Here is a 123629-nt window from a genome sequence, read left to right on the forward strand (position 1 = left end):
ACAATGTAGATGTAATAGCAGTTTCACAACAGCTTCTGCTGGTCACGCAGCTGTTAAATGAATGGGAGACCTGTTTTTAAAAAAAGCTGGTAACCCTAACCTATCTAAACTCAGAAATACTATGAGAAGACCAGAAAATCTGATCCCACCCCAAGGTTGCAACAAGGATGTGATTTAAATTGTTTGGACCAAGGCTGGTTTCTGTAAGAAATGTCACATCTTTGTAATAAGATAATTAGGATGGTCAGAAAAATTAGGAACTTGGTCATGTGTAAGCTAGGCCAGGCTATGGTTGAATTAAATATTACACCAGACACCTGAAAACCTGGATAGAACACATCCCTTTTCTGTTGTGTTAATGGATCTGGGAACTTCCTGTGAGAGCAGCATGACCATCCTGGCATCCAAAGTTGGTATATAGCAGCTGTTTTCTAGTTATAACTCATTAGAACAATAGACATCTTGTCAGTTGTAAGACAACTAGTTGTCTGGTAAGTAAGAAAAGGAGATTACTAAATACAGTGACTGACTTTGTATACGGAAAAACTCTTCCTCCTTCCAAGAAATAATGAAGGTTAGGGTTAGACACATACAAAAAGAGCAAGATTTCACCCATGAAATGGGTCAATTTTTTAGTAGAAATTTCCAATAAAACTGAAAATAAGGCATCTGTGATTCAGGTATAGAACCGAAGAGATGGCAGGAGTTATGAATGAAAGTACATGGCACACTGGTAAGAGTGTAACTTGCACTCAAGAAGACTTGCCAGTTTCTTTGGTGTGGCCTGATGTGCTAGCAGCCAACACATAGCTTGTAAGAATAGAGGAGAGAACCACAATTGAATATTTGGGAAAGCACATACATCTCACTTCCACAGGAGAGAGTCAAGCCATGTGGTAAGGCTTGATTCCTTTCCGAGCAGCTATCTGAAATTTTTTGAGCTGATGTTGCTCTCCTAAGTCGCAAGCATCCCAAAATGTTTCCACTGTAGTAAACAGGTGAATAAATAGGCAGACAAACAAATATTAACACAGTTGGTTCTTGCTGTCCTGTGTATTCCACCTAGTCCACAGCAAAAGAAACACAGCTGTCCAAGACAAGTCTACTGTGTGAGTTCAGCACAGGAACAAAAGGAAAAGGCTGAGTAGTCATCTCCTGTGGCTTCCAGTGTGGATCTTAGTTTTTCTATTCAAGTAGCAGGAAGGAACAGCAGGTCAAGGAGCATGCCAAGATTTGGCTTGGGACGACCTCGCCTTCAAGTAGACAGTCAGCCTGCTGACAATGCCTGATTTTGTGAGGTGGATGCGGTAAGTAGCTTTCTAGACCTGAGTAATGATTTCCCCATTCTCCGGCACATAGACCTGTACAGGGGCTCCCTCGGGAGAGCGTTTCAGAATATGCACACGAGGAACCTGCAGGGTTCAAGAGATAGCCTTTAATTAATCTGCTGCAATAGCACAACTCCACAGTAGTGACTGCTACCATTAGAAATTATTTCTCACATTAAGAAAAGGTCAAAAGTACTTGCTAGAGGACTATCTGCCATTTTGTTGTAGGAAAATGTGACAAACTACATGTTTAGTGATAGAACTGATTACGTTGCCTCTATTAAGCTATATAAAAGTAAAATTTCCAGTAGAATCTCTGCTGTTCTTTCCATTCATGGCTGCTCAGTTAAAGGTGTTTAAAATGCTGCCAGCTTTTGGCCCAGGACTATTATTGATATTATGTTTAGACTTGCCTAGAAAAGAGTAAAAAGAATGCACCATCTGTTGAATTGCGGAAAAGATCTCCTACTCTTAGGTGAATGTTAAGATCTTTATCTCTCTCAAATTCTCCAAGGTATTTGTGCTTATAGAGACCAAGCACACCTCAAGTTCTCTCTTTGAGAGGTCTCCTCCTGCCACTCACTTCACCCTGATGTCCATGGTGATGATTCTGGCTTCCTTCTTAACACTCAAAGTCCACCAGTTCCAACTTGCGCCCACATCGCCTTCCTACTGCTTTACAGTCTTTCAAGTTCATTCCATCCAGATCTATTTCCCTCTGCAGCTCTGTGTGGCAGTTCTAGATTACCCCTCTCAATCTACAGTTATCTTTGACCTTGATGCCTCTTTTGCCTCTGATAACACTTTTGCCTTATTTGGTGGTGGGTTCAACATCTATGATGTTCCTTCCTTTGACCCAGCAGCTTGTTGCTTCCTTTGGATTGACTTTCCCAAACACTGCCTGAAGCAATCTTCAGCTTGTCTTCACCAAGAACTACTGTCTCTGACTTCTCTAAATACCTTCTGAATGACCATCACCTTGTATCATTGCACATAATTCACCTTCCCCACACTTGTTCCTTGGAATCCATTGATTCACTTGTTCCTTGGAATCCAGCGATTCCAGGACCTTCGCAGAATTTTTGCACTCACTTCTCCCTTCTCTCATCTGCTTACCCCTTAGATCTGCATGTCTGCCTTCAAACAATTCCCATTCTCAACTCATGACTCCAATCTCCCAATGAATCATATATCCCAAGCACTAGCTTGCTCTCTTTTTCAAAATATCTATTTATGTTCTCATGTAGCTGAATGCACCTGGATAAAAACACAAGAGCTGGCTAACTTTGTTCATTATACATTCATTGTTTCTTCTTTCTTGTCTACCATCCACCAGGCTAAGCAATGCTTTAAGTCTTTCTTTGCCTCTCTCTCATTCACGTCCTTCATCTGCACCAAATCTAGGAATCCTCAGCACCTCTTCTCCACCTCTGATATCCTACTAAGGCTTTCCTCACCTTAACTCCCTCCTCACTCTTCCGCAATGATAAAATTATCTGCTCTTATCTCTGTACCACACTCTCTCCCATTTCCTGTTCAGCTTCTTAACTATTTTCCATCTCACTTGACAGGATGACTATTCTGTTGACATTGTTCAGTCTCTCCACAGTCATCCTTTTGATTCTATCCGATTTAGTCTGGCATCTCCTCCATTATTATCTCTTCTCTCCACCAGATGTCACTCCATTGAATATAGTAGGGAAGGAGCCTGAAGAAAACAAATGCATCTCTTTTTCCATCACTCCCAAAAGCTTGGTTCTTTCTTCATCTCTAACATCTTATTTCCCTTCACCTCCAGACTCCTAGGGTATGAAGTTTTCTCCTGCTATCTCAACCATCTCTTTTACCAAAACTCTTGACAATTTGATTTCCAAGCTCTCTTTGACTTCTCCTTCTTGCTGATTACTCTACTCTCACATCCCAGTAGATCCTTGCTCTTTAACTTCACTCAGTCCTTCACTCAGTCCTCTGAAGGGTGCCCTCAAACAACACTGCCACTTTTTCTCTGGGTGCCTCTAATGCCTGGAACTGTCTCTCCACCCAAATGTACTTGCATACTGCCAGGGCATTCTGCTGCTGATCTAAAAGCCACTATTCTCCTGCAAAACTATTTCCCCCACACCAGGTTCTCACTCACTACAGTAATAATATCTTGCCTATTCCCACCCCTACATATGTTAATTAGTTCAACTATATCTCTAAAACTTTCTTATTGGATCAGCTTTTCATGTTTCACCTTGTACTTTCCTAGATCAGATTTTATGTTAATCCTACTTCGCCTATCTATCAACAGCCAGGTGTGGTTCTCTCCCATTCTCACTGGACTGGATCTTGTTTTAAAATGGTCTCCCTTTGCAGCACTTCTCCATCCACCTGCTCTCACCTTTCTGTGATGTTCAGCCTTTTAATATAAATTCATGCATCTGATTAAGTGAGCACTGACTCATAAAAACTTATGCTGGAATAAACTGTGTTAGTCTCTGAATTTCCACTAGATACTGTTTTGTTCTGTCGCTGAAGAGTCACAAGCCTACCCATCTGCAACATTCCTCCCCCACTTACCCCTGCCTCTATTTCTGTGTCCTCTCCTTTGTGTCAAACTCACACTGATTTCACACTAGGCTTGTTCCAGGTAGAGAACCGTTTTGCCCCCTAGCCCTTCTCTCCGTTTTTGCACAAGTTGCTGCGGAGCTGTGAATTGGCATGCTGCTTTCCTGCAGCAAGCAAGATTCTCTTACAAGCAGTTTCTACTTGCTGTGAGAAAGTGGCACGCCAACTCGCAGTTCCACAACAGCTTGAGCGAAAATGGAGAGAAGTGCTGGGGGCAAAACAGCTCTCCACCTGGAACAAGCCCTAGTACGAAATCTGTCTTATTCTGTAAAGCATCATGCATGAGGATATCATAATAATTCTGATATTCTTAACCATATAGCAAAAGTCTGAGAGCTTTTGACCATTTTTCACACATTGCCTGTCCATGCATGCCCAAAAGCCCAGCACCTGCAAAATGACAAGTTCAGAAAAAAAATATGACTTCCCTGAGTTAGGTAAAAAAAATTCCTTTTTCTCCATGTATCTGTGTTAATGAACTGTTCAAAGCACGCTTGGGGATCTTTAGCTTGGAGAAACGTCAACTGTGGGGTGACATGATAGAGGTTTACAAGATAATGCATAGGATAGAGAAAGTAGAGGAAAAAGTACTTTTCTCCCTTTCTCACAATACAAGAACTCATGGGCATTCGATGAAATTGCTGAGCAGTCGAGTTAAAACAGATAAAAGGAAGTACTTCTTCACCCAAAGGGTGATTAACATGTGGAATTCACTGCCACAAGAGGTGGTGGTGGCTGCAAGCATAGAAAGGTTCAAGAGGGGGTTAGATAAAAATATGGAGCAGAGGTCCATCAGTGGCTATTAGCCAGTGTGTGTGTGTGTGTGTGTGTGTGTGTAAATTATTTTTTTTTTGGCCACTGAGTGACACAGAGTGTTGGACTGGATGGGCCATTGGCCTGATCCAACATGGTTTCTCTTATGTCTGAGGTGAAAGCAAGCGTGTATTGGAAGTCCTGGCCCCTCTATCCAAAGACCAGGCCTCCTAACAATGAGCATGTACCCCAGGAATTTATCTAGCTGGATGTGCAATCATTTGTCAGAAGATGGGTTGGGTAAATACATGTATTTCATCTGCAATACAGGAGAAAATCTCTTTTGCTTCTGCAGTTACTTCCTAATGCAACAGAGATTAACATTTCACTGCTCTGTTTCCAAATGAAAGGAAGCAGGCATTGAACAGGAAGAGAGGAATCGAAGGGCATGGAGTCAGCCTCTGCCCTTTGCCAGGGAGGAGAGAACTGTCTGTGTGTATTGTGCAACTCTTGCATATATGACAGAGGACCTAATTTTCTAAGCCAAGAACAGTGTTCTCCATGACAAGCATCTCCTTTTGCTGACAGTATTTCCCAAAGTGGGTAAGATAGTACACATATTTCTCAGAATGCAGTACCCTCCTATCAACCTACAGGACAAAGGAATGGAAAGCAGCATAAGTATCTGCCACATAACAGCCACAGTGGGCCCTGTCTAGCAAGCACCCAGCCAAGGGTTCATATGAAGCTGGAGGACTTTAGTGAGTTTGGATTTTTCTGAAGCTAGATAGTGTTGCCAGTCCCCAGGTCCAAGCAGGGAATCCCCAGTTTCAGGGGCTTCTCCCCACCATGGACCAGCTAGCTAGAGGGGGAAACCATTTCCTATACAGGGATGTCACCATGCAGCATCCCTGACATGGTGACATCATCGCATCAGGGATGCACTGGTTTGGGGGCAAAACTCTATGGTTTGAGGGACAATTTACAATAGAGTGTTGCCCAAAAACCAGAGCATCACCCCTGGTGTCGCCAATGTGATTATGTAAATTTCAGGTGACTGCAACACGTTGCATGGTCACTGCCCATGATGGAATGCTCCCAAATCCACCCCCCCCCCAGCAGTGTTATGAGGGGACCTGGCAACCCTAAGCTAACAAGAAGAGAATGTGCAAACGCTGAACCCTCCCCATCACTGAAAGCGTGGAGTTCTTGCGGGTGGTGGAAATGTTTACCAAAGTATTCCCCATCTTTTTGGCTCAGCACTAGTTACTCCATAAGTCCATAGAACTGAGCTAGTTGATGACAAACTGTAAATTCAAGCTAGCAACCCTGGAAATGCCCTGAACATAGCCTCAAAGGCAGGTCCCCAAAAATCCCACGTATTACACAATAAGCAATATTATGCAGCACTTCAGAATGTTTGAATTGTTTCACATATATTACTGCCAATCTTACTGCCAATCTATCAGAGCCCCATAACTGGTGGGTATGTGTTGAGGATGTTGAGGATTAAGAGGCAGCGGCTTGCCAAAGATATCACCTAAGGAGCTGGTAGCATAAATGAGAACTAAACCAGGGACTTCCTGGTTGGTCACTTACACGAGTGGTTGGACCTGGGTTTGGGAAGTGGGTTTTTCTGCTTTCCCACACCATCATAGTACTTCCCCCACCTCTGCAAAGCTATCAGAACAAGGAAGGCAACCAGAATGCCAAGAGGAACAACCCATGATGGTCTAAAGAAATCAAAAGAAGAACCACTAGCTCAGCCATGACATGAATCCTGCCTTAGAGACTCATGCACTATGGGGCAGACAATGCAGTGGCTTGATAATGAAATTCAGTTCAAAGCCTTCCTCTTCCATTTCTCCATGCTCAGGCAAATCTCAGAAAGTTCAGTTTCTGTTTCTTTTGAGCCCAGATAATCCATCTCCTCAAGGCCTCTTTCAGTTATATGGCTGGGCTCATAAATTGCTTATGGCAAAAGGGATTCTACAGATATAGGCTGGTATGTCTGGCATCTTAGCTTCTTATCCAACCAGTATTAAATTAGAAATAGCTAGAACTCCAGGGCAGGGCAAAGACAGAAATGAATGAACTGGCAGCCTTAAGTAAGTCCTTACCTGCGTTTGCTGTCCCATGGAACACACAGTGCGCAACTCTCTACCTGGCCCACTGCGCATGCGGAAAGCACCTTGCCGGTCCAGTGAGTGTGGCCGTGCATTGCGCAAGCGGGTCCGTTCATGCCATGATTTTAGCTCTTCTGTCACAGCTGACTTGGACAATACTCGTGTGCCTGTGGAAGGGCAAGGGAGGCAGTCCTTCAGAGAAGGTGTTCGCACCACCCTGCTTTGGGAAACAATTGACCTGTGGAATCTCAATGGCACTGCTTCTTCCTTGTAGGCAAAGTGGGCAGAGCTGGCAGAGAGAAAGGATGGTCGGCCATAGCAGGGCTCCCTCCCAGCAGGCAGGAGACACTCAGGTGCATACTCAATGGCAGAGAAGTAGCCCGGTGGTGACAGCAGCTTCTGAGGACATTGAGAGTGGTATTCTGCTTCATGTCCCTTGCAGACCTGGCTCTGGAATGGCTGCAAAGGCTCCTCCATGGGTGTTGGGGGTATGGGCTTCAGGAAAGAGATGTCAGGGCTGCTGCTGCCAGCTGACGTTGTGTAGGAGATGCTGGAGACATCTGAATTGCTGTCTTCTGAAGCAGAACGATAGGTGGGTTTGATGGCTGGGTTGGGTTTGGGTGCCAAGAAGCAGTAATCAGGAACAGTGACAGTGTAGTAGGTCGGACGCCGCCTTGGCAGTGCGCTTCTTCCACGTGATTCCAAACCTTCCCGAGATGAACACATTCTATGACCAGAAGGATCAAGTTAAACATCACATGTCAAGAGCTCCTGGCTCTCTCACAGAACAGAATTAAGGCACTGTCTTCCCAAAATCCAGTTAAGCCAGCTGGAATACTGCACATGAACGTCGGTTTTCAAATCAATGTATCTCTGAACAATATATCTTCTTCAGTAAAACCAGTAACTTCCTATCCAATTTGACACCAAAATTATGAGAAGCATAGTTAAAGAAAGCTTTTGGGGGTTTGCTCTTTTTTTTAAATTAAGACTTTTCCTTCTGAAAACATAACACAGATCTTGAACTTCAAGTCAACGTCAACAAAAATCAAATAGGCAATGTGATCTTTAGAAATGTAACAGTGACCCATTCTGCACTGACAGCTTTCTCCAGAGAATCCAAGCAGTCAAGCCTTGATGCTTGACTTTAGATTTGCATGCCTTCCCTCTGCACTGTTTTTTTTTTTAACCTCTGGTTTATTTTCTGTATATTCTGTGTATGCATTCTGCATCTATAAGCAAAGCCCACATTTTTTTCCTAATTAAAGTGGACACATCACTTGTGACATGGGAGGTGGAGTTCAAAGTGTTTTTTTTTTAATTTACGCGATTGTCCTATCACAGCTGCTCACAACCATCCAGCAAGCACCTTCAATTTAAATCCTCCTTATTCAGGGTTTGGACATGCCTTTTAACATTAATTCAACACAGGCAAAAGGTGGAATTCTTAAAACTGACAAGCAGCTGTGAAGCCTCATTTTCCATATTGCCAAGGACAAGGAAATTCTCTGTTCCCAAATGTTCCAGTCTTGCATGTGGGAACCTGGATTTCCCCCCTCCCTTCTCTTTGCTTTTGGAGAATTTCTGAGGGGGGCTGCTGGCACCCACTTTCCCCTGCACATCTTTGCTACTCTGCAGAGTGGGGCTCATCCTGCAGCTCCCCAAAGTGACTTTTTAGCTTAAAGGCATTCTGCTGCCTCTCAGCCCATGCCCTGGAGAGTACCACAGCCCGTCTCAGAAGGTAATAGATAGATTTCAGATAGATTTTGTTTGCGGCAAAAACCAGCATCTTAAACAAAAGGGATAACTATACATATCCATAAGATATCTGTAAAACATGATAAAAAGTATTATATTATTAAAATTGAAAAATATACAGCAATGGCCATTAAAAGAAAAGTACTCCAGCATTTTAGGCTAATTTTCTCGTCCTAAAGGCGAACCAACCAAATGTAGCTATTTTAAGAGTAACTGCAGGATATTTGCCCTAAAGGAGTTCTTTAAGTTGGCATAATCATGGAAGGCAGGAGGGATTCCCTATGCTTACTGTACACCTTGCAATCATAAAAGACATGAACAACTCAGAGTGGCCCATTTCTTATCAAAGGGAAGCAGCAGCAGCAGAAGTACCAGCAGGGAACTAAAGCTTGTGCGGCTCCTTGTAAACTCCCCCCCCACACACACAATTTAAAGTTTTTTTTCCTCTGCGATTTGGCTAGTGAAAGTCTGCCACCATAGTCTTTGTGATCGTGATCAAGTAGAAGTCTTTTGATAGACTAATGAGCTTGTCAAAAATAAATAAATAAGGCTACCCGAGAGTGCATCCAGACTGAAGTGTCCTATTTCAATGAACAAGCCCAGTATGAAACTGACCAATAAGGAATGGGAGGAATCACCTCAGTGTTGGTGGAGGAGTGGCATCTGAGGGCTTGGAAATGGGTGTGCAGGGCCGGCTCACCCACTAGGCAAACTAAGTGGTTGCCTAGGGTGGCGGGATGGTGGGGGTGCCAAATGAGGCTCCCCACCCCCCTCCTGGTGCCCCAGGTAAGCACCTAGTTTGCCTGCCACCCCCTGACAGACTGTGAGCACCTCCTGACCCTGTGGCACAGTTTTACCCGCAATTGAGTGATTGGCCAGGGAGGAGGGGACTTTAGACCGCTAGAGCTGGTTCCGGCATTGAAATTGACATGGGGTGGGGAAGGGTCTGAAGGGAGGGAGGAGAAGGAGGCATGACAGGGAGGTGCGGGGGGCACGGAGCTGTGGGGGTGGGGAGAAGTGGAGGCACTTTGGGGGCACCAGGCAGTGAGTCTGCCTAGGGCACCATGGGGCATCAGGCTGCCTCTGGGTGTGTGTGGGTGTGAAATCCGAAAGAACATGTCTGCTTTTGAATTAGCTTCAGCTTGTTAGCGAGGGGCGAGGGAAACGCTCTGCAAAACCACTCTCAAATAGCCCAGGCAAACAGTGAACGGAAAGCAAACTGAGTACTGAAGGGAGGAAAAACAATGCAGAAGGGGAAGGGGGGAGGAATCCATATAGATGTGCTTGGTAAACACAATGGCAATGCAGAATAACAAAGAAAATCCAACTGGCATTCATGGTGAAAACGAGATAAAAGAACAATACAGAATAAGCCAGTATTTTATGAATATGTAATTGGCAGTTTCATAAGCGAAACTATGGGGACATAAACATAATAGACAATGCTGATAGAGTTGTATGTGGGTTAGAAGTAGCCCACCTGAATCTAAGTAGGTTTAGTGTCACTGATACAACTGAGCAGAGAGGCCCATAATGACCCACAATGCCAAACACAAGCCACTAATTGGTAGAGGCTACAAAAACAGAAGAAACCCCTGGCAGGCCCTGTTATAACAAACCAATGTGGTATAATACCTAGAGGGTTGGGATTTGAAAGGGGCCAGCTAAATTCAGACTCTTGCTCAGTCACAACATTTAGTGGGCTTTCAGATATTGCTCTGTGAAATCAAGCAAAAGAAACATTTTGTATTCAATCCAGGCTTTGACCTTTCTTGCCAGTAAGCCAGCCAAAGGGCGTTACTTTGGGGTAGGGTTGCCAGGTTCCTCCTGGCAACTGGCAGGGGATGGAGGGGGATCTTATCAGGAGAGAGAGAGCAAGGCCCAGGTGATGCAGAGATGGCATTTCTGGTGATCCACAAGAAATGGCATTATCAAGCTGCAATATCCTGTCTTCTACCCAAATATCAGTGTCGTGTGGATGTTGCCTGTGTGATGACATCATTCCCTGTGTGTGCCATGAGTGATGTCATCACATCTCCCACAACATCATCTGGGCTTCCTCTCTGTCCTGGCAAGCCCCTTTGCCACCCAGCTGATTGGTAGCAGGGGGGCCTTGGGGCAGGGCACCATGCCTCCACTAAGAAAGCTGGCAACCCTACTGGGGGGGAGATATTCTGCTGGTTTATTTGTTTTTGTTAGATCCAGGTTCTGCACCAGTACCTTAAATTATCTGAAAAAAGAAAAACCCAATCCTATCACCTGTGTATGTTATGCAGATTACCACAGTTGCAAATATGTGCTGTTTTTGCTTGCTCTAGTAACTGAGTGCTGAAGACACCCATTTACTTCATGGCTGTACCGTACCTTATGGCCTGGGATTGTCCTCTCCTTCCCAGGAACTCTGGTGTAGGTGGGGCACTGGAACCAGCCTGTCTCCTGGCTTCTATCTTCCTCGCAGGAACAAAGTGGCACAAAGGTGGCTCAGCTATCCTCTGAGCTGTAGAGCTGGGTGCTGGCTGGAGAATCAGGCCTGGACTACTGTTAGGAAACACAAGGCAGCAACAAATGAGAAGATGCCAAAACAGCCACTAGCTTTTGCTAGAAGCCAAATAATAAGAGCCCCATGGCGCAGAGTGGTAAAGCTGCAGTACTGCAGTCAAACTCTCTACTCACGACCTGAGTTCGATCCCAGCGGAAGCTGGGTTCAGGTGGCCGGCTCGAGGTTGACTCAGCCTTCCATCCTTCCAAGGTTAGTAAAATGAGTACCCAGGTTGCTGGGGGGAGAGGTGCAGACGACTGGGGAAAGCAATGGCAAACCACTCCATAAAAAGTCTGCCATGAAAATGTTGTGATGTGACGTCACCACAGAGTCAGAAACAACTGGTGCTTGCACAGGGGACTACCTTTTTTTTTAAGTAATAAGAGGCTCTGGTTAGTTAGCACTGAATTCACTTCCCATCAGCCGTGAGTGGCAAAAAGAGTAAGGGGAAAGAATACTAGACTCAAGTATGCACACAAAGGCAGCTACTCTCATTCAGTTAACTGGACCACTTAGCTAAGTCTGAAAAGGTATTTTTTACACATGATGCTAAAGTGCGGTCTCCATTTATGCCTTTTGCTATGTAGCCGTGCAGCCTGTATTTGGTGGAAATGTACATTTAGTTTGAAAATGTCTGTATTTTGTCTCACATTAACAACTTCCACTGTGACAAAGAATCCAAACGTTAAAAAATAATAATAAACTCCAGACACTTATTGTCTTATTTTAAATGGGTCTCTCTAAGAAGACTCTGAGCAGCCCAGAGAGATCTTCCCTGGATGATCTCTGACTGAGCCAAAAAGCCTCTCTAAAATCGGACTGGCTCAAAATGGAGCAGCTGAATCCTGATCAGATGCTCCTGTGTGAGTCATCCATTTCCCATACAGGAGGCACTTTGGTCTGGTCAGACAGTTGTTGTGCACAATCCCCTTGTCATAGTTTGCATTTCTTTTTTTCCAAACATTTTAGCGGTCCTGCACTCATGCGCTCTAGGCAGTTTAAAAAAAAAGAATACTGATAAGTGCCTAGAGCAGATTGGCGGTTCACACCACCAATCCGCCTCACTTGCTCACTTCCGCATTTATATGCTGGAAAGGTGGATGGCATGCGGCACTAAAAATTGCTACCGTTTCAGAAGTGGTAGCTTTTTGAGCCATGGCTGAGATGCCTAAGGACGGAGTGAGTACAGGAGTGGGACAGGAAGCAGATGTGAGTGTTTAGATTTGATTTTTTTTATCCATCTGCAAGCTGTCCCTATGTTGGTTTAAAGTGCTGGTCTGGCTGGTCTGGACCCAGCCAAAGAAATCACTGAGTTCAAAGGGACCAAAGGGTCATCTAATTTGATCTCTAACTGCAAACCACAGTAATGTACCCACCCCTTTATTAGTGCATTTTCCCAACCTGCTACTATGAAGAGCTAAAACAAGAGACTAGAGACAAGACTTCAGAAACAAAACAGTGCTACCAAGAAAAGGAACCCACAAAGCAAGTTTTCATTTTTTGTCACTGGGATAAATAAGCAATAATAAAACTTTGGTTAAGTGCTGAAAGCCAACATACAGTTTACCACAAATTTTACAGCATCCCTATAAAGAAGACTAGTATTGTTATTCATTCTCATATTACAGACTGGGGAGACTGAAATGCAGTCTTGAGATGACGTTTGTACCAGTGACTTTCAGGCAGCAGACAGTTCGAAGTCAACTGACATATTACACTACCCTTGATATTGCTGGTGTACAGGGTGCATGATCATTCCTTTCAGCCTCTGACAGACATATTTTAAGAAGAGGCGCTGAACCAAAAGAAGAGGGAGCTGGACTAGTGAACTGGTTTGACCTTGATATACTGCTAGGCTCAGAAGATTTCTTGGTCTTCTCATAAGGTTTATCCAGACTGGTCTCCTTCCAGGGGCTGTTCTGGATGGGTGCACATTCCAGTTCTGTGGGTTGGTAGTGGATCTGGCCTTCTGGCAAGCTAGCAGGAGAAGGCTGAGCTGAAGAACCATGAAGATGAGCTGAGGACGCAAGCTTTGATGGAGGATGAGAGTTCAGCACTTGGGGTCCTTAACAAGAGAAAACAATTACTGTTCGCAAACATTAGCAACTGGGAGGGCACTGCCTATTACAACTGTCTTGATCTCATGGTTCCCTTCACTATTCACTTGCCACACCTGAGCTCTCTAACCATCTCAACAGATAGGCTGGAGTGAGTTCCTATAGCCTAAGGAGTCTTCCTTCAGCCAAGGTGGCTCTTCTCTTCCACCACAAAAACAGTCATATGTTGGGAGAAGGCTCCTTAGGAGACAGGATGCTGAACTGCAGCAGGTTTTCATGTGCAAAGGGCAAACAGACTGATATGTCAGCCAACCTCAACCTTTCTCCTGGATCTTTTGGCAATTTAGAGAAATCTGCTAATCCTGCCCCCAAACTTGGTTATGTACTATGACTAAATTCTTAGTATGAACTAGAAAACAGGAACTGACCTAAACACAAACTTAAAAAAAAATCCATACACCTGTGTGAGAAAAAGCATGTGCGTGTGCATGTAGCATTATCCAGGTGGATTTCTGGTTGTTGTTACAGCCATGTTTCCTTCTAAAAAACCCTGAAATGTGAAGGTCCACAGTGGATCCCAGCCATATAAGATTGCAAGTAAATTCTGGCAAGGCCATTTCCCCTTTGGCTTGTTGTTTCATATTTAAAACAAGCAAACATCTTTCCCACAGCACCAAGAAAATATGCTTCCAGTTCAATCAGATGTGCTAAGCTGCTCCACAGGGTAGGCAAGTAAAACCACCCTCATTTGGAACTATGAAACTAGGCTTGAGATTTTATAGCCAGGGAACCTGCCTTGTTCTGTAAGGTTACAAAGGCTGTTCTCAGGAGTGCTGTTGACCTGCAGAGAAAGGAGAGTCACCCATAACATTTTATTGAATTGCAAATGTTCCATAGAGAATGCTAAAGCTTCAAAGTGATCTCCAGCATGAGTAAGAAAATCCCTCAGTAGGAAAAGCTGAAACCCATTGCCCAAAGGTTATCTTCAGTCTATGGGAAGGCTTAGCAATAAGATGATGGCAGTGTTGAAAACACAGTTAAGTAGCTTACCTTCTTCTACTAGGACAACATCTGACAGGGAACTCTCATCAGAGGCACTAAAGCCTGAGGAAAACAACAAACACAGACTTTACTTAACATCCAGATTTTCAAGCAATAATTAGAATGCTGAAATGCTCACTAGCAAGTGTCTGCAGAAGGGCTGTGGCTCTATGGTCTATTGCATCCAGAAGCTCCCAAATTTCATCCCTGATATCTCAAATTAAAAGAATTTCAAGAAGCAAATGCACTGGCACTTCCGTAGTGGAATACCTAGACTAGATTGAGATGTGTGCCACTGCTCTAGGAGCGAAGAGGAGAAGGTGAGCTGGTATAAAAGGAAGCAATTTCAGCTGCAAAAGGATCCAAAGCTATCTACTTCCTAAGAGTTAATTGTATGCTATGGGGTGTTGCATCATCCAGTGCAGGTCTCTACATGCGTCATCCTCCAGCCGGCTGTCCCTGTTTCTTCTTAAGCTCTCTTTGGCAACCACTTACAGAAACTTGCAGTTTGTAGATTATTAGGACAGGGGAAAGCTATACATGGTCAACTTCCTGCCTTGAATTGGGATGATCTCCAAATAAACTAGGCATGTCAGTTCATCTGACCTACTTATGACTTTGAGGGATTAGCCAACCTCTGTCCCATTTCCTGACCATTTTTAATAGTTAAAAAACCTTCTTCCTTACATTTACTTTTTCAGTTTAAAGCTTTTAAAAATTATGTCCTACACTACAGTGCCCATATAGAACAATCTCACCCATCCACCCCTGTATACATTGTGATTATGACATCTGATTCCAATACAAAATGAGCCCAATTGCTTAACCTGCTTCTTAAAGCCTTGCATTTCGAACCTACTCTGAGGTGTTTCATGTCCCACTGGATCAGATTCCCAGAGAGACCCAGCTCACCTTCTAAAACTGGGGCACTGGCCCTTAGTGGTGCCAAATGCTGGGCTGCCAGGCGGTATTCACTGAGGGCTTGCTCTAAGTCCTTCAGCTTTTTTTCTTCCTTCAACACGGCACTTTTTCGGCGCTTCCGGACTTGCTTAGTGAGATTCTCTTCCCGAGAGAGACACCGTGCAGCCTCAGCAATCTGCAGCTGCAGAGCCAGATCCCTTTCCAGTGTGCTCACTGGATCCTGTGGAAAAGTCAAATATTTGTTCCCAAATTTACAGTTTTAAGTTTTAGAAAGACTTTGCAGTTTTAGAAAGACTTTGCAATGTGAGCAGCTTCTTAAAAGATAATTCTGACAAAATTCTGAAGAGACAAAAACCAAGGCCAATAGCACTACCTCTTACCTTCCATACTATCCTGTTAGTGGGAGGCATAGTTAGGTATAGTTAGACAAAGGTTCGTGTTGCTAGGCTAAGTGTAGGATTGTGCTGTGTTAGCTGTTATGTTAGCCAATTAGAGCTGCTGTATTAACTGCAGTAGTTTGTAATGAGCCTGGTATTTATTATAATTTTGCGTTGCTGTTTAGTGAGTGCAGGGAAGGAGAGGAGAACAAAATGGTTCCAGTCAACACTGAGAGCGCCAGCATCAGGCTGGCGATCCCAGTGATTGGGGAGATGGCCATGGGAGAAGAGAAAGGTATTGGAATGGAAAGAGATGAAAATATGGCGATGCTTGGTCTCCTTCCAACCTTTGTCTTATCCTGAAACACATCAGTGAGAGGGTTAAGAAAATAAACCTCCCTTTGACACTGATGTTGTATAATGCCAGATCCATCAAGAACAAGACCATGACAAGCAAAGATGCAAGTACAAGATGTGAACATGGCATGCATGAGTGAGACCTGGACAAGGGAAGATGTAATAGTCGCCTTAAAAGAGCTGATCCCATCAGGGTTCTCAGTCCCCCATCAATCCTGAACTGAGGGAAAGGATGGTGGTGATACTCATCCAAGAGGTTTTTTCTTTCAGGACACTCCCCACCCAAAGATCACTGATACTGACTGTGTAAGAACATAAGAGAAGCCATGTTGGATTAGCCCAATGGCCCATCCAGTCCAACACTCTGTGTCACACAGTGGCCAAAAAACCCCAGGTGCCATCAGGAGGTCCATCAGTGGGCCAGGAGACTAGACCACTGTTGCCCCCCACCCCAAGCACCAAGAATACAGAGCATCACTGCCCCAGACAGAGTTCCATCTATACCTTGTGGCTAATAGCCACTGATGGACCTCTGCTCCATATGTTTATCCAATCCCCTCTTGAAGCTGTCTATGCTTGTAGCCACCGCCACCTCCTGTGGCAGGGAATTCCATGTGTTAATCACCCTTTGGGTGAAGAATTGCCTCCTTTTAGCCATTCTAACCTGACTACTCAGCAATTTCATTGAGTATCCTCGAGTTCTTGTATTGTGAGAAAGGGAGAAAAGCACTTCTTTCTTTACCTTCTCTATCCCATTCATAATCTTGTAAATCTAGTCTAGCACTGAGGAGAGTCTGGGCAGCTGTATGGTGTAATGACCACCTTGCACCCTAATGGACAGCCTACCAAGCTTGCTAGAGGTGGTAGTGAGCTAAGCCTTTAAATTCCCAAGACTGATAGTTCTTGGGGACTTCAGCATCCATACCAACACTGCTACCTCCTTACAGGCCTTGGACCTAGAGTCTTCCATGACAGCACTAGGACTCTCCCAGACTATCAGGTCCCACACACCAAGCAGGCCATACATTGAATTTGATCTTTGGTGTGGGGATGGATATGGATCTGGTTGCTAAAGATGAAGTGCCATGGTCACATCACTTTGCCCTGAAGGCCCATTTGGGTGTCCCAGCCTCCTCTTGTCTAGGCAGCAGGCAGATTTATGCTTGCCCACAGAGACTAATAAACTGAACTGGGTTCCAGAACACTCTGCGGGATCCAATGCCCTTTGGCAATTCATTAGATGCACTGACAGAGGACTGGAATTTCCATCTCTCTGAAGCCATTGATGAAAAAACCTACTGGTGGTCCCCAACCCAAGAGATATCTGGCTGTCCTCGACCACAGCCAGGATGTTCTCAACCCTGGCTCCAAATGGATGGAACTTTCTGACAAACAACATCTGAATCCTGTGGGATTTAATGCAGTGTCACAGGGCCTGTAAGTCAGAGATGTTCTGTTGGGCATTTGGTTGAGGATAGCAACGGTTTCCATCTGTCTGGCACTCCTACTTTTTTGCCTCTCCCCCTCCCCTAGAGGCAGTGGCACAATTTAAAGTTATTGCATCATCAAATTAGGCCAATTACTGTGTTTTTACTGTTTTAACTGTAAATTAATATGAGAAGGTATTTTACTGTTGTATACCGCCCTGAGCCCTGTTTTACAAGGAAGAATAGTTTAGAAATCCAGATAAATAAATAAATAAATAAATAAATAAATAAATAAATAAATAAATAGTTAATTAATTAAATCAGAGATCCCTTTCACAGTTTTTTTGGCAGGCCAAATTAGATGATAACTAGTTATTATTATCATCCACCCCAAACAGACAGTGCATACACTTGTGAGTTTAACTGAGGGCTCACAGAGAACCACATCGCAACTGCACTGCAGGTTTTATGGAATGCTGGGTGAGGCAGCTTTTTTGAATCATGTACAATAGCCTTTATTGTGGTGACTGGGTGCAGGAAACATCTGCCATGTTTTGTTATTGTATTTACATGCTGGCTAGATGTTTTAGTGTTGAAGCAGACAACATAAGAAAAAAAATAATTTGGGGGCAATAGAAAAATGAAGTCTACCTGGTTGCTAAAAACTGGGGAGGGGGGCACATATGTTGCTTCCTATAGTTTACTGTTGCAGTAGAGAATGGTTTCAGCCTCTAGAAGTTAAATAAGAATAGAAAAATAAAATAGTACTGGCACAGGAGAGATAGGTTTGTTCTGCTCCTCACCAGTGATATCACAAGCAAAAATCCTGGGGTGGGGTTTGGCATAACGTCCAGTATCTGCAATATTGCAGTTTTTTAGACTTGCACTAAAAGCATGGACCACCCATGTGACTAGAAATGCACATTTAAATAAACACAGATTAGATCCCCTTCCTTAACAAATTCAGTCTTCCATCTGTGTTCACGGTCAGGATGATTAAAGAACTATATAAAATGGATTCTCCATTCTTTCCAAGAACGCTGGTGATGAGATTTTTAATCCAGATCAGTGATTTCTTTGTCCTGAGACAGAGATGGTAATTATTCTGGATTAACTACTATACCATTAAAAGGCTGTATCCTTTTTCTGATACACCCCAAGATCCTGGTGATGTGGGCTCAGTTCCCAGCTATCTGCAAAGCCCAGGCAGAGGCTGTCCAGAGGTGAAGCGAATATGTCCTCTACTTCCCCATACAGTAGCTTCCTACAGGGTGGGAAGGGCAAAGGGTCTCTCTCTAGAGCTGTAAGCAACATCTCTAAGGTCGTTTTCGCACTCACCTTCAGCCGGCGTGACCCCCCTCTTCACTGCGCAGGATCTGCGCGGATTTCACACTAAACGCTGCGGAGCAGCCAGAAAAGCCGGAAGCTCCCGGCGCAAAAGCCGCTCAAACTGAAACCGCCAAAAAGCAGTTTGGCGTTTGCGCGGCTTTTGCGACGGGAGCTTCCGGCTTTTCTGGCTGCTCCGCAGCGTTTAGTGCGAAATCCGCGCAGATCCTGCGCGGTGAAGAGGGGGGTTGCGCCGGCTGAAGGTGAGTGCGAAAACGACCTAAGAGATGAAGGCTAAGGAAACAGCTTTCCAAGATTAGAATCAGGTGTGTGTGAGAGAAGCCGCGGTCAGCAAAATAACAATTCCGCTCAGCACCCACATCCTCTACCATGCACCATGGGCACAGAGAGAAAGAATAACCCATACTACACCAGACCCACTAAGATAATTATTCAAACAGACCACAGCACTGAGAAAGAGAGAGAACTTGCATCATCCAAGAGGCAATCGAGGCCACACCTTTGATGGAACAGAAGTCTTTCCTTCTTTGCTTGCTTGGGGCCTAAAGCATTAGGCATCCACAGGCTTTTTCCACAGACCTTAAAACCTGAGCCATTTCTATCAACCCCTAAGCTTTCTTAGTGCTGACAACTGCTGATCTTCCATGGGAATTCAGTTTACTCACCCCCAGGTACAAAATGCAGCTTTTCTATTTGTTTGTTTGTTTGAATTAGTTAAAACTGGTTGCAAAAAGGGGCTGTGCTAAAAGTTTTTAAATCCTCTAGAAAGATGGCTTGCCTGTTTTAAAAAGCTATAGCCCCATGTAGACTAACTTCGAAACCTTCCAGTGGAAAATTACAAAGGTGTGTAAACTCCCCAACTAGGGAGCAAGATGTATCCCCACCCACACAACTTGGCATGCAGAAATCTTTTACAGCATAGCTCATCAGATTCCATGGCTTTATGGCTCCGACTATAAAGACTCTTGCTTTTAGTTTCAGAAGACAACAGTCTGTTCCCTGGTAGGATAACCTCATGAGTATTAAGTTGATTTAAGGAGTGAAGAAGCCAGAAGGTAGGCCCATCTCTTGCTGGGCAGCGGCAGATATGACTTTGGGCTGCTCTTGGGGGGAGAGGCCTCTGAGGCCCCAGCCTCTGCCCCTCTCAAATGCAGCTTGGCCCATCCCTTGCTGGGTGGTGGCAAGAGAGACTTTGGGCTGCTATTGGGGGGGGGAGGGGGCGGTCTCCATGGCCCTGACTTCTGACCCTCCTGAACACAGCTTGGCCCGTCCTTCACCCATCCCTCTCCCTCTTCAGAGGGAGCCAGGAAGTGGCTGCCCTCTTCCCGGCTCCCTTTGAAGAGGGAGAGAGCTGGGCTGAGTGTTCGCGCAAAGTGTGCACAGCCCGATGACATCACTTCTGGTTATAGAGAAAATCATAGAGGGGGGCACAGGGTTTGGCATGCGGCACCAAAACCCCTAGCACTGGGCCTGCTGACGGGGAGTGGGAGGGAGCTTTCTGGGGGGAAGTAGGATGATGTTGCTGCACACATTGTGTCCCCAATGTGATGACATCACACAGAAGTGTTGTCATCACACTGGGTAACATCACACAGCAACACTCTGGTTTGGGGGCAAACTCTATGGTAAAATTGGTCTCAAACCATAGTTTTGCCCCAAAACCAGAATGCCACTGTGGGTAGGAGCTCGCAAAATTGGGAGATCCCCTGCTCCCAGCTGGGGGCTGGCAGCCCAACAATGACAGCCATTTTGTGGTTGTGTGTGCCCACTACCCTTGCATCAGACTTCCAAAGGTGCGCCCAGGCTCAAAAAGGTTGGGGACCCCTGCTCTAAACCCAAGGGTCACTTCAGACTGATAGAAAGATTCCTTACCGCTCCTCTTGAGAGGATAGCCTTTTCATCCAATTTGAAAGCAGCCCCAATTCGACGACGGACCTTTGGGGGCTTCTCACCTGCTTTCAGAGGATACTCTAAGGGAAGCAATCCTGTCAGCTCCTAAGGAAAAAGTAAGAACAGGATTCCATTTCCATTGCTGACAAGGATATAGGAGGGCATTCATTCATTTATTTACCAGAGTTTCTCAGACTATTTTATTTTTTATTTGTATGTATAGTCTTCCATATTGCTTCAAAATAAGCCTTCAGGACAGCTTTCAAAATATCCACCAGTAGAACTACTTCGGTGTTGATGGGATTGGTATCTTGCTGAATGGCCTGAGTTATCCTATCAATGTAATGTGACATCTAAATGACACACAAAATGCCAGCGGCTAAGTTCACTCCGGCCTTATTTCCACCACCCTCACAAAGTGGTGACCAGGCAAATGAAGAGGTGGCCTTAGAATGGTCCAGAGGAGAAATTCTGTTGCAGCAATTTTACTGAGTTGAACAGCCTCTCTAAAATAGCTATGAAAACGATTATAGCTCTGGTATTTATGGCTAGATAAACAACATTCTTATTTGGACATATATTCTGCAATGTCCCAGAGGGTCAGGCTGGATAGTTTGATAGTTTATTATTTTAATCAGAACTAATAGTGGTTGGTTTGATGAAGGAGATTTGGGCCAGAGGGTCCCGAACTTTTTTTTTTAGTTAAGAAGCTAATTGGAAGAGGATCCATATTCAGATCCAGCACCATCTTATTTCAGATCAGGGAAAAGTTCCCCCAACAGATTCACAAGGGAACTCAGGGGGAGGGAGTCTTTGTAGCATGGTGTCAGGTTGATTCAATTGAGCTGCCTGAATTGTTTTATTAAACTATTTGTTAAATGATGCCAGTTCGACCAGACATGGAGCAAGTATTCCAGATAGCCCTCAAGATGACTTTGTCACCTCTCTTATGTTGATTCCAAGCCTAGGAACCATTTTGATTTTAAGGGTAAGTCCCTCCCATTTCCTTCAGATAACACAGCCCCTTCTGCTCTTCTTTCCTCACTCCAGTCCTCAAAAATTCATTTCTTTTCTTTAATAGTCTTTTCCTCTTCCTTCCATCCAGCTGGTATGTGACCCCTGTGGCTTTCTTAGGCCTTACCGCCTCACGCAAACACAGTCTTTTCAGTTCCTGCACACAAGCCTCCAGCCGCTCCTCCAGCACTCTTTGCTGCTTCCTCATAGCTTGGGTCAGGTCCTTCATTGGAGACACAGGGCTGTCTGGTCCTGAAGGAGGCAAGAGAGACACAGAATGACTTGTCAATCAGTTGCTTTAGGCAGGAAGGAGGTATGTTTAGTGAGTCAGACAAGGCTGCCCTTTGGCAGCTTTCTGGAGCCAGCTGCAAGTGTTGCAAGCGTGTATCTTAATAGTTATAGAACTTCAAAGGAGAGGCTGACCTGACAGCTCATCAGGTGCAATGTGGAATGCACACAGCACCAGAGAACTTTTTTAGTTCCCATTTTGTAGTCTGCAAGCAGCTCAAGGTCATCGCAGATCAGATAAAGCAGTGACTTGACAGTAATATTCCTGGTTGTTAGGTTTATTAGAAAACCAAAGCAAACAGATCTGCTATTCTGCCCACAGGCTGGTCAGGACAAAAGGAGAGACAGGCTTTGATCTTAGTCAGTCATGCCAGAATTTCCCAAAGATTTTTGTTCCCAGGGATCACATGCACTCAGTCAACACTACATTTACTCAGGGTCAAACTAGATGCTGCCACCATTTTAAAGTGATTTAAAAATGCTACATCTTGTTTACCTCTGCCTTTAAGTGCTGAGACAGCTGGGGCCGTGTTTAAACACTTGCTAAGGCACAGGGGGAGGAGTGTCTCAGCCTCTTGTGCTGTGGGCCAATCAGTATTAGGCCCTCACATCATTTTTAGACCACTTTAAAATGCAGCAGCAGCAGCCCCAAGGTGGCCATGAGGATGCCTTGACATCTTTGCCCTAACCGACTAGGCTACCCAAAATGGCAGCCATGGCCTTGTGATATAGTCTTGCAAGATCTGGATATTTCACCCCAGATTTGCAGAAGCCTGGCATCCCTTACAGAATGTTTGATCTGGGTGTGTTTTGGGGAGAGGATGACTATTGGAGATATGATTGTTAAAGTGGGAATCGTTCCTGTGTGGATGGGCCTCAAGGTATTTAAATAAGCATCTGGGGTGGCAGAAGAATCAATAGTATAATGTAGATGCTGAATGCTGAGCACCCATAAGGATTTTTCTCTGTATGTAACTGCCTAGTGCCTATATTCTTTGGTTTATGTGTAAAGATTCAAGTGCAGTTGGTAGCAGCTTTTCCTTTCTAAACAAGGATCTAGCCTTGATTACTTTTGTCATCTGAACAGTCCACAGTCCTATCAAATCACTCTTAGTTTGCTTTTTGCAACCTTCCACTGATGCTTTGATCCAGAAGATAGGCCAGGAAGCATGTTGTACCTTGGAAAGCAGGCACAGGAGGATCCAGACCTTGTGCAGATCTTATCAGCAACTGCACCTACCTTGATCATCCCTACCCATCTTTTGCTTGAAGCTTCTGTGAACTGAGGATTCCATACTGTGCTTGTGAATGGACACATATCTGGAGAACAAAGCAGCCTCTGAGAAAAGATTACTGTGGCCTGACCTTAATCAAGGTCCACATGTCCAGATGGGTTAAAACTATTATGAAATGTTTTAGATGTGAATTTTTCCTACACAGAAAGAATCTCTGACCGATTCCGCACTAGCCTTACCCCACTCTCACTCTCCTCTTCTCCGCTTCCTTCAGATTTCGCACAAGCTGCCCCAAGGCTGCAACTCGCTCCACCTCTTTCAACAGCAAACAAGATCCTCTAAAAACCAGTTTCTGTTTGCCGCATGAAAGAGTCGAAGTGAGTTGCAGCTCTGCAGCAGCTTGTGCAAAATCTGACAGAAGCCCTGCAGAGAAGAGGAGAGTGAGAGTGGGGTAAGGCTAGTGGAGAATTGGTCTCTTTATAGGTACAAGAGCATCTCTTCTGCCATTTGAAGTAAAACCCTATTATTTGCCACAAGTGTTCTCTTCAATACTTTGAACATTTTTTAAATCAGAAAAAGACTATAAAAGTTTATAGATAACTAAGTAAGTACAAGGGTCAGGAAGCAGTCATGAAGGAAGAATGTCACATATGAAACTGCCCTTGGCCTGTAGTGAAATATTCTCCCCAGAGGTCGCTTTCTCATGGTAATAAGGGACTAATTCCTCATTCCAAAATCCTACCAATATTTCAAGGCTATCTAATGGTTACTCTATGAGTTCTTCTCCAATTGATTCCTAGTTGTACTGCAAGACGAGGAACAAGACATCTGTACTTTACAAAGTCTTTGTGTTTGTTGGGGAGCACTACAAGGACTTTGTATCACACATCCAATGGGAGTTTTGTGCCTCCCAAATGCAAACCAGCTCTTTCCCTTATGCAACCAAAGTACACAGGAAAAAGTAGCCGTAGCCTCCCCTCCTACACATACACACAACACTGTTGTTTTTGGATCCTCAAACCATCCCATGGAGCTGATGTTGGCTCTGTTATTAAATTTATGTCTAGCCACACAAATAACATGATTTTTACAAGGGAGCCAATAGTGATTTAGTTAGGCAGGTCGTGGATAGAAAAATGGGTGGGGGGGAGAGCTTCAACTGCTTTTCTACACGTGCTGTAACTGAAAACAGAAAAAAAAGCTTGTGTGTGGTGGAGGCACAGAATTCCCATTACATGTGTGATATAAGTTCTCATGTTGTTCTCCAATAAACATAAATACTTTACAATGTGTAGATGTACCCTAAACATCCTGCCACTTTTTAATGCCACTGCCATCTGATTTTATGTGCCTGTGCAAGATCACATTCTTACTGTGGGATCCTGAATGCTCCCCTACATTATCATTTTGGACTGTATTGTAGTAAACATGGAAGGAAGTGGTACTGAAGTAAAGCCAGTGTGAAGCCTGCCATTGCTAATGAGGCAGCCCCCCGCCAAGCTGTGCTTTCATCTGAATGCCCATGATTCTCCAACAGCTACCAGCCTAACCTGCTGACCTCAGTCTGGGGCACCTCACAGGCCTCAGGGAGAAGGCAGACCCCAACAGAACAATTGGTCTTGTTTAAACTTGTTCACATAGGCCCAAATTCAGGAGACTATGTAGGTGCTACATTAATGCAAGCAGGAATTCCCCTATGAGTCACTCACCTGACTGCACTATGATCCCACTGTCTGTGTCACTGGTCTCATCCTTACTCTTCATGGCCAGCTCTAATAGTGGAAGAAGGATGAAGTAGGATCACACCTTAGAAATGCTGTAGGTTCTCCTGTGTACACAAACAAGAGAAAGACCAAGCTGTGCTTTAGACTATGTGGTGAATTGATTCAAGTATTAGACTAAGATCAAGGAGATCCAGATTCAAATTTCCACTCTGCCATGAAAATTTGCCGAGATACCTACCTCAGAGAGTTGTTGTCATGTAGATGGAAAAGACAACTATGTTGCAAATTGTTTATGATCCAGGGGGCAGGGTGGGGAGCTGGGTATACATAAATATACACACACTAATAGTGCATCAGCACTTATTCTTCCCAGTCCATGCAAAACATCAACAAACTCCACATGGCCAGAAGACTCTGGGACCTTTTCTCCCCACCGTTTCTGTCCAATTTCATACAAGTTGCTGCAGGGCTGCCTAGGTAAGAGAGATCCCTTTACAGACCTTCGATGGGGCGCCTTTAGCGCCAGCTTCGAGGGTCAAGAGTTTAGGGGTTCTCCTGGAGCCTTCATTAACTATGGAGGCCCAGGTGGCAGCCACTGCCAGATCTGCATTTTATCATCTTAGGCAGATAAGACAGTTAGCTCCATACCTGGAACACAGCGACTTGGCAACAGTAATCCATGCAACAGTCACCTTGAGAATAGACTACTGTAGTGCCCTCTACATGGGGCTGCCCTTGACTCGGACCTGGAAGCCGCAACTAGTGCAGAATGCTGCAGCCAGGTTGGTATTGGAGCTGCCTTTACGGGTGCATATCCAACCTGCACTGGAGACGCTGCACTGGTTGCCTGTAGTGTTCCGAGCCCAGTTCAAAGTGCTGGTTATGACCTTTAAAACCCTATATTGCTTGGGACCTGCCTACCTTTGGGACCACCTTTCCCGACATGAGCCCCAGAGAGCACTACGATCAAGCTCGTTAAATCTGTTAAAGATCCCTGGGCTAAAGGATGCCTGTCTGACCACTACAAGGGCAAGAGCCTTCTCCATGGCTGTGCCTGTCCTCTGGAATGCCCTCCCGGAGGAGACTACAGCCCTGTGGGACTTGTCACAATTCCGCAGGGCCTGTAAGACATATTTGTTCAGGCATGCTTTTAAGAACTAAAATGAGGTACTTTTAACAACTATGGGGGTGTGTATCATCTGCCCCACAGTATCATGACAAATTAATTCAAACAGAAGCCATCTGAGTTATATTTTCAGTGGTATTTAAATTGTTTTAATATTTTAATGTTTTAATAACGTTTTATTGTCATAATGTGAATTGTCATTGAATTGTGACTATTGTTAGTTGCCCTGAGCCTGTTTGGGGAGGGCGGGATATAAGTGCAATAAATAAATAACTAAACTTGCCCTGCATCTTTCTCACAGCAAGCAAGATCCTCTAAAAACCAGTTTCTGCTTGCTGTGCAGCAGCTTGTGCAAAATTGGACAGAAGTGCCAGGGGGGAAAGGGCTCCAAAACCAGAACAAGCCTGGTGAGAAACTGGTCTGGATCTCCACAATGTGTGTATTCTTTCTGTTTCAAAATGAATCTTGGTGCCGCTAGAACAAGTGGGCATGTGCCAGGAAAGGGGCTTTCTGCATGCTGCTATAATGGCTGTTGTAACCCATAAGTGCTACAGTCACTAGAGATCTCTAAACACGTTTGGTCTTGGGTCCTCAGGGAATGGATGATTAAATTCAGCAAATCCACATTTGTCCCCCACCCATCAAATCTGTTGACCTGGGCCAGCTGCCCACACAATCCAAAAGACAGTGCCAGTTCAGGAATGACCCATATTACTTCCTACTCTTTATTTTTTAGGGACACTTTTTGAATGTCTGGTTTAGTACTGAAGGATCAAAACAAAATCAGGAAAAGTCCCTGCGCACATAAAGCCTCTGCTGATATATTCTTCTATACTTACACCTCTAGTGTTTAGCTGCAGATCTCTGTCAATATACCTAGTACATAGACAATATATATTGAATACACATAGATATTAATTCATCTGGAATACAAATCTAAATAATTCAGTTCAAATGTAATCCCATATGCAGCACATAAGTAATAATTCTCACAGAATTTATATAACATATACATTTTATAACATTTATATAAAATATTCAATATGTTTCAATGCATTATCATTGTGTAAAAGCAACAACAGTCCTATAAGGTAGGTCAGTAGAATTGTCCTCAAATTGCAGATTAACTTTTATATCTAAATCAAAACCCAAATTTCTGGTTTGAGAAAGGTGGGGACGACAGCGATGCAAGCCAAGCCTAGTCCTTGCATGTCTTGCTATTGCATATAGGCTATAGAGCATGTTTGTTAATAGGGATATGCTGGAGCTCCAAGTGTGGAGTTTGTGCTGACACCCATCCATCATTTTGAACCTTGTCTTTCCTGTCCTGGTAAAGACAATATGCCTGATCAGTTCACCTGGAGCTACCTCTTTCTTCCAGCTAAACTGAAAGAAGGTTCTGGAGACCCTGCCCTTAACAATAGCAGAAAAATAGGTAACTGGTCCTGGCAGTGCTCAAAAGCGACACATCCATGAAAGGATGTCCCTCCTCCACTCAAAGCTTCAGTGTTATCAATGATGTGCCCTCTTATTTACAGTTGTTTAAGATCTTGTAGCAGATGCCAGGGTGTGTCACCCAGACTCAGGGGCGTCACTGGATAAGGACAATTCTTGACACTTTCCCTGCAGCTGGGGGCGGCTCCAAACCTTCTGCTGCTGTATTTACACAGTGTTCCCCGCCTCCACCTGGGTGAGTCAAGCTGAGTTTCTGTCTGGAGCTTATCCTGGGACTACCAGTCTCCTGGGAAAACAAAAGGCAGAAGGAGCCGGATGCACAAGGTTCACTGCACTTGTGCAGAGCAGCTCTGTGACCCAGGTTGATGTCATCTACAGCTGGCTAGGTTACTGCTCACTCCATACAGGAACAGGAGGGCCTGTGGGCATGAGGTTGTCCCTCTGCCTGCATGACAGGAAGCCCATAAAAAACACTGAGATAAGAAGCATTGTCGCAATCGCAGAGTGGACTTTCTCCCTAAGACTGATATTGCTTCTGCTACCAAATATCAGGAATATACCTTGGAAGGTGGAATGCCAGGATTTGCAGTGCTTGAACTGAGAGCTGCGTGAATCCACATAATTCTCTGGGCCTGGGAAGTCACATGATGGACAAGAACCAATCCTGTGCCCCTGTCAAGTATGAAGACACTTGGGCCTCTAACACTGTTAACAAAGGATTTAACTAACCACTCTGAGGATATTTTGTGATGTTTTATGTTGTCTTATTCAGACTTGATAATGGATTAGCAGTTTTAAGAACATAAGAGAAGCCATGTTGGATCAGGCCAATGGCCCATCCAGTCCAACACTCTGTCACACAGTGGCCAAAAAATTTATTTATATGAATCTTTATATGAATATATATACACACACTGTGGCTAACAGCCACTGATGGACCTCTGCTCCATATTTTTATCTAACTCTTGAAGCTGGCTATGCTTGTAGCTGCTACCACCTCCTGTGGCAGTGAATTCCACATGTTAATCACCCTTTGGGTGAAGAAGTACCTCCTTTTATCCGTTCTAACTTGACTGCTCAGCAATTTCATTGAATGCCCACGAGTTCTTGTATTGTGAGAAAGGGAGAAAAGTACTTCTTTCTCTACCTTCTCCATCCCATGCATAATCTTGTAATTTTGTAAACCTCTATCATGTCACCCCGCAGTCAACGTTTCTCCAAGCTAAAGAGCCCCAAGCATTTTAACCTTTCTTCATAGGGAAAGTGTTCCAAACCTTTAATCATTCTAGTTGCCCTTTTCTGCACTTTTTCCAATGCTATAATATCCTTTTTGAGGTGCGGTGACCAGAATTGCACACAATATTCCAAATGAGACCGCACCATCGATTTATACAGGGGCATTATGATACTGGCTGATTTGGTTTCAATTCCCTTCCTAATAATTCCCAGCATGGCGTTGGCCTTTTTTTATTGCAATCGCACACTGTCTTGACATTTTCAGTGAGTTATCTACCACGACCCCAAGATCTCTCTCTTGCTCAGTCTCTGCCAGTTCAACTTGTATTTGTAGCTGGGATTCTTGGTCCCAATGTGCATTACTTTGCACTTGGCCACATTGAACCTCATCTGCCACGTTGGCGCCCACTCACCCAGCCTCAACAGATCTCTTGGGAGTTCCTCACAATCCTTTCTGGTTCTCACCACATATGAACATATGAAGCTGCCTTATACTGAATCAGACCCTTGGTCCATCAAAGTCAGTACTGTCTTCTCAGATTGGCAGCGGCTCTCCAGGGTCTCAAGCTGAGGATTTTCACGCCTACTTGCCTGGACCCTTTTTGGAGATGCCAGGAATTGAACCTGGCTGGGACCTTCTGCTTACCAAGCAGATGCTCTACCACTGAGCCACCGTTCCTCCCCACCCTGAACAATTTAGTGTCATCTGCAAACTTGGCCACTTCAGTGCTTACTCCCAACTCCAAATCATTTATGGGAACAAGAGAAGAGTTACAGTGCTTCTTCAACTATCGCTGCTGGCATAGGATAAGCTCTGTGAACAAAAGAAATTGTAGCTGATTCTTGCACACTTCAGTAAAAAGCTTTATTTTATATCTTATTACATTTTATACAATTATGTTATATTGATTTTATCCTTGGCTTGTAATGGCCTATGGCTAAATACAAATAAATATTATTCACTTGATTGGGCCTACTGACTGTATCTTTATTCAGGGCCACTCACTGCTGGGAATGGTTACCATGTTTTCCTTCTGCACACCAGACTTCCATATTGCAAGCATTTATTTTGCCCAGTTGCAACAACTATATACCCAGAAAGATCCTGGTATTCACACAGAATGGTGTATATATGTCTTTTCATGTGCCAGTATATAAAAGAGTGCAGAGGGAACATATCAGAACCACACAAACTAAGTGCATATGTTTATGTGGACAGTTACTGATAACAGCATTCAGGTCTCATACAGCTTTTTACTGAAGTGTGCAAGAATCAGCTACAATTTCTTCTGTTCACAGAGCTTATCCTACGCCAGCAGCAATAGTTGAAGAAATTCTTAATGCACTGTAACTCTTCTCTTGTTCCCATAAATGGCCAGTCCAAACAACTACTTATTACTGTGACAAATGCAAATTTTGGTAGAATTCCAGTGGCACCTTAAAGATGGACAAAATTTATTTCAGCATAAGTCTTAGTCAGTCAGAGCTCACTTCAACAGATGCATGGAGCACTCACAAAAGCATTTGCTGAAATACATACTGTTTCTTTAAAACATTTATATTCCTGTTTTTCCTCCTTGTCTCCTCAGAGCAGTTAACAGTACAACTCTGGATTTCTGTTTTATGTTGCTGTAAAAGGCTAACATTTTGAGTAATCTCAGTTGAGTTTCACAGGTGATTACATAGTTGCTTTTCCACTATCCAGTTACCTTCCAATAAAGTCCACGCTTTCCATACTACCCTAGTATTCCAGTACACAAACACTCATGGAAACAGTACAGAATGACAGCCCTATCTACAGAATAACTCCTAATGTCTTTGTTTTGGTAACCTCAGCTTATGGCTGGAACATGAATCAAGTAACTGGTACAAGGGTGTGAATTCTGGTGTGTTAGGCGTACCTTCATGTAAGGTCTGATTAGAGCTAGATGAGCCTGCTGTTCCAATAATAATCCCGGACAAGTTAGGACAGGAATATTAAGAGCACCGTCTCTGCTGGCTGCTTTCCCACGCTGCAAACACTCCATTGTCCATCTTAGCACAATATGCCATTACCTTCCAAACTATTTGGATCACTTCAAACAAGTGATAATGGGTTGTTCAAAATCCACAAAAACTGTACTCCCTATCATACATCTGCAGCCATGCTTTGAAGCTTTGCTCTGTACAAAAAAAGAAATCAGGTTGGGCTTTAGTGATTTTTAAGAAGATTCCATCCCCCAGGAAACTGCTCTTCAAAACTAAAATATCATAAGAACTGACATCCAATGAAAGTAAGAGAGAGATGCTCATATGACAACATGGTTGTGCCCCATCCATTTACATTTCCAGTTAGGATTTTAACATGGAGGCTAAATATACACAGAGAGCCCCATGGCGCAGAGTGGTAAAGCTGCAGTACTGCAGTCCGAACTCTCTGCTCACGACCTGAGTTCGATCCTGGTGGAAGCTGGGTTCAGGTAGTCAGCTCAAGGTTGACTCAGTCTTCCATCCTTCCAAGGTCAGTAAAATGAGTACCCAGCTTGCTGGGGCGAAAGTGTAGATGACTGGGGAAGGCAATGGCAAACCACCCCGTAAAAAGTCTGCCGTGAAAACGTGATGCGACGTCACCGCATAGTCAGAAAAGAATGGTGGTTGCACAGGGGACTACCTTTACCTTTTTAAAAAAATATATACACAGCAGGCCCATTTTGCACAGGCTAGTACGGGCTGTCCCATGCTCCCTTGGTTTAATTTTAATGTGACTATCTCAGCAAAATTCCTGTTTCAGGGCTAAAAGTTCTATGACTGGAGTTCCAAGCAATAAAAAACTGAATGTGTGCAGAGGCCCAGTTCAGGCTGGGATTGTGATGAGAGGACCAAGAACATTTAAGCTTTCTCCACCTATACCTTTTTTGCATCTAAAATGATCCCAAGGAACAGGTGATATTAAGATCAGGGCTGGTGCTGGCACTTTTGCCACCCCCAGCTCTGCCCCCCACCCCTCCAATGGGGGAGGGCCCCAGCGCCTACCCAAATGCAAAAAACCCCTGCTTGACCTCCCCACAGCACTGGGAAGCCAAGTGAGGCCAGATGGCCCCATTTGCATGAGGAGCCCTCCATACAAACACCCACTCCCCCACTCAACCTCCCTGCGGTATGGGGAAGCCGAGCAGGGCCAGATGGCCCTGTTTGAACAGCAAGCTCCTCTTGCAGCACAAGAAAGTCTCAAGCATGGGAAAGAGGCAGCGTGGAGCCTCTGCCTCACTCTCAGGCTGCCTCCCCTGCAAGGGAAGGCAGCCTGGAGCGAGGTCAAGCTGCCTCTTTCCTCCACCAGAGTCTGGGGTAGGGAAAAGATGCTGCGGGCCAGCTGATGTGTGGGAAGGGGGCGCCCAGCATCACCCCATAGGCCATGCAGCACCCTAACCAGCTGCCTACATGGCCTACTCCCACATGTCGGCCTTGATTAAGGAAAATATAGGATATCTCAGTGGGGTAACTAGTGGCTCCCTGAAGCCACTGCACTCACACACCACACGCACTGAACACCTTTGAATTCCAGGCACTGAATTCCCAAGACATAAGGTTCATGGCAACACAGCGGTCAAAATGGCCAAATTTCCTGCTTATCTGAAGTTTTAGAAAAAGTTATGCTAATCTGTGTAGGCTTTCAAGTTTGTACATTTATTTATTTGTTTGTTTGTTTGTTTGTTTGTTTATATTTAGACTTATATCCCGCCCTTCCCACCGAAGTGGCTCAGGGCAGCTCACAACATAATAAACTTACATAAATTTAGCATAAAAACATTTACATAGGAAGATTAAAACAATAAATTAATAAGACATAAAAACATAAAACCAGCGGTCTATTAAATGCATTTTAGTTCCATCTAAAAATTTCTCAGTGTCAGTTAGTTGTTGTAGGCCTGCCGGAAGAGGGCTGTCTTACAGGCCCTGCGGAACTGCCCTAGGTCCCACAGGGCCCTCACCTCTTCCGGCAGCTGGTTCCACCAGTAAGGCGCCATTACCGAGAAGGCCCGATCCCTGGTGGATTTCAGGCGGGCCTCCTTTGGCCCGGGTATTACTAACAGGTTTTGTGAACCCGATCGTAGTACTCTCTGGGGAACGTGTGGGGAGAGACGGTCCCTAAGGTAGGCAGGTCCTAGGCCATATAGGGCTTTAAAGGTAATGACCAACACCGGACTTGGAATGTTATTGGCAGCCAGTGCAGATCCCGGAGCCCCGACCGAATGTGCTCCCATCTTGGGAGCCCTAATAGCAGCCGGGCAGCAGCATTCTGCACTAACTGCAGTTTCCGGGTCCGGCACAAGGGTAGCCCCATGTAGAGGGCATTACAGTAGTCCAACCTCGAGGTGACCGTGGCATGAATCACTGTTGCTAGGTCGTCGCGTTCCAGGAAAGGGGCCAATTGCCTCGCCCGCCTAAGATGAAAGAATGCGGACTTGGCAGTGGCTGCTATCTGAGCCTCCATTGTCAATGAAGGCTCCAATAGTACCCCCAGGCTTTTGACCCTGTGCGCCGCTATCAACGGCGCACCATCAAAAGCTGGCAGGGGGATTTCCCTTCCCGGGCCACAACGACCCAAGCAAAGGACCTCTGTCTTCGCCGGATTCAGCTTCAGCCCGCTCAGCCTAAGCCACCTAGCCACTGCCTGTAACGCCCGGTCCAGATTTTCTGGGGCGCAGGCAGGCCGTCCGTCCATAAGTAGATAGAGCTGGGTGACATCAGCATACTGATGACAGCCCAGCCCATACCTTCGGGCAATCTGGGCAAGGGGGTGCATATAGATGTTAAATAACATCGGGGAAAGTACCGCCCCTTGAGGCACTCCGCAATCAAGCGTGTATCTCCGGGACAGTTCGTCCCCAATCGCCACCCTTTGTCCCCGACCGTCAAGGAAAGAGGAAAGCCATTTCAAGGCCAGCCCCTGAATCCCCGCGTCGGCAAGGCGGCAAGCCAGCAGCCAATGGTCGACCGTATCGAAAGCTGCCGATAGGTCTAACAACATCAGCACCGCCGAGCCGCCTTGATCCAGATGCCAAATTTCAAAGAGATGCTGTCACCAAACAGGTCAGAAGACATACAGTGTGGAGAAGCAGAGACTGAAAAATAAAAGAGATTCCAATGTGTGTACAGATATTTCTTGTATTCTGTCATTTTATAAATGTGACAAATTAGTGTAGGACAGGGACTCCCAACGTTTTTAAGCTTGCAGGCACCTTTGTAATTCTGAGACTGGATGGTAGGCACCAGGGCTTTTTTGGTAGAAAAAGCCCAGCAGGAACTTATTTACAAATTAGGCCATACCCCCCTGTTGTAGCCAATCCTCCTGGAGCTAACAGTAGGCCCTGTACTAAGAGCCCTGTAAGCTCTTGGAGGATTGGCTACATCAGGGTTGTGTGGTCTAATATGCAAAGGAGTTCCTGCTACAAAAAAAGCCTGGATAGCACCATTGTTTCACATGGGCTTTTTTGTAGCAAAAGCCCAGCTGGAACTCATCTGCATATTAGGCCACACTTCCTGATACCAAGCCAGTCAGAACTGTGTTCCTGCTCAAAAAAAGCTCTGGTAGGCACAACCATAAAATGACTGCCATAGGAGGCAGAGACAACAACAAAGGAAGCAGAGACAACTACAAACTGTCAGGGAGTTATGTGTAACTACAATATTTCAGTCAGAAACTCTGTTAAAACAGGATGCCTTTTAAAATTTAACATAGTTTTAAATGTTTTCTTGCATACACACAGCTTACCTTCAGTGACACAGTGAAGATTTTGGGCCTTTTGGCGGCAGCTACTGACCAAGTAACATTTTAAAAAATCTGCACAGCTAATCAGATTTCCGATGGCCAATCAGAAACCCTGCTGGGCAAGAGCCCCATCTGGCCCTGCCCACATTCTAAAAACACGTTGTGGGCACCATAGCACCCACAGGCACCACTTTGGGGACCCCTGCTATAAGGACATCACCACATCTTGTCAACTTTTTAAAAAGTATTTTTCTATTGTGTGTGTGTGCATACCTGGAAGCTATGGCAACTTATAGCAACCTCTACTGGGGCATGGAGGATGTTCAGAGAAGTGGACTTGATTCTCACCAACATGGAAGAATTGATTGACGAAGTGGAAATAGTGGGCACCCTGGGCAGTACTGACCATGTGAGTTTGGAATTAACAGTCTTAGGGAAGGGGAAAACTATACATAGTCAGACTTACAGGTTGGACTTCAGAAAGGCGCACTTTGACAAACTTAGAACTATGCTGGGTAAAATCCCATGGTCAGAAATACTTAGGAAGAAAGGGGTTCAAGAGGGGTGGGAGTTTCTTAAAAGTGAAATACTGAAAGCACAATCACAGATGATTCCTATGAGAAGAAAAAATGGAAAAAGCCTAAAGAAGCTGAATTGGCTCCATATACAGCTCTCTAAAGTCTTGAGAAATAAAAAAGACTCCTTTAGGAATTGGAAGGAGGGCCTTATAACCAAGGAGGTTTTTAAACAGAGGCTAGATGGCCATCTGACAGCAATGAAGATCCTGTGAATTTAGGTGGAAGTGTCTGTGAGTTTCCTGCATTGTTCAGGGGGTTGGACTAGATGACCCTAGTCAGTGGTGTAGGGAGGGGGGGCAGGGGGGGCGGATCGCCCCAGGTCTGGGGGGTCTGGGGGGGCCCCGCATTGCCAAGGGGGGTCCCTTCCCTCTTCGGCAGGGCTCCGGAGCGTCGCGCAGACCTTCTGGCCACAGTCCCAGCTCGGGGCGAGGGAAGCGGCGTCCGGTGGGCAGCAGGAGGAGGCGGTGGCGGCGTTGCGCGCCCAGTGGCCGCATCCCCTTGCTCGGCAGCAGCGCCCTGGAGCTCTCTGGCCCCCTCAACTCCCAGGCGCCGACGACTCAGCCGCTCCTGGCCCCGGCCGCGGCGGCGCACCAGAAAGAGGAACTTTGGGCGGAAAGTTTGCAAAGTGTGCGCGAGGCAGGCTGCGGGGGCGGAGGGATGTGGGGAGGGCCGCGCGCCGCTCGGCATCTTAAGGCAGGGAAGCCCCTCCCCTCCCCCTCCCCTCCGCCACACACATAGGGGGGCCCACATAAATCTTGGGCCCCAGGCCCCCGAAGCCCTAGCTACGCCCCTGACCCTAGAGGTCCTTTCCAACTCTATGATTCTATGATTCTATTCTATGATTCTATGAAATTACCAGTGCTTGTAGAGAAAAACTTAGGAAAGCAAATGCTCAGTATGAGCTTAGGCTGGTCAAAGATGCTAAAAACAACAAAAAAGGGTTCTTTTCTAGGGTTGCCAAATCCAATTCAAGAAATATCTGAGGACTTTGGGGGTGGAGCCAGGAGACATCAGGGGTGGAGCCAGGACCAAGGGTGTGACAAGCATAATTGAACTCCAAGGGAGTTCTGGCCATCACATTTAAAGAGACAGCACACCTTTTTAAATGCCTTCCTTCCATAAGAAATAATGAAGGATAGGGGCACCTTCTTTGGGGGCTCATAAAATTGGACCCCCTGGTCCAATCATTTCAAAACTTGGGGAGTATTTTGGGGAGAGGCACTAGATGTTATGCTGAAAATTTGGTGCCTCTACCTCAAAAAACAGCCCCCTTAGAGCCCCCGATACTCACGGATCAATTCACCATTATTCCCTATGGGAATCGTTCTCCATAAGGAATAATAGAGTGCTCAGTAGACATCTCCCTCCCCCCCACTTTCTAAAGTGGGGGGAGGGCCTCCAAACCAGGGAATCCCCTGCTCCGTCCCTCTCTCACACACACAAACACTTACTGGGTCTGGTTCCTGCACAACTTTACTTGCTCTGAAAACGAAAGCAAAACAAAGGGAGGGGCTGTTCTCTGACGAAACTGTTACTGACCCTTTCCCATGAAGCGCTTCCTGTTTCCTGCTCAGTTTTAAAGGCACACATTTTAAAAACGGACCTGTTTGCAGGTTTCTAAACCTGCAGGAGCTCTAACGGTACATGGTGACTGTGGGGGCAGGGCTTTCCCCGCCGGCCAGCTGGCTGGGGGCGGTGGGGGGAAGCCTGTAAAAATGGGGAATCTCCCACTGGGACCTGGGGAATGGGAAGCCAATTCTTTTCTTATATTCAGAGTAAGAAAAAGAGCAAGGACATGGTAGGCCCATTGTGAGGGAAGGAAAGTGAAATTGAAGCAGGTAATGAAGAGAAGGTAGAACTGCTTAATTCCTTCTTTTCCTCAGTCTTCTCTTCTGAGGAAAACAGTGCTCAACATGGCAAAAACAGAACTTGTAATGAGGGTATGGAGTTCCAACTTAGGATCAGCATAGGAGTAGTACATAAACACTTAGTTTCTTTAAATGAAACTAAGTCCTCAATGCCAGATGAACTGCATCCAAGGGTTATAAAAGAGCTTGCGGATGTAATTTCTGAGCCTCGGGCTATTTTTTTGAGAATTCTTGGAGAACAGAAGAGGTGCCGGAAGATTGGAGGCAGGCAAATGTTGTCCCTATCTTCAAGAAGAGGGAAAAGGAGTAGCTAGGTAACTACTGACCCGTCAACTTGACATCCATACCTGGAAAAGTTTTAGAACAAATCATCAGTCAGTCAGTCCTGGAACATTCAGAAATGATGGCTGTGATTCCTAAGAGCCAGCATGGTTTTCTCAAGGACAAGTCATGTCAGACTAACCTAATCTCTTTCTTTGAGAAAGTGACTACCTTGCTGGATCAGGGGAATGCTATAGACATAGTTTATCTTGATTTTGATAAGGTTCCACATATTGTCCTTGTTGACAAGTTGGTAAAACGTGGTTTGGATCCTGTTACAATTAGGTGGATCTGTAACTGGTTGACAGATCGCACCCAAAGAGTGCTTGTGAATGGTTCCTCATCCTCTTGGAGAGGAGTGACAAGTGGAATGCCCCAAGGATCTGTCCTGGGACCTGTTTTGTTCAACATCTATCAATGATTTGGATAAAGGAATAGAGGGAATACTTATTAAATTTGCAGATGATACTAAATTGGGAGGGGTTGCAAATACAGTAGAAAACAGAAACAGGATACAGAATGATCTTGACAGGCTTGAAAACTGGGCTAAAACCAATAAAATGAATTTTAACAGGGATAAATGTAAAGTTCTGCATTTAGGTAGGAAAAATCCAATGCATGGTTATAGGATGGGGGAGACTTGTCTTAGCAGTAGTATATGCAAAAAGGATCTAGGGGTCTTAGTGGATCATACAATGAACATGAGTCAACAGTGTGATGTGGTGGCTAAAAAGGCAAATGCAATTTTGGGCTGTAGCAACAGAAGTATAGTGTCCAGACAAGGTGAAGTGATGGTATCGCTTTACTCTGCTCTGGTAAGACCTCACCTGGAGTATTGTGTTCAATTTTGGGCACTACATTTTAAGAAGGATATAGACAAGCTGGAACGAGTCCAAAGGAGGGCAATGAAGATGGTGGGGGGTCTGGAGACCAAGTCCTAATGAAGAAAGGTTGAAGGAGCTGGGCATATTTAGCCTGGAGAGGAGGAGGCGGCTGAGAGATGATATGATCACCATCTTCAAGTACTTGAAGGGCTCTCATCTAGAGGATGGTCCGGAATTGTTTTCTATGGCCCCAGAATGTAGAACCATAACCAGTGGGTTGAAATTAAATTGAAAGAGTTCATGTTCTTCTCTCATGCCAATTTTACCAGAGGATATGGGCAAGGTTAATTATTCCCTCAACAAGTAGATTTCAGGGCCATTTCAGTCTTTCTAATTTGGAGATCACTAGGAAGCTTCTTATGGGAGTGAACCCACAGATTACAGGTGCTTGTGAAAGGTTTTTTGCAATTGCATGTAAAATTCGCAATGCTATATTATGTTCCGAAGTCAAATTTTAATTGCTATTTTATATACCTTATTTCCTACTGTTCACACTGCAATATTTGAATATTTTGTAAGTATTTCAGCTTTGTATTTTAGCTTTTGTAAATTCTTTCTGATTTTTGTGTTGGTCATTGACCGTACTAAAATCAAACGAATGAACAAATCAAAAGAGTTTCCAGCTCAACATTAGGAAGAACTTCCTGACAGAGCGATTCCTCAGTGGAAAAGGCTTCCTTGGGAGGTGGTGGGCTCTCCTTCCTTGAAGGTTTTTAAACAGAGGCTAGATGGCCATCTGACAGTGATGAAGATCCTGTGAATTTAGGGAGTGGTATTTGTGAGTTTCCTGCATTGTGCAGGGGGTTGGACTAGATGACCCTGGAGGTCCCTTTCAATTCTATGATCAATGATTCTATGTAGTGGCTTGATACAGTTATGCATCCCACTCCTGGTATTCCAAGGAGGTCTCCCTTCCAAGTACTTGCCAAGGTCAGCTTCCAAGATCTGATGTAATCATGCTTGCCTAGACTATCCAGGTCAGGGCTACCAGCACTTGCCAACTTGACAATTTTTAGCCAGATTTGTTCCCAATGGTGCCTGACAAAACAGGTAATTAAAGCTCTCCAGGATCTCAGGCTTTCACACCACCTACCCACCAAGTCCTTTGAAACTGAGACACCACATTGAACTTCTGCACGCACAAGAGACACCATACCACTGAGCCACAGCCCTTCCCCATCAAACGGAAATTTACATCTGTAAATAAACTGAGGTACCTGGTTCACCACTATACAAATGTTAAGCCTTCCTTTACAGCTGCTCACCAGATGACAAAATTTGATTTTCATGTTTCTTCTGTCTGGGAAATGTGCTTTGCCACTCTTAAGCAGCAAAACCCATAAAGGAAGAGGCATCACATCCAGAGCCTAAATCCAAGTGCTAAGCTTCAGACCACTTTAACTAATGTTTATCTCTATGTAAAATAATTTGGCTCCCAGTCATAACATCTGATCAAGCAAGAAAGTCACAGCATTGTCACTATGCAGCAGATTCTGGCAATGAAAAATACCAGCTAATGATATTCCTAAAACAGGATGGACTGTCTAAACATACAATACTCAAATAGGCAATCTACAAAGGTGTTGTGTCCTTAATGCTAGGCATCAAAATAAGGATGCAGCATAATTTCAAACAGAAGCACAGTTTAATATGTCCAGTTCTGATCTCTTTTAGACAGCCTCTGTAATCTGTTTTAGTAGCAGGTTCCTAACAGATTTTTTGTGTCAGTACAGACACAACCTTGTTAGTAACTGGTTGTTAACAGATTTTATTTACCCATTCATACAGAGCCACTTGGCAAAGAAGTCTGAGCCATTTTTTAAGGAAACTGCTTTCTTCCCTTTTCATGTCTTTGTTGTGCTTCTGAATTGCTGTGACATACTGTTTAAAATGTCCATAGCACTTCCTACAATGTCACTTTCCCCCTGGCCCTTTTTTACCACGCAATCCTCCTTGCCCTTCTCCCTCCAAATGTTCTAAGTTGAGCACTATAGCGCTAAACTAATATAGCACTTCAGCAATTCTACCATTGAGATGCCTTCACTGAGAGACTATATTGCTTTAGTGAGATAGTGCTCAACTTAGAACACTGTGGTGGGGGGGAAGGGTGAGGAAGATCACGCATTGAAAAAGGGCAGGGAAAAAGGCAGCACAGTTTGAAATGGCCATAGTGCTCCAGAGATTGCTAATTAACAGGATGAACCCTCATCCCTACTACATTGCTTTACTCCAGGGGAGTAGCCAGGATTTTAAAAGTCAGGGGGCACCCTTTCCCATACACTGTGGGGTCTGCAGCTTCTCTTAAGCTCTCTTCTGGCAAAAAAGGGGGGGGCAATGCAGGCTGCACCCCTTGGGGCACTGCCCAGAAGTCTGGCGGCAGTGCCTCCACAGGCCCCCCTGTGGCTGCAGGTCTGCTTTACTCAGAACTAGGCCGACAACAGATAACATCCAATTTAGAATGGTAACGTGAAAGGGGTTTCTGTCTGGAGTGACAGTGAGAACAACTTCCTCTCTCCTTGCTCTGCCCGTATCAAGTTCTAGAGTGGACTAGGGCAGTCTAAAACACTGGCCTGGATTAAGAGAACAGAGTTGTCAAAACACCATAAAAGACTTCAAGCAAAGGGCTTTGCAGAGAAACAGAGACCTTCTTTCATAGTTAATATATATGAAAGAAAAGCCTGATACAGTCCTCCACATAAATAATAAAACTGTTTCCTACTGTGTTCTTCAATGCCAAACAAGCCTGCCACACTTGGATGAGAATCATACGGCCTATTTGTTTGGTAAGAGGAAAGTTGCTGCAGGCAGCCAATAAGGAAGCACATCTCACTTTCTTGGTGCTTCAACCCAAGAACAACTAGTTTCTTTGGGCACAGAGCCCAGTTTTTGTTTTACTTCAGTGTGCATACATAATATGTCAGATACCAAACGTAGAAGCATGCTATAGAAGCAGTCTGGTAAGGGGACAAGACTGGAATGAAAAGCATAACAGTTGCCCACAGTTCGTGGGATTTCCCATTTAGTTTGTTCCTTCTCAAGTTCCTACTTCTCTGGTATCACTGCAGGCAAGCTCTAAGCAAGTTCCAGCATATTCACATTCTATCACATGCATGTTGCATATTTAAATCAGCCTTAAATTTGTCTCCAAGCTTTCAGAGAGAAACTGTTCATACCTTGATGAAGAACCAAAATGTTATATTTCATAATTAGGTTTCTATTGTGATTGCTAATTTGATAACAAGCTCCATTTAAGCCAAGATTTTGCATGACTTCTCCCACTCCCTTCTCACACACAGCATGATTAATTCCTGGTTTGAAATAAACCCCAGTTCCTCATGAGGTATAAAGTTGGGCCAGGCTCCAAGGTGAATGAAATCTTGTTTACTCCACACAAATTGGGATTCTATACCTGAATTAAACTAGTTTAGAATCCCAATTTGTGGGTGGTAAACAAGTTCCAATTCACCTTCAATCCTATACTCTATGTCATGGGGAATCAGCTTGTTTCAACCTTAAATGCACTCTGAATGAGATGGGAGCGGAAGGGTGCATGGGCAGAACAATAAACCGCGTCTGTGCACATCTTTGGCTTAATTTAACTTTAATGTATGATTACAGAACAGAGTGGCTAAGTACACATTATATGCAACTGTTATTAGAGTTCCAATACTCTTAAAGAAAAGAAAGTCAGCTTCAAAGGGGCAATTGGGGTTACCATTGCCATTCTCCCAGTGGGGCCTAAAGTCCTCCCAGAATTACAATTGATTTCCTGACTACAGCAACCAGTTCCCCCAGAGGAAATGGCAGTTTTGGAGGGTGGATTCTATGGCATCACATCCCCAGTGAGTTCTCTCCCCTCCCCAAACTCCATCCTTCCAACAAGGTTCCACCCCCAAATCTCCTGGAATTTCCCAGCTCAGAGTTGGGACCCTGGGGGCAAGTGAAAGTGAAGCAGCTGAGGAAAAAGGAATTTAATCCTTGGCATAAGAACATAAGAGAAGCCATGTTAGATCAGGCCAATGGCCCATCCAGTCCAACATTCTGTGTCACACAGCGGCCAAATATATATATATATATATATATATATATATATATATATATATATATATATATATATATATATATATATATATATATATATATATATATATATACACACACACACACACACACACACACACACACACTGTGGCTAATAGCCACTGATGGACCTCTGCTCCATATTTTTATCTAACCCCTTCTTGAAGGTGGCTATGCTTGTGGACGCCACCACCTCCTGTGGCAGTGAATTCCACATGTTGATCACCCTTTGGGTGAAGAAGTACTTCCTTTTATCCGTTTTAACCTGTCTGCTCAGCAATTTCATTGAATGCCCACGAGTTCTTGTATTGTGAGAAAGGGAGAAAAGTACTTCTTTCTCTACTTTCTCCATCCCATGCATTATCTTGTAAACTTCTATCATGTCACCCCTCAGTCGACGTTTCTCCAAGCTAAAGAGCCCTGCTCTAAAGGCATGTCCTGCTCCAAATTACCTCATAGTTTAAAATACGTGTTTGCAATCAAAAAGCCAATTAGAAAGGAGTTATTTGGGGAGAAATCCTAAACCGATCTGCTTGGAAATAAGTCCATTTTGGTCAATGGAGATTACTCTCAGCAAATTGTTCTTAGGAGTGCAGCTCTGGAGAAGGGAAACAGCAATGAAGGAGTTAAGCACCTCTTCCACATTGCTTATCTAGTGCTGCTGAGCATGTAGTGGTGTACAACATGAAGTTAGCATATATAACATGTACCCATCATGAGGTGAGAGTTGCTTTCCCATGGTACAATGCCATTTTCATGATGCAGTGAATACCACAATCAAAGGGCTGATCTTCTGGGGATTCCTCACCCACTGGTTGGCCCCTCCCTCGCTCCCAGCACCTGAAGGCAACCTGCCCCATGCATACAGTCCTGTCACACAGAGTTCCAGTTAATGGAAATATGTGACTATACTGCTGAGTATGCAGCTGATGATTGTACAACTCAGCCTGAGTATCCTTTACATTTCTGCACTTTCCCTACCACAGCACAAGAAATGTTGGCCAGAAGCAAATTAATCACTAATCAGAGAAGCCCAGACTGCTAAAGTATGGGTGGTATCCCAGATGCAGTTTTGAAAAATCTCTTATGTGCTTTTCTTGTCCAGCTGCTCAGCCTGACAAAATTTCCCCCAGGATATGTCTGCAGCCAGCACATTCTTTGACCTACTGACACACTCAGGGGCTTTCCAGAAAACAAACATAAAAATTCTGTAACAGCACTAATTGAATCCGGTGTTAGTAGTGCAATGTCCTGTTCCTTTACATCTGTTGAGTGCTTGAGTGCTTGGAGGAATACCCTCACTAAAAGAAGAAGGTAGCTGGGTGTGCAGGAAGACAGTCAGTAACTTTTTTAAAATATGAGAAATGCACATTTCTGAGCTAAAGAAAATGAAGTACAGAGTCTAGAACAATTTTTGAAGTTGATGTAAAAGGATTAACAAATTAATGGTGCATCACTGTGGGGGAAGGTTACTTGAGCATTCCTGCACTGGGGCAGAGTGGCCATTGAATGTACATGGAAATTTCCCAATTGACTACAGCCCTAGAAGGCTACTGGCAGCAAGGAACAAGTAGAGCCAAACTCCAGTCACTGTACCAGTGCCTCAGTGACCACTTGGCTCAACAGCAAGTGGTCACCGGCATCATCTCACCAACTGCCTCCTCCTGTACTGCTACCAGTATAGCAGAAGGAAGCAATGGGTGAGCCAATGCCCACTGCTGACACCACTGAATAGAGTGGCCCCGCAGGGCTAGCACAGAACACAGCCAAGGCCACTCAGCTTGGCTTGCTTCTGGGCCATTTTCACTTCCAAGTCTGCCCCTGGCTAGAAGAACATAGCATGGAGCCCTAGAGAATTAAGACATATATAAAATAATACATATGATTGTGCAAGCATGGGAGAAGAAACAGTATTGATAGTCCCCAGTGATATCATGAGTTTAAGCTCTAGCCAACAGAGGACTGAGACACACACCTAATGACAATCTGTAGCCTACCACAGATGCACCAACTGGTGGGTGGAGGGGAGGGAGTTTATTTTCACATTTAAAAAATCTTTACAATTAACTAAAGGAACCAAAATGTTACCTTAGAAAATATGTCTCAATCTCTGTCTTCCCATGAAACTCAATTAACAGCTATTGTGCAATGATGTGTGTCTGGAAAGGTCTGCTGGGTGTTCAGTCCCAGACTGTGACTCAAAGCCCACCCAAGTCCTCCTGCTCCCACAGAGTCAGGAAAAGTTTAAACCACATCCTAAGCAGTATTAAAAGTAACAAATATTGAGTGAGTTCCTCTTAATTTGTCTCCTGATCATGGAGACAAGAGTAGAACTGCTATGCTGATTAGTTGAGATATTATTTAATTAACTAATTGAACAATTGCAACATTATAATTTCCATACTAAATCACAATGCTCATCACTATCCTACTGAAAGAGTCTCCCAGATACCTTATATCTGGAATCCTTGCTTCCCCCCCACACACACACACTTGGGGTGTTCCCCCCCCAAACCTCCCCACCCATTCCATAATTGCACATGGGAGCCCATTCCCCATACCCTTCAACTGTATTGAATTTTATGTAATGGGGGGAAATGACATAATGGAAAAGTGGGAACTAAGTTTTTGTGGGCAAATATGGTATAATAAGGAGCTAGTTTCTTAAAAATAAGAAAAAGCTAGGCAAAAAGAAAATGAAAATGTCTTTATTGGTTTCCTTTCTCTCTCTCTCTGCTGCTTTTCATTCCTTGATTTTGTTCATCTCTCATGTTTTTATCTTGTCTTTTCTCCAAAAATCTTAGGGCAGCACACATGGCTTCCACTGTGACAGGCAACCTCCCACCCTCTGCCTCCAGTGTCAACACTGCTTGAATGAGCAGCAGGGGCAAAAAGGGAGGGGGAACAATGTTGCTTCCTGCTGGAAGTAACATCAGTCCTGGGTTTTCAACTGGCAATATTGTTACCCAATACCATTTATGCTAGTCTCCACCAGCCCAAAGGCTCCCACAGTTGCCAGCAACTGGCTAGCAACCATATTTTCCTTCTCCCGGTGCATTCTCACAACAACCCTGTAAGGAAGGTTATCCTAAAAGAGTGTGACAAGCTCAACATCATCCAGTAATTTTCAAGGCAAAGTGGGCAACTGAATTGTTGTCTCCCAGTTCCTTCTAGTCTGACACTCTAACCACTAAAGCACACTGTTAGAAAAAGTTCTAGTGTGCCAACCAGTGTTCCCTCTAAGCTGAGTTAATGTGAGCTAGTTCACAGTTTTTTAGCCTTTGGCTCACACATTTTTGTCTTAGCTCAGGAAAAATGGCCCTAGAGCAGACTAATTTATGAAGTAGCTCACAACTTTAATGGCAGTAGCTCACAAAGCAGAATTTTGGTCACAAGACTCCAGCTTAGAGTGAGTATTGTTGCCAGTGTTGCTTAGTGGTTAGAGCACCTAGGTTCTGGGAAAGTCAGGTTTGAATGCCTGCTCTGCCAAGGAAACCCACTGGGTGACCTTTGGGCCAGTCACATGCTCTTAACCTAACCTACCTATAGTAGTTGCCATATAGATAAAATGGAAAATAATTATCTACTCTGTTTTGGTTCCCCCCTCCCTGGAATAAAATCAAGGCATTAATGGAGTAAATACATAAATAAACAAATTGGAGACAGAGTTTAGAATAACCATTGATAGTTATTGAGGTTGAAAACTAGACAGGAAAGATGTCCTGTCCCTTTAAACAGAGATTTTTCCGAGTGCAAATTGGCAGTAAATGCTTCTCATCGCATTCAGTTAAATAAGATAAACTGATAATTGCTTGCAGACCAAATCAATATTTAAAGGGATAGTTGGAGGGTCCAGTTTAAAAGCTGACAACCATGCATAGCTGCTTATACCTTCACAAGGTTTGTATGCCAGCTGTAGATGTGTAATAAATTCATTGTTAATACTGAAGTAACCTATTGGATTGGCATAATACTTATTTAGCTATGGCTCACTTGGACCAATGTGGAGATGGGGGTATCTTTGGAGGTGCCCAGGACAAGCGATCCTCCATGGGACATAAAGCAGGGGCAGCTGGTGAGGAGGCAGTGCATTAGAAAAAGGGGCTGCCATTGCTGGGTGGTGACTGAGGGAGACGGACACAGTGTACTCACTGGTAGGTTCATGAAACAGCATCAGAGGCATGGGGGCTGCTAAACTGCACTATGCAGGCATAAGGCTGCAGTCTGCCTTATCAGCTACTACTGACTGAAAGAAAACAGGAAAGCCTAAAAGCAACTGGAAGTTTGTAGAAAAGGATTCAACATCTCAACTAGTGCGTACTGAATGCTGATACTAGGTGTGTGTGTGTTGGGGGGGGGGGTTCTAATATTTGGCATTTCCTGATATTGGATTTCTCTAAAAACAAAATCCAGGCAATATTTTTATTATAGCCAACCAAAATAAAACAACACATTGTGCAAGCTTTCAAGTTATCCGGAGCTCTTTATCAGACTGGATTCTTCCCTTTTCTTTTTTAAAAGGTGGGGGAAATACAAACTTCGAGCTATGGTGTTAAGATCTTATTTATATTGTGCATAGGATGCCCAGTAGATTTCAATGAACATCTGATACCAGCCAGCTACACCCTGTAACTGGCCCAGTTTCATCTACTGGACACACACACACACAGCCTAACTATGCTGTTTGTATATTATCCTGTTAGGATGAATTATCCTTTTATTGAAGGCATATGTACTCCCTTTGTTTTATATAGGGCTATACTACAAAGTTACAATCCTCTGTGTTGTTCCACCCATATAATTCCTGCTACAGAAACTCCTCTTCATCCCATTATGAAAGAAAATCAAAGGAGATACTGATTGCTTTTTTAAAAAAATCTTTCTCCCTTTTGATCTCTTCCCAGCCTCCATCTACTGGGCTGTCTTTCCATTTTATGGCCACCAGCCAAAAGAGGCCATATGCTGTCCCTTGTTGCCCTCTAAAAACAAAGATGGATTGCCTCCTGGGTTAGCCAAGATTGCTTCTCACATGACGGAAATCCTCTATAAAAATACTTATGTGTAGAATAGTCACATGATGAACATCCTCTACAAAAATACTTATGTGTAGAATTACATCTCCAACACATCTGTATATATATGAAAGGCCCAATCAGCGGAGAGAGAACTTGCATATATGACACATGGTAGTCTGTGTATAGGTAGTATGTAGATTCTTACATATAAGTGATACCCATATAGTGAATCTGTAATATGTTAAATGACCCAGTACAAAAACAGAAGTAGTCAGTGATTTAATTGGAACTTTTTTAAACACACAACCAGATATTACTGGATTCATCACCACCATTAACAGATTCCATTATATTTCTAACTTCCTTTTAATACCTAAATATTACAAAACTGAAAGAGGAGTGCATAACATCAAGTTTTTTCTTTTTGGAAACAAAAAGCAGCAACATTCCCTTACCTGCTAGGTTCAGTTCTGGATCCAGATTAATTGATAGCAGGAGAATGACCAACAAAAAGGAGCTCAGCTAGATTTCTATTTTCGAGTATCTAAGTTGCTATTGCTGGAGTTTGTTAAGCACACACTTCCGACCCTTTGGCTGCTTCCCTCTTCCAGGCACTGTCTTGCTCTGGCTGTGCCAAAGAAATTGCATTACTTGTTTTGACTTGAGTCAGAGAGGAGGGGCAGGTGAGCAACACCTTCTGAGCTCCAGTAGAATCAGCACAGCCAAATCCTTCCAGGCAAAAAAGAACGAGCTGACACATGGTATCAAAGCAGGAGGGATTGGGGAGGGAGCGGGCTCTTGCAAAAGGAAAACAGAAATCCCCCAGTGCCTGATCCTTTGTAAACAAAGGGCACAGCAGTATTTTTACTGCAGCAAGATCCAAGTTAATACTCATATTGCCTTACAGACAATGAACTGGAATGTTTGTGTACTCAAAATATTGCTTGGGAGTCCAGTACAACCATACGTTGAGCCTTGCCCTCCACTATTTGTAGGACTTCACTGCTATTCAAATATAATAGTTTCTTACATATTTTAAAACTATTAATCAATACAATTAATCACATTCCGGGCTGCTATTTACAATAGCTTTTTTTGTACTGAGGACAAAACTAGAATAATAACCATTACATTTCAGGAAAGCTACTTCAGGAGTAAGTAATTTGAAGCAGAGAAACAGTGAGTATCCAGGGTGATTCACACTTTCCCGCCACTGTTCTATTGCAACTCTTTTGCCTACACCATCTTTCTCCTCCTGGGATTCCATAGATACTCCAGAAAACATGCATCTGGAAACTGCAGGGAGAAATGCAACTTGGGGTGAAGAACTGCTGCAGAATCCACACTAGCAAAGTGGAAAGGCAGTAAGCAGAAGAAAGGTTAAGCATCCCAACCCCATTCCATCTCACTTTTCCATTCCATATGTTCTTCTACCAAAATTGCCATCAGTTTTCTTAGATGTCATCGAGTAAACCAGCCAATTCAACTCTGTTATTAAATCAAAAATACTCAGACATGAGTTTGCATCAACTGTGAAGAAAGCCAGTTTGGTGTGGTGGTTAGGAGCACAAACTTGAATCTGGGAGAACTGGGTTTGATTCCCCACTCCTCCATATGCACCTGCTGGTGTGACTTTGAGTAAGTCACATGTTATTTTAGAGCTGTTCTCTCAAGAGCAGTTCTGTCAAGAGTTCTCTCAGCCCCACCTACCTCACAGGGTGTTTGTTATGCGGAGGGGAGGGGGAGGGAAAAGAGATTGTAAACTGCTCTGAAACTCCAAGTGAGGGGTGGGGTATAAATCCAATCTCTTCTGCTGCTGCTTACATACAGATTGAAGTCACTGTCCTTGACAACACATGTGGAAGCAGGTGTCAAATCCATTTTTAGTTTGTAATTTTAAGTATTTACTGAGCAAAGCAGCAATTAAGAGCAGGAAGGCAATCCTGGCGTTAAATATCAAAAGATCAGGGGTTCTCCTCACACTTGATCATAGTGAGCTCCCTTTTTTCAATTAAAGGAAATCTAAGTGTCCACTTGCACCTTAATAACATAACATGGTAGTACACAACATAAATGGTCACCATTGCTCTTCAATAATCTTATATAGTGGAACAGAACAGGGATGGATCAGAAATATGAAATATTTTACACATAAATTGGGAAGAGAAAGAAACAAAATTATTCAAAAGGAGGGCTGCTGTTTCCTGGATTCAGCTTTGTTGGATTTAGGATGCTGTTTTAAGATCACAGCCCTCATAGCCAGTTTTAATCCTGCTTCAACCATAAGCAGTGTGGTTGATGCTGGTGCTTCTTGTTCTCCAAGTTCTATGGCTTTGCTCATCAGTGACTCAGAGAAGCATTGTCTGCCTCTATACCATAGGCAAGACCAAATCTACATTCCATATTCAGAAGCAGTAAGCCTCTCAGTACCACTGCTAGGAGGCAACAGTAGTCCTAAAGACTAACAAAAAATTTTCAGCATAAACTTTCATGAGTCAGAGCTCACTTCAATGGATGCATTTGGTGTAAGTCTCTCAGGCCAATTTATATACACAACAGAAAGTGTGGGTGGGTGTGATGATGAAGGGAGACCAGTTAACTAGATCTAATTCAAAGGGCAATCAGTTCACTCGTGATGGGTGTGAGAGAGTCCCATCTTTTGTTAGATAGGCAAAATGTAAAGCCTACTGCAGGATGAAATTAGATAAGGAGATAGAATAGGAAGTTACAGAGGCATGTCCCACCACTTATGGATGATAATGATTTCAGCAATACCTGTTAAACTTCCTATTGTAACTGCTTATCTCATGTCACCCTGCATGAGATTTTACATTTTGTCTATCTAACAACAGTTGGGAGTATATCACACCCATGATTAGTAAACTGAGTAAACTTGTTGGGTTAAAACCTGTTTAGAACTGGCCTGTCTCTGTAACTCCCCTAACCCAACGTTCTGTTGTATATGTACTGTAAATCAATCTGATGAATTTGACTCCAGTTAGGGTTGCCAGCTCTGGACTGGTTTGAGAAATACCTGGAGATTTGGGGGGCGGGGTTTGAATCCTGAGGAGGGTGGGGTTTGGGAAGGGGAGGGACTAAAATGGAGTATAATGCCATAGAATCCACCTTCCAAAGCAGCCATTTTCTCCAGGTGAACTAGTCTGTTGCCTGGAAATAAGTTGTAGGAAATCCCCAGCTACCACCTGGAGGTTAGCAACCCTAATAGTACATCTGACAAAGTGAATTCTGACTCACAAAAATTCATGCTGAAATAAATTTTGTTAATTTTTGTGTTGCCATTGGAATAGTTTTAATCTTCAAACAAATTAGGCTGCCAGTATTTAGATTCTGACTGTTCTGTGCTGATTTGCCTGCCTCTTATGTCCTATTTTATTTATGTATTTATTTTTTATCCTTTCCATCCAAAAATCTGTTTCCAGAGTAGTTACAAAGAAAAACGAATACACACTAGTACATTAAATACAAACATTTCATGGGGAGAATATCCTCATTTACTGGAGCAGGAACAATGGAAGCAGTGCTCAACTTATTGTGGAACAGTAAAATGTTCTTTATGAAATCTAGGAGCTCCACTCCCTGACTCTCCTAAATTTTCATCCTTCCTATTGATCCACATTAGTCACTGTCCCAGTTTTGTTCCTCCAGGAACAAAATTATCTGTATAGCATGCATTCCATTGCAGCCTCAGAACTGTTTCATACATTACGAAGTCCATGAGGTAAGCACACACCTGCCACAAGGACTTTGGATCAGATGGGTCTCTGGAGTTCCTTGCTGGAGTTCCCAGGCATGCAAGGTCCCAAGGCAGATCAGGACCATAGTGTACAAGGAGAGGAAAGGCGACATGGTACACTGTGCAGAATGTGAATCCACTTTCTTCTGCTCTGAAGCACTTGCTCAGCTACTGTATACTAGTTCAGTTGTCATAAAAATCTTTTTTCCCCCTATAGGGCATAGAACCAACAATCACTTTCCATCTTTATGCTGCTTGTTCATTCTTTTGTTACCATACACCAGAAACATTAAACTAGTTTCACTGTCACAGATTCTCCTTGCTGCCCTTTGGAAACAGTCAGGACTCCTTATTTTCAAGTCTTACAGTTTTATCACCGTGGTACAAACCACTGGACAAAATGTGGGGCTCAGGACTAGAAGATCAGAATTTAAACACCTTCTAATTTATGTGTATCCACTGAGTGATCTTGGGCAAATCTACAACCTTACCTTGATTCTTGGGTTGCCAATTTCCAGATGGGGCCTGAAGATCAATGCCAAGTGATCACCAGACAGCAGAGATCAGTCCCCCCTGAGTAAATGGCAGCTTTGGAGGGTGGACTTTATGGCATTATACCCTGCTGAGGTCTTTCCCCTTTCCAAAGCCTGCCCTTCTCAAGGCTCTTCCCTGAAATCTCCAGGAAATTCCCTAATCCAAAATTGGCAACTCTACCAATTCCCCACCTCTGAAACAGGAATAATCTTCTATATAGTGCTATCCAAGAAACAAATAAAACAGAAATTGCAAAACACTTTCTATTTAAATATGATATATGTTCATTCATTTTAATTATGATAGTTATTGCATATTATAATATAATAACTGCTGTTGCTTGGTCTTGAGCAAATAATTTGCATCTCAAAACAGGTACCAACACAGGGTATGAACCAAAAAATACAATCTTGATTCTGGGAACTGCACTCAGTTTGGTATAGTTCTGGCCTACTGTGTAATATGCAGCTGAAGAAAATGTGAATTCTGATGCCAATTTAAATGAACAAGCCTTCAGGGCTTGTTCACTGCAGGTCAAGATCAAAATCAGAAGTATATTGTTTGTGGCACCCACATAGTATATGTACAGTGACCAGGTTTACCAGCTATCTATATTGCATTATGCTTGCAGCAATGAAGCCCCTTACAGCAAATGGCTTAGCTGGTGTGACAAAGCAGAACATTCCAACTGCAGCAACAAAAGTTTCACAGTCCAGTTGCTGTGGGAGGGGACAGTAGTCAATTTGGCTGGAGCTAAATTTTCACACAGGCAATATGGAAGGAGGAACTGTGTTGGGCAGTCTAAAGATTAGACAGCAGGCTGTGAGGCAGGTTCCCAGGACCTAAGGACAGAGGCAAAATGGTTGAAAGGAAAGAGCAGAATAAAATGTGGAGTGATTTCTTTAAATCTAAAGGAAGAGACAAAGATCTGATTGAAAATGTGGGGCCTATCAACTATGGAGGGCAACCAGCCAGCTGATTTCTTAGCTGTAGACATCCTGTAAATCCTGTAAAGAAAGGATTGTACACACCTTCAGATTTTCATGAAGGATGTAGCGTGATGTTGTTCATTACCATAGAGAATTACAACCAAAATGGAATATATGAACATGATTTCTAACTGAATACTTAGAAGTCAGCAGTCACACCTAGTTCTCAAAATGTGGGCCACAGTATATATTATTTCAGTGAAACAGCTAATAATCACCTAACAACTTTCTATTTGGCGCCAGAAACTGAAAGATGACTTGCTTCTTCACTGGCAAGAATATACAGGTTTCACAAGGTCATACAGATGCAAATGTAGACAGCAAGTGAATGAATAAAGGCCTAATATTTGCCTGTGATTAGAATCATAACTTTTGTGCTAGGCAGAGGTTCCTTCCACATAGAGATTTCTTTCCATATGGACAGCAGGAAGCCCCTGCAGTAAAAGGGGCTGTCCAAATGACATTGGGTTGGATACAGACTATGGGCGTTTTCGCACTGACCTTAATCGGCAGCGATGTCCCTCTTCACCGCGCAGGATCTGCGCGGATTTTGCACCAATTGCTGCGGAGCACCCGGAAGAGCCGCAAAGTCCCGCGGCTCTTGTGGTGCAAATGGAAACTGGTTTTTGGCGGTTTCCATTTGCGCCGCAAAAGCCGCGGGACTTTGCGGCTCTTCCGGGTGCTCCGCAGCAATTGGTGCGAAATCTGCACAGATTCTGCGCGGTGAAGAGGGACGTCGCTGCCGATTAAGGTCAGTGCGAAAACAACCTATATTTTATATCAGTGGAATGAAACTTTCCTGCTCACCCTCCACTGCAGCCCACTGATCTCTGCAAAATGTTGCTCCAGGAAGATTGAGAGCCCTGAGGAGTGACAGGAAGGTGGTTTGTAGCAGGAAGGAGGAATCAGTGGAAACTGTCAGTTTAGGATCCAACTCATTGTGCCCAATCTTGGTACCACTAGTCCTGCTCTCCCCCCATCCCAGATTAAGATGAAACTGCAGGAAAACTGTGTTTAGAGTTTCCATCTGGACTTTCCCAGAGCCCACATGGGAGGGGGTAGAGTTAAGGTCTGCATTACTCCCCCCCATTCAGTCCTTCAATGGTTTTTTTTTAAATGTTAAAAGAAAGAGGGAAGCCCTTTAATAGGAGGACTGCAGATTGGAGGAGGGGGGGCTGTGGCAATGTGCAGATGCAACAGAGAGGAGCAGGGGAGAGTAGGCAGCAGAACAAACAGAATGGCCACAGAGTATGCATGTGTTATTCTCACCTCTTCACATAGCACCCTGCTGTTGCTGTACCAGAGGTGCATTTTCATACCTATTTTTAACTATTTGTTTATTTAAAAAATGAATTGCTGTAAAAATTCAAAAATATGAATTGCTGTAGTGTATACAGCAGTATTATTAGGTCTGCTATTAATGTTGGAGAAACAAGTGAAAACAAGAGGACAATGGTATGGAAGGTACCATCTATAGAACAATTATTGAATCTCTTATTGAACTTATGTATACATACATTGAAATAAAAAACTTATACCAAGTATCCTGAATATAGTCACTTTTTTACTCTAAGTCACACTGATAAAGCTTTCATACATTCACACGAGTTTTCAATGAGTAATCAGATATTTTTTGTAACAGGTGTTCAAAAATTACAAACTTTCAGTGGCATGAAACTATCAAACTGATACAAAGTAACTACTTCAGACTTCCTATAGAACAAAACAATGAGGGGGGGGGTCGATCCTGAAACTGTCAAGGTTTGGATTTCGGAACATATTTTTAGAATCAGATGCAACATACAAGAGGCTCCCCCATGGTTAGTCACTTCAGGAATAATTCCCACATGCCTGACAATGTTAAGTTCTTAGTATTGTTTCAATACAAATCTTTGTCATACAGAGTTGAAAATGTTTCCAGAATATTACTCCGGAAGGAGGCTTTTTAAATACATAAATTCCAACCTATGCAACCTGCAGGTCTCAATCTGTCATTAGATCACATTTCTTTCTTGTAAGTTTCAATTGAAATTGACATATAGATGGATTGCCTTTGACAGCTTCATTACAGGCACCATTGATTGGTTTTACAACACCTGAAAAGTGTTTATTGAGTCTTTAAATCTTTAGCCTCATTGACATTCAATAGGATGCCCCATTTCTTATACCTTCCTCAGGTCTTGTTATTTAACGTCAGATACCTCATGTGGAAATCTTTGTAGGCAGAGGCCATGTTTGCATATTAGAATGGTGATTCCCTATAACTGATCTAAGGGTATGTACTGGAAGTTTTGGTGGACATTTGGAAATTGTTTTAGAATATTACTGTGACACTTTTCTGTTATTACAGCTATGTAAAACAACTTTGAAGCAACAGCAGGTTGCCACATTAGAAGCTTTCCGAATTGAAATTATTCAAGTAGATTTCACTATTTTCTAATTTTGTAAGCATACTTTTGTGTTTTTGTGATTGTTTTTGTGATTCAAATATGAATTTGAATATTGCCATACAATTTTGTGGATATCTGAATTTTCTCACTCTCCTTCCAAAGCAGCTCCAAATCACCCCCTTCCCATTAGCAGAAATGTACTATTAAATCTAATTGATAATGTAGCAGCTCTCTGCAACTCACTGTCCCCAGTGTTGCTTCATATTTGATCTTTAATCCCAGTAAAAGGATTTTTGGACCAAGTACATTCAGACATTGCCAAACTAGTTTTCACAGCAGCTTTGAATTTTATGATTTTTGCAAAAGGCAGGCTAAGCTTTCCAGGTACAAGAATGCAGCTATGGGGAAAAGTTCGCCCTGTTAAAATTTCAGCTGGTAATGCAAGTGTTAAAGGTACAAGAACTCTGTCAGGAAAGGTGGCAAACTAGGGCCTCAGGAGTAAATGTTTGTCTAAAAACCATTGATAAGTTATCTGCCTCTGACAATTGCCACTTCCCATGTATTTCAGAGAGCATTTAGAAACAATGCCTCTGACCAGCCTCTGATGAAACAGAGTCAAGGTCTTTGAGGGGAGGAAACACTCAACTCTGAAGCTCCTTCTCAAAGCAATAAAGAGAAAGATTGCACAACAAGCAAACCTAAAAATTTGCACCAAATACACAATAAGAACAGGGTCTGGAGAATGGTGAATAAAATGCCAAATCTTCTGCTACAACTATAATTTAAATTTCACTAATAATTGTATCCCTCTCATGGATTGCTGCCTTGACGTGGCGAGAGGGCTTGTGCGGTTCAATGAGGCTGTGGGCTATGCCATGCAGGGCCACCCAAGATGGACAGGCCACAGCTGAGAACCCAGACTAAATGTGATCCACTGGAGAAGAAAATGACAAACCACTCTAGTATCCTTGCCAAGAAAACCCCATGAACAGTAACAAAAGGCTAAAAGATGTGGCACTGGAAGATGAGTCCCTCTGGTCAGAAGGTGCCCAATATGCTACTGGGGAAGAGCGTTCAAGTAACCACAGAAAGAGTGAAGCAGCTGGGCCAAAGATGAAAGGACGCACAGCTGTGGATGTGTCTGATGGTGAAAGAACAGTCCGATGCTGCAAATAACAATACTGCATCGGAACATGGAATGTAAGATCTATGAATCAAGGTAAGCTAGATGCTGTCAAACAAAAGATGGCAGGACTGAATATCGACTTCTTGGGAATCAGTGAACTAAAATGGACGGGAATGGGTGAATTTAACTCAGAGGATCACTACATCTTTTATTGTGGGCAAGAGTCCTGTAGAAGAAATGGTGTGGCCTTTATAGTTAACAAGAGAATGAGGAAGGCAGTAATGGGTTACAATCTCAAAAATGATAGAATGATCTCAGTCCGTATCCAAGGCAAACCATTCAATATCACAGTAATCCAAGTCTATGCTCCAACCACTGATGCAGAAGAGGCTGAAGTGGACCAGTTCTATGAAGATCTACAACATCTTCTAGAATTAACACCCAAAAAAGATGTCCTCCTCATCATAGGGGACTGGAATGCCAAAGTGGGAAGTCAAAAGGTAACTGGAACAACTGACAAGTTTGGTCTTGGAGAACAAAATGAAGCCGGGTAAAGGCTAATAGAGTTTTGTCAAGAGAACAAGCTGGTCATAGCGAACACCCTCTTCCAACAACCTAAAAGGTGACTCTACACGTGGACATCACCTGATGGGCAACACAGAAATCAGACTGATTATATACTCTGCAGTCAAAGATGGAGAAGCTCCATACAGTCAGCAAAAACAAGACCTGGAGCTGACTGCAGCTCAGATCATGAGTTACTCATTGCAAAATTAAGGCTTAAACTGAAGAAAACTGGGAAAGCCATTACGCCATTCAGGTCTGACCTTGATCACATCCCTTATGAATATACAGTGGAGGTGAAGAATAGGTTTAAGAAACTAGAGTTGATAGAGTGCCTGAAGGACTATGAACGGAGGTTCGTGACATTGTACAGAAGGCAGCAATCAGCACCATCCCAAAGAAAAAGAAATGCAAGAAAGCAAAGTGGCTGTCTGATGAGGCTGTACAAAATAGCTGAGGAAAGAAGGAAAGCGAAAGGCAAAGGTGGAAAGGAAAAATTCACCCAACTGAATGCAGCTTTCCAGAGAACAGCAAGGAGAGATAAGGAGGCCTTCCTAAAGGAACAATGCAAAGCAATAGAGGAAAATAATAGAATGGAAAGGACAAGAGTTCTCTTCAAGAAAATTGGAGAAATTAAGGGAACGTTTTGTGCAAAGATGGCCATGATAAAGGACAAAAATGGTAACAGAAGCAGAAGAGATCAGGAAGAGGTGGCAAGAATACACAGAAGAATTATACAAGAAGGATCTCAATTTCCTGGACAACCATGACCTTGAGCCAGACATCCTGGAGTGTGAAGTCAAATGGACCTTAGAAAGCATTACTAACAACCAAGCGAGCAGAGATGACAGTATCCCAGTTGAGCAAAGTCCTAAAAGTTGATGCTGTTAAAGTGATGCACACATTATCTCAACAAATTTGGAAAACACAACAGTGGCCACAGGATTGGAAAAGATCAGTTTATATTCCAATCCCAAAGACGGGTAATGCCAAGGAATGTTCAAACTATCACACCATTGCACTCATTTCACATGCCAGCAAGGTCATGTTAAAGATCCTACAAGCTAGGCTTCAGCGGTATGTAGATCGGGAACTACCAGAAGTTCAAGTTGGGTTTTGGAGAGGTAGAAGAACTAGAGATCAAATTGCCAACATTCCATGGATTATGGAGAAAGCACAGGAGTATCAGAAAAATGTCTATTTCTGTTTCATTGACTACACTAAAACCTTTGATTGTGTGGATCACAACAAACTTGTGGCAAATCCTTAAAGAGATGGGAGTACCCAACTACCTCACATGTTTCCTAGAGACCTGTATAAGGGTCAAGAAGCAACAGTCAGAATGGGATATGGAACAACTGATTGGTTTAGAATAGGAAGATGAGTTCGACAAGGATGTATATTGTCACCCTGCTTATTTAATTTATATGCAGAGTACATCATGCGGAATGCTGGGCTGGATGAAGCACAAGCCGGAATTAAGATTGCCAGGAAAAACATCAACAACCTCAGATATGCAGATGACTCCACTCTAATGGCAGAAAGTGAGGAGGACCTAAAGAACCTCTTGTTGAGGGTGAAAGAGGAGAGCACAAAAGTAGGATTGAAACTCAACATCAAAAAAAACTAAGATCATGGCATCTGTCCCCATCGCACCTTAGCAAATAGAAGGGGAAGACATGGAAGTAGTGACACACTTCACATTTATGGGATCCACGATCACTGCAGATGGTGACTGTAGCCATGAAATTAAAAGACGTTTGCTCCTTGGGAGGACAGCAATGGCGAACCTGAGCAGTATAATAAAAAGTAGAGACATCACCCTGCCAACAAAAGTCCGTATAATCAAAGCAATGGTATTCCCAGTAGTAATGTATGGCTGTGAGAGCTGGACCATAAGGAAGGCCGAGCACAGAAGAATAGATGCTTTTGAGATGTGGTGCTGGAGAAGACTCTTGAGAGTCCCTTGGACTGCAAGAAGATCAAATCAATCATTCCTAAGAGAAATCAATCCAGACTGTTCCCTGGAAGGTCAGATGCTGAAGCTCAAATACTTTGGCCACCAAATTAGAAGGGAGTGCTCACTGAAGAAGATTCTGATGCTAGGAAAGAAAAGGCAAAAGAAGAAAGGGACAGCAAAAGATGAGATGGCTGGACAGCATTACTGATGTAACAAACACGAATTTGAGCAGACTGGAGGATGGTGGAAGGCGTGACTTTGTCCATGGGGTCACAAAGAGTCGGACTCGACTGTGCGACTGAACAACAAAAATAATTATATCATAGGGTCACCAGAGGGCGGTCTATTCTTCTTTTTCTTCTATTCTTTTTTAACTTAAGGGGAAGAAATTGAGTTTGGGTGCTGTTTATTACTCCTTGATAACAAATGGTTAGCTCCTTGTACAACAACAAGCCATAAGTCTCTGGTGTTTTCCACCCAGGGCTGGCTTGTGTGGCTTCCTCATTGCTGCTGTGGTTGCTAGCACAGTGCAGTGACAATGGGGACCCCAGGTGGCAGATTTCCCCACTTTTCCCCTGCCATCAGTTTCCCCCAGCAATGCCTATCTCCCACTCCACACCATTAGGGATTTTTCAGGGTTTTGAAAAATCAGCAATTCAATACTGCTACAAGCAGGCAGCCGTGTTGGTCTGAAGCAGTTGAACAAAGCAGGAGTCAAGTGGTACCTTTAAGACCAACCAATTTTTATTTAGAATGTAAGCTTTCATGTGCTCTTAAGCACACTTCATCAGACGAGGAATCCAGCACAGTGAGCAAAGCCATACATAGCTGAGCAGAGCCATACATAGCTGGTAGGCAGTGGCCCAGAATGCAACATGGTACAGATTAAAGAACCAATGACAGTGAAGTAAAATTATCTGGTAGGCAGTGGTTTAGAATGTAAAATGGTACAATGACAGAATAGTAAAATTAACAAATTGAGCAAACCCTTGATCTGAGTAGCATGAGCATGTGAAAGCAACAAAACAGCAGTATGCAGTAAAATTAATAAATTGAGCAAACCTTTGATCTGAGTAGCATGAGCATGCAAAAGCAACAAAACAGTAGTATGTCATAATGTGAGATTGTCTGTCAATAACAATGGGAGATGGGTTCAATATATGTAATGGGAAAAGCAACCAAAGTCCCTGTTTGAGTGTGTCAATACAGCTAAAAGAGAAATACATTGGATAGTGATGTTCTTGTCTGCCTAATTTACTTTTTAACATGTAAACATAATTCTAGTTTGCCATAGGAAAAAGGAATACAATAAAATATAGTTAAAATGGGTAAGCAAATGTAATAAGATATACAGCCAATATCCCTATTTTGAGTATGTCAATACAAATAATTGTACTGATACACAATTCTAAAAAAGAAACATATTGTAATACTGTGGATGTATAGCTATACTCACTGAGAGTGGGTTTAGAATCTGTAATGAGATAAAAAAACAACAACAATATCCCTGTTCAGTCCTGGGGAGGTGTTTGTTCTAAGTTTCATAATAATTTGTAATTCAGCAATTTCTCTCCATTCTGTTCTTGAAGTTCCTCTGCAGTAAAACAGCTACCTTGAGGTCACCCATTGAATGCTTTGGAAGGTTAAAGTGTTCTCCCACAGATTTCTCAGTTCTGTGATTCCTAATGTCGGATTCACTTCAGAGTCGCCAGAAAGGGGGGGGGGAGGGAAATGTCTGCTGGGCACTTCATTATTCCCTATGTGGAGATCGATTCTCATAGGGTATAATAGGGAATTGATCTGGAGGTATTGAGAGCTCCGGGGGGGGGCTGTTTTTTGAGTTAGAGGCACCAAATTTTCAGAATAGCATCTAATACCTCTTCCCAAAGTACCCCCCAAGTTTCAAAACAATTGGACCAGGGGGTCCAATTCTATGAGCCCCAAAAGAAGGTGCCCCTATCCTTCATTATTTCCTATGGAAGGAAGGCATTTAAAAAGGTGTGCTGTCCCTTTAAATGTGATGGCCAGAACTCCCTTGGAGTTCAATTATGCTTGTCACACCCTTGCTCCTGGCTCCATCCCAAAGTCTCCTGGCTCCACCCCCAAAGTCCCCAGATATTTCTTGAATTGGACTTGGCAACCCTACTGCAAACAGCAATTTAATTTATATTGTAATCCTATGCTGACTTATTCCAGTTTGTCCAATGACTTCAATGAGTAAACCATGCTATCTCTAAATAGGATTGCACTGTAATACATCACAAGGACAGTATAATATAGATACTGTTAATGTTCTGTGTCATTTTCTTACTGACTCACAATGTGTTCTTATTTTGGAGCTCTTTGGAGCCTTAGTATTAAAGCAGGGCCTGTATGAAATAAAAACATGGCCTCGGTAGCTCTTTTGGCTCTTTGCTGATATTTTGTCTAACAAAGAACACTGAGTATTGGGAGATGCATGTGAAACATTCAGGTCTGAATGCTGCATGGAGGTGCTGCTGGATAAAGAATCCATTGATCTACAAACAGCAGTCTTTTCTTTCATAGCGCCTGCCATCCTCTCTGAGAACTGGGCTGGCATCTAAGCAACAGTTCCTCCCATCCCTTTCAGCTGCCCCTTGGCAAAGGAAACCCATGTTACACTGCCACTTCCGGAGAGCCTTCCCAGCCACACTACAAGGAGGAAGTTTATCATAAATACTCCAATCATCCCATTTGGCTTTATTCCCAAAGAGTCATATCCCATCTCCTTTCTCCCAGCCTCCATCACACAGGAGGGAACTTCACAACACTGAAGTAATTCATCTCACTCTCTCAGTTATCTGCCAGGCATCTCCCTGAAAATAAAGAACAGTAAGGGACAAATGCCCTTTTAGTGCCCCTGGCAGGCAGGCCATCCATCATCAAATGAAGACCAGGGGGAGACCAACTCCTTTGCTCCAGCAAGATAAAGCTTGTCACAGTAGTATATTCTTCCTTTCCTGCATAAAACCTGAACCATTCCACCCACACTCAAAGCCCATTTCACATTAGCAAGTGCCTTGATGTGTTTCTATGTAATGAAAGTTTAAAACAAAATTTGTGGCACCACGGTGTGGGGGAGGGAATTCCAGTTTGTATGTATGAACTTTGTCACAAAAGACTTCTCTTGCCCTTACTACTGCTCTGTAAGAAACATTAGTGTGTGCATGACAGAGAGATTGGAATCAAGCACACCCAGATACCTGCTGGTTTGTCTCATATTCTGTGCATGGGATGCATGCAGCAAGCCAACTCTTCAACCAGCTGTTTAGATGCACGCACACAAATGAATCTGGATATGTCCATTAATATGATTATACTATTTTCTCGCACAATTACATTTTCTTTCTGCTGCTGCCACCTCTAAATTTGAAAAGGTCATATAGTAAAATGCAAAAATCCACAAAAATCAGTTTTTAAATTGCAACCTACTACTTGATGTCCATTCATGAATCTAGCTAATCTTGCCATCACTTCTTGTGACCTGATCTTAAACAGGCGTTGCTGACTGTACAAGCACACAAAACAGGCAATACATTCTACCTGATACTGGTAAATTAAAGAATGCATCTGTCTGCATGTTTGCAAAGAATAACTATACAGCCTAGAATCACTTTTCATACATAGCATTCATAGTAAAACAGTTTTCATGCATAATGCTCATTGGAAAGAATGTGAAAGGATTATCCAGTTAAAAACACTGAAGTATCATTGTGCTCCCCAAGAGCCCCGTGGCGCAGTGCTAAAGCTGCAGTACCGCAGTCTGAACTCTCTGCTCATGACCTGAGTTTGATCCCGATGGAAGCTGGGTTCAGGTAGCCGGCTCAGGTTGACTCAGCCTTCCATTCTTCCAAGGTCAGTAAAATGAGTACCCAGCTTGCTGGGGGGAAAGTGTAGATGACTGGGGAAGGCAATGGCAAACCACCCCGTTAAAAGTCTGCCATGAAAACATTGTGAAAGCAATGTCACCCCAGAGTCGGAAATAACTGGTGCTTGCACAGGGGACTACCTTTACCTTTTTATCATTGTGCTAACAAGTAAGTGCTTAGAATGAGAAATCATATATACCATCCATTAACTGAAAGCCATAGAAAACTGCAGAAAAGAATGGGAAATAAAAACTTAGTTCACCAGCACAGTGTTACAGCAATGACAATAGGACTAGTTCACATGATTTAAAGTCCACATGTTTCACATGGCTGCCTGGGTCCCAACAATCTGATGTGCTTTGGGAATTTCATGCTTAGAACTTAATTATCAGGCATGAACTAGCCCAATTTGTACTGGAACAATGACACACAGAAAGACAGGGCTTAAGCCTTTCTCACATGCCAGTTTCCCAACCTGAAATGGCTCTGGGGATCCACATTGGAAAAACCTCCAATAGGGAAAAAGTGACTCCTTGGGGCAGTTTCAGGCAGGGAAAATAGCACTGGGTGGTGGGGGAGGCTTAATTTCCCTCTTTCTGCACACACCTGGGAACTGTCAAAGCATGTCTGATTGACATGACCCAGGAAGAGAATATGGGGTACATGAAGACTTTATTTTGTGTGAACTGGCCCTTTAGCAAATAGCTCAAAGAATCATGGCAGTTGAAGGTCATTTAAAATGGTGATGCACAATTCTTAAAATGTGAAAATAAGAAAAGCTCTCTTTGAGAGCAGGTTTGGATATTAAAAAAAAGCCCAAGTCCTAATTTTGTTCAGAAGGAGCAAAAGTTAGAACAGCTTGTCTAAAAGGGGCAATTTCAGACAAATCTTTCACATAAGGGCTGACTAGTGAATGCTTGAATGCAAAAGAAATCAGAAATCAATAACCCAGTGCTGCAATTCTGACCCAGGCAGACCCATTGCCATTAGGCAAACTAGGCAATTGTCTAGGGTGCTGGCCTTCAGGAGTGCTGAATTGGGTGTCGCCATGTGACTCGGTGATGTTATCAGTTTGGGGGGGGGGGGGCACCAGAAGTTACCCTTGCCTAGAGTGCCAGACAGTCTAGGGCCAGCCAGTGAACTGGTTCTAAAGGTTTGATCTGAAGTACCACAAACAGAACAATGCTCACAGAATGGTACTTTCAAGCAGGGCCGGTGTGTGGGAGTAGGCAAAGTAGGCAGCTGCCTAGGGCGCCAGCAAGCCTCGGGGGCTACGCTGAGGGAACCCTCCCCATCACTCATCTCTGGCTCCTGATCGCCGTAGCCTTGTCCTCTCTCACAACCACTGGGAAAGATCTATGTAGACTGTTCACTTTAAAGTGCTGTTGTGCCACCTCATATTTCTCCCTTGTGTCATTGTACATGAGAGATGCCTTTCTTTGTCAGCTGATAGGAGCCTTACCTACTAGAGTTGCCAATCCCCAGGTGGGGGCAGGTTTGGAGGCCCTCCCCTCGCTTCAGGGTCATCAGAAAGCGGGGAGAGGGGAGGGAAATGTCTGCTGGGAACTCTTTTATTCCCTAGGGAGATTTATTCCCATAGAAAATAATGGAGAATTGATCCACGGGTATCTGGGGCTCCGGGGGAAGCTGTTTTTTGAGGTAGAGGAACCAAATTTTCAGTATAGCATCTAGTGCCTCTCCCCAAAATGTCCCCCGAGTTTAAAAAAGATTGGACCAGGGGGTACAATTCTATGAGCCCCAAAAGAAGGTGCCCCTATCCTTCATTATTTCCTATGAAAGGAAGGCATTGAAAAGGTGTGCAATCTCTTTAAATGTGATTGCCAGAACTCCCTTTGGAGTTCAATTATGCTTGTCACAGCCTTGATCTTGGCTCCACCCCTAATGTCCCCTGTCTCCACCCCCAAAGTCTCCTGTCTCCACCCCCAAAGTCCCCAGATATTTCTTAAATTGGACTTGGCAACCATATTACCTACTAAGTGCACAGAATCATGGCATTTCCTTCAAGTAGGGGATCTAGAATTCCTTTTTCTGGCTAGGAATGGTGTTTTTGGTTTGCTTTTAAGGAGCGTTAGAGATGGGAAAATACTACCCAAAACTCCATCATCAAATCTCAAGGAGTTTCCCAACCTAGCTTTCACAATTTTTAAAAGAAATTACTTATTCTCACAATTTTTTTGAAAAATTAAAATTAAAAACTAGTAAATTAAAAATGTGAAAAGTTTCAAGTTTGGTGCTCTTCATTTTCCCTACAATTTTTTTTATAGTGGGTGACTTGCCTAGGGTGCCAGAAAGCCTAGTACCGGCCCTGCTTTCAAGCCACCAGTCTTCCACTGCAGCTTGCTGAGCTTTCCAAATTCTATTCCTGGGGATCAAACAGGAATGTCTCCAAGTAGGACCTGGGGATCCCCCAGAATTACAGCTCATCCCCAGACTACAGAAATTAGTTCCCCTCAATAAAATGGATGCTGTGGAGGATGGACTCTATGGAATTGTACCCACTGAGGTCCCTGTCCTCCCCAGGTTTCACCTCCAAATCTCCAGGAGTTTCCCAACCTAGATAGAGCAACCCTATCCCTCCAACCCCCACCAGTGGCCAGCGGGTATCTGGCAACTCTAGGATCAAGGGATCCTCACTAATAACAATGAGGCAAAGGAGGTGTCTCAGGTAAAAAACCATGTCCCTTCACAAACAGAAATGCCATTCCACCAGTGGAAGAGTACCTGTGGTTCCAACCCACAGTGTGTAAATTTTATGGAACAACACAGAAGTACTTTGTGTGACTATTGTGAGAAATTTCATGCCTTGAGCCTGTTTGGAAGTCTTTTCTTCTCTACAGATGTCTGATGGTTTCTTTTCGTAACACATTGGAAAGAGAGGAGCAGTTAGCACATACTTGCAAGCACACTTCATTGTTACTGCACATTTTCTAGGAGCCCCAGCCTCCAAACTGGAACTCAATCCTGGCTCAAAGTAAGTCTTGCTTGTGATTTATTTAAAGAGGCCTTATTTCCTATCTTTGCTACCACATACTGAAGTTTTCATGACAACCAGTTGAAGATCCAACCCTCAGAATTTTAATTCTCTTGGAAAAAACAGTCACCAGGAATTTAAAAAAAAACTGAACACACAAAGATATATCCTTAATAAAATAATCTGTTTATGGTGTGCTGAAATGTTTGTTTTCTTTCATTATCTTAAAGCAAAAGGCCCAAGTCCTAATTTTGTTCAGAAGTAGCAAAAGTTAGAACAGCTAGTCTAAAGGGGGCAACTTCAGACAAATCTTTCACATACGCTAACATCTCATAGCTATTTGTCTTAAAGCATAAAGTTTCCAGACCCAGCAACTGTTCTCCCCCCCCCCCCCCCCCAAAATCCCACACAGCCAGAGAATCATTTGTTCAGATACTGAAGCTCTGGAAGTGGCAGGAATTCTATTAATTTGCAGCCACTTAGTAGGTCCAGCTTTTGTTTACTCTTTCCTTTAACACTGTTGGCAACATTAAGGACTTCAGAAAACATAACTCACATAGTCACAAACAACTTTGAGAAAGGATTCCTTTCAAAGGAGTTAAATTCAGAAGTTCTGTCACCCTTTCCCCCCTCTCATATGTTCATATATTCCACATTTAGTTTGAATTGCTGAAATATCTCATTCCACACATACAAAAAGTCTGCTTCCACTTACCTATTAAAAATCCAAGTGGTTCTGTTTTCTTGAGCTTTTCAGCTACAGCAAGAAGTGAGTATTGCTGCTCCCATGCTTCTAATGCTCTTGCAAAATTCTTCGCAGCCCCCTTGAGGTATTTAATTTAACTTGGGCATTAGAGACATCCAAATGTTAAAAGATCTGAAGACATCTGTCTCTGGGACATACCAATCCATCAGAGAAAAGGAGGGGAGGAAATCTTGCCCAAATATTTTAAAATGTCTAAATGGAATTCCTTAGAACAACACTGTGAAATGGAAAATTAAAGTACCATGCAATACAGCATAGGTTTCATTTTCTTGTTTCCCTATTGTATATTAATTTCCTGCTCTGAGGGAACAACCTTCCCTGGTCCCCACTTCCAATCTAGATTGTTTCAGCCCTCGTGGTAGGAAAGAGTCACTGGTTGAATCAAAGAACTTCTTCCAAACAACACAATGCTTCCCCCCCCCCCCATCCCCACCCCCACAGCTTTGCTGCATGAGACCCAGGGGCCAGGGCGAACGTGTGAAAGAATGGAATCACAGAGAGGGCGGGTTTTTTCTACAGATCAGTCCATAAGGAAAGTGTGCGTGGCAGCTGGCTATTAATGTCGTATTAGTGATGGATTAGCAGCACTCTGCCCACTGGGCCAGACACACAATAGCAAACTAATAAGCTTGTGAAGTGGGGATGCCTGTTTGCTACCTGGTACCCAGCTAAGAATGTGAGGATATAGTGCTGTAGGCCTTGATAAACAATATTTTATGTCTTTGTGACTTAATGAATCTTTGATAAGTGTTTCTTTAGAAATTCCTCCTGGAGAGAGTTAAAAAAAATGTCAACAAAAAACAGCTCATGGTCTGACAGCCTTGATTTAAATGTGTTGTAGCCCCTGCAGGTATGGCACTGGCATGGTGTTTTTTCATGGCAAAATGTTCTTAGCCGTGCTGCTCATGTGTAACAGTAAACACAAGTACATTGTGCATACATAAGAAACAGCCAGTGTACATTCACTTTATAGTTGGAACCAAGGACTAAACATGCTGTTTCAATTACATGTTCAATTGTACATGCATTGGATATAAATTGAGAATTATTCAACACATGTATAAAGAAAAAGCAAGTGTACACTGTACATGAGTTGGACTATAACTGGTGATTAAAGTCTATGTGAAGGCATTTTCCAAACGGGAATCAAAAGTGATCATGTGATGATGATTTTCAAATTATTTCTGTGCTGTGATACATTTTTCCATGCAGGGTAAACATGTAAGTCTGCTGCAGCAAAAACAAGTGTCAAAAGGCACCATTATGACTTACAAATATATTGAAGCATAAGTTTTCATGGGTTACAGCCCACTTCATCAGATAAAGTGAAAGCTGATTCAGTAGAACCATATATGTAAAATTACAGACGGAGAGAAAAGAGTAAAAATTGAAATAAAAATTGAAAATAGTAGGTTAAAATAGCAGGTTGAAATAGTAGGTTAAAAGGCTATATAATACAGAAGTTTGGAACAGATTTATGCATAACTCAACAGTAAACAAGATTAGCAGTCACTATTTACAACAGCTTTAACTGGTGATGATAAAGATTATTTACAAAATCCATGACTTTTAAAAATTAAAACCAATCAAAATGACACAAAACAGTGTACTTGCTATAGACAAAGTTGACAAGACATAACACACTTTCTCAGATGCTGCAGTTCAGACATAATGTAAAACCACGGTTTATTTTAAATATGATTATTTTGTGAGGCCAGGATTTGTCTCATGGACAATTATCCAAGTCCTGTTTTGTTGCGGCAAATGCTGGCTTCATTTTCTTTACTCTAGCCAAGAATCTCTGTAGCTGGGGAGTGTATGAGAACAGTGCCAGGAAATAAGCCAGCATGCCCACATTCATAGTTCATACACATCCATATTTAAGACTAACATATCTAAGACTAAACCAGCTTCAGATCATGGTTTCAAATTCTAGTTGGAAGTACCATACTTAGTGCACTGAACTGCTGTGTTTGGACAATCACACTAACCATAATTTATTTAAAGCATGATTTTGCATGACATCTGAACTGTGCCAATGCCTTACATAGATGCTGATAGTGTGTGTTTGGATGTGTCAGGCTGGCTTACACAGCAGTACAGAATGAGTTAATCACTACTAGGGTTGCCAGCCTCTAGGTCAGGGGTCCTCAAACTTTTTAAATAGGGGGCCAGTTCACTGTCCCTCAGACTGTTGGAGGGCCGGACTGCCGTTACTGTACAAGGCCATGGGCCGTCAGTTCTCCGTCTTCTGCATCTCTCTCCCTTCCCCACACCACACACCCCGGCCTGGGAACTCACCTCACCTTGGTATCACCTCACACTCTGTCTCCGCCGCCTCAGCCCAGTGCCGGAAGTGTGCGTTGCTAACGCGAGTTTAGGTCGAACATCACTTCCGGTCTGATTTTGCCATAACCCGGCGGGCCGCATAAATGTCCTCAGCGGGCCGCATCTGGCCCGCGGGCCGTAGTTTGAGGACCCCTGCTCTAGGTGATGACTGGAGATCTACCAGAATTATAACTGGTCTCCAGATGACAGAAATTGGTTCCCTTGGAGGAAATGACTGTTTTGGAGGGTGGTCTGTATGGAATTATACCCTGCTGAGATCCCTTTCTTCCCCAAACCCCACCCTCCCCATGCTTCACTCCTCAAATCTACAATAATTTCCCGACCTGGAGTTGGCAACCCTAGCTGCTTTAAATTTCTGTGTGTGTGTGTGTGTGTCTGATGGTGCTTTTTACCATATGTCATTTATATAAACATGGTAACATACCGCTGAAAAGCACCCAAAAGTGATGAAAAGTGGGAACCCAACTCACACAACCAATTTTAATTAGTAGGGAAGAGTCTTCCAGACTCTGACCTCCTTCACCCCCAAATCCAGGGCTCAGTACCCCAGTCTTGATACAAAATGAGAGAACTGCTGAAAGCTTGCTGATCCTGCTACAATTTGCATTTTTGAGCAAATGGACCCCAGATGTCCAGGTGGTGCTGGACTTGATAATAAAAGTTCCCACACTTTGAAGGAGAGACAGTGGCTGCATTCACAAGAGAGCATGAAAGAAGCCCCCCCTGTCATTTATCTACTGAAACACACTGTAAGGCAGAGTTCCAAATCTTTTTAAGCCTGCATGCTGGCACCTTTGGAATTCTAGCACAGGGATGGCACAAGCACAAGATGGTTGCCACAGGAGGTGAAGCCAACCACAAAATGTCAGGGAATGAGACTATCCCTAATTCTAACAGTAACTGTTCAACATTTTAGGAAGAAGCTTTAACAAGATGCCTTTTAAAATGAACATACTGTTTCAAAATATTTTCTTGTTTAAGCACAACTTACCTTCAGTCAGTCACAAGATTGTGGTGATGTGGTGGCAGCTGCTGCTGAAGCATTTAAAAAAAAAATCTAAAGGAGCAATCAGATCTCCCTTTACTGCAGAGGCTTCCTGTTGTCCATGTGAGGGGAAAACCCCATGTGGAAACAACCGCAGAAAGCCATTGGTGTTGTTTATATGCTTTCTTACTTTCCTACTGATGTACATACCAAAACTGATCCAGATGTGGATATGGAGTCCTTGTGGTTCCATAACAACTTGTCCCGGGGGCGTTTTGAGGACAGAAACTGGATGACAGCTGAACCTAAAGACATGTAAACCAGATGTAAAGCAATCCTAAGGGAATTACACAACCATTGCGGACACCACTGTCATCCAGAAACAGTTTGATCAGGTGAAGTATACATTTAAAAACTGAAATAGGTACAGTTTATTTTTAATAAAGAAAGGCTGTCACATAGGGCTGCCAGGTCAAATTCAATAAATATCTGGGGACTTTGGGGGTGGAGCCAGAAGCAAGGTTGTGACAAGCATAACTGAACTCCAAAGGGAGATCTGGCCATCAAATTTAAGAAGAATTGCAGATTTATACCCCACCCTTTTCTCTGAATCAGAGACTCAGAGTGGCTTACAATCTCCTATATCTTCTCCCTCCACAACAGACACCCTGTGGGGTGGGTGGGGCTGAGAGGGCTCTCACAGCAGCTGCCCTTTCAAGGACAACCTCTGCCAGAGCTATGGCTAACCCATGGCCATTCTAGCAGATGCAAGTGGAGGTGTGGGGAATCAAACCCGGTTCTCCCAGATAAGAGTCCATGCACTTAATCACTACACCAAACTGGACTGTACACCTTTTTAAATGCCTTACCTCCATTGGAAATAATGAAGGATAGGGGCACTTTCTTTGGGGGCTCATAGAATTGGACCCCCTGGTCCAATCTTTTTGAAACTTGGAGGATGTTTTGAGGAGAGGCACCAGATGCTATGTTGCAAATCTGGTGCTTCTATCTCAAAAAACAGCTCCCCCCAGAGGCTCAGATACCCACAGATCAATTCTCCATTATACCATATGGGAATTGGTCTCCATATGGAATAATGAAGTGCCCAGCAGACATTTCCTTCCTTCCACTTTCTGATGACGCTGAAACAGAGGGAGGACCTCCAAATCTGGGGATCCCTTGCCCCCACCTGGGTATTGTATGAAACTTCAAAGTATTTGATTGTCATGATCCATTTCAATAAATAGTATTGTAAGGTAAGTACATATAATTCATTTACAAAATGCATCTAAGCACAATTACATCAGAACAAATAGTTTAAAGTGCTTAGTGCTACAAAGTGCTTGTAAGTAAAAGTGCCTGTGCAGATTTTTCTTCCAAAAGGAATATATCTGAAGATTCCCCAATGTCCTTCTGATGGAGCCTGGAGCCAGCAGGACACTTGTTGCACCATTTCCACTGTCTTTATCAAAGAGGGATATCCAACAAGTTGTTTTTCACAATGGCACTCAAGGGCAAAGACTGAAGCTAATACAAGCACGCAGTATCATTCCCAAAGCGTATTACCGGTACATTGTAAAAAACAACTTGTTGGATATCCCTCTTTGATAAAGACAGTGGAAATGGTGCAACAAGTGTCCTGCCGGCTCCAGGCTCCATCAGAAGGACATTGGGGAATCTTCAGATATATTCCTTTTGGAAGAAAAATCTGCACAGGCACTTTTACTTACAAGCACTTTGTAGCACTAAGCACTTTAAACTATTTGTTCTGATGTAATTGTGCTTAGATGCATTTTGTAAATGAATTATATGTACTTACAATAGTATTTATTAAAATGGATCATGACGATCAAATACTTTGAAGTTTCATACACAAATAATTACAAGAGAATTTATTATTGTATTCGTTATTTGTCACGGTTTTCCTTTGGGTTCTCATCCTATTCCGTGGTTCTCTCTTTTGCATTTTTTCCCCACCTGGGTATTGGCAATCCTACTGTCACAGCATCCCATTAGTTTCAGATAGTGTAGGCTGAGACTGAATCAGGTTTGAGACCTGTACAGTGGAGGCATGGTGGCTATGTCAGGGCTGATGGCAAGATTTCACTTGCAGATTCCAACCTCTGGTGTGTTTGCCATGTCAGGCCTGTTCTGGTCCTCCTCAACCACAGCCTTGATTCCTCAAGTTCTTCCCCTAAGGACTACAAGTCCTAGTCACTGGGCTGGTTGGATGGGGTCATGACCAATGTTCCCTCTAAGCTGTGGAGTCTTGTGAGGAAAAATTTTACTTTACGAGCTACTGGCATTAACGTTGTGAGCTGCTGCATAAATTAGCTTGCTCTGGGGCCATTTTTTGTGAGCTAAGACAAAAATGTGTGAGCTGGAGGCTAAAAATCTGTGAGCTAGCTCACACTAAGCTTAGAGGGAACTCTGGTCATGACACCAGCCCCAGTTTCAAGGTGGAAACCTACAAGCACTTGCAGGGGACACCTCATCCCACCCCCCCACCCCCCATGCTCTTCACTAGACTATTTTTTCTTTCCCTCCTTCTGGCAACCCCCATATCTTCACCTTTCCCTGTTTCCTTCTCTCCTTCCTATCCAGCCAACTAACCTACCCCCCATCTGCCCTTCTATGTTCAGCTATATTTATTATTTACTTCATTTATACCTAAGGTCCAGGTTGGGAAACTCCTGGGTGGAGCCTGGGGAGGACAGGGACCTCAGTGGGATATAGTCCCACGGATTCACCCTCCAAAGCACCCACTTTCTCCAGTGGAACTGATCTTTAAAGTCTGGAGTTTAACTGTAATTCTAGGAGATCCCCAGACCCCACCTGACAGATGGCACCCTTTACCCCACTTTTCTCTGCACTGGATCCCCAGAGCCCCTTATTTCAGCCTTCTCTCCTCCATTTATCTTTACAACAACCCTGTGGATTTAGAATATGTAACTAGTCCAAGGTCATTCAATGTTAATAGATTTGCCAGCCCCCAGGTCCCAGCAGGGGATCTTCCAGTTTTGCAGGCTTCTCCTCACCACCAGCCAGCTGGCCAGTGAGGGGCCCCCAGACTCAACAGTCACCATGTGCTTTTAAGTCTGTGCAGACTTAAAAAGAATCCAGCAAACTGCCTGTGTTTTGGATTGTGTGTGTGCCTTTAAATCTGAGCAAGAGGAAAGCTGAATGGATTGGGTGAATAAGCAGAGTCACGTGGGTCTTTCCGGTGTGTGTGTGAAGCATGCATTACTTGGAAGTGATGTCATCGTGTCAGGGATGTTGCACGGGGACTTTCTGGTATTTGGGAGAAACTCTATGGGGTTTTTGCTGTCAAAACCACAGAGTTTGCCCAAATACCAGCACTTCCCCTATATGATGTCCCTGTTTATGGGAGGGTTTTCTTCCACCAGCCAACTAGTCTGCAGCAGAGAGGAGCCCCTGAAACCAGGGGATCCCTCACTGAGACCAGGGGGCTAGCAATCCTAGGAGGGACATCAGCAAAGTACAATGGCATAGAGTGTAGCCTCCAAACAGCCATTTTCTCCAGGGGAACTGATATCTGTTATCTGGAAATCTGGTGTAATACCAGGAGATCTCCAGGTCCCACCTGGAGGCTGGTAACCCTGCCTCTATGCCCATCATCATAGCCCTATTCAGCATTGCTGGTCACTGGAGCTCTCCTGCCCACTGTTCCTCTTTGGCTGCTATCTCTTTTAGGCAGTCCTTGGCATCCTTGTGGTCTATTGCCTTTGCAGCAGGTCTCTCCCTGAGGCCTCCCAACTGTGGCAGTCCCGAGCTTGCCTGAAGCTGGCTGCAGTCAGCCTTGCTGTCCTCAGCTGCCCTTTTCACCTCTCTGCCACCAGTTTGTTTCTCGGATGCTGGCCTCCACCTTCCAGCCCCCTTCAGTATATCTGCCACCATCTTTTGGCCATGCTGTTTCTGCGCCCCATATGGTGGTGTCCACATGTCCCTCTCACCCAGCCTGATTTTCTTCCAGACAGGCTCCAAAGGGTTGCTCAGACAGTCACGACATATATTTCACATTTTTCTTCAAACCTGGGGCATCTTTCAGTTTTGTAGAAAGATCTGTCTTGTCTATTCATGATCCTAGCCTCCAGATTTAAGTTTTCACAGATTTGGCTATGTTGAAAATTAGCTGCATTGATTATTTGGTGCACACAACCTGTACATATAGTGAGAAAACAAATATGCTTAAAGTGTATGTTTGGAACATTTTTCCAGAACAATTGCTGACCTACTATTCCTCTGATATCATGACTATGTAGCTGTTTGGGATAAATTTAAAATGTGGCAGCTATTAATCAAGCTACAAAAGTCTAAAGAAGTACTTCAAATTTAATCATTTCATTTCACACACGCGCGCGCGCACACACACATATGAAAGCTTTTAAATCTAGTCTTTACATAGCTTCCAATTCTTCTTGTCACTCTGCTCTCCTTGCCATGTGCTGTAACATACAATGCTGAGGGGAGTGGTGATCCATATGGTTACTTTCATTTTCCCTTTATTCATAGGTTATGCAAGACTTCAGGAGACCTCCTATTTCTAGATGTGCTCTGCTTATTTTGAGGAAGTACTAGAGATGAATTGGTGGCATAGGTCTAGTGAGAAACATGAATTTGTGGGAGAACAGATTTTGAGTCCAGTGGCACCTTTAATACAACATAAAGTTTATTCAAAGTATGAGCTTTCATGTGCACGCACACTTCTTCCAAATTTGTGGAACAGACCTAGGTGTAGCAAAACTATTGTCAGCACTGGACTACAGACAAACAAGCATAGAGAAGCCAAAGTGCAAGTCCAGACAGCAGTGAAATGGCAGTTTACTAGGATAGGACAGACCCACAGAAAAGACAACAGAGAGTCAGAGACAGATGCAGACTCTGGACTTAGGGATCCATCCAGACATGAGCTATAATGAAGGAACAGACAGACCAAAGGACAACAAAGGAAAGCTGACAGACTGTTAAGGAATTCAGTGGACAGGGAGCTTGTGAAAGGAACAAGGCAGTCTGGCAGGCAGAAATACCAGGAGCAAAGCAGGAGAGTCACACAAGACAGGTCAGAAGTGGCTGTTCTTCAAGCCTGTCCTAGAAATATTATGGTATGGCCAGGCCAGGAGGGCTAGTCTGGAGCAGTGCTGGAGCAGTGCAATAATTTTAGAGGGTAGCTTTGTCAGTCTACAATAGAACAGCTAGATTCGAGTCCGATAGCACCTTAGAGACCAACAAAATGGGCATAATATTTCAAGAGTGACAAAGGAAGCTTTGACTCTCAAATGTTTATACCCCAAAAGGTGCTACTATACTTGGATCTAGGAGTGCAATACTTCTTTCTCTATGCAAGCAGCTGCAGAGTACAGACCAGGAGGATCACAGCCACCCAGTGGGTCAACTCTTGTCTTTCAAATAGTGTGTGTCTCCTGATCATCATTACTAATAATGTAAAGCACAGAGATGGGAGGAAACAGCCCACTTCCATAGGAAGAAAAGTTTTAGTGGATACAGGTTTTCCATCTGGAAGTCTCCTTCCCTCTGTATGGTTGAAATGCAACAAGTTGCAGTAAAGTATCTCAGAACCACTGAGAACTCTCCACCATATGCTGAACTTTTCCACCTGCTCAGCCCTGCACCCAGGCTTCTCAGGCCTTGAAAAAGAACTTCAACCTAGTGCTTCCTTTTGCTGGGGAGAGGACTTTCCATCAAGGGTTGAACTTTTTAACCAGCTCAGTGCCACCCCATGTCTTCTTGGTAACTGATTAGCTATTTATTTCTATTCTGTTGCTTTGTGTTGTATTTGTTAGCTCCCCTGGGTACCTTTTGTGAAAAGAAAGGTAGTATTTAAATAAATAAATAAATTCTGCATCACTCAGATTCCAGTAAATCCATGTGGATGGAGTTCCACTTTTAGCAAGCTGGCAGTATTTAAATTCAAGCACTTGCTGTCCTCCCTAGCACAGGTGGTGAAGTGTCAGGTTAAGTCTGGGTTGCCCTGTCTGTGTACCCCCTGGGAAAATGTTTTCTTAGGCGCCCACAAATGCATGAGATGAATCAGAAACCGACACTGGGCTTCTGCTAAACTGACCACATCCTCTTCTAGAGGGTGGCAGAATAGTTAGAAGAAAGGTTATCTCATGCCAACTTGTACTGGTGAAGTCACACTTTTAATTACTTTTGGAGACCTGTCTGCCATGTAACATTCTCTAACTTTCTTACACTTGTTCTAGAATAATGGAGATCCAGGAAAGAAGAGACTGGTATCCTGAATGAAAGGTGAGTTTTAGAGGTTTTCTTTTTATCACTTATTCTGGAAAAAAGTAGTCTCCTTTGTGTATGCATTAAGACTTGAATAATAGTAACATAGAATCTTATGACTAGCCAAATATATTATGGTTAGAAGTATAGTGCTGAGCCTATATGGTGAAGGTCAGTATAGTGCATATTGAACACATCTACCCACCCCCACCCAAGAGCACATTTTGGGAGAAAAAGGGCTTGCTCAGAACTTTGGGGTACTGGATTGATGCTGCTTTGGGACTTGTCCTATACATCTAGGGGACTGCCTCTGATCCCCTATAATCACTTGTTCAGCTTGATAATTTGTATATAAACATGTTCTCCAGAGAAATTTCACTCTGTAACAACACCAAAGATCTAGTCTCTCATGGAAGCGGAAGTATTTTACTTAATATTACTAGCTCTCCCAGAGTTTGGAACTGGTGTTAGAAGTTATTTTTTAAAAAGTGAAATCTAGGAATTCAGAGAAAAGTGCCTTGATGGAGGGGTCACAGGGGCAGGGGAAACTGCTGCGATGTGGGTGGAACCAGGAAAATTCAACCTTTCCTGCCCACATAGTAGCAGGGCTGGCCTCAGACTGTCTGGCACCTTAGGCAAGGCTACTTTCTGGCACCTCCCCCCCCCCCCGCACTGATAACGTCACCAAGTCACATTGGAGCACCCAATTCATCACCCCCAGAATGCTGGCGCCCTAGGCAATTGCCTAGTTTGCCTAGTGGCAGGGCCAGCCCTGCATACCAGCCATCTAGACATTGCTGTGATCTTTCCCAATATAATATCTTTCTCCAGGGAAACCTGGGAGGTGCACAAATGCACCATGATGCTGTGTGGAAGTGAGCAGAAAATCCAATCCCCCACATCATCAAACATGGAGCAAAATCCCATTAACAGCCTACTTCAGGTCCTGCAAAATGAGGGCTATAGTTTCCTTTGTTGAGTCAATCCATGTCATAATGGGTCTCCCTCTTATCCTGCTGCCTTCAGCTCTTCCTGGCAGTATTGTCTTTTCCAGTGACACTCTTGCCTTCTCATAATGAGAGAAAAGTACAATAGCCTGGTGAGAGATGTAAAAGTGATTGCACCACTTGGGAGCAGTGACCATAACATTACTGATTTCACCATTTGTATAAATAGGGAGTTGCCCCAAAAGACCAGCACAACCACTTTTAGCTTTAAAAGTGGTAAATTCTCTGAGAAGAGGAGCCATGTGAAGAGGAAACTAAAAGGAAAGCTACATACAGTCAAATCCCTTGGGGAAGCTTGGAGGCTATTTAAAACTGCAATCCTAGAAGCTCAGATAAAATATATATATCAAGTTAGGAAAGGCACAAACAGGTATAAGAAAAGGCCTGCATGGTTAACAATCAAAGTTATAAGCTGTAAAAGGTAAGAAGGATTCCTTTAAGCAGTGGAAAGCTAGTTCAAGTGAGATTAATAAAAGGGAACACAGGCTGTGGCAAATCAAATGCAAGGCTGTGATCAGGCAGGCAAAAAGGGACTATGAGGAGCATATTGCAAAAAACATAAAGACCAGCAATAAAAATTTCTTCAAATATATTAGAAGCAGGAAAACAGCCAGGGAGGCAGTGGGTTCCTTGGATGAGGTAAAAGGATTACTGAAGGAGGATAGGGAAATGGTTGAGAAGCTGAATGCATTTTTTTGCCTCCGTTTTCACTGTGGAAGATGAAAAGTGTTTGCCCACTCCAGAACTGCTAATTTTGGAAGTGATATTGAAAGACCTAAGTCAGATTGAGGTGACAAGAGAGGAGGTTCTACAACTGATAGACAAATTAAAAACTAATAAGTCACCAGGTCCGGATGGCATATATCCAAGAGTTCTGAAAGAGCTCAAAGGTAAACTTGTGGCTCTCCTGACAAAAATATGTAATATTTCATTGAAATCTGACTCCATTCCTGAGGACTGGAAGGTAGCAAATGTCACCCCCATCTTTAAAAAGGGTTTCAGAGGAGATCCGGGAAATTACAGGCCAGTCAGTCTGACTTCAATACCAGGGAAGTTGGTAGAAAGCATTATCAAAGACAGAATGAGTAGGCACATTGATGGACACGGGTTATTGAGGAAGACTCAGCATGGGTTCTGTAAGAGAAGATCTTGCCTCACTAACCTGTTACAGTTCTTTGAGGGGGTGAACAAACATATGGACAAAGGGGACACAATAGATGTTGTTTACCTTGACTTCCAGAAAGCTTTTGAAAAATTTCCTCATCAAAGGCTCCTTAGTAAGCTCGAGAGTCATGGAGTAAAAGGACAAGTCCTCTTGTGGATCAAAAACTGGCTAATTAATAGGAAACACAGAGTGAGTATAAATGGGCAATCTTCGCAGTGGAAGATGGTAAGCAGTGGGGTGGCACAGGGCTCAGTACTGGATCCCATGCTCTTTAACTTGTTCATTAATTATTTGGAGTTGGGAGTAAGCAGTGAAGTGGCCAAGTTTGCGGATGACACTAAATTGTTGAGGGTGGTGAGAACCAGAGAGGATTGTGAGGAACTCCAAAGGGATCTGTGGAGGCTGGGTGAGTGGGCATCAACGTGGCAGATGATGTTCAGTGTGGCCAAGTGCAAAGTAATGCACATCGGGGCCAAAAATCCCAGCTACAAATACAAGTTGATGGGGTGTGAACTGGCAGAGACTGACCAAGAGAGAGATCTTGGGGTTGTGGTAGATAACTCACTGAAAATGTCAAGACAGTGTGTGACTGCAATAAAAAAAGGCCAACGCCATGCTGGGAATTATTAGGAAGGGAATTGAAACCAAATCAGCCAGTATCATAATGCCCCTGTATAAATCAATGATGCTGTCTCATTTGGAATACTGTGTACAATTCTGGTCACTACACCTCAAAAAGGATATTATAGCATTGGAAAAAGTCCAGAAAAGGGCAACTAAAGATTAAAGATTTGGAACGCTTCCTCTATGAAAAAAGGTTAAAACACTTGGGGCTCTTTAGCTTGGAGAAACGTCAACTGCGGGGTGACATGATAGAGGTTTACAAGATAATGCATGGGATGGAGAAAGTAGAGAAAGAAGTACTTTTCTCCCTTTGTGACAATACAAGAACTCATGGGCATTCAATGAAATTGCTGAGCAGTTGGGTTAGAACGGATAAAAGGAAGTACTTCTTCACCCAAAGGGTGATTAACATGTGGAATTCACTGCCACAGGAGGTGGCGGTGGCTACAAGCATAGCCAGCTTCCAGAGGGGATTGGATAAAAATATGGAGCAGAGGTCCATCAGTGGCTATTAGCCACAGCATATTGTTGGAACTGTCTGGGACAGTGATGCTCTGTATTCTTGGTACTTGGGTGGGGGGGGGAGTGGAAGGGTTTCTGGCACCACTGGTGGACCTCTTGATGACACTTGGAGGGTTTTTTTGGCCACTGTGTGACACAGAGTGTTGGACTGGATAGGCGATTGGCCCGATCCAACATGACTTCTCTTATGTTCTTAGCCTCGATTTGGTAATTCTAGCTTCTAGGGAGAGTTCAGAAGAAAAGTTGGTTTTTATACCCTGCTTTTTTCTACCTTAAGGAGTCACAGAGTGGCTTACAATCGCCTTTCCTTCCTCTCTCCACAACAGGCACCTTGTGAGGTGGGTGAAACTGAGAGAGTCATGAGAGAACTGTAACTGGCCCAAGGTCACCCAGCAGGCTTCAGGTGGAGGAGTGGGGAAACAAACCTGGGGCTCCAGCTTAGAGGTTGCTGCTCTTAATCACTATACCATGCTGGCTCTCAATGGTTAATTCGATCCCATATGAATGTTAAAAAGCACTATGAGAGGGTACTTGTGTTGATCTGCAGTAGAACAGTTAAAGTTGAGTCCCCTAGCACCTTAGAGACCAACAGGAATCTCTACCAGTTATTTTTTCATGGTGCCAGTAGGTGACACCCCATACTTATACTTTTGGTGTTGCTTCAACATTACATTCACTCCTTTCTAAAAGTTCATATAGGGAAGTGGCCTGAAACAGGCTGAAAAAAATGGAGTTTGACTGTAGAAATCTAAAGGTCACACATTAAGATTTTCTCAGGAATCTCCCCCCCAAACATACACATTGTGACCCACTTAAAGCTATAATTTCTAAAATGCATACACATACTAGATTTTTATAATTTCTTAAAAGCTGCTAGACAACTATTTATGCTCAGGTTCTGACATTCTAAAAAATAATTTCCAAGTATTTTTAACCTTAGGGTTACCAGATGTCCCCTTTTTAGAGGAGATGTCCTATTTTTTGTGTCCATCCTCTTTTAGGCTGTTTTTTAAAAACTGATGGAAATGTCCTTTTGGGGGGTTGGAAGGTTAGCAGCAGGACCAGATCTACATGTTTTTTGAGGGAGGGCAAAATTAAAAAATGACGCCCCCTTATGGGCCATTCTATCTTATGGTCCCATAGAATACAATGGATTCATACCCATTCATGAGCCTGCTCCGGCGGGGAGGGTGGGATATAAATAGATGATGATGATGATGATGATGATGATGATTTTGGCGCCCCCCCTCCACCGGCACCCGGGGCAAGCACCCCCCTCTGCCGCCGCCGCCCCCGCCCCCCCCCCCCCCCGATCTGGCTCTGGTTAGCAGCAATTATCAGAGACAACAGTGGTATTCAAAATGGTATTTGTCATAGTATAATATAGTGGGTTCAATGCAAGGAGGAGATGCGGTTGCAGTGATCATAGCTCTCTTTATTAGTTACAGCATGGTAACGGCTGAACTAGAAGACTGCTCAACTGGGCCAATGGGGCCAACTATATACACTTCAAGGTTCCCGTGCTAGGATCATTCAAACCAGCAGGGGGCCTGTGATTGGAGCAGGGCAACAGGGATTTGGATTCTGCTGCCCAGTGTTCCTGAGTCCGCAAGCTCAGTCCTTATGGCTCCAATGAGCCAGTCAGGAACACACATAATAATATTCACATTAGTCCACATACACAACACACCTCCCCACAAGTTCACAAGCCTTAGCAGATTTAGTCCCTTAGATAGGCAGGCTTGCGGTGCTCCTGCATAGACCGCCTGAGTGCTGAGATGGATGGAGGAGCAGTTGCCACTGGTGTGGCGCTTGGAGGGGCCGGTAATGCTGGCGCTTCTACCGGTGTCTCTGAATCCTTGGTGGCCACTGGCTCAGCCCTGAGCGTGGGAGCTGGGGCTTCTGATTTGGCCAGCTTGGTCTGTGGAGGTGGCAAAATGGCTGGTTAGTCGTCAGGACTGTAGTCCCCGCCTCATTCTCTGGGGCCACACAGGACCTCAGCTGGTCGATGTGCCGCCTAAGCGTGGACCTGTCCTCTGTGGTCACCTCATATGAGACCCACCCTAAAACCCTGGGGACTTGGTGTACGTGAGGAACTTTGAGGGCGGCCCAGCCTGGATCCCAGCCAGGGCCGCCCTCAAAGTTCCTCACGTACACCAAGTCCCCTATATCAAACCCTCGGGGCACCTGGAGCACCTCTGGCAGCTCCTGCAAGTCCAGGGCTTGGTCTGAGTGCAACCGGTCCAAAAGGGTGGACAATCGCTGGCCCATCAAGAGTTCCACTGGGCTATAGCTGGTGGTAGTACAGGGGATAGCATGCTGGGCCAAGATAAACTCGGCAAGGTGAGCCTCCCAGTCCCTATGGATGATGCAGTGGAGCAATTTCTTAGTGGTCCGCATCATCCTTTCTGCCTGGCCATTCGCAGCTGGGTGGAAGGGGGCTGACCTGATGTGCCTTATAAGGTTCCTGGTACAAAAATCTTGGAACTCACCCGATGTAAACACCGTCCCATTGTCCAAAATGAGGGTGTCAAGCAGGCTGTGCATAGCAAAAACCTGGTGGAGGACTCTGATGGCGGCTTGGGAGGACGTTGACGACACCAAGACCACTCCCAGCCACTTGGGAGTGTGAAACCATGATCAGGAAGAAACTCTGTACCTGGAAGGGCCCTGTGAAATCCAGATGCAGTCGGGACCAAGGGTTGTGGGTGGCCTCCCAATATTGTATGGGGGCATGGGGTGGTGCCGGTTGAGTCTCCTGGCAGGGTTGGCAATGGGCAACCCAAGACTTGATTGCTCCATCGATTCTGGGTCACCATATATAGTGGCGGGCAAGCACTTCATCCGCACAATCCCCAGATGGGTCTCGTGCAGCGCAGTTAGGACTCGCTAGTACAGAGCCAGGGGCACCACCACCGGCAGAATGTGTAAACTGTAAAATCCCACTTTGGTGGGCCATCCCCTCCACACCCAGTCCAAAACACGGGAGAGGATCCAGTCCTTGGACAAGAGTCGTGCAATGTCCTTTATGTGAACTGGCCAGTCTGGGAGGGACTCGAAGAGAAGGATCTGGTGTGCTGGAGCAGGATCTGGGTCCCCCAACAGCAACGACAGGTAGCTCAGGGTGTCTGCATGGCCCATCGCCTTCCCCAGCCGGTACTGGAGGGTGTATTGGTACCTGGTCAGGAAGATGGACCACCACAAGACCCGAGGTGAAAGCATCTGGGGTGTCTGGCGGTCGGGGGCAAAGAGGCTGAGCAAGGATTTATGGTCTGTCAGGATGGTGAAGGGCCAGCCATAGAGGTAATCATGAAACTTTTTCACCCCCACCACTATGGCCAGGCCATCCTTGTTGATCTGCACATAGTTGCGCTCCAGCTTCGGCAAAGTCCGTGAATAGTAAGCTACCGGGACCTTGTGGCCATCCGGCAGCAAATGGGTTAGAATAGCACCCACCCCATAGCGAGAGGCATCGCAGGCCAACACACAATGGGCAGCCACTCATCCAAGTGTGCCAGCAAGCTATTTGAGGATGAGAGGTCCTTTACTGCCTGGAAGGTGGCAGCTTGCTGGAGGACCCAAACCCAGGGAGCCCTCTTGTCCAAAAGTCGGTGGAGAGGCTCAGCCACGGCTGCCTTGTGGGGAAGGAAGGCATGGTAAAAGTTCAGGAGCCCAAGGAATGTCTGTAGCTCTGCCTTGTTGGTGGGGGCTGGCCCTGATCTTATCCTGTGCCGGGTGGATCCTGCTAGTGTCTACTGTGTAGCCCAAAAAGTCTATATGCAGGACCCCCAGGAGGCACTTTTCCTGCTTTACCTTCAGCCCGGCCGAATCAAAGTGCTGGAGCATGGTGTGGAGGCGGAAGGCGAACTCTTCCTTAGTGATGGTGGCGATCAACACATCATCAAAGAATGGCTGGACCCTGCAGATGCCTTTTAAGAGGGAGTCCATTAGGTTCTGAAAAATCCCCAGGGCTAAGCTGACCCTAAACTGTAGGCGTTTGACCCTGAAAGCGCCCCTGCGTGTGACTATAGTCTGAGCTTCACTGTGATATCATCCACGGGAAGCTGTTGGTAGGCCTGTGCCAAGTCTAGTTTTCTGGAAAATTTTGTTCCCGCCAGGGAGGCCAAGACATGGCTGACATACAGGGACTAGATATGCATGGTCCTGAAGTGTTTTATTGATGGTGCATTTGTAGTCTGTGCAGATGCGGACACTGCCGTTGGGTTTCACAGGGGTCATGATTGGGGTCTCCCACCGCGTGTTGGCAACCAGCTCTAAGACCCCAAGTGCCATGAAGTGGTCTAGCTCTTCCTCAATTTTTGGTTTTAAGGCGAAGGGGACACATCTGGCCTTGAGCCTTATAGGATGCACAGCTGAGTTTAGCTGTAGGGACATGGGGGGGACCCGGTGTACTTTCCCAGAGACCCATCAAAAACTGACAGGAACTCCGCACAGACTGGTTGGAAGTCCATGCCTGTGGGAGCCTGATGGATGACCATCATGCAGATCCCCAGCAGACTGAACCACAACCGGCCCAGTAAGCTTGCAAAGTTTCCTGCAATGACTAGCAGTGGCAGGGTTCCCTCATACATCCCGTATTTGACCCAAACAAATCTGACCTTGTGCATGGCGACCTCCTGTTTCTGGAAGTTCCAAACAACTATTGGTGAGGGGTGCAAACACCCCCCCTTGGAGCACAGTTGTTTAAGAGTCTTGGCCAAGATTACCATAAAGGTAGCTCCCAAGTCTATCTCCATCCTACATAGAGCGCCCTCTATGAACACGGTCGTTTTTAACTTGTCTGGTGAGGGCATTGATAACTGGCATACCTGGCTGGTGGATGTGGTGAGGGAGTGCAGCTTCTCTACAATGGTGGCCACATGGCATCAGCCATTTTGTCATTGGGCCAGAAAGCAGGATGACTTGGAGCAGCAAACCCATGCCAGGTGACCCATCTTCCCGCACTGGCGACAGAAGACACCCCTAAATTTTCATAGTCTCCATTCATGGGGCGCACCACAGCTGGTGCAGACCTTGGATGTCACTGGCTCTGCTGCACGTGGACGCTGATGCTGTGGGGCTGCTTAGTGCAATTTGAGAGCGTTGTTCTCATTGGAGTCATCCGATGCTGCTGGGAGTGGAAGCTGGTGTGCACTGGCTTTGGAAGGCGGCCTTTGTCCTTACCTGCCTCTTCAGCTGCTTTGGCTATCTTTAGGGCCTGTGCTGCGATCTTCCGGTGGGTTTTTCCATCACGGAGGCTGTGCGTGAATTTTTCAAGCAAGGCCTCTTCCAAATGGGCAGAGTACTCTGCTTTCACTTTGATTTTGTGCAAGAATGGAATTGGAACAACTATCTAAATTCCAAATAGTTAAAAGAGTGAAATATTTGGGGATCCACCTTACGAACAGGTGTAGTACAATATTTGAGGATAATTATTCTAAGCTAGTAAAAGAAACAGTGCAAGACTTGAGTAGATGGGGTAAACTCCAACTATCCTTTATGAGTAGAATTTCAGTGTTGAAAACAATTATTCTTCCAAAAATAATGTTTTTATTTCAAGTTATCCCACTACAGTTAAATAAAACCTTTCAGTCCCTTAAAATAACGAGCAATTTTATTTGGCAAGGAAAGAAGGCAAGGATTAAGCGTAAACTCTTGCAGGACACCAGAGAAAGAGGGGGCCTAGCATTACCTAATTGGGAATTATATTATAAGGTAAACATACTTATTTGGATAAAGGAATGGGTCAAATTAGAAAATAAGAGGCTACTAACAATTGAAGGCCATGATTTAAGAATTGGCTGGCACGTGTTCATATGGTACAAAATTGAAGGACACAGATATTTTAAAAATCACCTAATAAGGAAGTCATTAATCACAATGTGGGAAAAAAATAAGGAGAGTACTATATAATAAGATTCCAAACTGGGTGGCTCTGCTGGAGGCTTTTACGCAGCTACATGTCAATCCATGAGGTCCCAATAAGATATAAAGATCTGCTGGACAATGATGGGGCAATGACGTCTAGTAACGAACTGCTGGCCCAGAATTTTACTTTAGACTGGTGGAGGATGGCACAATTAAAATCAAGATACAACAACAAAGAAAAAGGCTTTTATGTACAAGACTGCATGATTGATACGCTTCTTTTAGAGAACGATGCAAAACTGATCAGTAAAATTTATAACTACCTCCTCCAGTTAGAAATGCAGGATGAGGTGGTTAAGGAGGTTATGATCAAATGGGCCAGGAATATAGAGCATAATTTCCAATTGGAACAGTGGTCTCAGAATTGGGAAACAAATATAAAGATTACAAAGTCAACATAGTTTAAAAGTATTCAATGATCAACCCCATGACAGCATTGCAATTCGTTATCCATCCACTATTGACTAGTTTGCCTGAGTGGCCTCCTGTAACTGTGAGTGAAATAAAATCCCCCATATCCTCAATGAAGAGTAATAAAGCCCCAGGTGAAAATTTTATTCCACCAGATATGCTTAAGACTTTTCAAGACTGGTGGGCACCTGTTTTAGCCACTCTCTTCACTAACATTTACAGGACTGGCAGATTTCCTAAAGAATGGACCTCCTCTATTGTGGCCCCGATTTATAAAAAAGATGATCGTACCAACCCTGCAAACTATAGGCCAATAAGCTTGTTGGATGTGGTCGGGAAATTGTATGCTAGACATCTTCTATCTAAATTGGAAATATGGGTATCTGAGAATAATTTGATAGTACCACATCAAATAGGATTCAGACATGATCACTCCACTCTTGACCACTGTCTATTACTGCAGCATCTTATTAGTAAATATACAACTTGTTCTTTCAAAAAATTGTATGTGGCATTTGTAGATCTTAAAGCTGCATTTGATTCGATCTCAAGGAACCACCTATGGACGAAACTGAGTAATATGAATGTTGACCATAGGCTGCTTGAACGTATAAAAAGTCTTTATTCTGATACAAGTATGAAGATTCGACTTGGCCCTCATGGTCAATTGTCCAACCCAGTTAAAACAACAAAAGAAGTCCAACGAGTGCATTTTGACCCCACTTCTTTTTAATTTATACCTGAATGATATAGTAGCCTATCTAGTAGGTCCACAGTTTTTCCCAGTTAAAGTAGGAGGAAAATTTATTTCTACCCTACTTTATGCAGACGACACCTTCTTAATTTCTCATACCCAAATTGGCCTTAGAAGATTATTGAGACATTTTAGCCAATATTGCAAAGACAATCTATTACATGTAAACTATGATAAAACCAAGATTATGGTCTTTGCTAGAAGATCCCATTACTATAAGTGGAAAATGGATGAGAAACCATTAGAACAGGTTCCCTTTTTTAAATATTTAGGTGTGCTGTTCCATCAATCAGCCTCTTGGGCCTCTCATATGGACTGCGCTAAGCATAATCTCGAAAAAGCTGCTGTGGGGCTATTGCGATTTTATAGAAGAGGTGGATGCTTGATACATCCAGCTGTAGAAATCTACAAAATGCAGTTATTACCCCAGCTTCTGTATGGAGCGCCAGTATGGGCTTCTGGAAATCTTCATACTTTAGAAATTTTCCAAACTAAATTTACACGCAGGCTTCTTGCTGTCCCACCTTCAACACCTTCTGTAGAATAGAATTATCTTTATCTCAGATAACAACCTTAGTTCATAAAATAACTATCAATTTTTGGTTGAAGATTATTTTTCATATAGCTTCCGAATTATTTACTTTGGCATATGGGGAAATGAAGGATAGGTCTTGGCACAGTTTGTTTTGAAATAGTGGCCAAGCTTGGCTTCTCAGTTGATTATCTGAGATCCCTTTACAATGCCAAATCTCTTGTTAAGCAAAGATTGTTGGATCAGTGTATTCAAGCTGACATGGGACTATTAGGCAAATTGAGAATTTCTGTGATTTATAGGCCTTTGGTATCTTCTCCATATTTTGTTAATCTAATTAATTTCGAGTATCGAAAAGCTTTTACTAGGACTCGTTTTGATATTTTACCATTATTGGCCAATGAAGATCATTTTAAGCGGATACTTTATGAGAAAAGAGTTTGCCCCTGTGATCAAATGTATATTGAAGACCTATCTCATGTCCTATTTTATTGTGTAAAACATGAGGCAGAGCAAAATAGGTTTTTGTGTACCATTTTATCTCACCTTCTTGGAAGGTCGGACCAAGAAAAATTAGTATTCCTATTGTCAGATAGAGATAAATATATTAGTTTCCAAGTGGCAAAGTTTATGGCTGCCATTATAGATTAAAAAATGAGTAAAGAGATATATTAACTACTCTCCTTTTTACTACTGTGAATTGTTTTCTTAGGATGTCATTGGATAAATTTCATTGATAATTCAGCCTAAATTTTATCATGATTTATATAATTCTATTGTTGTATTGAATATTTTATTTTATTTTATTGTCTGGTTCTCGGTTGCTATGGCATTTTGTTGCTAATGCAATAAAGACTGATTGATTGAACATCGTTTAAAGAGATCCTATACAAAATGATATACCAGTGGCATATGACACCGGCTAAATTAGCAAAAAAGTACTCGGGCCTATCAAATAAATGCTGGAAGTATGAGAATAACACGGGAACATTCTTCCATGTATGGTGGTTCTGTAAAAGAGTAAAGGGCTTCTGGTCAAAAGTCCATGAAATACTTTAAAAAATGTTAAAAACTGTTATCCCTTTCAAGCCAGAGATCTTTCTTTTAAACCTGTTTCTGGGTAAAATGGGAAAAACTGAGAGACCTCTGATAATTCATGTTAATAGTGTTGCAAGGATATTGTTGGCACAATACTGGAAAAGAAAAGAACTGCCAACAATTGATCTTATTGTAAAAATAATGGATATAGTGGAGATGGATATTCTTTCTAATATGTTAAGACCTAAACCTGAGAAATATGTAGATAAAAACTGGATTTTATTTTATGATTGGTTAACAAAGTGCTAAAATGTTAAAAATGGTACTGAACAAATGAGAATTCTGCCAATTAAGATTTAGTATTTATTCTATTTCAGATATGACCAACAGGTAGATTGCGATCTACCAGTAGATCATGGAGGGGTCAGAGGTAGATCACCAGCCCCACCTGGTCTCATGGTTTGCTGGACAGGTGTTTGGGATTTTTTGATGATTGTTTGGTGTGGTGGTATTTGATTATTGGTGCCAGTATGATGAATTCTTATTTGTACTTTTAGAACTGCATGTGTGGTTTTGGCATCATCCAGAGGTCTTCAGTTCCTGTTGATCTTTAATACTTGGGGACAGTGACAGTTTTGGACCAGATTCAGCCAGTGTTCCTGCTGGATCCTGCTGCCCAGTGTTCCTGAGTCCCCAAGCTCAGTCCTTTAGGCTCCAGTGAGCCAGTCAGAAACACACATAATAATATTCACTTTATTCCACATACACAACACATAGTAATCACTTGTTTGAAATAGTCAATCAGGAAATACTTTTTTGTTTTTCAAGATGTGGCAATCCTATTTCAATCTGCAAATGTGTTTCAGAAAATCAATTGCCATAAGATGGTGATGCCATAAGATGGCTGCGAACAAGGAGCTCCGAGGTTGAAGCTCCTGGTGTAACATCATTTTCCAACTATAGTATCAGACTACACTTTCTGTAGCTACCTACATTGCTTAACTAGCTGTTGGAGAAGGTGAGGGCGATTTTAGAGCTTCGCCCCATCTTTTCCCTCAAGAGGAAAGTGACGAAAAGTGCTTACCAGCTGGGCTGGGCCGGCGCCGAGGACGGTGAAGGATGGCGCGGCCTGGGTATGGGCTGAGTTGGGAGTGCGAGCCGGTCGGGGCCGTGGGCTGGACGTTGAGACGGTTGGGGCCGGGGTACTACGGACGAGGCCAGGCGAGAGCTGAGCTAAGCTGGACGCAGACTGTGGAGTGGTGCAAGGCTGGGGCAAGAGCAGAGCCCAGAGGAGTTGAGTGGCAGCGTTTGGTGGCATTTGGCGAGCTGCGAGAGAGGTGACGGGGCAAAGTACCAAGGTAGCTGAGCTACCGATGGGACGACGGCCCTATCTTCTCCTCTCCTCCCCCCCCTCCCCCTGGACGTTGTGATTGCGGGTTGCGGACAAAGAACAAGGGGGAGTCGGAACAGGCTGGGAAGACCAACTGCGGTGAGGTGTGACCAGAGGACGCCTGGTGGGGGCTGTGACATCAGCAGGCTACTGTGCAACTCTGGGTCCCTGAGGGCATTGGCCGTGCAGCTGGAGGGGCACAGGGTCCCCTGTGTTGTGTGATGGGTTGCCTCAGGTTTGCCAGACAGCATGTTAGCATGCTGCACCTCTGAGTAAGATCACATCCCCCGGAATAAGAACATGCGCACTGCATGGTCAACGCCCAAGAATAGGATCATTTGCACTCTATGGACACTGATGCACTTTAACAATAAGAACATTGCACTTTATGGCCATCGCCTATAACTAACTGGCTTTGGAAACTCTATAGAAGGTTATAGTGTAGTATTCTGATAGATCGCTTGTTTTATATGTTTTATTATTTTATTGTTTTAATTGCTGTAACTTGATGTATTTTAGATCTAAAATTTATGTTAGATCTTATATGTTGTGAGCCGCCCTGAGCCACTTTGGTGGGAAGGGCGGGATATAAATTGAAATAAACTAAAACTGAAATTGCTTCTTATACCCCAGAGTGCAATCTGACAATTATGTACAGTGGAGGGGACAGCTGTGCAGCTTTCTGCATCTTAACCAAAATTATGGCAAGTTCTACCTTCAGCCTAAAGGCACCCAGATGTAAAGGCCTCTGAGGAAAACAGGGCCATGTGTGCAAGACTGCAATGAGGGAGGCCAGTAAAGTACATTGCCTTATCTAGAGTACTGACTTGCCAACAGTGGGTTATTGTGTGTGGGTTTTTTTTTTAAAGCCTTTTAATTTGTACATTTCCAAGAAATAATCAGAGCATAGGTGATGTTGTGGTGCAGTTGAAAGGAACTAAGGGCCTGCTGCCTTATTTATTTTGTTTAGCTTGCCTTGTGAATTGATCTTAGCATAGAATAACTGCCATAAGATTTTGTAGTTTCTGAATTCAGGAGAAGGCCATGGCTCAGTGGTAGAACATCTGCTTGGTATGCAGAAAGTCCCAGATTCAGTGTTGAAAGGAAGCGATGTAAAAGACTTCTATTTAAGAACCTGGAGTGCCACTACCAGTCTGAGTGAGTAGGCCATATTGATGCTGATGAACCCAATTCAATATAATGCAGTTTCACATGTGAGAATTCAAGGAGAGAAACAGTTATTTGTTTCAGAAGTATCAGTATGTCAGTTTCTTTCGGCCCAGCCTGGGATTTAGCTTGTAGTTCTAAATGCCACAGCCACATGTCCTTGCAGGCATGAGATGCTGTTGGTTCTTGTAAGTGAAGACATGAAATGATGATAAATCAGGCTTGAGAAAGGAGAAAACTCATAAGAGATTCAAACATACAAGTATATCCCTGACAAATGATTTTTTCTTTTTAATTCTCTAAACAATAAATGTTTTCTCACTTCAAAGACCACTGGTATACTACAGAAATAGGACTTCTGTTCCTTACAAACAGGAAAAAAGAGCAACAAAAGATGGCAATCACACCACAATTAAAAGCACTCAATATTTAACAAGTTTCTGGAGTTCTGTACCTGTACCTGACTCTAAATTTACCTGCCAGTTTACCCATTTGGCTGGCATGATATGGTCACCATACTTTGGGACATCTGTGATGACAATTCCAGATGGAGAGCTGTGTTCTGCATCAAGTGGCACCAGAAAGACTACAAAAACTTCTTCTGCATAAGCTGCCATGAGTCAGAGCTCACTTTATCCCTTTGTCTGGTGAAATGAGCTTTGATTCAGGCAAGTTTGGGCTGGAATGTATTTTAAGATGCCAGGAATGTATTTTGTTAATCTTTTAAGATGTCACTTGCCTCCTGGTTTATTTTTATTTGGACAGACCTCCTCACCGCCCCCCCCCCCCCACTGAATTTTAAAATGTGTCGCACTGTATTAGGACTGAGATATACCATAATGCAAATGTACACACGCATCACATTCTTGGCACTGCACACTCTGTGGATTATAGGGAGGTGACTGTGTTCGTTACTATTGGAGGTAGTCTTCATGTAGATCCGGTGGAAGTTTGACTTATTACCATAAGTCCCTTTTCGAAGCCATCGATACAAAACTGTAGGGCTAGGAGCCAGTAATATTGCGCTTGTCCTTGAAATCCGCGGGCCGTGCTTCCGAGGAAACGTGCTCCATCCCTGCACAGCGGCCGTCGCCGGGGTTAGTCGCCACAGGAGGGCTTGAAAGAGTCCCGCTTTCACTGGCGCTGCCCCGACCCGGCTCGGCTCGCGGCGCAGGGGCCTCAACGCGGCTCTGGCGAATCGGCGCTGCGGTTCGTTTCCTCCTCCAGGGCGGCGCTCGCAATTCTCCAACGCCGCAGCCTCTCCCAGCAAGAGCGGAGAGCTGGTGGCGCTTCCTTCCATTCGCTGCGATCCCTTCAGCAAGCCAAACGGGGGCGGGGGGAGGGGGGCGTCGGTGTCAACGTTCCTAATTTTCTGTGGCAGTTTTCACACCAGAATTGCGGGAAATCCTCTATTGACGCCTGGCCGGTGTGGGAGGAGGCTGCTCTAGTTGGGCAAACCGAACGTGCCCAAAGATGTAAATATTTGGATTTTCCTCTCGCAGCACATGTTTTTTCATACAATGTTTTTCACGAGGCCGCAGAGCGGAAAACGGAAATAATAATAATAAATAATTGTTACAGATTTTTTGTAGTTAGGTTCACTCCTTGGGGTGCTCTTTCATGGACTACTTAGCTATAGAACTCTTCTAAATTACAAGCTACTAGTTAAAAATTAAACAGAAAACGAGGTACCGTAAAATGAAGACAGTTTATTTTAGCACATGCTTTCCTGAGTAAAAATTCGCTTCATGAGATGCATCAAGAAGTGAGGTATGACTCCCAAAACTTTATCTTTGAATAAACTCCAGTGTTTAAGGTGCCACTGGACTTTATTTTGTTGCAAGAGATTAATAGCCGCCGCCGTGAAAATATTTATTTAAAACATTTATTAGCTGCCTTTCTCCCTTCGAGAACTCAAGGCAGTTTACAATATAAATAAAACAACAATAAAAACAAATAATGTAAATAAAATAATTATAAAATACATAAAATGTCACAATTTAAGAACTCCAATTAGGATTGCCAGTAAATAAAAACTAAACCAGTCAAATGTAGTCCTAAATGAAACTATCTTCGGTTACCTCCTGAAGACTGAAAGTGAAGTGACCAGGTGCACCTCCCTTGGGCTGCCACCAAAAAAGCCCTGTTGTGTGTCCATCAGATGAGCTTCTTTGATTGGTGGGATAGTCAGGAGGGTCTGTCTCTGCAATCTTAATTCCCAGACAGGAATGTGTGGGTGAAGATGGTCCTTCAGATACCCTGGTCATGAGTCATGTAGGGCTTTACTGTTGTAACAGATTAAGTTTATGCTCATAACAGGAGTGCCATCTGTAGCTCATTTCCAATTTATATATTTTTGTACTTTGGAGCTAAACCTAAACATAATCTGGTTTTCCTAATGTACTGTTTTCCTTACTTTAGTCTTGAGAAAGGATTCCAGATGTAAACAGTTCAAGTCAGAACCTAAAACCCTTCCACTAACTTCCATTAAAAGGTGCATTTTTAAAAAATTCTAATCTGAAAAATATGAATGTATAAACAATATTTTAATTATTAATCTCAGTTTTTGTTTGTGTTTGTTGTCTCCATCTTTTCTTGTCCTGGTTCTTAACTGCTGTAATATGTTTTATTCTGTTTCACACTTCAATAAATTAATTTAGATTTGTAACGATTTCATTACACTGTTTTATATTTTGTTTATTATTTCATGTATTGATTTATTTCCCAGTTGTCTTTTGCTTGTCATATGTTTTAGCAAACAGCTGGCAGTGCTGGGATTTCAGGTGAAATACTCCACAGTGGGGTTTCATAAAGTGCTTTTTGTTGGGATTTTGAAAATTAGTCGGTTTGTTTTTATTGCTCTGGCATGTAGTATTGTCTGATCTAAAGATCTGACTTGAGGTTCCAGATTTTAGCCTCTTTCAGATTCTCTAGGAAAAAGAGTTAAATCTCAGGGCAAGGAGCCATAAGCAAGAGGACGGGCTGATTCTTATTGTTCCTCTCCATTCTGAAACTTGTACCACCCTCTTTCCCCAGCATCCCTAGCCCTAGCACCAAACTACTAATGTAATCTGAGGGGTGGGGGGAAGTAAGCATAAAGGGAGTGTGCCGTTTTCCCTACTGTGGCTAAAATGGGGGAGCAATTTTTGATCTGGAAAATGCTGTGAGGGAGAATGAAAGCCGCCTTGCTGGCACTAAGAGCCTGATCTAGTAAACTGGCAACTATAGCAACAGCGATTACTAGGGGTTTAAAAAAAAAATCACAAAACAAGCCAGCCAGCGGTGCTAGGGATACAGAGAAAAGATGGTTGTCAACTTGTCAGAAGAAAGTACAAGATTGTGTGAATATTTCATGTGTTGATAGACATCAGCCTAAACACTGCTGTGTGACTTTGCTATCTGTGTTTTGTGTTGCCTATATTTTTATACTGTTATGTTTTTATGATGTTTTATTTTTAATCTGTAATAGATGTTTAAATTTCTGCTGTAAGCTGCCCTGAGCCCGCTTGGGAGAAAAAGTGGGATATAAATCTAAAAATTAAATTAAAATTAAATTCCCAGTGCAAAAGTTTACAGCAGCAGTGATGGGAGAGTGGAATTCCCTCCCCTTGTGGATGCTACCTGTATGTAACATATAGCTACCTTAAATATATCTCAGCAAATTTTATGATAAAGACAATAAATCTATAATGGAATGTGCTTTTTAATTAGCACAAATAAGTTATCACCTTTGCTGTGACTGAAATAAGTAAAGTGCCATCAAAATTATTTTGATATTAATGTGATAGATTATAGTTTGTATTATTGGTAGATGTCATTTTACATTTTTGTTATGGAGGTGTGTGACACTGTGTATCTATATTTTTAAACTTCTGTGCTACTGTTACTGTTATTTTCTGTTTTTATAGTTCATATTTTGCTACACCTTGAGGGCAAGACAAGCTTTAGCAAGCTCCTAAAATCATGAAACTAATGATGGAAACTCCAAACTTGCTGCAGAAATAGATCCAAATAGACAGCCATGTTAGTCTGAAGTAGTAGAACAAAAATAGGAGTCAATTGTACCTTTAAGACCAACAGTTTTATTCAGAACGTAAGCTTTCGTGTGCCTGCACACTTCTTCAGATGAGGAATAAAGTACAGTAAGCAGAGCCACATATAGCTGGTGCGGTTTGGAATGTCAAGTGGTACAAAGTTAAAAACCAATAGCAGAATAGTAAAATTAACAAATTCAGAAAACCTTTGATCTGGGTTGAATTAGCGTGGGAAACCATAAAACAGTAACATGTCAGAATGTGAGAATGCCTGTTAATTATTCTATTGCTAATAAACCTGGGTCAAAAAGAAGGCATTTCTTTCCCAGAAGTTTTTCCTGTCTGACTAATTTACCTTATAACATGTAACATAAATATATACATCATTCTAGTTTGCCATTAGAAAAAAATACATTAAAATATAGTAGAAGATGGGTTTAGTATATGTAATGAGATAAACAGCCAATATCCCTAGTTTGAGTATGTCAATACAAAAGCATTGTTCTGATACACTATCCTAAAAGAGAAATACATTGGAATACTGTGGCTATATCGCCCTACTTGGTGAAAGTGGGTTTAGCATATGTAATGAGATTAAAAAAACAAAACATCTCTGTTCAGTCCTGGGGAGGTGTTTGTTCCAAGTTTCATAATAATTTGTAATTCAGCAATTTCTCTCTCCATTCTGTTCTTGAAGTTCCTTTGCAGTAGTACAGCTACTTTGAGGTCACCCATTGAATGCTTTGGAAGGTTAAAGTGTTCCCCCACAGGTTTCTCAGTTCCGTAATTCCTGATGTCAGATTTGTGTCCATTTATCCTTTGGCGGAGGGTTTGTCCTGTTTGCCCTATGTAGAAAACTGAAGGGCATTGTTGGCATTTAATGGCATATGTAATGTTGGAAGATGAGCAAATGAATGAGCCTGAGACGGTGTAGTTAATGCTGTTAGGTCCAGTGATTGTGTAGTCTGGGTGTATGTGGCAGCAAAGTTGGCACCTGGGTTTATTGCAAGCTCTGGTACCAGTGTCCATGCTCAGATGAGATGTTGTATTGTTGTGGGTGAGGAGTTGTTTGAAATTAGGGGGCTGTCTGTAGGCAAGAAAAGGTTTACCCCCCAGTACTTTTGAAAGAGAGCTGTCACTATTCAATAGAAGTTGTAAGTTGTTGATGATACATTGAACTGTTTTCAGTTGAGAGTTGTGTGTGATCACTAGTGGTGTTCTGTTATTGTCTTTTTTGGGTTTTTCTTGTAACAGGTTTTCTCTGAGTATCGTTCTGGCTTTGTTAATCTGTTTCCTGATTTCATCAGGTGGGTACTTTAGTTCCAAAAAGGTTTGTCATAGATCCTTCAGCAGAATTGGAGCAAATGTGGCTGTAGCGTAGAGCCTGGCTGTATACAATGAATCGTTTGGTACGTTTGGGATGGTAGCTGGAGGCACGCGGGTATGTCTGTCAGTAGGTTTCCAGTATAAGGTAGTGTCTATGCATCCATTGTGTATTTTTACAGTGGTGTCCAGAAAATGTATTTCTTGCGTAGACTGGTTCATTGTCAGGTTGATGGTGGGGTGGAAGTCATTGAATGCCTGGTGAAATGTATCCAGGGCTTCTTTACCATGTGTCCAGACCATAAAAATGTCATCAATGTAATGCAGTATAAGGTAGGTATAAGGTAGGTAGGAGTGGGTGGGAGTCTAGGAAGCGTTGCTCCAAGTCAGCCAAAATGTTTTACTTCTTAGCTCTGTGGAGGGAATGGATGGATAGATGGATAGATAGATAGATAGATAGATAGATAGATAGATAGATAGATAGATAGATAGATAGATAGATAGATAGAGATCTGTACAAAGTATAATTATCATGGTCCTCAAATCTCTCTCAGTCACAGTGTGGGCAAATCTGTTTGTGAGAACTTACACATGGGAGCTTGTTTTCTTCAGAGGGCAGATAATGTCATGATGACAGTGGCATAGTTTCCTGCAACAGGCATATTCATCCAATTATTGCTTCGGTTCACAAGATGTACAGATTTTTTTAATACTGCATCCTCCCCACCCTCACAAAACCTGCTTGATCAGAAACAAATGTGAAGTAAAAGAAACAAATATTTACACCACAGGAAAAAATACTTTCAATTCCCTTTTTAAAAAATGCCTACTTCCAACTTGGGTAAGGTTTCAAAAGCCACAGGAAATGTTAATGCCACACCTCATATTGCCACAATAATACTTTATTTCAATGTTTTCCCTTACATGTACAGTTAAATTTTTAGTAAATCAATGTAATTTCAGTTTTGTTTATGAAAACACTTGGCATTACATAATAATATCTTTTTCATTCTCTGTTTTGCAACCTTTGGCCACTCTGTTATTCATGCTACTTCTTTACTCATTTCTCAGACTTTAGATTACACTCCTCCAAACACATTTCATTTCCAGTGATATCTCGGGTTGTTGTTTGTTTTTTTAACACAGTCTTATGATGATTTATTTAGCTTCTGGTACAATTCTGGTGTTATTCTTTCTGGTGTAAATTGGCATCCTTCTATCACCACTCTTGGTGCAGAAGACTGAATGATACCTTTCTGGGTTCCACCCTTGTTTTTGGAGGGGGAGAGGAGTGGAGGGATATATTTAAAGGGACACTGCGTATGAAATCATCCTAAGAACACTTTCCTAGAACTTAGCCCTATTTAATAGATCTTAGTAGAATTCTGATAAAACTTGCTTAGGATTGCTGCTTTGGCTTCTTTGGCTTCATCCCTTCTTTGGCTTCATCCCTTGTTCCTTCTGGGTTTTTCAGTTAATAAATGGACTGTGCTGTCCTGCTCAATTTTGGTTTACTGCCCCTCTCTTATTTTCTGGTCTGCTCCTTGATACCAGCTCTTTACATTAACTGTTTAATTATTACCATGTGTTAATTAGAGAGTATATACATTGCATAGATCAGGACTAGCATTACTAGATATGAACAGCATTTTTAAACTGCGGGTTTAGATTGTTCCCCTTAAAGTACTAAGCCTAATATTTCCCATCAGCTGAAAACTTCCTCCTCTAATGTATGTCATATCCTTACAGGAAAATATTTTAGGCCATGGCTCAGTGGTATTTCTCATGATCTTTAATGAACAGGATGTAGAAAGACCCTGAAAGACCAAATCCCACCTCAGACACTGACTCATTAGGTGGCCTTGGCCAAACAGTTTTCTCAGTATATAAACGGAAATAATACCATATTTACTCAAAAGGATGGTGACCCTTACTTTAAAATGACCTCCCCCCTTTAAAAGTTTTTTTACTGGACATAACCGTAACTTGTAAACAAATGTAAGTGACATACTTGGATAAATGATTGGAGTCTGTTGTTTATACTGCTGTGTATAGCTTACTGTTATGTAATTTTTTTCAATGTTTGATGTGTTAATTATGCTACGCTTCAGTTCTATCTTTTAGATTTCTGGTTGGTTCTAGACTTCTTCTATCCTAGTACATTGTTTATTGAATGTCCCATTACTGATTTACTCTCTGTAATCTACCCTGAGTCCCTGTGAGAAAGGCAGCCTATAAATAAAATAAAATTAAATAACATTAATACCTAAAAATACCTCGGTTTAACACTGGATTAAGTACTGAGTTGATCCATTTTGTATAACTGAGGTGATGAATATTGGAAATCAAGATTGTAAAGCACTTTGTGTAATAAAAATGTAGATTATTATTATTTATTACGTTAGATTTATATCCCGCCCATTCTTCAAAGACTCAACGCGGCTAACAATAATGTAATATATATATTTAATTAGGTTTTGGAGTATTTTTCCAAATGTCTTCATGGACATTAGATTTTCAAGTGCAGGCTCCACATTCAGACCTATCTGCTGCACCAGCCACCTCTCTCCTTAAAGCCATCACTGACCTCACCCTGTTTATACTATTTGTAAACTAAATACACACTGTTGTTGGCTTCTCTTCTGTCTCTTATCAGTAAATTTATACACATTGAGAGTCAGGGTAGTTTAGAAACTCTGGAAAGTTCGACGATTTTGGATTCATGTCCCACCTTTGCCATAGCTGCCTGAATTCATTGGGTAGGGTGGAGAATTTAGTGGGTTCGATCCTGCTAACTTTTTACTTCAGGATTACTAATTCACTTTCCAAAATAATTGAATCACAAATTATTATGAAACTTGGAACAAACACCTCCCCAGGACTGAACAGGGATATTGTTTTTTTTATCTCATTATATATGCTAAACCTACTCTCAGTGAGAATAGCTATACATCCACAGTATTCCAATGTATTTCTCTTTTATAATAGTGTATCAGAATAATGTTTTATATTGACATACTCAAGTAAGGGATATTGGCTATTTATCTCATTACATATACTTAACCCATTTTCATTTTATGTATTCTTGTATGTTTTATAATGGCAGACTAGAATGATGTTTATAATGTTTATAATGTATAGATTGATGTTGATAAGTAGATTAGGTGGACTACAACTAGGAAATAAATGTCCTTTTGTGATTCACCTAGATTTACAGAAACACCAATTGGCAGAGGACTTTATTACCTTTTATTACCTTTTATGGCTATCCAGGCAAAATGGCTAAGCGACACTGGTTTAGAGAGCACACGAAAGCTTACATTCTAAATAAAACTTGGCTGGTCTTAAAGGTGCAACTTGACTCCTGCTTTGTTCAACTACTTCAGACCAACACGGTTGCCCATTTGGATCTCTCCCTTTCTTTTTGTGGTCCTCATCCTATGTGGGTTCTGTCTAAGCAGGTCGCATGATTCTTAGCATTGCCTTTTGGAGGTCAAAGAAGACCAGTTCCTTCCTTGTTCACCAGCGGAAAAATGCATCCAGTACAATCTAGCATTAAAGATCCTGTTTCCCATCAGTGATAAAATTAAAATAATATCAATTTGTGAGAATTAACAAAATAAAGATTGGCAAGCACTTTGAAAATACTAATTGTGTATTAATGAGTAAGAAGAAGTAAATGTTTAAGACAGGTCTTTCAAGGGAAAACAAAGGGAAAGAAAACCACACAATCTTATAATATTATATATTATAGTAGTATTTATATAACACTTTTCTTTAGTGTTCAGAGCTCTTCCAGTACGTTATTTCCAGTACATTATCCGTGATATTATCCTGAATTGCAGAAAGGAATATAGATAGATGGTTTGCCTTCAGAGGTGAAATTTAGACCAGGGACTGTATTTTTCAGAGCTCATACCCCTCCTGGCCACTATATTACACCAAATTAACAGTGTAAAACATTTGAAGACAAGCCCTGACCTGGATAGCCCAGGCAAACCCGATCTTGTCAGATCTCGGAAGCTAAGCAGGGTCAACTCTGGCAAATACTTGGAAGTAAGACCTCCTTGAAATACCAGAAGTCAGGAGGTAGGGGCAGGCTTTATTCAGCCACCTCCCTGAATATCCTCCAGGTCCACAGTAGGGGGTCAGTCACCAGAAATCGCCATGTCTTCCAGTTTCACACACCCATGCACACATGCACTAGGGTTGCCAATCCCCAGTTGGGAGCAGGGGATCCCCTGGCTTGAAGGCCCTCCCCCACTTTAGGGGAGACTGGTCCCTATAGAGTATAATGGAGAATTGATCCATGGGTATCTGGGCTCGGGGGGGGGGCTGTTTTTTTGGGGGGGGGGGTAGGAAGGCACCAAATTTTCAGCATAGCATCTGGTGCCTCTCCTAAAAAACAAATCAAAGTTCCAAAAAGATTGGAACAGGAGGTCCAGTTCTATAAGTCCCAAAATAAGGTGCCCCTATCCTCCATTATTTCCAATGGAGGGAAAACATTTAAAAAGTGTGTGATCCTTTTAAATGTGATGGCCAGAACTGCCTTCAGAGTTCAGTCGTGCTTGTCACAACCTTGCTTCTGGCTCCATTCCTAAAGTCCCCTGGCTCCATCCCCAAAGTCCCCAGATGTTTCCTGAGTCAGACCAGACTACGCTAACATGCACCCATAAAACAAAATGACATTTAAAGACAGAAAGAAGGAAAATAACCTCTGAAACACAGGAATGTCCACATGGATGTTACACATACAGGCAACTCTACAGCTCCAAATTCTGTATAAAAGTTTCTGTTTTTAATTTGTAGAAAGTTTTCCTGTTTTGGATAAGAATGAAAAATCAGACTGCACACACATGGTCAGAGTTTAAACTTCAGATTTTAATCAAAATTAAGAAAGCTTACTGTCAGAAATATTTTAAGCAACCAAACATATAAGAAAAGCTTATTTTTTGCACCGCTTCATAACAGCAATTAAGCAGGGTTTTTTTAAAATTATGCATGTACCTTTAATTAAACATATATGAGTTTTTTGGCCTGCTTTGTATTTTGCTTCAAAGAATGTTTGTTAAATATTTATATTTTAGAAAAAAAATATATCCTGCCTTTCTAAAAACTCACGTCAGCGTACAAACATCCATGGATATCACATATTATCCACAATAAAATCCTGTGGAGGTTTATAACCTCTTCTTGTGCCTTTCACATCTTCCAAACAATGAGTGGAGGTGGCTGAGGTGATCTTCTTGTTAGCAAACAGAAGACTTGACTCTGTAGAAGAAAAAGACAGGGCTGAGTTTTGCATTTTACTCCCTTTGCTGCAAAATGTCGGGCAGTTCTTCAGAGCCTGCTGTCGAAAATGCTGATCCATAAAGACATAGATGATAGGGTTAATGCAGCTGTTTGTGAAGGCCAAACAAGCAGTGATGGCCAGTCCCCACCTGAGAGCTGTCTGTACTGGGCAAGAAAGATACAAGTCCTGGGACACAGCAAAGATAAGAAATGTGTTGAAGGTATTGAATGGTAGCCAAAAACAGATGAATGCTCCAATGATAGCAAAGATGATTTTAAGGGCATTGTTTCTCCTGTTGCCTCGGCTGATGTGACCACGAAGCTTGAAGAAGATAGAGCAGTAACAGAATAAGATGACTCCCAAGGGCAGCAGAAACGTCAAAATGAGCAAAACCAAACTGAAAGTGGTGGACGGCACTTCATCTTGGCACAAAGGCTGGCTGGTGTCTTTCATGGGGATCAACTTCCTGTAGACTAGAGATGGAATTCCCAGCAGGAGGGAGACCACCCAGATGCAACCACAGCTTATGCCTATGCTCTTCTTGGTTCCAGTGGACCTGGAATCCCAGTGCTTCATCACCACAAGAAAGCGTTCCACACTCATACCCATCAGGAACAGAATGCTAGAGCAACGGTTCACAGAGATGGTATAACTGCTGAGCTTGCATATCACTTCACCAAAGCACCAGTAACCAAGAGCAACTGACAGAGCCCAGAAAGGCAAAGTACATACAAAGACTAGGTCAGCCACAGCCAGGTTGAGAACAAATGTGTCCACAAGTCTCTTGCTGCCTTGTTTTCTTGCCATCAGCAGGATCACATACAAGTTACCAAAGAAGCCAGTGAAGAAAGTAATGAAGTTCAGGGTGGGTATAAAGATATGAGCATATGGCAACTCTTGCAACGGACAGATGTCATCAGAACCAACACCAGAATAGTCTGTGCTCCAGTTTGTAGTCATTGCTGATCCAGATACCAAATCAGCAGCTCCCATCTCTATTGAAGATCCACCAAACAAATACTTGGGCTGGCAAAAACACATATGTTTAGAACAAATAAGGTGGTACTTAAATTGAGGAGTGGTTTCCTTGTTGTTCTGAAACTTTAAAAAACCCCAACACCCTGCAGTACTTCCTCTTGTTTTCATGAAGGGTTAGAGGGTGGTGCCAAGTAATATCTGCAGACCCAAGATTAATCTAATTTTGGAAATTTCAGAAGGTGCACATCAGCATTCTTGATTACAGTGGTGGACTCTGCAGTGATGGTTTTAGAAGGATATTTGCAAATAAATGACAACTTTAATGCACAGAGTATGGGAAACAAGCAGGCGGAACTTGAAATCCTAATACCAGAAGGGAACTATGACCTAATTGGAATTCCTGAAACTTGAGGGAATGACAATTACAACTGTAATCTTAGGACTGAGGAATAGAACTTATTTAAAAGAGACAGACAAATAAGGAAGGACAGAGGAGATGCTAAAAACAACAAAAAAGGGTTCTTTTCTTATGTTCAAAGTAAAAAAAAGAGCAAGGACATGGTAGGCCCATTGCAGGGACAGGAAAGTAAAATAGTAACAGGTGATGAAGAGAGGGCAGAACTGCTCAATTCCTACTTTTCCTCAGTAGCAAAAACAGAACACATAATGAGGGAAGGAGGTTGCAGGCTAGGATTGGCAGTGGGGTAGTACATAAAACACATAGTTTCTTTAAATGAAACAAAGTCCTTGGGACTGAGGGTTGCCAGGCCTGACTCAAGAAATATCTGATGATTTTGAGGGTGGAGCCAGGAGTGTCACGTTCTCAGGGTGCAGGAAGGCAGGAGTCCAAAGCCAGTCCAAGGAAGTCAAGCAGGAGCCAAGTCACCAATGCAGAATCACAAACTGGAATCAGAAGTCAATGTCCAAAAGCCACAAGGTCAGGGTGCCAAGGAAATCAAGCAGGTCAGGATCAGGAATCAGGAAGGAGCATGGATACAAGCCAGAGAATAGACAAGGTTAACAGGTCCTGGGTGGAAGCTATACGGGAGTCTCAATCAGCCTGCTTCCCGGGTGGCAGTGACTCTGCTAGAACTCAGGACTGAGAGATCTGAAGCATCGGCGTGCCTCACGTCTTTGCTCTGAAAGTTCTTTCCGGAGCCTGCTTCGAACTCTTGAGATGGGAGGAGGAGAGTTCGGAGGAGATTGATCGTCAACAGCTGACACCGGTGCCTGGAGAGTGATTGGTGGGCCAGCTGCTGTTGTTCAGTTGAGGAACTGGCTGGCAATTCCTCTAGGTCTGTTAACCCTTCCAGCCCCTCCTCGTCAGGGCTCATGACACTATCCCCCCCGCAGGACCCTCCCCCCCAAGACGGGCCAGGCTGGTCAGGGTAGGCTGTGTGGAACTGCTGCACGAGGTCAGGGGCATGTCTGTGGGTTCCCATGAACGGTCCTTGGGGCCATAGCCTTCCCAGTCCACGAGGTATTGGAGGTCCCTGCGGTGGATGCGGGAGTCCAGGAGCTGGTGGACCTCGTATTCCTCCTCGTCATCGACCAGGACAGGAGAAGGTGGAGCTGGAGGCGGCAGTCAGATGGGATCCAGTGGTGTAGCAGGAACAAGGAGGGACCAGTGGAAGACCAGATGAATGAGGAGTGTGGCTGGCAGCTGTAGCCGGAAAGCAACGGGGTTGATTTGGTCCAAGATCAGGTAAGGCCCCGCAAAGCGAGGGTCCAGCTTGTGAGACCGGCCAGGCTGATGCAGGTAATGGGTGGAGAGCCAGACATGGTCCCTGGGCTTCAGTGGGGGCCCCACCTGTCACTTTCGGTCCGCAGCTGTCTTGTAGTCCTCTTTAGCCTGTTGGAGACACTCTTGGAGCAAGTCCTGGAGAGCCCCGAGTTCCTGCAGGTGTGCATCAGCAACAGGGACTGCTGTGGGGGGCAGGAGTGCGGGGAAGAAGCGAGGGTGGTACCCATAGGTGGCAGCAAATGGGGTCTGTTGCGTGGACGCATGTACGGCGTTGTTGTAGGCAAACTCGGCCAGGGGTAGCAAGGCGGCCCGATCATCCTGCTGGTGGCTGGTGTAACAACGCAGGTATTGTTCCAGCATGGCATTGGTGCATTCGGTCTGCCCATCTGTTTGGGGATGGTACACTGAGGACAAATGGAGACAGTGTCCCAGGGTCCTGCAGGCATGGGTAGGGGATGCAAAAGTCCTTGGCCCACTGGCAGACCTCGCAGGAACCGTCATAACGAACCACGTTGGCATGGAAGTGAGGCCAGCAGAACTCCGGCGTGAGCAGGTGCAGGGTCTTGTGTTGACCGAAGTGCCCCGCAGGAGGGGAGTCACGGGTCAGGCGGAGCATGTCGGTCCAGAGGGGCCCTGAAGGCATGTATAGGTGCCCACAGTGCAGGAGGAGACCTTGGCGGGTAGAGAGGTCCCCAGCCGAGCCATCTTGCACTTCCAGGAGGTGTTGCTGAGCCCAGGGGTCTTGAGCCTGGCTCGCCTGGATGTCTGCAGCCAAGGTCAGGCGAGTCGTGGTGGCAGCGAAGACTGAGGGTGCAAGGATGAACCCAGCTGGGGTCTCCTTCGTTAGAGGCACAGTGTACTCTGGTTTTCGGGAGAGGGCATCCGCTTTCCAATTCTGCGGTATGTAGGTGATCCGGAAGTCAAACTGGGAAAAGAAGAGGGACCACCGGATCTGACGTTGGGTAAGGTGTTGAGCAGCCTGTAGATGCTCCAGGTTCCGGTGGTTAGTCAGGACCTGGATGGGGTGGCAGGCCCCTTCAAGGTGATGCCTCCAAACCTTGAAGGCAGTCTTGATGGCCAGGAGTTCCCGCTCCCATACGGTGTAGTTGCGCTCTCCGGGCGTCAGCTGCCGCGAGTAGTATGTGCAGGGTTGTAGCAGCTGGGAGGGGTTCTTCCACTGGGATAGCACTGCACCGAGGGCCACGCTGGAGGAGTCAGTCTCTACTGTGAACGGCAGCTGCGGGTTTGGGTAACGCAGGAGCGGCTCAGTGGTGAAGCAGGTTTTCAGGGTGATGAAGGCATGTTCTGCCTCTGGAGTCCAGTGAAATGGCTTTTTGGGCCGGAGCAGCTGGGTCAGAGGTGTGGTTACGTTGGCTTAGGCAGGGATGAAATGGCGGTAATAATTGGAAAAGCCAAGAAACTGCTGTACATCCTTGCGGTTCCGCAGCGTCTGCCAGGTCAGGACCACGTTGACTTTGTTCAGGTCTATCCGAGTCCCATGTGGGGAGACGATGTGGCCAAGGAACTCAACTGCTGTTGTCGAAGGCACACTTCTCTAGCTTGGCGTAGAGACTATGCTCACGCAGGCTTTGCAGGACCTGGTGGATGTGCCCTGCGTGCTGGGCGGGGCTTTGGGAATAAATTAAAATGTCATCTAAATAAATGATTACAAAGCGGTCGAGCAGGTCACGGAAAATATCGTTCATCAGCTTTTGGAAGACAGCAGGGGCGTTGGTCAGGCTGGAGGGCATCACAAGATACTTGTACTGGCCATAGCGAGTCCCGAAAGCCGTCTTCTATTCGTCTCCTGTGTGGATCCACACCAAGTTGTATGCGCACCGGAGGTCCAGCTTGGTATAGACCTGGGCCCCCTTAAGGCGATCCAGTAGTTCTGGGATCAGTGGCAAAGGGTAGCAGTCCCAGACGGTGATTTTGTTCAGGGCCTGGTAGTCATTGCAGGGCCGGAGCTCGCCACCTTTCTTCTTGACAAAGAGAACAGAGGCGAACAGCGGGGATGTGCATGGCCAGATGAAACCCCGTTTCAGGTTTTTGGTGAGGAAGTCCCACAGGGCTGCTTGCTCCAGTTTGGACATGGGCTAGAACCACCCCTTAGGCAGGGGTGCCCCTGGTACCAAATTGATGGCACAGTCATAAGGCCGGTGTGAGAGGAGCTGGTCGGCTCCCTTTTCCTCAAAGACTGTGTAAGCCGGGGGAAGTAGAGGACCAGCAGCTGGGGTGGCGGCAGCCAGGGTGGCCGACTAGGCCTGGTGAGGACAAGGGTCCTTGAAGCTCAGCTTTCCCTGTGCCCAGTCCATGAGGGGGTTGTGCTTTACGAGCCAAGAGAGTCCCAGAATGAGGGGAAAGTGGGCCTTGCAAGCAACATCGAATTGTACTTGCTCGTGATGGTGTTGGATCTGGAGCGTGATGGGTGACGGGTGGTTCTCCTGGGTCACCAAACCGGAGCGGAGGAGGGGCCCGTCGATGGCTTCGACCGGGATCTGGTGTTGCTTCATAAAGGCCACGTTGACGAAGTAGTGAGCAGCCCTGGAGTCAACCATTGTAGATGAACAGCCAGTGACCGTCTGGCAAGCCAAGTGTGACCGGTATGAGGAACGGGCTCTGGCCGGTAACATAGGGTTCAGGGGACCCGGCTAGGTGCCCCTAGTCGGGGGGGGGGGTCCACTCAGACTTGGGGCTGGTCTTTTACTGGTGGTGGTGGCACGGTACTGGGCTGAGTGTGCTTGGTGGGGCAGCCGGAGGAGAAGTGCCCCACCCCTCCACAGTACAGGCAGAAATTCTGTGAGCAGTGCTGTGCTTTTTCCTCGGGGGTGAGCCACGGCCGTGAAGCCCCTAGTTGCATGGGCTCAGGGTCGTCAGTCTAGGGACTGGTGTGCAACGAGGTTGTCACAATCGCTAGGCAGCGGGGCAGCTGAGAGGGATGGACGCTGCTTTGCACTTGGTGTGGCTTTCCAGGCGGCCATCATTGCGGAGACACAGTGTGATTAGGCCTTGCAGTGCGGCTGATCAGTCTACTCGTGCAGCTCATCAAGGACTTCATCAGCCAGCCCCTCCGTATACTGGTCCATGAGGGCAGTCTCATTCCAGGCCAGGTCTTGGGCTAGAAGCTTGAACTCGGTGGAGTACTGGTAAACCGATTCCCTACCCTGCTTCAGGGTCCAGATCTTCTGATTGGCAGTGGCTGCTTGCTGGGGGTTAGCAAAGGCTACTGCCATATGATCTAGAAAGTCCTGGTAGTCAGTCAGCAGGGGCGATGGGGCTAGAAGCAAGGGGGTAGCCCATTTAGCTGCCTGCCCCTTTAAGACGCTGACAATGAAGCGTACCTTGGTCTTGTCGTTGGGGAAATCTCTGGCACATAATTCAATATACAGTTTGCACTGTGCCAGGAATGCAGGAAACTCCTCCACCTTCCCAGCGAACTTCTCTGGGGGAAGCACCGGGCACTTGGGTGGGGCAGCGACAGTGGCTTGATGCTTCTGTTGCAGGTGAGCCACCATTTGAATGAGGTGCTGTACCTGAGTGAACAAGGCTGCTAGTTGCCCAGAGCCTCTGCTTGCCTCCTCATCCATCTTGTGGAGTGAGTGTGTAGGTGGAAGCAATCTGTCACGTTCTCAGGTTGCAGGCAGGCAGGAGTCCAAAGCCAGTCCAGGAAGTCAAGCAGGAGCCAAGTCACCAATGCAGAATCACAAACCGGAATCAGAAGTCAGTGTCCAAAAGCCACAATGTCAGGGTGCCAAGGAAATCAAGCAGGTCAGGATCAGGAAGGCGCATGGATGCAAGCTAGAGAATAGACTTGTTACTTCCACAAGGTTACCAGGTCCTGGGTGGTAGCTATATGGGAGTCTCAATCAACCTGCTCCCTGGGTGGCAGTGATTCTGCTAGAACTCAGGGCTGAGAGATCTGAAGCATTGCCGTGCCTCATGTCTTCGCTCTGAAAGTTCTTTCGGGAGCCTGCTTCGAACTCTTGAGATGGGAGGAGGAGAGCTCAGAGGAGATTGATCGTCAACAGCTGACACTGGTGCCGGGAGAGTGATTGATGGGCCAGCTGCTGTTTGTTCAGCTGAGGAACTGGCTGGCAACTCTTCCAGGTCTGTTAACCCTTCCAGCTCCTCCTCGTCAAGGCTCATGACAAGGAGATTTTGGGGATGGAGCCAGGATCAAGGATGTGACAAGCATGATTGAACTCTGAAGGAAGTTCTGGCAATCACACTTAAAGAGACCGCATGCCCAGGTGATGGCCACTGCTGGATTGACCTTTTACTATCTGTGGCTGATCAGGCAGTTGGCTCCCTGCATTGATCGCAGCAACCTGGCTACAGTGACCCATGCTTTGGTCACTTCTAGGCTGGATTATTGTAATTCTCTCTACACAGGGCTGCCCTTGACCCTAACCTGGAAGCTTCAGTTAGTGCAAAATGCATCTGCAAGGATTCTCCTTGGGCTCTCTAGGAGGGAGCATATCTGACCAGCATTACAACTACACCGGCTGCCCATAGCATACCAGAGTCACTTCAAGGTATTAGTTCTTACCTTCAAGTCCCTATATGGCCAGGAGCCAGCATACCTGCGGGACCACCTTTCCCCATACGTTCCCCAAAGAGTACTATGGTCAAGTTTGCAACATTGTTTGTCTGTCCCTGGCCCCAAAGATGTCAGGCTGGCCTCAACTAGAACCTGGACCTTTTCAGCTCTGGCTCCCAAGCTGTGGAATGAACTGCTGGAGGAGATCAGGGCTCTGCAGGACTGCAAAACTGAGCTTTTCTGGATGGCTTTTGGTTAATATCTCGAAGCCACCAGCAAGAGTGATCTAGCTCTGTACTGATGTTACTATAAATAAGAACTATCTATGTTGATATGTCACATGGCCACTACCGCCACCTCTAGCCTGTAGAGTTTTGATGCCTGTTTTATGGTGTATGTTATGATTTCAATTGTGTTTTATTGTATTTATTCTATATGATCTTAATGTATTATGTTGAAGCCACCCAAGCCATTTGCGGGAGGAACAGGGTATAAATCCATGTAAATAAACAAAAAAATAAATAAATGTTTCCCCTCCATTTGGAATTAATGGATAGAGGCACCTTTTGGGTGGCTCTTAGATTTGGACCCCCTGGCCCACTCTTTTTGAAACTTGTGGGGGGGGGGAGTTGAGGAGAGGCACCGGATGCTATGCTGAAAACTTGTTGCCTCTACCTAAAAAAACAGCCCCCTCAGACCCCAGATACCCATGGATTAATTTTCCATTATACCCCAAGGGAATTGGGCTCCATAGGGTATAAGGGAGTGCCCAGCAGACATTTCCTTCCCCCACCCTGCTTTCTGATAACCCTGAAGCAGGATAAGGGCCTCTGAACTGGGAAGGAGGAGTCTCCTGCCCCCAACTGGAGAAGGGCAGCCCAATCCAGACATACGCGATGACTGGCCACGGCGCATGTCAGGCGGCGCGCGTCGAGTTCCTAAGGGGATTGGCATGCACAGGTGTAGGGACGGGGGGGGAGGGGAAGAGGCGTAGGGCGGCTGCAGGTCTGGTGGCCACCATGGTGACTCCACTGGAACTTGCAGGTGAGGCAGGTGCAGGAGGAGGGGAGGGCCAGCTGCCAAAGATTGGCCCCTGATTGGCCAGGCGCCATGGCAGATGACAGACAATCAGGGGTGGGAAGAGGCTGCCCTGGAGAGGCTGAACACCTTCCCCACCCTGCCTCGGCAGAGACCTGAGGCAATCATGGCCAGACAGGCATAGTCAAGGGGGAGAAGTCCCACCAATGCGACGAGGGGAAAGGGGTCAGGCTGGGCATGCGTGCAAGAGTGACAGAGAAGCCTGGTGCGCTGCCACGATGGGTGCAGGGAAGGGGAAGTGCGAGCGACGGGATTGGCCAGTCCCTCGGCCCCACCGTCAGAGACTCGTGCCAATGGCAAGCAGGTGAGAGAAGTCATGCCCCCCCAGCCATACATAGACAGGGGAAACATAGTGTAGGAGTCTGCAGTCAGGGAAACCAGGCAAAATGTGTGTCCAGGACAGAGGAGACAGAGCTGTGGCATGTCCAAGTCCCACAGGAAAGCGCTACCCAGCACGGACATAGAGTCTTGCCGCCCCTCCCCCTTGTGGGGAACCCCACCCACATTGGCAGCAGGACACAGAGTGCGAGGTGCCAGCCAGGTGCCCAGCTCATGTCCCCCCTCGCACACCCCCCTGTGCTCTGTGCCATGGGATGAGGGGGGGGAAGAATCCCTGGGCTCCCCCGTCCACTCTTTCACGGGGGTGGCTCATAAACCCCGGCCCCTCCCCATGAAACATGCAACCCTGCCCCCCAAGAACCCACTGACAGAGGGAACACTTCACACAGCACACTTGGAAGGGGGTGGGGCAGAGGGAATGTGCAGCAGGCACCACACACACGAGGCAAGGAACACAGCACATCTCAAGACTTTATTGCTCAGGAACTGGGTACAAGTTTTCTAGGAACAACTCAGAGATTCTTGCTGGCCATGGGGCTTCACTCCGAGAGGGGAGTGGGAACAGCTGATGGAGAAGAGGGGGGGAGTAAGTGCCCTGCACGGAAGCCTCTCTGTTGCATTCCCACCTGCAAAACAGAAACAGAGATCAAGAGCACCCAAAGGGGCGGCAGCTGCAGCATGCGTTGTGCTGAGGGAATCTCTTAAGGGGACAGTCCCTGACCCACCTCCCCACAGGCATTGAAGGAGCTGCCAGACCCCCCCCTCCAGGTTTGGGAATGAGGAAGAGGACAGACCGAGGGGGTGGCCTCCAGCAACATGTGGGGGCTGTGGCAAGAGCCCCGCCTGGGCTTGCAGCCTGGGTCCAGTGCCGGAGACACTGTTACTGTGAACAAGGGGTGGGGAGGTGAGTTTGGAGCATGCACTCACACTTGCCCATTGGGGCATGACCGGCTCTGCACATCAAGCTTCGGGCACCTGTTTTGGTTCGAAAAAAAGAGGTTAGCCACAGAAGAGAGCCATCACTCCCCTCCTCGCAAGTCGAAGTGTCCACCCTATACTGTCTAAGCAAATTCGCTGTGCAAGTTCCATCACCAAAGTGCCCCCCTCGCTCTAAGTCCGCTTGGCAGAGAGCTCCCCGGCAGAACTCCCTGCTGCATGGCCGGTACTACTTAAAGGGTGTGTGAGGCAGGACCAGCAACCTTTGTAGGAGAGGGGGGGATGTGATTGGGTGCTGAACAGGGGGCTCGCCTCATCCAGACTGTGCGGGGATTGGTGCACCATTTAGTCAGCTCCCTGAACGTTTCTGAGGCTGTGCCGGGAGGGTTGGGAATCTTTGTTTTTGGGGCACATGGGTTTCTATGGGATCCGCCACAATTTACCTTGCGGTAACTTTACTCCTCTCGCAGGGGGTGTGCCCGGGCTGAGAGGTCTTAGGAAGCTGCCTATTGCCTGCCACGTCCCTAGGCCGACCCCCTTGCACACCGGCGTACCTTCCTATGTTCCAGTTGTGCTGCTGGCTAGGTGGAGCTATGCTCTGCCTGCGAACTGGGATGGATGCATGCTGTGGCATGCGCAGATTGGAGCAAGCCCCATTTGTGCCAGCGGGGAAAGGGTTAGAGTGGCATACCTCCCATTCCTGCTGGCATAGCGGTAAGTCTGCCTCCAAAGTACTTTCAACCCCCCCCCCCTCAGGATTGCACTCTAAGTCTATCAACTGCATCCCAAGTTACTAAAAGAACTTGTGGACACAATTTTTGAGCCTCTGGCTATTGTTTTTGAGAATTCTTAGAGAACAGGTGAGGTGCCAGAGGAGGTGGGCAAATTGTCCTGTTCTTATGCCAGAGAAGGAGACTCTTCCAGTGTAAGACTCCTCATCAATATGCAGTTCTGTGCTTTGTCTCCTGGGATTAGTGTATGTGTGAATTGTTTTTGGTGCCTCTAAAATCATCCAAGAGCATTCTTGAAACAGATCTTTGATGAAATGTTATTTTCAATCTCTAGAGAGACATCTTGAAAGATTTTCATTTTTTAAAGAACGGTGTCTGTGGTATTTGAGTTAATTTTGAATGAGTTTTCAACTTGAAGAAAGGGTCATAACTGCTAGTATTCTATTAAACACCAATTATCAGCTAGCCATCTAGCATATTAGAATAATACCTCAAGTCTTGAATCAGTATTGTGAGAGGAGCATTTATGTATACTAATCTGTGGTTAGTGACACATATCATAAGCCTGAGAGGAGATACTGATCAACATTAACGGAAGCTCTTCTCCCCACATTAACTTCCCCCCAACACACCCTTAACCATATAGCAGCTGAATTCTGCACCTCATTATCTCTCACTGGATGTGGAACTCTCCTGCTTATCATAAGACACACTTGCCCTGCTTCAGGACAGATCCCTTTCTTCATTGTTTCTGAACCAAAGAGATGGTTCACAAGTGTTAATCAGTTAGGGATCCAGTATTCATACACTATAAACTAATGTATAATGAGGTGCTAAGTCATCTATCTCATTTCACCAACTATGCATGGGGACACACATCCAGTCCTCTACTACACTTTTGTGGTCTCTAGAGTTCATCAACTGTCCTAGAACAGTATTAAATAAATGATTACAATTAGGATTACCTGAATGTATGCTGAAAACTGAAACAGTAACTGTATATGAATTGTTCAAGCAGACATGACCAGTTCATGAACTGTAACTCAATTAATATCAACCATTTTATTGTGGTTATGAGCAGTAGTTCCAAATAAGGTAAACATCTCAGCCAGTGCTGCCTTACCACCATAATTGCCAGTCTGCCAAGCTTGATAAGGAATCAGAGGTTTTCTCACTTGTCTTGTTGCTTAGTTAAAATATATTGGGGTTTTAAAAAAACCCCCTGTCATCTGTCTCCCCAAAAGCTGCCTGATGGGTTTAAAAAATTAAACAACAAAAGTTATCTCAAATAGGTTTGTGGAGATGCTATACAAAAGAATGGTGGTATAATTTTGTTATTAGGTGATATACTGTCATCTTGTCTTTGGCATATCTAGATTCAACTTGCATTCTCAACCACAAATTCATTTTGATATCAATGTTTTCCAATTCTTTGGTTTTCAGTTGATTGCCTTTTCCCAACAAGTCGTCATACCTATAATTCTGATTTATTTTTAAAAGGTTTGGATGAGTAAATGCTTCCACTGGTGAGACCCATCTTGGAATTTTTTGATAAGTTCTCGTCTTCAACCATGACCAAGTATGATACAAAGATTTTTGAAACCAATGGTTTTTAAAATAGGAGTGGCCTTCAATCTTTGATACCACAAATATGCATGCCATCCCATAGTCAAATCATGTCCTTCTAGTAACAGTTGTCTCTTGTCATTCAGAAGTATCCAATCTCTTACCCATAACAATGCAGATGCTTTATAATATAGCTGCCAATCTGGCAGACTCAAGCCTGCTCTTAATTTAGAATCCTGCAATGTTTTAAGTTTGATTCTAGGTTTTTGCCTTACCAGACATATTTAGCAACCATTCTGTTCAGTTCTTGAAAAAATTCACTATTTAAAAATATTGGAATAGTTTGAAATAAAAATAATAATCTTGGCGAAATATTCATCTTTATTAAAGCTATTCTTCCCATTAAGGTTAAGTTTAAATCATGCCATTTTTCCAAGTCTTTTTAAAAAATTTTAAGTAGATTATCATAATTGTCAGCTTTTAAACTGCTGCATTTATTTGAAATAACAACGCCTAGATATTTAATTTTTTTTTCATACAAAAATCCTGATTTCAGCTGGAAGGATTGAATTTGTTCCATTGTCATATTCTTTGTCAAAAATTTTGTTTTATAATAATTAATCTTTAATTCTGCATATTGGCCAAATTGTTTGATCTTATTTATAAGACAGTCAATTGAGTCCATCAAGTGTTCTAATATAAAGACTAAATCATCTGCAAAGGCTCTGAGTTTATATTGTTCATCTTTTATCACAGCTCCCTTTATATCTGGATCTTTTCTTATTTGGTTGTTCAACATCTCTAAAGATAAGATGAAAAGTAAAGGTGACAATGGACAGCCTTGTCTTGTACCTTTTTGAATTTTAATAATGTCTGTTAGTTCGCCATTCACTGTCACCCTTGCATTTTGTGAAGAATATATTGCTTTTACTACTCTCAGAAAATTTTCACCACACTCCATGCCTTTCAATTGTTGTAACATAAAATACCAATGAACATTGTCAAAAGCTTTCTCAACATCTAAACAAATTAAGGCCAGTTGTTTCTCTGGGTGTCTCTCTTAGGTCGTTTTCGCACTCACCTCCAGCCGGCGCGACCCCCCTCTTCACCGCGCAGGATCTGCGCGGATTTTGCACTAAATGCCGCGGAGTAGCCTTTTGCGCCGGAAACGACCTTAATATTCCAAAATGTTACAGACTGTTCTGAGATTGTCTTTCAAATATCTTTTAGGAAGAAATCCTGTGTGATCATAGCGTATTATAGATTGTAAAACTTTCTTCAGATGTTGTGCCAATATTGCAGCAAAAATTTTATAATCCACATTTAAAAGGAAAATTGGATAATAATTTTTAATGTCCTTCAAGTCATTATTTTCCTTTGGGATCAAAGATATTGTGGCTTCTTGCCATGAAGCTGGTATTTGACCTTCTTCTTGGATCTTTTCAATGAGGCACTTGAATGGTAAAAGCAAAGAGTCTTCATAGGCTTTATAAAATTCTGCAGGTAGACCATCTGGACCAGGAGCTTTGCCATTCTTTTGCGATGTCATTGCCTCTCCAAGTTCCCTTATTGTTATTGGCTCATTTAAAAATTTTTGTTCCTCTGTAAATTTATTAAGATTATTTTGATTAATATATTCTTCTAACTCTGTTTTCTGAACTTGCTTCTCTTCATATAATTTTTTATAAAACTGCTCCACAATTTGACATATTTCTTGCTTTTGACTTTTCTCTTTATTGCTCTCATCTTTCAATGTCATAATTATTCTTTTGGCCTTCTCTTTTCTCATCCTATAAGCCAACCACATTCCAGGCTTATTGGCATGTTCAAAAAAATGTTGTCTCGCATACCTCAGTTTAATCTCCATCTCTTCCATAAGAATTAAATTCAATTTATGTTGCATTTCTTTCACCTTTTTTTGAAATTCACATTTTGTTGGTTGTTTTTTAAGATTCCTTTCCGCTTCTCCAGTTTGTGACATTAAATTTTGAAAGTTTTCAGTTCTCTCTTTTCTTGCTATTATATCTAACTTCAAGGTCCCTATAGTAAGCTTTAGCAGTGTCCCAAACTACTTGCATCTTTACTTCTTGTGTTATATTCTGTTTGAAAAAATATTTAATTTCAGCCTTGGATTCTTTAAGAAATTCTTCATCTTTCAAAACTGAAGTATTTAAATTCCATACTTTTCTCTTCCGTAAACCTTTTAGCTTTATCATTACAGGACTATGATCTGAGATGACTCTTGCTTGAATTTCTGTGTCAACTAGATCTTTAATCAAACTTGCCAAAAGCCAACACATGTCAATTCTTGACCAGGTTTGGTGGCTGGCAGAATAATAGGTAAAGTCTTTAGAGTTGGGATATCTTGTTCTCCATACAGCTACCAAATCAATTTCCTCTGCTAATTTCCAGACTCTTACTGGCAACTGAGGACCTCTATTTTTCATCTGTTTGAGCATTTTTTTATCCAATTGTCTATCCGGGACTGCATTAAAGTTTCCTATTAAACAATATTCTGCATATTCCAAATTTGTTAATTTAAAATGCAAATCTTGGAAAAATTTCTCTTGGTGATCATTTGGGGCGTAAATATTTGCAAGTAAAATTTTTTTATTGTCCACTGTGATTTCCACTAGTAAATTCTTCCATCTTCAGAGGCAAATTGCAATTGTGGATTAAATTTATCTTTAATGTATGTTGCCACTCCCCATTTCTTCTTATGCTTATCTGTTGCTGTGAATAAATTACCTAATTTTTTGTTTTTCAAGAAGTGTTGGTCTTTTGTTAGAATATGAGTTTCTTGTAAGCAAATTATATCCATTTCCAATTTTGCCAGATATATAAATGTCTTCCTCCTTTTAGCAGGAGAATTGAGTCCATTCACATTAATTGAGACTATTGAAGCCATTATGGATTTAAAATCATTATCTTTCTTATCCTTTTTGAGGTGTTGCCTTGTATGATATCTCCGTGGTTCATTTGGATTTTCTTCCCCAGAGGCTTCTCCGTCCTCCTCCTCTTCATCCTTCTTTTCTTTGCCTTCTTTTCCTTCATTCTTTCCAAAAAATGCTGCGCTTTGAAGATGGAATTAATCCTATATCTGGTCTCCTGGTATGTAAAAAGAAGGCCCTCTGGCATTAACCACATATAAGGTATTTCTCTTCTTCTCAGAAAGTCTGTTAACTCTTGGTAATCTCTCCTTTTCTGTGTCACAGGCCAGGGTACCTCCTTCAGAATTTTCACCATATTTCCAGCTATCATAATTGGTCTGTCTCTTGCTTGTTTTAGAATGTTATCTTTGGTCCTCTTTCTTGTAAATTTCAAATGGACTTCACTGGGCAGTTTGTTTCATCTTGTATAACTTGAAGGTATCTGTCTAACTTGATCAAATTCTTCTTCCATCCTCTCAGGAGTCACCTGCAAAATTTCAGCCATGGCCTCACCTAAAATTTTCTATAAATTTTTATTTTTCTCTTCTGGTATGTTTTGAAACATCAACATATATGCAGCTCTGTCTACTTCCAGTTGTAAAAGTCTAGAGTCTTGTAGACTCTGTTCTTTTTCCATATGTTCCATCTTTTGGGTATTCTCTGTCACTTAACCCTCTAGTATTTTTAAGGCCTTGTTAGTCTCAGTTGTCTGTCTGGTATTCTCTGAAAGCTCTTTTTTAATCTCTGCCATCTGCTCACAATTGTTGTCTACTTTACTAGTTAGTTGTACTATAGCAGTCATTAAGGCGGCTTGCATTTCTTTCATATCTCCTTGCATAGTCATAAATTTACCTGGTCCAGATGGAGGATAAGGTGAAGGAAATATTTGCTTTCCTTCTTTGTTGTCCTTTTTTTTAACAGATTCCTTGGAACCACTCATTCCAAACACCATATCCAAACACTCACAAGCAAAAATCCAATAACACCTCTTCCACGTTTGTTTTGAAACTCTTTGTTCTTGTTTATATCAGATAAGCTAGACTGTGCCAAAGAATATTCTTATTATCAAACGGTTCAAGAATGAAAACAATCTTCTGATTTCTGTCAGCAATTTGTGTTAGTCAAAACAATACTAAAAATAATAATAAACACCCCTTTTCAGTTCACCACAGTAGATAGTCAGTAAGGGAAACAGTTCAGTTCAGTTCTCTAAAGCTGCAGCCATTGCCTGTTATATGAAGCAAAGCTAGTTCAGTTGTAATCCAAATCACCAACCAATCTTCCAGCTAAATTTCAGATATAAAAGCTGCAAAGTGTAAATCTGTAATCCAGGGCTGATTACCCTATTTGTAATCCAAGGATGAGACCCAAACTCAGACTATAAACCAATAATGCAGACCAAAATAAAGGAAAGCCAAAAAACCCAAAAATAAAAGCAAAAAAGACGGATGCATCAAACAAAAATTCAATAATCCAGGTAGAGAAGCTATAAATCTGTAATCCAGGGCTGAATGCCCTATTTGTAATCTAAACACATGCCCCCAAAATAAGCAGAATGTCAGTAATCCAAACAAAAAGGGAAAAAAACCCACAAATCCAAAAATAAAAACATACAGCTGCACAAAAAACAAAATCCCAAACCAAAAATCTTTGCAACCATATCCAAAAAAGTAATCCAACCACAGATATACACCAAACCAAAAAAGAGAGAAGAAAAAGTAAAATATCAGATAAAATAGTTATATCCACAAAAATAGATGAAAAACCAGTTTTTTTAAAAGAAATTGCAAAGTACTCTTCTTACAACCAGAGATCCTGTTGTACCTTATAATCAATATCAAGTACCCACCAGCTTTTAATAGTTTCTTAAAGTGTTTATAAATTCCATCAAGACACTTGAACTAGTTCTTCAAAATATTTCTAAACCGTCCAGCTCTCACATCCAAGTGTGTTTGTCAGCAAAGATCTTTCCCCAGAAGCAAAACACTTTCATCCCCCAAGGGGAATTTAAGACAAGTCATTTAAGTTCAGTCATCTATTATAAATTGATGAAATCGCTTACATGCAGATATTCTCCATATATCAGGTTGTGCAAACTTTTGCAAGCCTTGAAAGAGAAAGAGGGAGAATTCCCCCCCCCTCCTTCTCAGTCTCTTGCCTTGCTCAAAAACTGCTCCTGATTCTCTTTTTCCCTGCAAATGCTACCAGTTTTGAATGAAATATGGGGGGTGGGGGGGAAACACTTACAGTAGTAAGAAGCAAAATGTTCTTTATGAAGCTTGAAAGTCTGGAATGTAAAGTGGTGGAAAGGGGAAGAAGAAGATGGTGACAGACCCTCTTACCATCTAAAAATGGCGATCGGCACAATGAGGCTTGAGAAAAGCGTGATCGTGGGAGAAGCCGTCTCCACTGACATCCCCAATCTACCGCTCAGTCCTCCAGCCTTCTGGAAGCCTTCCTGGCCCCCAGAACTGAGTTGTCCTTCGAGGGCAACCCCTCAAGAATGCCAATTTGGAGTGGCTCGAGACGCATTGGTCCAAGCCGCTCTCAACCCCGCATCGCCGAAACCCAAAAATCCCGCTTGTAGGTGCATGAAATGAGTGCAATGGTGCGATAGTTTGAGCATTCCTTGGCATTACCCTTCTTTGGGAATGGAATATAAACTGACTTTTTTCAATCCTGTGGCCACTGTTGTGTTTTCCAAATTTGCTGATATAATGTGTGCATCACTTTAACAGCATCGTCTTTTAGGACTTTGAATAGCTCAACTGGTGTCTTAATCATTCTAGTTGCCCTTTTGTGCATTTTTTCCAGTGCTAGTATATCTTTTTTGAGGTGCAGTGACCAGAATAGTACACAGTATTCCAAATGAGGCCGTGCCATTGATTTATAAAGGGGCATTATGATACGGGCTGATTCGTTTTCAATTTCCTTCCTAATAATTCCCAGGAAGTCCACCAGTGGAGCCAGGACACTAGAAGCCCTCCCACTGTTGCCCCCACCCCCAAGCACTAAGAATACAGAGCATCACTGCTCCAGAAAGAGAGTTGCACCTTGTGGCTAATAGCCATTGATGGACCTCTGCTCCAAATGTTTATCCAATCCCCTCTTGAAGCCATCTATGCATGTAGCTGCCACCACCTCCTGGGGCAGTGAATTCCATGTGTTAATCACCCTTTGGGTGAAGAAGTACTTCCTTTTATTTGTTCTAACCTGACTTCTCAGCAATTTCATTGGATGTCCACAAGTTCTTGTATTGTGAGAAAGGGAGAAAAGTACTTCTTTCCCTACCTTCTCTATCCCATACATAATCTTGTAAACCTCTATCATGTTACCCTTCAGTCAACATTTCTCCAAGCTAAAGAGCCCCAAGCACTTTAACCTTTCTTCATGGGGAAAGTGTTTCAACTCTTTAATCATTCTAGTGGCCCTTTTCTGGACTTTTTTCAGTGCTATAATATCTTTTTTGAGATGTGGTAACCAGAATTGTACACAGTACTCCAAATGAGGCCACACCATCAATTTATACAGGGACATTATGATACTGGCTAGCAGGGCCTTTTTTTAGTAGAAATGCACAGGAATGCAGTTCCGGCTGGCTTAGCATCAGGGGGGGGGGGGGGGTGGCCTAATATGCAAATGAGTTCCTGTTGGGATTTCTCAACAAAAAAGCCCTGTGTGAAACAATGGTGATGTCAAGAGTGTAGTCTAATATGCAAATGAGTTCCTGCTGGGGGTTTTCTACAAAAAAAAAGCCCCGCTGACTGATTTGTTTTCAGTTCCCTTCCTAATAATCCCCACCATAGCTTTGGCCTTTTTTATTGCAGTTGCACACTGTCTGGACATTTTCAGTGAGTTATGAGAGCCAGTTTGGTGTAGTGGTTAAGTGTGCAGACTCTTATCTGAGAGAATTGGGTTTGATTCCCCACTCCTCCACTTGCACCTGCTAGCATGGCCTTGGGTCAGCCATAACTCTGGCAGTGGTTGTCCTTGAAAGGGCAGCTGCTGTGAGAGCCCTCTCCAGCCCCACCCACCTCACAGGGTCTCTGTTGTGGGGGAGGAAGGTAAAAAAGATTGTGAGCCGCTCTGAGACTCTTCGGAGTGGAGGGAGGGATATAAATCCAATATCTTCTTCTTCTTATCTACCACAATATCCTATGAGATTCCAAACTCATGTTTGTGAGGGCAATCTTCTTTGAAACCCTATGGGAGGTCAAGGGATTTGATATGAGAAAGCAGTAGGGTTGAAGATCCTTTGCCATTTTTCTGCTCCAAACCATTACATCCCAAAGCTATTTTTGTGTGTGTGTAATGTATAGTTTTTCTGTCTATCTCTTGATCAGTCTTCTGGATCCCAGCCCCTTAACATTCAAGCCTCTTCTGGCCTTCTGTGCTGTGAAGTTTCTTCAGAGTCACAGTAGTGGCTTCTTGCCTCAATACCCTATTTTCTCTCTCTCCTTCAGGCCCATTCCCAACCTATTTTTCCTTAAGATTCCTATGTTTCAGTCCATTGCCTACCAATCCTCCCTCTAGACTATGGAGTCTTGTGAGCAAAAATTCTATTTCATGAGTTACTGACATTAAAGTTGTGAGCGAGCGATTTGGCTACTACATAAATTAGGTTGCTAGGGCTATCCTCCCTTAGCTAAGACAAAAATGTGTGAGCTGGAGGCTAAAAACTGAGTTAGCTCTTGCTAACTCTGCTTAGAGGGAACACTGATGCAGAGCCTGCACACTTCCTTAGACTCTGCATATCCTTCCTTTGGCTTTCCAGCCTCCCCCCCCCTCCCCCAGCCCTCAGTCTGTTCCTGTAGACAGTTTTAATCTGAGCCCAATTTATAACTTTCTTTTCCCCTACAGAAGCTGGACTGAACTCCTTTGTCACTTGAGCAAATGAACATCTCAGTGTATGCAACCTGATTATGGTTGCCAAATCTCTTTTGAAGAATACCTGGAGACATTGTGGGTGGATCCAGGAGAGGGTGTGGGGGAGGGGCCTCAGCACAGTACAATACCATACAGTCCACCCTTCAAAGCAGCCATTTTCTCCAGGGGAGCTGATCTCTGCCAGCTGGAGATCAGTTGTAAAAGGGGAGATCTCCAGGCTCCACCTGGAGACTGGCAACACTAAAGCAGTGAGTAAATAAAGCTGCAAATAATATTTTTCAATTTTTATGTCAATTGCAATTCCAAACAATTGGTCTACACAGCCATATGCAAATATGGAATTTATTATGTAGGCAAAACAACTAGGACTTTTAAAGTTAGAATTTTAGAACATAGGGCATGCCTTGAAAGGAAAGTGTCAGAAACACCAATGTTTTTGCATCTCTCTGAAAGTGGGCATCTGGCTAAAAATTTGAGTTTTTTTGCTTTGTTTAAATACCGTCCCAAACCCTTTGTTAAGGAGAACTTTGAGAAATTATTATTGCAACAAGAGAGCCTGTGGATATATAGGTTGCAGTCCATGGCACCTAGAGGTATGAATTTAGCAATTGACTTTTCACCGTTTCTGTAAATGACAGCCAGCAAGTAGACAAGTCTAATGTTATGGTATGATTGTAATTAGGTTTTTTCTAAACATCTTTTTAATCTGTATTTATATCTATGTATTCCTGTAGCATTTTGAAAGGTTGAGCAGGCTATGTCCAGTAAATGTACATGATAGTTTGTGAATGATATATACCATTTTGTTGAAAGAACTCAGAGATAACAGAGACATTTGTAAAACCAGTTTTATTTATCATTGCTAATTGGAACTGGGCTCCTTTAAGCACACATGCCTCTTGGCAATTTAATGAGTGATTCAGAATGTGAACGGCGAGAGCTGGCAGCACCTGTAGAAGAGCATGTGTTAATCCATGTGTAAAGAACATTTAGTTGAGGGTGAGTTTGCATTGCCAGCCCTCTTGTAAGAAAGAATGTTTTTTTGTTATTTTCCAAATGTTTATTTATGTTGTGTTATTAACAGCTCCATTTAACGTCAAGAGGAGGAGGCTGATGAAGTATATTCTGTCAAAATCGCAAGGAGACTGCAATAAGCAGTTCCTCCTTACTTTCTCTGTGCCAATTGGAGTTGAACGCTGAGTTCAAAGGATTTTGCCCACCCCTGTGTCTTATCAGAAGAAGCTGACTTTCCGGCTGTGGAAAGATTTTGTGGGAACATTATTCATACTGTATACTAGGGGTGTGCATTTGGTAAACATTATCTTGAGGAAAAGCTGAAATATGCCCTTTTCTGCATTTTTAGGCTTTTAAAAAGATGAATCAGAGTCGTTTAAAAAGACGAATCAGCAGCCGAATTAGAGAAATCTGGGGAAAAGCCAAAAAAGTTCGGCTTTCCCACCCCCCCACCCCCGGAAATCAGGAGGATGGCAGGGGGAAGTAGAGAACATTACAATTTTAACAACGAACATCCTCTTCCTTTCATACTTCAGGGGAATCTTTTGTATCTACAATTAGAATCCATTTAGAGCTCTGAATTTACTCTGAATGTGTTCCTCATTCCTCAAGACCATTCAGCCATCAAGTTAACAACTGTTTTATCAGTGTAGCAAAATAAAGATTAACTCAATCAGGACAAGGGGAGGAGGGAGGAATTGCATTTGCAAGATTGTTGCAACAAGCTTATTATTTGGCTGCAAATAAGAATAAATGCTCTAGATTGGTTAATATTTATAATTTCACACGTACTCACGAATGGATAGGAAAGGAATGGACTTCTGGAATAAAGCAATAGCTAAAAACAAGGCTAGTACGTAATGTATCATGCCAAACCTTCTTTGTGTTTCCTTAATTACACAGTATAGCTGAATTTGCTTTCCTTTGTAAGGCTGTTGTAGCAGGTTGGGCTGCTAGTGGCCAGCAGAGGTGGGGGGGGGGGGAGAGATGGGCAATCTGGCCATTGGGGCAACAGAAGTTCATGTCAGTCATAGGATTTTTCACATTTTGAAAATCTGTGCATTGCAAGAGAGCATAAAAGCAATCTGAGTCAGATTTCATGCTGGTTTGCTGTGCTCGACCTGACTGCCTGCTGTCTGCCTGCTACTGAATTCCTTGGACGTTTCTTGCTCCCTCCTGTCCCTCTCTGGAGGAAGAAGAGATCTCCTGGTTTGCCTGACAAAGTTTAAATATATTTTTATCTTAGATTTTTTTTTTTTAATTCCCTACTGGATTAAAGGGAGGACTGTTAAGGGGGGTGGTGGTCTACTTTGGGTTGGGGGGGCAGGCTGCCCTTCCCTAGGCATTTTTTAAAAAAAGTTTAATTGTTTTGTTGGGGGGCCTAGGGGGTTGATAGTCATTTGTGCTGTTTGTTGTTTATGTCATATTATATTCTCTGATCTGAATAATTTCCACTGTTGTTTAAGTTATATATTATCTGAAGTTAAATCATATGTAATCTGTCTCTGCCTGGTCTGTGGTAGTTTAGGATCTGCAATTTCTTTAAAGAGGTTTGAAAGCCTGTTGCACTTTCTCTGTGTGTGGCCTGGCCTCCTTGGGCTGGTGCTGTGCTGGTGGAGTGACCTGTGGCTATCTGCCTTCTTATTGATACTGTTGAGGTTTTTGCGGTTTTGGGGTTTTTTTGCATTTTGTGTCTGCCTTGGAATTTCTTAAAAAGTCTGAGGCAATAGTGCTCCTGGTTTTCTGTTTTTTTGCTGTGTGGACTGCCTGCCCAGGTTATGTGTGAAGGTCTTCCTATCTGCCTTCGCAGGGCTTGTTCATGTGGCTGGATTGCTTGACCGAGGCCTGAAGTTAGCCTAGATAACAACAGTTGTTTCACAGTTTTTTAAAATTGTCCTGTTGGACTTGGACTGTTTCTGAGTCCTAGGTCTAGCTGTGTAGTGGGTGATTATTGTGTTTTTGTGCAGATTTATTCTATTGCACTGAACCAGTTGTGTTAATA

The 123629-nt window shown here is 43.6% G+C and overlaps 2 protein-coding genes across 6 annotated transcripts; both read right to left on the reverse strand.

The window, feature by feature from the left end:
* Positions 1 to 317: 317 nt before the first annotated feature.
* On the reverse strand, positions 318 to 66171 carry INAVA (innate immunity activator). Of its 5 annotated transcripts, none has more exons than XM_060231573.1 (11): positions 66019 to 66171; positions 47560 to 47732; positions 24778 to 24896; positions 21673 to 21797; positions 20514 to 20636; positions 15125 to 15353; positions 14222 to 14275; positions 12954 to 13179; positions 10940 to 11110; positions 6812 to 7544; positions 318 to 1412 (listed from the first exon to the last, which is right to left on the reverse strand). In XM_060231573.1, exons 3-11 carry the CDS (start codon positions 24830 to 24832, stop codon positions 1320 to 1322), a joined length of 1809 nt encoding a protein of 602 aa, XP_060087556.1. In that variant the 5' UTR covers positions 24833 to 24896; positions 47560 to 47732; positions 66019 to 66171; the 3' UTR covers positions 318 to 1319. The 5 variants fall into 5 exon arrangements, with proteins under 5 accessions (XP_060087556.1, XP_060087555.1, XP_060087551.1 ...); XM_060231572.1 differs by having other exon boundaries at positions 10940 to 11113; positions 24778 to 24893; positions 66019 to 66170; XM_060231568.1 differs by having other exon boundaries at positions 10940 to 11113; positions 66019 to 66170.
* A 34527-nt stretch (positions 66172 to 100698) lies between these two features.
* GPR25 (G protein-coupled receptor 25) lies at positions 100699 to 101857 on the reverse strand. Its single transcript, XM_060233290.1, has one exon. The coding sequence runs from the start codon at positions 101855 to 101857 to the stop codon at positions 100718 to 100720; it is 1140 nt and encodes a 379-aa protein (XP_060089273.1). The 3' UTR covers positions 100699 to 100717.
* Between the last annotated feature and the right edge of the window lie 21772 nt (positions 101858 to 123629).

The sequence above is a fragment of the Heteronotia binoei genome, chromosome 2, assembly GCF_032191835.1.
Source record: "Heteronotia binoei isolate CCM8104 ecotype False Entrance Well chromosome 2, APGP_CSIRO_Hbin_v1, whole genome shotgun sequence".
Lineage (NCBI taxonomy): Eukaryota > Metazoa > Chordata > Lepidosauria > Squamata > Gekkonidae > Heteronotia > Heteronotia binoei.

What these genes read in the sequence shown, in the direction of transcription:
- INAVA (XM_060231572.1), bottom strand. Translation starts at nt 24,832, where the DNA reads ATGAAGAGTAAGGATGAGACCAGTGACACAGACAGTGGGATCATAGTG. An exon ending in TGGGATCATAGTGCAGTCAG is followed by an intron (nt 21,798 to 24,777) that starts GTGAGTGACTCA and finishes TGCCTCCTTCAG; the next exon opens with GACCAGACAGCCCTGTGTCT. An exon ending in GACTGTGTTTGCGTGAGGCG is followed by an intron (nt 20,637 to 21,672) that starts GTAAGGCCTAAG and finishes CTTTTTCCTTAG; the next exon opens with GAGCTGACAGGATTGCTTCC.
- GPR25 (XM_060233290.1), bottom strand. Translation starts at nt 101,857, where the DNA reads ATGGGAGCTGCTGATTTGGTATCTGGATCAGCAATGACTACAAACTGG.